The 114344-nt window shown below is 38.2% G+C and overlaps 9 protein-coding genes and 1 long non-coding RNA gene across 21 annotated transcripts; 3 read left to right on the forward strand and 7 right to left on the reverse strand.

Annotated features, from left to right (window-relative positions):
• Positions 1 to 27958: 27958 nt before the first annotated feature.
• Positions 27959 to 31167, reverse strand: LOC109166133 (protein FAR1-RELATED SEQUENCE 5-like). Its single transcript, XM_019315019.1, has 4 exons — positions 31143 to 31167; positions 29896 to 30715; positions 28158 to 29490; positions 27959 to 27973 (listed from the first exon to the last, which is right to left on the reverse strand). The coding sequence occupies exons 1-4, from the start codon at positions 31165 to 31167 to the stop codon at positions 27959 to 27961; spliced, it is 2193 nt and encodes a 730-aa protein (XP_019170564.1).
• A 1516-nt stretch (positions 31168 to 32683) lies between these two features.
• Positions 32684 to 51893, reverse strand: LOC109166291 (F-box protein At3g08750-like). Of its 2 annotated transcripts, none has more exons than XM_019315235.1 (2): positions 50877 to 51893; positions 32684 to 33351 (listed from the first exon to the last, which is right to left on the reverse strand). In XM_019315235.1, exons 1-2 carry the CDS (start codon positions 51669 to 51671, stop codon positions 32824 to 32826), a joined length of 1323 nt encoding a protein of 440 aa, XP_019170780.1. In that variant the 5' UTR covers positions 51672 to 51893; the 3' UTR covers positions 32684 to 32823. The 2 variants fall into 2 exon arrangements, with proteins under 2 accessions (XP_019170780.1, XP_019170781.1); XM_019315236.1 differs by lacking the exon at positions 32684 to 33351 and adding an exon at positions 50212 to 50723 and having other exon boundaries at positions 50781 to 51893.
• Positions 50208 to 57181, reverse strand: LOC109166292 (putative F-box protein At3g52320). Of its 3 annotated transcripts, XM_019315237.1 has the most exons (3): positions 55694 to 57181; positions 55545 to 55598; positions 55207 to 55410 (listed from the first exon to the last, which is right to left on the reverse strand). In XM_019315237.1, the coding sequence occupies exons 1-2, from the start codon at positions 56959 to 56961 to the stop codon at positions 55595 to 55597; spliced, it is 1272 nt and encodes a 423-aa protein (XP_019170782.1). In that variant the 5' UTR covers positions 56962 to 57181; the 3' UTR covers positions 55207 to 55410; positions 55545 to 55594. The 3 variants fall into 3 exon arrangements, with proteins under 3 accessions (XP_019170784.1, XP_019170783.1, XP_019170782.1); XM_019315239.1 differs by lacking the exons at positions 55207 to 55410; positions 55545 to 55598 and adding an exon at positions 50208 to 50330 and having other exon boundaries at positions 55673 to 57181; XM_019315238.1 differs by lacking the exons at positions 55207 to 55410; positions 55545 to 55598 and adding an exon at positions 50208 to 50296 and having other exon boundaries at positions 55662 to 57181.
• A 2185-nt stretch (positions 57182 to 59366) lies between these two features.
• On the reverse strand, positions 59367 to 66326 carry LOC109166290 (alpha-amylase 3, chloroplastic). 2 transcript variants are annotated; one of them, XM_019315233.1, is made up of 13 exons: positions 65955 to 66324; positions 65313 to 65443; positions 64954 to 65008; positions 64738 to 64860; positions 64542 to 64662; positions 63776 to 64131; positions 62589 to 63259; positions 61688 to 61877; positions 61370 to 61476; positions 60796 to 61045; positions 60539 to 60661; positions 60150 to 60317; positions 59367 to 59884 (listed from the first exon to the last, which is right to left on the reverse strand). In XM_019315233.1, exons 1-13 carry the CDS (start codon positions 66213 to 66215, stop codon positions 59726 to 59728), a joined length of 2715 nt encoding a protein of 904 aa, XP_019170778.1. In that variant the 5' UTR covers positions 66216 to 66324; the 3' UTR covers positions 59367 to 59725. The 2 variants fall into 2 exon arrangements, with proteins under 2 accessions (XP_019170778.1, XP_019170779.1); XM_019315234.1 differs by lacking the exons at positions 61370 to 61476; positions 61688 to 61877 and having other exon boundaries at positions 65955 to 66326.
• An 18812-nt stretch (positions 66327 to 85138) lies between these two features.
• LOC109166217 (50S ribosomal protein L27-like) lies at positions 85139 to 88145 on the forward strand. 3 transcript variants are annotated; one of them, XM_019315122.1, is made up of 5 exons: positions 85139 to 85286; positions 86024 to 86150; positions 86827 to 86910; positions 87010 to 87134; positions 87734 to 88145. In XM_019315122.1, exons 3-5 carry the CDS (start codon positions 86832 to 86834, stop codon positions 87965 to 87967), a joined length of 438 nt encoding a protein of 145 aa, XP_019170667.1. In that variant the 5' UTR covers positions 85139 to 85286; positions 86024 to 86150; positions 86827 to 86831; the 3' UTR covers positions 87968 to 88145. The 3 variants fall into 3 exon arrangements, with proteins under 3 accessions (XP_019170667.1, XP_019170666.1, XP_019170665.1); XM_019315121.1 differs by lacking the exon at positions 86024 to 86150 and having other exon boundaries at positions 86805 to 86910; XM_019315120.1 differs by lacking the exon at positions 86024 to 86150 and having other exon boundaries at positions 85140 to 85286.
• Positions 88146 to 88155: 10 nt separating this feature from the next.
• On the reverse strand, positions 88156 to 91029 carry LOC109166213 (transcription termination factor MTERF2, chloroplastic). Its single transcript, XM_019315111.1, has 7 exons — positions 90893 to 91029; positions 89930 to 90726; positions 89430 to 89838; positions 89134 to 89349; positions 88951 to 89058; positions 88538 to 88815; positions 88156 to 88459 (listed from the first exon to the last, which is right to left on the reverse strand). Exons 2-7 carry the CDS (start codon positions 90703 to 90705, stop codon positions 88246 to 88248), a joined length of 2001 nt encoding a protein of 666 aa, XP_019170656.1. The 5' UTR covers positions 90706 to 90726; positions 90893 to 91029; the 3' UTR covers positions 88156 to 88245.
• Positions 91030 to 93369: 2340 nt separating this feature from the next.
• LOC109166218 lies at positions 93370 to 111224 on the forward strand. Its single transcript, XR_002051619.1, has 3 exons — positions 93370 to 93380; positions 94430 to 94435; positions 111079 to 111224. It is a non-coding gene; the product is annotated as an uncharacterized LOC109166218 (long non-coding RNA).
• Positions 94606 to 97326, reverse strand: LOC109166216 (AP-3 complex subunit sigma-like). Of its 5 annotated transcripts, XM_019315118.1 has the most exons (9): positions 97074 to 97318; positions 96942 to 96984; positions 96579 to 96640; positions 96367 to 96463; positions 95951 to 96021; positions 95669 to 95760; positions 95499 to 95579; positions 95073 to 95085; positions 94998 to 95031 (listed from the first exon to the last, which is right to left on the reverse strand). In XM_019315118.1, the coding sequence occupies exons 1-7, from the start codon at positions 97140 to 97142 to the stop codon at positions 95516 to 95518; spliced, it is 498 nt and encodes a 165-aa protein (XP_019170663.1). In that variant the 5' UTR covers positions 97143 to 97318; the 3' UTR covers positions 94998 to 95031; positions 95073 to 95085; positions 95499 to 95515. The 5 variants fall into 5 exon arrangements, with proteins under 5 accessions (XP_019170662.1, XP_019170660.1, XP_019170664.1 ...); XM_019315117.1 differs by lacking the exons at positions 94998 to 95031; positions 95073 to 95085 and adding an exon at positions 94606 to 94914 and having other exon boundaries at positions 95501 to 95579; XM_019315115.1 differs by lacking the exons at positions 94998 to 95031; positions 95073 to 95085 and adding an exon at positions 94606 to 94919 and having other exon boundaries at positions 95501 to 95579.
• LOC109166215 (mitochondrial outer membrane protein porin of 36 kDa) lies at positions 102666 to 105322 on the forward strand. The gene is made up of 6 exons (XM_019315114.1): positions 102666 to 102919; positions 103020 to 103087; positions 103711 to 103821; positions 104069 to 104155; positions 104271 to 104479; positions 104701 to 105322. Exons 1-6 carry the CDS (start codon positions 102871 to 102873, stop codon positions 105005 to 105007), a joined length of 831 nt encoding a protein of 276 aa, XP_019170659.1. The 5' UTR covers positions 102666 to 102870; the 3' UTR covers positions 105008 to 105322.
• On the reverse strand, positions 107616 to 111988 carry LOC109166214 (probable receptor-like protein kinase At5g15080). Of its 2 annotated transcripts, none has more exons than XM_019315113.1 (6): positions 111237 to 111988; positions 109493 to 109827; positions 109251 to 109386; positions 109027 to 109163; positions 108799 to 108922; positions 107616 to 108444 (listed from the first exon to the last, which is right to left on the reverse strand). In XM_019315113.1, the coding sequence occupies exons 1-6, from the start codon at positions 111445 to 111447 to the stop codon at positions 107894 to 107896; spliced, it is 1494 nt and encodes a 497-aa protein (XP_019170658.1). In that variant the 5' UTR covers positions 111448 to 111988; the 3' UTR covers positions 107616 to 107893. The 2 variants fall into 2 exon arrangements, with proteins under 2 accessions (XP_019170658.1, XP_019170657.1); XM_019315112.1 differs by having other exon boundaries at positions 109493 to 109830.
• Positions 111989 to 114344: the final 2356 nt, after the last annotated feature.

Here is a 114344-nt window from a genome sequence, read left to right on the forward strand (position 1 = left end):
GCCACAACACACTTAATACTGATCATGATTATAAGTGGATGAAAAGAAATAGAAACAAACCGTGGTGAGAGTAGACACAAATAACCTAGAAGGGAGTGACGAGTCCCTGGACACCTCTCGGCAATTCAGAACACACGCCCAAGCATCTACAACATTGAAATACATAAAAAACACATAAAACTACAACACATATTTGATTGAATTATAGGAGTAGTGCACACATCTAGCTACGGAGGTGCACACAACATATGGAAGTAGATAGTAGTGTGCAAATATGAGTAAAATTGGATGCACACATAGCCAAGAAATTTACAAAGAACGTACCAAACCCACCTGCTAATCAGTTATAGGCTGTACAAATTGCTGAGATAATATGCTACTTTCAGGCGGGAGACATTGATCACCTTGCTGCAACATTTCTTATAACTCATAACATTGCTCATGGAATCAATTTGACTATACCACCCCAAAACGCAGAAGGAAACACCCCAAACAATTGCCCTTCCCTAATCTGACTAAAATCCCAAACCTAGCAAAACCCCACCCCCCTCCCTAAACCGTACAGTAATGAGAACCTTAACAACACACACAAAACACCCACCGACATGCGGAAAAACAAAACACAAACAACAACAACAAAAGGGGGATAAACCCCTACCTCGGCCGACAATTGCACCCGGTGGTCCCCGCCACCTGCCTCGACTGTGATCCCCAGCCAAAACCATATGAGATGTTGGAGAGTAGCAAGAACGACCAGAGCGATTCGCGATTAAAGGGGTGTAGAGAAACATGCAACTGCGATCGAGGAAGAAGAAAAGAGGGGTTTTGGATGGACGAAGCACACGCGAGTGAGTATAGGTGTGAGAGAGAAATAAATAAAAACCCCCAAATGCCCCCAGTAGAAATAAAAACTAGAAAATAAATATAGACACGCCAGCCTACAGTAAAAAATTCCCAAAACGAAAACAACAAATCATAGCCGTGTATACCCTCAATCGAACGACCAACATTCATCCGGAAGTTTGTATTTTAAGCACTGTTTTTATTTGAATACAATCCTATATAGGGTATGTATATGTGTATATATTTATATATATATATATATATATATATATATATATATATATATATATATATATATATATTCTTACCGTGCGTCGGTGCGGTCAAATTCCAGAATACACCAACATTGTTAACAATATGCACCAACAGTGTAATAAAAACACACCACAATGAAATGCAATAAAACATCACAAAATACACAACAAACTCAAAAAAATACACCATATAACTCACCACCCCCAATGGTGTATTTCCGAACAGTGTATGGTGTTTTTACTCACACCTAATGGTGTGTGTTTGGTGATGCATGGCTCTGTTTACTCTGTTTTGTGTTGTGTATTTTCCTAACGTTGATGGTGCATATTTGTTGAACTATTGGTGTTGCCGCACCGTAAGAAATAGCTGCACCGTAAGACACTGCCGCACCTGAACCCGCATATATATATATATATATATATATATATATATATATATATATATATATATATATAAAGATAAAGATATAAAGATATAAAGATGTAGTACTTTTAAATCAAAATGTAATATTAGAAGTTGAAGAGTTACTTATGAGAAAAAGAGTTAATTCCACCAAAGGTCCCTTGTCTTTGGTGGCAATTCCAAATTTAGTCCTAGACTATCGTTTTTGCCATTTCACATCCCATACTATTATTTTTTGGACACTTTTAGTCATTCTCATGACTTTTCTTATTTTTAATAAAGGCATTTTTGTCTCTTCATATTTTTCTTTTGTTATTTTTCCAGTTTCAACCAGTTTAATTGGTTTAGGACTTTAGATAACCTCTGATTTTTAGTAATCATATTTTTCAACCGGTAGTAAAGTCCTAATCCAATTAAATCGGTTGAAACCAAAAAAAAAAATTACAAAATGAAAATATGAAAAGACAAAAATGACCTTACTAAAAATAAGAAAAGTCATGAGAACGACTAAAAGTATCCAAAAAATAATAGTCTGGGATGTTAAATGGAAAAACAATAGTCTGAGACTAAATTTGGAATTTCCACCAAAGACAAATGACCTTTAGTGGAATTAACTCTAAGAAAAATTATAATACTTACGACGGAAAGCATAATACTTATGAAAAAATCAGACCCATTTCACTGAGGAAGAGAGCTCTGCATTTACTGTTATGAGAGTATTAAATGATGAAAAGATTGTTTATATAAATATGAATAAGTAACATAAATTAAAAAAATTATTTATTTTTTTGTGTCAATAAGAAAACAAATATGTCTTACCCACACTTTGAACAGAACTGAATGAAACAATAGCAACTATTAATAAAGATTCAAAAAAATATTACAGAATATCTTATATTAACATTACCTCTTCGTCATGAAAGAGGCGTTATTTGCTTTTGCTTGTTGTGCCTCCATCCATCTCAGGAACTTCGTAGGGTAGGTTTTGACCAGTCGGAACTCAGATTGCTCTCCTTGTATGGAGAGGGCTTGCAAGGATGTATTGAGATGACATTTCAAAAGAAATTTGGAGTATTTTGGCAGCACCTTTCGTTTGAAGAATTAGCTATCAGTTTGAACTATTTAGAGCTAAACTAATAATTATTAGATATTAATTGTGTTATTGGAGAGTAAACTGTCCAGTGCTGTAATTTAATTAATGATGTGACTGTGCCTATTCGGTTCCTTTTATCTTTTAACATTCAATCATTACTCCTTATCAGTATCAGTAATAATTGTTTTATAATTGATCTAGAACTTTCTTTCAATGAGCGGGAAAACTAAGGTTCTGCTTTATTATAGTAAAAGAAAAGATATAGTCAAGTTGAGGTGCGGCCGCACCAATAGTTATTCAAATATGCACCAACAATGTTAGGAATTGAAATGCACAATAAAAAAACATGCACAAATTAGGTACGCATCACAAAAAACAGACCATTAGGTATGAATAAAAGTATCACACAGTGTTCGGAAATGCGCAATTAAAGTGTGGGGAGTTTGGTACATTTTTTTGGGTGTGTTATGCATTTTTGGTGTATTTGTGCATTTCATTGTTGTGCATTTTCCTAACAGTATTGGTGTATTTTGTCAAGCGATCGCACTACCGCATGGGATGACGCGGCCGCATTTGAACTTTTGTCTATAAATAAATAAATAAATAAATAAATAAATAAATAAATATATATATATATATATATATATATATATATATATATATATATATATATATATATATATATATATATATATATATGCCAGTGTTTCAGTGAGTCCATCCTCTTTTTTTTTTTTTTTTTTTTTTCACTTATCAGTGGTAATTTTGGGATCAATGACCTAAGTTCATCCTATTATTGGAAAGCTTATAGTGAGAATCAGTAAAGGAGAAGTGAAAGGGGGATCATCATTATTATTGTAAAGCTTGTTGTATACAGAGGATGGTCCATAATATATATACAAAGGTGGTGAAAGGTTAGGAAGGTAAAGGGGCGGTAAAGGCAGTTATAACAGCCTGCTTTGATTACATGAAGGCATTTGATTATCCTACCCTTCTACATTATCTGTTGTGCTCATATTAATAATATTATCCTCTGTTCCCCCCCCCCCCCATGTAAGCTGGAGCATGCAAGTCCTGTAGGCTCAGCTTAGACTTGAAGAGCTGGAAGTGGGATATAGGAAGAGGCTTAGTGAATCCGTCGACTACTTGATTCAAGGAAGTCACAAATAGCATCTTAATTAGCCATTGACTTAGCTTTTCTCTAACAATATGACAATCAATGTCAAGGTGTTTGGTGCGCTCATGAAACACATAGTTTTCAGCAATTGCTACTGCGGATTTGTTATCACAAAATATGGTCGCTGGTTTGTTCATTTCAACTTGCAGATCTTTGAGCAAATATGTTAACCACTGGACTTCGCAGACAGTAGCTGCTAATGCACGGTACTCGGCTTCTGATGATGATCGTGAGACCGTTGATTGTTTCTTGGACCTCCAGGAAATTAATGCAGGGCCAAGGAAGGCACAGTAACCTGTGATGGACTTACGAGACTCTGAACAGGTTGCCCAATCAGAGTCTGAGAACACTTTCAATTGTAGATGAGTGTTTGCCGGATAGAACAAGCCTTGGCCTGGCGATGCTTTGATGTACCTCAAAACTCGATGCACAGCAATCAAGTGTTTATCTGTAGGAGCATCCACGAACTGGCTTAGCTGCTGAACCGCATATGTGATGTCGGGTCTCGTGGCTGTAAGGTACAGGAGTCTCCCCACTAATCATCTATAGCTGCAGATATCAGTGAGGGGTGTGCTATCTCCATGAGCCAATTTCAGGCCTTGCATCATCGGGGTGTTGGCTGGTTTGCTACCAAGAAAACCAGCATCCTCAAGGATTTCCAAAGCGTATTTGCGTTGACTGATGTTCAAACCATTCGTTGTAGCAATAGCTTCTATCCCCGAAAAATAACCCAGGGAGCCCAAATCCTTGATTTTAAACAAACTGTCTAGGAATGCTTTGAGGTCTTGAATGAGGTCGATTCTGGAGCTTGCAACCAATATGTCATCGACATATACAAGTAGAGCAATAAAGTTGGTGGTGTCTCCTTTGGTGAATAAAGAGGGATCAGACTGGGATTGCTTAAAACCGTGTTGAGAAGGGCAGCACTTAATTTTGCATTCCACTGTCGGCTGGCTTGTTTGAGGCCATATAAAGACCTCAAAAGTTTACAGACTTGATTCGGTTTGCTGCTTTGAAATCCGGGTGGCAACACCATGTAGACTTCCTCATTCAAGTCACCATGGAGGAACGCATTACTGATGTCCATTTGATGTATGTACCATGCTCTAGAAACTGCCACACTCAGAAATTTTCAGATAGTTGTTATTCTTGCTACCGGAGAGAATGTTTCCAGGTAATCCACACCAAATTGCTGGGTATACCCTTTTGCAACCAGTCTCGCCTTGTACCTTTCAATAGTACCATCGGCTTTGAGCTTGACTTTATAAATCCATTGCAACCTATAGGAACCTTTCCTGGAGGCAAATCAGTTAACTCCCATGTTTTATTGTTCCGGAGAGCAGTGATTTCTTCACCCATAGCCTCTTTCCAGCACTCATGTTGGATGGCTTGATTATATGTCTTGGGCTCATTTATGTTAGTCACTGCCATGGAGAAGTGCTTGTGTGAAACCATTAAACTGTCATAAGATATTACCTTTGAAAATAGATGTGGGGATGTTCTGTTCTTTATGGCAACATCGCAGTAGTAGTCTTGCAGTTTGCTTGGTGCTTGACGTTGCCTATTAGATCTCCGGGGTTGATTAGGAATGACAGTGTGATGAGTGTCTAAGTTGCCTTCATCATCACTGCCACCACCACTGTATGTCTCAGGAATGATGGTGTGAGGAGTATCTAAGTTACTTTCACCAATATTGCATGCCTCATTATTCTCTGAGTGTGGTAGCATGGGAGTACTGAGTTGGGCTTCACTATGGGGACTACCAGTATGGCGTTACTCACTGTCAACCTGCTGTGAATTGTTATTATGCTCCTAAAAATCAAATTCTTCACAGTTAGAGAGTGGAATGAAATTAAAGGTAAAGAAGGTACAGAGGATTGTTGTTCCATCTTGTGCTGATCAAGATCGGCCAAGGGAAACTGCTTCTCATAGAATACTACATCCCGTGAGATAAATGTGGCTCCACCATGAAGATCATACAACAAATATCCTTTTATGTTGGCAGGTATCCCTATGAACATACACTTCCTACTACGTGCCGCCATTTTATGACGTGAATGTGGTAGAGTTGATGCATAGCATAAACATCCAAACACCCTGAGGTTACCAAGATTAGGATCTTTCGCATGTAACTTGCGATAGGGACTTAGCCATTCAAGGATTGGTGGACGGCAGGCGATTTATGATGAAAGATGCATGAAGAACACACTGCCCCCAAAACTCAAGAGGGAAACCAGCCTGAAATCTGAGGGCTCTTGCAACATTTAAGATATGTTGGTGCTTGCGTTCAACCACAGCATTCTGTTGTGGTGTATTCACGCAAGACCTCTGGTGAACAATCCCATTCTCAGCAAAAAAACTCAACATATTAAATTCCATGCCATTGTCACTTCGTATAACTTTGATAGGCAGCCCAAACTGAGTTTGCATGATTTTATGAAAGTTTCTTATCAAGCCATGAGTCTCAGATTTGTTTCTCATTAAGTGGATCCATGTGTATCTCAAATGATCGTCCACTATGGTTAAGAAATAACGCTCTCCTCCTAATGATTGAACTAGAAATGGTCCCCAAATATCAACGTGTATCAACTCAAAGCATATATTTGTCATGGTGCTGCTCAAGGGGAATGTTTGTGTTTGGCAAAGTGACAAACATCACAGGCTAAAATCTTTGTGTGAGAAACATTTATATCACTCAAGTGATGCATTTTATTCATAGGGAAATGCCCTAACCTTTGGTGCCAAACCTCAGCACTACAATTCATGGCAACATGTTTACAAGTATTAAAATGACTTCCTGGTGATTGGAGCAGCAGATATAGCCCACTAGCAAAACCAGCTATCTTCCCATGGCTCCCCCGGAGAAGACACTGATCAAAGGAGAATGTTAATGTGCATGGTGAGTTTTGGAGCAATTTACTAACTGAAACAATGTTAAATTTAAAAGAAGGCATGTGCAGAGCATTTCTTAACCACAAGTCATCATCTAATTTCACATTTCCCACGTGTTCCACTGTAACATGTTTTCCATCTGGAAAACTAACAGTTATCCCTTCAACAGTATAATAGTCATCAAATAGTTCAATGGAGCAGATTATATGGTCAGAAGCACCAGAATCCAGAATCCAATTGGATGAAGATAGGGCAATAATATTAATTAGAGGAGGGATAATGCACTTGCCTTCACCTTGTGACTCGGTTTTGGTGAATTTTGGAATGAGAGAAACTGCAGGTGTGGTTGAGGTTCCAGTCTGCCCCATCTGAAGTTGAAGAAGAGAAATCAACTTTTGAAGCTGATCAGAAGTCACGTTGCCGCTGCCGTCAATGCTCGAGCTGCTGCAATCTAATGTTTGCCTTTTGATTTAAAGCCTGGAATCCACCCCGGTGGATATCCATGCTTTTTGTAACATTTCTCTACTGTATGTCCGGTCATGCCACAAAAGGTGCACTTAGGTGCTTTGTTTCCACCAGATGCGTTCATGTTCCTCCGGTTGCCAAATTGATTAACAGCTGCAACAATATCTCCTGTGTTGGCCTGATCAGCTTGATTAGTTTGAAGGCAGTTGGCGTGACGCGAACCTGGTTGGCCCGATCTTCTCTTCACACTCCAATTACAAAAATATTGTAGGATGGTTTATTCGGTTGGGTGAATTTGAATTGAAGGTTTGATTTAGGTTGGGGAAAAGGGCTAATTTTTGGATTTTTATAAGTCCTCGACCACACCGGGTTATAAGGTGATACGTAGGATAAGAATGACGCCACAAGTAGAGTTTTACACTTGATAAGTCAAGTTTTCCATGACCAACTCACAGCCGAACTCATTCCGAGTTCCAGAAAACACTCAGTTTTCTAATTCAAAAATTCTCAACCCTATATTTTATTTGGCATGCAATGGCCTTAAATAGCCATTAACAAACATATTACAACCACATAAATTATAAATGAGATAATTATTAAAATATAATAAACTAATCCTAACCAACAAACTAGGATAAACATAAATAATAATAATAATATAATTCTAACAAACTAAATCTAAAATAATTTAAAGATAATCATCCTAATTAATTAATTAATATAACTAATTTTAAAATATTTTCAACAATTCACGTGGCCACAACATGGCGTGACCAAGTTCTAGGCCACTTAAATTCAGATTCACAATATTCAATTGCCTCTCAAATTTCTCAGCCATGACGAAAACTTTGTGCATTTCCGGCAGCGGATCGAGGACGAGAACACCTGACTTGAGAGAGTTATAGTCTTCGTTTAGGCCTTGCAAAAATCTGATAATTTGATCAACTTCTCGTTCGTTTCTGATTTGATCCACTAGATCACAGGAGCACCGTGGATCACACTTGCAAATAGGCAAAGGTCGCAGTTCATTCATTTTCTCCCATAGAGTTTTGCATTTTGTATAATAATCATTCACCGTCAAATTTTCCTGTTTCAATGAGTATATTTCATACTGTAGAATTGAGTTCCGATGTGGATCTTGTTGGGATAACCTTCTGCTTAAATCGTTCCAGACCTCCCTAGCTTTATCCATATACATTATGCTTTGAGCTATGGTCGGATGAACAGATTTGCGGATCCAAGAGCAAACCATCATATTACACCTTCTCCAGGCGGTATATTGTGAGCTCGTCCTGTCCAGCGTTGTGATGATACCGTTAACCGCACTCCATTTGTTCTTTACCTCTAATGCTACGTGCATGGATATATTCCAGGAACCGTAATTACCGCTACTTGTAAGCGGCGGACTGACGAGAATCGCATTGGCGTTCTCATTGCTGCTAATGTAGAGAGGATTCTCAATATCCTCAAGGTTGTTCCTCTGTGGAGTCAAGCTACTCTCTGGATTGGTCGTCACCGTTTCTTGGCTCGATTCTCCGGCACCGGAAACTGCGGCGGCATAACTCCCTTTCTGCTGCTTTGATACCATATTGGAGAGCTTGCAGTGAGAATCAGTAAAGGAGAAGTGAAAGGGGGATCATCATTATTATTGTAAAGCTTGCTGTATACAAGGTTGGTCCATAATATATATACAAAGGTGGTGAAAGGTTAGGAAGGTAAAAGGGCGGTAAAGACAGTTATAACAGCCTGCTTTGATTACATGAAGGTCTTTGATTATCCTACCCTTCTACATTATCTGTTGTGCTCATATTAATAATATTATCCTCTGTTAGTCCGTGTAGACAGTTCTGAGTCATTTTTAATATTTGAGATCAATGGCTTAGATTTGGTCCACGTATACGTTGCACCAATATAATGGCAATTCCGATCCTCTGCAAACTGGCTTGCAATTTGCCAACCATTTCAAGACTTGTGCCGGAGAACTTCTGCCTCCTTAATTGGATCCTTCGTCGCCATTGTTATGCTTCTTCTACTGGTGTTGCTGTCAACCATTGCCCTTCACAGAAGCCATTAGACTGGTGAAGATTACGCACTGAAAACTCTTGTGTTCTGTGTTCAATTCTCAGTCTGTTTTTGGAGAAACAACTGAGGTTGCTTGTGTGTGTAACAAACATGTTGTAGTTTTTTATTTTTTGGACCGTGAAGGAAACATAAGGTCCAGATTATAGTCAAATGAATTGTTAATACAACTACAAGGTTGGAGATCAGATCTGACTCATATATATGAAGCAAAATAATTGAATAAGCTATATTAAAGATTTTTTTGCTAGGGTTTTCCCTGAATAAGAATCAAATGCCGACGCAATTCGAGCAAAATCCAGATTAGGATGATAGTGGTGGACTACCAAATGCCATATACGACCAAAGAAAGAAAGTGGAAAAAAAAAAAGGTTCTACACTTTCCTTAATTTTCAATCTTTGATCAACTTAGATGGACAGATGAGATTAATCTATACTTTTTACCTAAGTATAGTTCTCACTCGAAGCTACCCCTATTGCCTATTTTATGGACTAATTCACATGTGTTGTATATATGAAGTTCCCCATTATCACTTGTGTTCTATGTTTACTTGTTATATATGCCATATATCAGCCAATAGGAGAACATAGGTGTATGTTATATTTGCATTTTAGTATGGATATTTTATTTTATTTTTTTTGCATGTATATTGGAAATAAAAAATGTATTCTTCGAAAAAATTAAGTGAACTAAATGCTCTAATAACTTTTTAAGAAATTTAATAATTATGTTTCTTGGGTAATATCAAACACGTTTATTACTTTTACACATGTACAGCAAACACATCCCCTGAAATTATTTCTTCAAGAATTGATTTGGTAATTAGTTTAACATGTAATTTTTGTATGTGCATGGGGTTGCAGTAATATTATTTCACTGAAAACATACCAATTAATACTGAACTAAAAATCCATAACCAAAATATGAGATAACGAATATAAGATGGGCGGCAGTAAAAAAAGAGAATGGAAGTGACAAAGGAAAAGCAAAATGATGGAACATATACTTAGATAAGATGAGAGAAAATATAATAATCTGCATGAAATATGATCATATCAAACCTTTTTAAAAATAAAACGGCAAATACATTAGGCGAGAAGCCAATTACAATTGACCAGCCTAGCAGCGGCTTGGTCAAAACATAATCTTATTTCGATAAGATACAATTGGCCTCCATGAAACGTGCATACCGAGTACACATTCACCCCTAGACTATTTTTAATTTGTCTAACAAATGTCCAAGCTAAGGATTTAGAATTCTAAATCCTTGGACATTTGTTAGACAAATTAAAAATAGTCTAGGGGTGGATGTGTACTTGGTATGCACGTTTTATGGAGGCCAACTGTATCTTATATAAATAAGATTATGTTTCAACCAAGCCGCTGCTAAGCAAGTCAATTGTAATTGGTCTCTCGCCCAATGTATTTGCCGTTTTATTTTAAAAAAAGGTTTGGCACTGAGCCGGGCAAAATCCAACAACCGTGTGATAAAGGTTTAGGGTTCTCTTAAAATAGGCCCTATTTTAAGAAAACCCTAACACTTTATCACACGGTTGTGCAACTTGTTTGAACAAGTTGTAGGAAATTGCACCATGTGACAAATTAAACCAAGAAAACATTATTAGACCTAACACTAACAACAACGTTTCCATCCTAAAAAAAAAAAAAAAAACCGTTTCCATGCTGCTGCTTATAACTTTAATTTTAGTGGGTTTAATTTTCTTGACAGACAGCTTTATGTATGTATAAAGGAAGATATATATAGATGCATTCGTTGAGTTAAAGTAGTGAGGTTGAGATGTGGGTTTCTTGTGAGTCACGCCAATAGTTTGATAGGTCTCATGAATTTTGCATGGAGTTTAATTTGTTGAAAACGTAGTATTACATGATCTGCCTGCTTCCCACCACATAACAACAAACCTTATTGTTATCAATTTATCATCATGTACATGTACACCTATAGATCATATATATGTCAGGATCAAAAAACGCTAGATAAAACATTTATTACTAAGTCAAAAGATATCATTAGGATTGAATGCGTAATTTTATTTTCTTACGTAGTAATCAATTCCACCGTCTCACCATAATGCAGGTCGGGTCGGATCAAGATGAAAATGTAATACTTATACGCACAAATGTTATACTTATATGCTCAAATGTAATACTAATTAGGAATAAAAATTTTGTTATTTATAAAGGTAAATGTATACTTATAAGAAAAAAAGCAATACTTTAACATTTTGATTTAAAAGTATTATATTTTTTTCTCTAAAGTATTGTATTTTCCCTTACAAGTAAGCGGCATTTGCCACCATTACTTATTATGAAAAATGTAATACTTTTGATGAAAAATATAATATTTTACATCGAAATGCAAAAGTATTACATTTTTCATTATAAGTAATATATATATATATATATATATATATATATATATATATATATTCATGATTAGTATTACAGTTGAGCATATAAGTATCACATTTACAACACAAGTAAACATGCATGTTAGGAATAAAAGAAGTATAGTTGACTTCATTTTTCCTTTCTCCTTGACAACACTTAATTAATGTCGTAACCCGAATAGTTATCGGTTCATGGGTAAAGGGGTAATTAGAAGGTATAACTAGTTAACTGATAACTGTTAGCTGAATGGGTTAATTAGAGGGTATAACTAGTTGATAACATTAGTTGATTGTAGAAAGGTGTTTGGTAAATTAGTTGTTAGCTGATAGTTGTTTGGTATAATTTCTTTTCTAAAAAAGCTAATTAGAAAAGTTGATTTGAGCAGCTTTTTGAATTTTCGTATTTTGGAGTTACAAAAAACTAATTAGCCTAACACTTATATTGATTTTTTAACCAAGTCAAACAATTAATAGTGATCAAATAAGCCAAAATTGGTTGATAATCTAACTATTTTACCAAAATATAATTGGGATTATTTGGTAATCTGCGGTTAGCAATAGCGGATTGTATTAGCGGTTAACGAATAGCAAATTGTGTTAGCGAGTTTGACCAGCGGATTGTATCAGTCATTTGTAAAAAGATGTTTGGTAAAATTAGCTGTTTAAATTAGCGTTTAATATGTAAAATGAGCTAAAAGGACATTCATATTATTATTATTATTATTATTATTATTATTATTATTATTATTATTATTATTATTATTATTATTATGTAGTAATAAAATAATATTTACAAAAACAACAATAACAACAATATTAATAATAATACAAAACAAATATATATATATATATATATATATATATATATATATATATATAGATTTAGGTTCTGGTGCAGTTAGGGTGCCCAGGTGCGGTTGTGCGATTTAATTTGGGCCTTTCATCTCGCTTAAATCAACGTTCAAGATTATCAAAGTTTTTAAAAAAATGGGGTGGCAATTTTGTAATTTTTGCATCTAGGTCAAAATTAAGGTGAGCGGATCTGTGATTAATGTGCGTGAGTTTTGTTCTTAATGTGCGTGTGTTTTGTGCTTAATGTGCGTGAGTTTTGTGCCTAATGTGCGTGGAGTTGTGCTTATCGTGAGTAGTTGTTAAAACTTAATGTCTGTGAGTTAATATTTAAAGTGCGTGGGTTTTGTGCTTAATGTGCGTGATGTTGTGCTTATTGTGCGTGGGTTTTGTACTTAATGTGCGTGAGTTTTGTACTTAATGTCAGTAGTTGTTGAAACTTAAAGTCTATGAGTTAATATTTAAAGTGCGTGAGTTTTGTGTTTAATGTGCGTGAGGTTGTGCTTAATGTGTGTGGGTTTTGTACTTAATGTGCGTGAGTTTGTGCTTAAAATCTAACACTTAAGGTGCGCCTTAACTTATACTTCTTTGTTCCAGACACGCGTTCTTTTTTTCATTGATTTGAGCCGTTGATCTAAATTTGATCAACTGCTCAGATTTAACTGCACAACCGCACGGGAAGCTATACCCGCACCTGAACCCTTCCCTATATATATATATATATATATATATATATATATATATATATATATATATATATATATATATGTATGTATGTATGTATGTATGTATGTATGTATGTATGTATGTATGTATGTATGTATGTATGTATGTATATAATAAAACTTATAAATAAATAAATAAAAAGGCAAAGGCAATAATATAAATATGTAAACAAATAAATAAAAATATTTGTTAACTTTTAATTATATAATATTTTATCTAACTATATTTTAAATAATAATGTATTATTAATATTTATATTTTTATATAATATAATAAAAATAAAAGTAAAAAATAAAAATAAAAAATTGTGGAGCATGAGACTCCCTTAAAAGGGAAGCCTCATACTCATTTGCCCAGGGCTATAAACGAAACAAAATTAGATTTGCAAACCGCCAAATTCTCAAACACTGTGTTTGAGAATAATTTGGCGGTTTGATGCTGTCTAAATCCGCTGTTAATCAAACAATATTTTTATCGTTTTGATAAAGTCAAACCGCTAAGCGGTAGTCAAATCCACCTCAATTTAGTTAAAATGTCATTTACGAAACAAGCCCAATGTATCAATACAATATTACAAATACTTGAAGATCGAACTGATGACCATCTATTTGGAAGAGTCGTTTCATACCGCTAGATCACAAAGTCATTAACATGATAATTGAATTTGTTTTATGTCATTTTCAAAATGTAAACAATATATTATTCGTTACATAGAAGTTTTTTTTCCTTTAAACTCCAAACTTAAGGGATCTCACTACTCTTATCCTAGAGATTGGTGGTGGAGATAAATTCATGCATCTGGCAACTACTAGAAATGTAAAACTTTTCAACTTATTTTAAATTTGTGAAATAGTTTAAATGTATTGGTGAAATAGTTTAACTGTGTCACGAGACTACTTTCATTATTTTTCCACTTTAATTTTTTGATAGTATCCATAAGTTTACTTTAGCGCCGCTTTTTTATTTTTGTTTTAATTTACATTTTATTGTAATTGAGTAGATTCCGATATCCTACTTTGTAAGATATAGGGTCATAAATTATCAGGACTAGAGCAAGACAGGTATCGGAAAAACAATGACATTCATAAATATTAAAGGTGTAGCTATTTAATTCGTTACTAAATTTGTTGATATTTTGCTTCTTTTTTCTGAGTTACATTAATATATTTATCTAAAGTTAAGTGTAGTTTTGAAGGACTGAATAAGGGATATAAATCTGTAATCAAGTTCCTGGATGTTGGCTGAAGGAAAGGATGGTAGTATAGATGGAGTAGTTGATGCCATCTTTGAAAGATTATTTAAAAGATGTGAATAAACATATGATCTCCAAGATTGCAGAAGCACACTTCAAGCGAAGGAAATACTAATAAAATAATAGGACTAATAAATCACACCAACCTTGATGAAATTACAAAGCATAGTTCAAGAATATCATTCTTATAATGCATATATAGAAAAAGTATCACATATCTTACTCAATTATCACATAGCTCGGCGCACAAGGTTGTGCATGCAAATAAAGAGGCAAATAAGTAAACAATAAATAAACAATGTATAATTATAGAAAATGTAGTCTTTCATCGTAAACTCGAGCATATATTGCTTCACTATTAAAAAAATTGTGTTCCCATTCTTCTGTTATATCGATATTCATTTCGTTGTAAACTTGAAAATCTCCGGTAGTTGGATTTGAAGCCATAGTAATACTTTTCCTTTCTTTACTCACAGAGAACATCTTCCATTCTTGAGTTACCAAATCCACAGACATGAAATATGGTATACCTCTTTCAGCATAATCCGGAACCGAATCATCCGAATCCCACTCAAACTCAACTTTCTTGTGTAGATATACAAGCAATTCACCACCCAAATTCCAAATTCCAATTGGTCTCCAAGATTCATTATTTTCTACGCTCACAACGCAATCTATGCTTGCTTGTTTATACCAATAAGTATTGTTGTCATCTTCAATCATTAACCAAATTTCAATGCAACTAAAACCCCCCACATTTGAATATCCGAGTAAAGCAATTGTCTCATTCATTATTGAGATTGAGGGCATAATAACATCCAATGGCAACTCAATCCTCCCAAACACCTCATCATTCATGTCAAACCAAATCAAGTGTACATTGCAACGTTCTCCATGGTACCTTTCAACACGCCAATAGTACCTCCCTTTTAAATAAATATCATTATTCTCACAATCAAAATGTCAACAAGATGTAACCGAATTAATCTGTCTCAAACTCCAAGAATCACCACCAACTTTGCTATACACTAGTGTCATTTGGTGTTTAAAATCACCATCACCATAATCTACCAAACAAATTTCTAATAACATGACAACCTTCCAAGTCATGTCGTTAGAAATCCCAAACCCAAATCTGTTAAAAACATATGCCGCATCATAAAGTGGTTTGTAAGGGACGGTGACAGAGGGTAAGGCTTTAACATACCTAATGGATGGGTTACATATCCAAATATCATAAATAAGGTAATCACCACGAACAAGTTTATTAATATCATTCGTGGTCGAAATCATGCATAACATACCTTGACAACACTTAACCCACTGAGCTCTTGGGATTGTTGGGATGTCTAAGTATGTGCATCCAATCTCATTACGCTTAGAAGCATCTTTGTAAAGCAAATAATATTCTCTAACAGGCAAACCAGTCTCTAAAAGAACACAATCAGTTTTTGCTTTGTGAAATTCATAGTGTGTGTCCATAAAGCGGAGGTCACTCGTTATCAAATTACAGAAAAATTTGCAAACACATTTAAATCGCATAAGAGACTTTACCCGTAATCTGGATAAGATATCAACCACCAAATCCATTGACAGTCTGCAATTTTCCATTTTCAGATCTGAGATTGAGATTCAAAGATCCAACAATTCAATGATTCTAGCAATAGGGGAAGGATGTGCCTTCAATCGTCAATATACAGTACACTACTCGATCTGCAGCAACATCAACGGCAGCAACCAATGACGGCGATATATATGAGAACACAAAATTGGGTTTAGTGGGTTGAAGACTTGTATTTGAGCGTGTGTGTATGTATGTGTATATATATAAAATAAAACCCAATATGCATCAAGGTCCACAATACACTATGAATCGTGGTCTATGGTACAAGGATTGGACTCGACTAAGCTCAAATTTTATATATTTAATCCATAATAATAATTAAATAAATAAAGTAAATACCAGTGGAGGTTTTCTGACTTTGGTGGTACCGCCACTTTTAGTCCTCAACATTTAAATCAACCAATCTCAGTTCTCCGACTTTGATTTCTAGCCATCAACGGTCCTTCCCTTAGAATTGACCATCTCAAGTCATTTTCTCAAGGACAATTTTGTCCTTTCATATTTAATAACTATAAATTTAATATTATATAATATAAAGTGAAAATATGGTCATATGTTCAAATCTCATTAACAATACTTCTTCGTATCTTCACTTGTTTATTTGATGTCTTCCATTCCTTTTCAAAATAAATTAAATATTTTTTATTCTACTTTTATGAATGATTTCAAGTATATTTTTTATGAATGATTTCAAGTATATTTTTTACTCTGACTCTAACTATCGTGTAAATCTATCAAAAATATTTTATTATAATTTTAATATATTTTGTATTTTAACCTTAGGGAAAATGACACTTTTTCCCCACTGAGTTATATACATATAACATTTTTTGAGTTAATACCATATAGGGTCTTCCGAGTATAGTGATTTTGTCACGTTTAGTCCTAAACTTTCAAATTATCACCCATGGTCTTTCGACTTTCAAATTGTTACTATCCGTAGTCTAAGTTAACCACCTATGGTCCTTCAACTTTCAAAATTTAACCAGCTGCGGTCCTCTTGGTAGGACCATGGATGGTTAAAATTTGATAGTTGAAGGATCATGGGTCGTTAACTTGGACCACGGATGGTAACAATTTGAAAGTCGAAGGACCATGGATGGTAATTTGAAAGTTTAGGACTAAACGTGGCAAAATCACTATACTCGGAGGACTCTAGATGGTATTAACTCAACATTTTTTTCTCCTGAATTATTCAAGTAAGCATATTAGCCCCCTCAATTATTCTAAAAGTGGCGATTGTCCCCACAAGATATATTAGATTGACATTTCTACCCTTAAAGTAAACATTTTGTTTATTTTTCTTCTCCAAAAAATTATTGCGTATACGTAGGGATGACAACAGTTCGGTTCGAACTGGACATTATACCAAACGAATTAAAAATTTTCGGTCATGATTCAGATCCAAAACCCAATATTTGCAATTCAGTTTATTAAAATTATGAATAAAAAAAATTGGATCATGAACTGTGAACCGGCGGTTTCGGATCCGGTTTGCAATTTTGAACCGTCTTTATTTTAAAATTTTATTTTTTTAATTTTAAAATAGTCGAAATTTAACAATAAATGTATTTTATTTTTCAGTTCAAAACATGAACCTGGCATTCCAATTCGCGATTTTAATAAAATCTAAATATCGGGTTTCGATTCTAAATTGTAATTAGAATATTTCGGTTTGGTTGCTATAGTGTCTGTACGGTTTGAACCAAATTGTGATCATAATTTGTTGGAGAAAAAAAAATGAAATATTTATTTTTAAGGTAAATATGTCCGTTTAACATTTCATGGGGAAAAACAACCATTTAAATAATTCAAGGAAAAAAGTACTATAAATATATAACTCAGGGGAAAAGTGTTATTTTCTCTAACCTTATTCTGAATGTTTGATATTATGTAATTGACATTTCTATAATTATTTAAACTTCACCCCACTCAAATAATTTTCTAGCTCCATCCCTACACGCCACTCAAGAATTGGAAACGCCATTCGAATTTTGTAATTATTTGAATCATCAATTAATCGTTTGATATCCGTAGCAATAAATGCCGTTGTGCTTCGTACATTTCATTACCCACCAGGATCGAGTGTCAAACCATACATTATATATGGTGTTTGGGTAGGCGAAAAATGGAGTGGTCAAAGGAAAATGATGGATAGTCGATGGAAATGAGGCTTGATTTTCGGAAAACGACTTCCCTTTTTTTTTAGGGGAAGTCATTTTCCATCTTCTAAACACACACACAAACGCCAGACTTCCTCCTTCAACAACATTCAACAATATCATCCCTTCACTGGTTTCCCCAGCCAGAAACCAGTTCTGGTTTCCGGCTGGGGAAACCAGTGGCTCTAGTTTCTGGCCAGAAACCAGCGAGCTTTTCTCTGGTTTCCTGCGAAAACCAAAGAGCTTCTCTCTTGTTTTCGCCTTTCCAGCCGGAAGCCAGAGAGAACAGCGAAAATCAAAGAGTTGTACTCTCTAGTTTCCGTTTTTTTTAAAAAATAAAAAAATTAATAAATAATATTATTTGATTTTATTAATAAATATTATTATTTATAATATTATTATAAATTTTATATATTTTAAACAAAATAATTAATTATATAAAATGTTTAATTATACAACTCTACATCATTATATATATATGTGTAAGTTTAAAAGAGCCATAATTAATATACTTTAATCTAATGTAATCAATCACTCTTGGGATATGAAAATGCGCCTATCATATACGGAGTATACCATAAATTTTCCTTGCATAATTAAATAGCAGCGTTTTGACTCCTTGTAATGCACAAAGTTATTGGGCAGAACAACTATTAGCAATTTATTTTTCAAAAATATATGAAATTTGAATTCCTACTTTATTCCTTTTTTTTAATCTAATTACAACTGTTTTCTATTTTAATTTTCTCTTCCCAACCCAACACCATGGTAATGTCCACAATTTACTGATTTAGTCATGTGAAAGTCCTATAATTATTTTGTCCATCTCTTTTACGCAAAAGAGATCAAGTTATGGCCATTGCACTCGACAATCCCCCCTTTACATCGGTTACAACTTGCACTTCGGGTTTCGGTTCGATTTTTTCAATTTCAATTTTGGTTTTTTGATTTTAAAAAAATTAAACCATTCGGTTTAAAATAGAGTTCAGTTTCAGTTTGAAAAGTTCAGTTCGGTTCGGTTTCAGTTTCGGTTCGGTTTTGGTGAAAGTCTACTATTTGAACATTTCTTTTTTTTGCCTGACCGATTGTTCAGTTGGCTCACTTGAAGTGTTTTGTTGATGACAAGATGAAAAATCATTCATCTACAGTTAATATTTGAAAAATAAATAAAAATTACTAAAACACCAAATGTTGGGACTTACAACTTGGAGTTGAGATTTGAGGACTTGAGGAGTTAAAATTATTAATTATTATAATATTTATATACATAGAAATTTAATTAAAATATAATAAACAATTAAAGTAATTATATAATAATTTTAATAAAATGATAATTAAAGAATAGGAAAAAGGTATCTCATATATATATATATATATATATATATATATATATATATATATATATATATATATATATATATATATATATATATAGTATGTATGTATGTATGTATAGAATAACAATCGTATAGGAACTCATTGTTAGATAGGAACATGAGAACTAATCTAAGCCGTTCATTTAAACCAATCTAAGGTGTGTTTTTTTTTTTTTTTAGTTTTGTTTTTACCGTAGATTAGGATGGAATTGGGCGGCTAGGGGCAGTTTGGTCTATTTACCTGGGCGCGTGTATGGGTGTCGACTATATTTGGGCTATTTTTTCGCGTATTGCGCTGTAGAAGCTCTCCGCGTTGAAGAAGCTTTCCGCACTCTTGTGGGTTTTCGAAGTGGACGTTGTCTTGGCCGATTGAAGTCCCCGTCGTCGTGTTTTCCGATCGTAGCTTCATCTGAGATGGCTGGCGCGGATTGTCGGAACCCTAAGCGGCCACGGCGGTCGACGAGGTTGACCTCTACTCCAGGTCGGTTTTTTCATTTTTTTTTTAATATATATGAGTTGTGTAGTTGCTTGATGCTAGTGTGCGTTTTTTTTAGTTTGATTTTGGTGTTTTTTTGAAGCCGTAGGGATAATATTTGGCTGGGGGTTTCTCGGGTTTGTTGGGTGGTGGTGCCGGGGTACTGTGGTGGTGTTTTGGTGGGATGGGTTTCTATGGCTTTCGGTTGGAGGTGGGGTTTTGGGGTGAGGGGGATGGTTTGGCCGAATAGTTGTTCGGCTGTTTTTTTTTTTTTTTTGAATTGATTCGATGTCTTCTTTCGTTTGTTTTACAATTACGATTGAAGAGCCGAAATGTTAACTGTGGTGGTGTTTTGGTGGGATGGGTTTCTATGGCTTTCGGTTGGAGGTGGGGTTTTGGGGTGGGGGATGGTTTGGCCGAATAGTTGTTCGACTGTTTTTTTTTTTTTTTTTTTTTGAATTGATTCGATGTCTTCTTTCGTTTGTTTTACAATTACGATTGAAGAGCCAGAATGTTAATCAGTGTGGACGTATCTATGGACTTAGTATAATTGTAGGTGTCAAAATAGGCTTGAACCTGTGATGTGGGAGGTTATGGCCATAGGAAAGGTGGCCTGCGGTAATGCCGTTTAATTCTATCAAACTTCAGGTGATATGAATATGGTGAAGTACCAAAACCATTTTAATCCATACAATATACTCTGGATTAAATAAAACAAAAGAGGAATGGAGGAAATTTCCAAAAGGTTCCAATTTTACAATGTGAGTTCTTCATGTAAAGAGCCTATAGTTGGTCATCAAACACTTTTCTGGCATCAAAAAGTTCTATTAACAGTAACCCGAGTTTAGGAAGTGTTAACAGCTTTTATTTGGTATATAGTGGGTGCACATTTGCTCGTTTGTTTGTGCCATCTTGTTGTAGTGGGTTTAGGTGATTAGTTTCTGGCTGTTGCATTCTTTATTTCCTTTTTTTTTTTTTTTTGATATGACCTCCGTGTTTCTAATTGCGTGTTTTTTTGTTCTTGTTTGGTGTAATGCATTGTGTAGGTGATCAACCTCAGGGTGAGGGTGGACTGCCGCAAGGGGGTCGTGGTACAAATGCCAGGGGTGGTGGTGCTATGGGTGCACGGGCATTCCTTCGAAGGCTGGAGGCTGAACCTGATTATGAGTTGACTCCGGAGGAGGAGGCCCGCTTTCCAAGCATGACAACTAGGTGTTCTGCTAGGGTTCTTGTCGAGGGTTGTCAAAAGCTAGGGAGACGGCAACGCCGGGCAGTTTGTGAGTTGGGATTTGGGAAGTTGTTGGACTTGCAGATTATGGAGACGCCCGGTAGGTTGGGACGGTGGTTGTTGCAGAATTTTGAGCCAACAACGATGACGTTAGGATTGGGCATTGGGGTTTCGGTGAAAATCTATGAGGAGGATGTGGAGGCTATACTTGGGCTACCTAGGGGTGAGGTGGAGATCACGAAGCGAGGCAATAATGATGTTAGTGACTTCTTGCTTGCTTGGAGGGGTCAGTTTTCTGCTTCGTCGTATGCTATTACACCCACGCGGATATCTGATGAGATGGGATTGTTAGGCGCGGGGTGTGAGTGGTTCCAGTGGAATTTCACGACGTTGATGGTTAGCACGTTGATACGGGGTATGCATAATGGGTATGCCTACCAGATGATCTTGGATGATTGTGAGGAGGTTGGTAGGATTAAGAATCTGAATTGGTGTAAGTTTCTGTTGGATAGTTTGGTAGAGACGCGTGAGCAGTGGTTGTTAAATACGAAGCAGCGTTTCGTTGGGCCTATCTTGTTCTTGACGGTAATAATATCTTTGTTTCCATTTGCTTATTGTTTGGCTTTTGCGCTAGCGTGTTTGTTTTGATGAGTGTTCCTTTCTGTTGTGCAAATGTTTTATGTGGATCGTGTTGTGTGGATGCGTAGGGCTGTACCTAGAGCTTCTCCAGCCTTTATTGGTTGGACGAGCAGGATGCTCCGTGAGCGGGAGTTTTCTGAGATACGTGGTGGTGGGTTTGGGTTGGGGACTTTGGTGCCACGGTTCTGTGCGCTTCCACTACCTGGCGAGCCTGGTGATGATGTTCGGCGGGAGGGTGATGGCGTTGAAGTTGGTCCGTCTGTTGGTTCTGTAGAGGGTGATCAGGGCAAGGTATCTTATCTCTCTAGCTTGTGCATTTTTTCCTGGTTTGTTTGGGTTGATTATTGGTATGTGCACATGGTGGGGTAAGATGGCACACCCTGGTATGTGCGATGGCACTGGGGTTGGCACTGGGGTGCACAACCCGCATTCTGATTGGCTCATGTTTCATTTTGGTGTTTGGGTATGTGGGGGGGGGGGTGTTGTGTGTTTGTGCTGGGGTTTGTTTGATAATGATATTCTCTTACGTGTTGCAGCCTTTGACTGATCGGGTTATTGAGAAGGCAAGGGGTGCAGCATGCGCTTTGTTAGAGTTGATTCGGGTGATTCAGGAGGCTGGTGGATCCGATTCTAGTGTTCGTACGGATAGCCTCATCCAGGTCATGAGCGCGTCACTTTTGATGTTAGGGAGGGGCTTACAAATGTCTGGTCCAGGTGGGGATTCTCAGGAGTCTACGCAGTCGTTGTTCACGCCGACTCAGGATGCGTTTTGGGCTAACCCGGATAATGTACGTGCACTTGGAGAGATTGAGCGTGCCATTCAGGAGCGTAATGCTATGTTGGAGATGCCATCTTTTAGCCTCGGGTTGTCTCAGGATTGGCCTTCGCAGCGGCGGGGTGATGTTGTGGATGTGGCGCGCGAGTATGATGATGCTGCCGGGGTTGTTGATGTTACCCGAGTTGATACGCCGGTTGTCCTTGAGAGTGACGTTGGTCCACCTGTTGTCTGTGATCGAGATGTAAGTATGCTTGTCTACAAGCGTAAAAAATTTAAGAAGGCTGTAGTCTAGGCTAGCACTCTTGGACTCTATCTGTATCTTTCATATTCTCTGCGTAACGATCTATGTTTCTTTAGTCGTATGGGTTGGTGGCGCGGTTGTTTTGTTTTTTTTTTCCCCCATTTTTGGGTGCACGTACAGTTTTTTGGGGAGGTCTTAGTATCACGCATGCACAGTCTTTTCTACGCAGGTGCACACTGCGTGATTGGTGAATTTTGCGAAAAATTGTTAATTTGTTTTTTTTTTTTTTTGTTTTTTGCAGTCTTTGTTGAACATGCCAGTGCAAATCCCCACCATTGAGCGTGCCATTCAGGAGCGTAATGCTATGTTGGACATGCCATCTTTTAGCCTCGGGTTGTCTCAGGATTGGCCTTCACAGCGGTGGGATGATGTTGTGGATGTGGCGCGCGAGTATGATGATGTTGCCGGGGTTGTTGATGTTACCCGAGTTGATCCGCCGGTTGTCCTTGAGAGTGACGTTGTTCCACTTGTTGTCCGTGATCGAGCTGTAAGTATGCTTGTCTACAAGCGTAAAAAATTTAGGAAGGCTGTAGTCTAGGCTAGCACTCTTGGACTCTTGGGTGTTTTTTGGGTTTTGTGCGATGTTGTCGTTGTGGTGATAGTACAGACATTGTGTATTGAAGGCAGCTTGTTTTTTTTTTTATGGTAGTGCGTTGTATTAGGTGGTTTGGTAAGTATGATGATGTCTTAGGTTGCTGTGTTGTTTATTCCTTTAGGCTGTCACATTATGTAAACTCTAGAAAGATATGCTCTTCAGTTGTACAGTTTTGGTTGGTTTCTTTGCCTTTTTGGTGTTGCTCTATAGTGGCACACGCAGTTAACCGTATGTGCACAGCTGTATCTTTCATATTCTCCCCGTAACGATCTATGTTTCTTTAGTCGTATGGGTTGTTGGCGCGGTTGTTTAGTTTTTTTTTTCCCCCATTTTTGGTTGCACGTACAGATTTTTGGGGAGGTCTTAGTATCACGCATGCACAGTCTTTTGTACGCAGGTGCACACTGCGTGTTTGGTGAATTTTGCGTTTAATTGTTAAATTGTTTTTTTTTTTGTTTTTTGCAGTCTTTGTTGAACATGCCAGTGCAAATCCCCACCGTGCCCACACATTTTGGTGGGCAGGTATGTGAACCTCTAGATGGCAATGTAACTGTTGAGGATGGAAGCCGAATTGGTTGTGGGCTGCAGTGTGTGACCCCTGTCCAGGTATTGGTCCTTCTTTAATTGTCAGCGCATTGTTTATGTTATGTTGGTTTTTTGTTGATAAATTTGTGTTCGTAGCCGGGTATGCTGCGAAGTGGGTCGGTGTTGGGTGCGCCTGTAAAGGTGAAGCGTCATCGTGGAGTTGGGGTTGTAGTTCGAGATGGTGGTACGAGTTTGATGTCTAGGTATTTGCCAACTCCCCTCGGAGACCATGTGTTTTACAATTGGGTTCTGGGCCACCCAGCTGCTAATATGTAAGCCTCTCGGTTCTCCGATTTTTAGGTAGTTGATGGTGTTTGTTGTGTTTAAATTAATGTTGTGTTTCTGTTTCACTTTAGTCATGAAGAACTATTCAACTTCAATGGGTGGGCTGCGACACGTGAGGATATGTTGTCATTGGCAGTTGGGTCTCAGTTGCGGGTGGCTGTAATTGATGTTTGGTGTTGCATTCTTAACGTTAGAGAGATTTATAGGCCCGAGGGTTCTCCTCGGAGGCTTTTTGCTGGGATTCAAACCACAGTATCTTCCCTTTTGTCCCTTTTGCCTTTTGTGTTAAATATAATGTAGTTAGCTATGTGGTTTAGAATTTTACTGTGTTCTTGTCCATTTCTGTAGCTCAATACAGTGGTGGAACGAACTCAGTCGCGTGCACGCCGGTTAGATTGGTTCTCCGAGAGGATGGAGATGGGATTGAAGATGTCTCCTTATGAGTCGTGGTAAGGTGTTGACATGGTATTCAAAATTGTTGGTTTAAGTTTTTGTTTTTGATGCTCATTTGGCGGTTTATAAGCGGTCTTTGGTTGTTATGGTCGTTTGTTTCGTATGTTGCACGTGTGCAGTTTATTTTCCCGATTCTACAAAGTGGGCACTACTATGTTATTAGTGTGGACATGGTGCGGAAACGAATTGACATAATTGACAATTCCTCGGTTAGCATGACTAATGTGGACAAGTATGGTGGGGCTCCTGAGGTGTTGGTATGTGGTTTTTAATCATTTGTTTTTTTTCACCCATGGTTCACTGTATGTCTATTATGGTGGGTGGTTATCCTGCTGTCCTGTCCAATACGGGTCACTCATATTTTCGTAAGTGCACACCTGTATCGTATGATTGCTGGTTGGACAGTATGGCACGCCCGTGTCTACCTGTGCGCACAGTTGTATTGACCCTATTGGTGCTTTATTCATATTATTAATTTAACCTTGTTTCGTTGTGGTGTTTTTGTTGTTGCAGCAAGATTTGTTGTCTGTGTTCCTTGATGATGAGGTTGATTTGCGCCATGGTGCTGCTGTAAGGAGGATTACCCCGAGAAGGATGCAAATGCGGTGGCGTGATGCTCGTAACAAAGTGGATTGTGGGGTATTTGCAATGCGGCATATGGAGTCTTTTTTGGGCCAATCGGTGAATGCATGGGATTGTGGTCTACAGAAGGGTGATACTCGGGGTCTTGAGTTGTTGAGGATGTCTTATATGCGGCAAATTTTGGCGAATGAGATTAATGCTCACCATTCGAAAAACATTCGTAGTGTAGTCCAATACCATGATGCAATTGATCAAAGATAGTTTATGGTTTATGTTTCTTAGCAATGAGTTGATTAGTAGTGTAGTTTAGTTCACTTGGGTATGTTCGGTGAATATGTTTTTTGTTACTGTGGCCTATATTAATTTATATTGGTTTTTTGCGTCTATTTTTCCGTTACGAGTGTTGGTTGTTCGGCCGTTACATGATGGCACACAAATTGGTAACCCAGTGCATATGCGCTTGAGTGCACCATCCGTGGTATGACACTAGTCAGAACACTTCATGATTGTAAAAAACATACTGGCACATACGGTAGAATGTGCGGGCACATAGGGTGTGGCGACCACAATACTGCACGTTATGGCACATAATTTTGGTATCTAGTGCACACAAGACAGTATTAACAATTCTTGGTGGTTGCATTTGGCAGAGTGGCACACACGTGTATTCTCGTGTACACAGTATTATTTCTGTTTACCAGTGGACAAGTTCTAGTGGTAACCATTCTTGGTAGGGGGTATTTGGCTGAATGACACAGCCGTATACTCTCGTGTGCACACTATTATCTATGTTCTTTGATTAGCGTATCAGCCTCGGTCCTCTGTTCATGTGCGGTGAATATGTTTGTTTTCATTGTTTTTGTATTCGAATTTTCTATTTGTTTTGGGCGCTTTCTCTTCACTTACGAGTGGTGGTTGTTTTGGCCAGTTATACTGACCACTCTTGCACGGTCTGACCGGAGTGGCACATCCTGTTTACTGTGCGTGCACCTAGGGGGTGGCTACAAGTATACAGCCCGTGGTGGCACACAAGTTTGGTATCCGTTGCATACATTATATTATTAACAGTTGTTGGTGGTTGCATTCGAAAGAATGGCACAAACGTGTCTTCTCATCCGCTGCTATGACACCAGTCAGAACACGTCATGCTCGTACAAAACGTACTGGCACATGCTGTTGACTGTGCGGGCACATAGGGTGGCTACAAGTATACAGGACGTTATGGCACACTGGTTTGGTATCCAATGCACAGAAGACAGTATTAACAACCCTTTGTGGTTGCGTTTGGCCGGATGGCAGACACACGTATTCACTTGTGCACACTATTATCTCTGTTTACCAGTGCACAAGTTCTAGTTGTGACCATTCTTGGTAGGTGTATTTGGCTGAATGGCACAGACGTGTATTCTCGTGTGCACACTATTATCTATGTTCTTTGGTTAGTGTAACAGCCTCGGTCTTCTGTTGATATGCGGTGAATATGTTTGTTTTAATTGTTTCTGTATTCGAATTTTCTATTTGCTTTTTAATCGTTTGAGTGTGTCATCCGTGCTCTGACACTAGTCAGAACACGTCATGCTCATTCAAAACATATTGGCACATGCTGTTGACTGTGCGGGCACATAGGGTGGCTACAAGTATACAGGACGTTATGGCACACTGGTTTGGTATCCAGTGCACACAAGACAGTATTAACAGCCCTTGGTGGTTGTGTTTGGCCGGATGGCAGACACACGCATTCCCTTGTGCACACTATTATTTCTGTTTACCAGTGCACAAGTTCTAGTGGGGACCATTCTTGGTAGGTGTATTTGGCTGAATGGCACAGGCGTGTATTCTCGTGTGCACATTGTTATCTATGTTCTTTGATTAGCGTATCAGCCTCGGTCCTCTGTTGATATGCGGTGAATATGTTTGTTTTTATTGTTTCTGTATTCGAATTTTCTATTTGCTTTTTAATCGTTTGAGTCCGTCATCCGTGCTATGACACTAGTCAGAACACGTCATGCTCGTACAAAACATATTGGCACATACTGTTGACTGTGCGGGCACATAGGGTGGCTACAAGTAAACAGGACGTTATGGCACACTGGTTCGGTTTCCAGTGCACATAATACAGTATTAACAACCCTTGGTGGTTGCGTTTGGCCGGATGGCAGACACACGTATTCCCTTGTGCACACTATTATCTCGGTTTACCAGTGCACAAGTTCTAGTGGTGACCATTCTTGGTAGGTGTATTTGGCTGAATGGCACAGACGTGTCTTCTCATGTGCACATTCTGTTTAATCGTTTGACTTGGTCCGCACTAGCTAGTTTAAGACTGAATGAATTAATCGATTCACGTGAACACATATATTGCTATGATAAAAGTTTAAGACAGAATGAATAAATTGATTCACATGAACACATATATTGCTATGATGAATGGAGTCAGTAGCTACTTATCTGTACACAAATACATCATTAAAGAATGTGAAGAAAAGAATTGGCAGTACATCAGTCAGGCACACGAGTCTAGTGTCAAGTGCACAGTTCGGTTTTCCTATTTGTGACCTGTGTTCTTCGTCCGTAACTCGCAGTTGCGACTATCATGGTGTGCGTATGTGTTGCAGGTCCGGCACTTTCTTACCCCCTTGGCTGTTAGTGTTGATGCAATCTCCTTTGTTGACTTGAAACGCTTACTAGAACCCTTGTTTTTAGCGATTGCAGGGGGGTGAACCTTGATGTTTGGTGATGAGGTGGACCCACAGATGCTACGTATGATATCGCTTTTTGATGCTCTAGTTTCGTCCTGGGGTATGCTTTCTGTTGATTTCTCTCTGTGTGCTTTTAGTAGGTGTGCCAGCTCAGTTATTTTGTCGTTATTACCGTATGCATACCCAACACACTTGAAGAACTCGTCAAATACGGTCCCCATTCCTGTAGCCCCGTCCACGTGTTCGGTCGAACCATTCTGGTTGGTGTTTGGGTAGATCTGTGTGTGATTCCAGCATGTGTTGCGTGACCATCGCGGTAATATATACTGGCTCGGTATTCGGTCCAGATTTGCAGCCTTGAATGCCAAGAACACATGTTTGCACTGTATCCCAATCCTATGGAACATATTGCATGTGCACTGTACTGTTCTGTTTGTAGAATTGTACTCCACTGAATATGTCGACTTGTTTAGGTCTTCTATATCAACTTTGAGGGTGCATCCTTCATTTGTTTTCTTAACAACCTGGGATGAGAAGCACGCGTCGAATATTTCTTTTTGGACATCGTAAAACACTTCGACAGTGTACGTTGTGGCGGCTTGACGCTCTAGTAATAATGGTGTTTTCAGCTCTGGGAATTTTCCCTCGCATTCTGCGTTTAGTTGCAATTGGTAGTGGCGTTGTTTGTATATTGCTTTCTCGAACTTTGTGAAGAACTCTGTTAAACTTAGGTGGGGGGAAGTGCATTTGCTGAATACGCTATTCTCCGACTCTGACCTTGATGTTGTTCTGAGTAAGCCAGCCATGAAAACGTCTTTGAAGAATACTGGTATCCATTGTGTACGTATCTCGAACAAGTGGTTAAACCATTTGTGCTCAACTAGATTATAATCCTTCATGACTGTTTGCCAAGCTGTTTCAAATTCTTCAATTGTTTGCAACTCATTCCAGACCACGTTGTTTAAGCTTGTTAGGAATCCATCACTCTTAGCTAATGTTGGCCCTACCTTCTTGCAAACCTTTGTCATGATGTGCCACATGCAGTATCTGTGGCGAGTTGTATCAAAAACTCTGGCTATTGCAGCTTTCATTGCAGGGTCTTGGTCGATAACTGTGCATGTTGGAACTTTACCCATTGCGTTTTTGAAGTGTTCGAGCAGCCAGGTGTAGGAGTCCACATCTTCTCGGGCGATTAGTCCTGCTGCAAATGTCACGCTCTTCTTGTGGTGGTCAACCCCGGTGAATGGCACAAACACCAACTTGTACCTACAGCCAACAAATCAAGGGGTGGGAGAATTTTAGTAGTTAGTTATTTGTATTAGTAGGATTAAACCACAAAGCAGCAAATCCTAGGCATGTGCACACATTGTCCTACGCAAAGGCATAGCAGGCTAATCTGGTGTTTGTTACACGGGAGGCACACCCTTACTGCCTTCTGGGCACACACGTTCCCGGTAGCCTTCAGTGGCTGTTGTGTTTTCAAGTATGGTATTCGGCAGTCCTGTGCCAATTAGGCACTTGCAGGGTGCATCTATACACACTGGTTGAATGTACGCACCCAGATCTACAACGGTGCACACCGAAACCACCTCAATGGCACATACATACACATTCTTTTTTGCGTATCAACATCAATTAGAGCATACACGTGGCGAAGATATTGGGGGTTACCTGTTTGTACCGTATGTGGCGTCGAATGACATAGTATCACCGAATATGTTGAAATTGTGGCGTGCCTGAGGATCCGCCCAAAATATTCGGCACAGTTGGTCTAGCTCGTCAACATCGTGTGCAAAATAGAAGTCAGGTGACGCGTTTTTTTTCTCTGTATACTTATCAATCACTAGTTGGGCATCTGTGTCTTCTATATATGCCATTATATCTCGTTTGAAATTACCAAAATCTGTTATTGTTGCTCCAACATTCTCAAAACCTCCTACCATCTCTTCGTATAGTGTATAGCTCTTGCATGACCCGATGTTTGCGTTTGAGCAGTTGATGATGAAATTTTGGTGACCAAGGTCAAGTTTTCGATTTGCCTTCATGAATGGTCTAGAAATGGGTGTGCATAATGAATGGGTGTGGCGTTCCTCTATTGAGTTTACCTCAAAACTGTCACCATCTAATCGCTTGAATACTATTTTTGCATTGCACCCCACTCTGTTTGTGACACGGCGCCTTTTCGTTGTGTTCTTGTGATCAGTTGTCAGTATGCCTATGCCATCCCCATCGCCCGTAGGAAGTTTGAAGCCTGCACGTGAGCACAACACATACTTCCATGTGATCTTTCCATGCGGGTCCCTTTTCTCGGATGCACGACGCACGTCAAAACCAGTACTTTTTGCGTAAGTATGGTAAAACTGAATTGCAGCTTCCAAACTAGTAAACACTTGACCCGCGAAAGGCTTCTTTGTGGCTTCACACTCTGGAGTCCAGTACTTCGTTGTGCCAGGAGAGATGTTGATAACACAGCCTGTTGAGCAGGGTTCATCTGTAGAGCAGTGAAAAGTTATTAATACAGAATGTTGGAAGCCAGTTAGGGGCTTTGGTTTGAGCCATTATGCACCCCTATTGTGGCGTATAAACCAGGTTGGCACATTCGCTAACACGTAGAGGCACACACGCCGTATCTGTAGCAGATATTTGGGTTTCGTCCCTAATTGGCACGTATCTGATCACATATGTGCACACATGCGACTCTGTAATTACGAGCGTAGGGTTCATACAATGCCCCGGAATTGTACAGTAAAATTAGTCGGCACACAGCAGGGGGTGGCGTTTCCGTCTGTGCACTTTAGTGCCGCACGGTGTGCCGTTCCACTCATCTGCCGGATTGCATTACAGAATTCAGCAGTTCAAGTTGTATTTAATTCAACAATCGGATGACAAACACCGTAATGGGGTTTCAGGGTACTTACTTTCGTTGTTGTTTGTTTCCGCCATTGTTTCCGGTGAATTTCTTTGTCGTTTCACGTTGGTTGCCTGGCTTGGATGCAGTTGCCGGAATTCGCAGTGTAGCGTTGGAATGGGTGTGGACAGCGTGTAATTGGAGGCCGGATGAATCGCTGAATTAGAGTCCCAATATATTCCTTCTTGTTGGCCTAAATTCTAGGGATCTTATTAGAGTTTTTATTTAATTCAAAATTGTTAGGGTGCTAAAATTACTCTTAAAACCTTTTCTATTCTTTTTATTAATAATTATTTGACTTAGATCCAAAGGCTGTGATGGGTTCTTATGTTCTCACCTATTAAGTGGTTCCTACATGAAGGCCACCCTATATATATATATATATATATATATATATATATATATATATATATATATATATACATACATACATACATACATACATACATACATACAGGTGTATGATAATAATGATAGAATTATGAAACTTTTAGAATTAAATAGCAATTGTGTAATAACGGTGTAATGGTATTTTAGTCTAACAAAAATGTAGTACAGATAATTTTATTCATTATATTTGAAGTGTGCAATATTTAATGAAAAATGTATACCCTTATTAGCATACAAATGTAAATATAGACATGAATGTGGGTATAATTTAGTGGGTAAAGCTCTTAATTTATAACCAAATGAGTAAGGGTTCAAACCTCACCTTAAACATTTAATATAATATATATCTATTAATAAAAAAATAAAATAAAAAATCGATCGGTTTTTCGGTTCGGTTCGAATTTAACCCGAACCGAACCGATCAGTTTCCTCAAACTGAGGACCGATCGGTTCTTCGATTTGAAGCCGAACCGAAATGCCCAGCCCTAGTTACAACAAAACATTTTAACAAAATTCTTATTAATCTCAATTATGCCATTTTATATCATATAAATATAAATACATTATTATATTAACTAACTTTATAATATTATATATTATACTACAGATAAATATTTTTTTAAAAAAATAAGTTTAATTAAACTTGCGAGTTATTCAAGCCCAGTAATAAGAAGCTCAAATTCGACTAGACTAGATTCACCAAGTTGTCAATCGCCCAGCAATAAGAAGCTCAAATTCGACTAGATTCACCAAGTTGTCAATCGGCCTATTACGTACTCCCATCAATATATGTATTTCATAAGGAAATTTTTATATAAAATTTAGTCACAAAATTTCAGTCACGATACTCAACAAATTAAAAAAAAAAAAAAAAAAAATGGTAGTGTAACACTCACATTTTTCTTAAAATTGATTCCCTTCCATAAAAAAGGGTAAAAAAGCTCTCTAAAAAAATTATAGTTGAGGCTAATTAAAATCTAAAATAATTGGGTAAACTTTAGGGATAGGTGTGGGTTCAATTCATGTGATACATGAATTTTAGGTCAAGAATCTTGATATATTACGTTCGGGAGTCTAGCCTAAATGTGTTGCTGTTTAAATATGATCTCCAAGATTGCAGAAGCACACTTGAAGGAAGGAAATTCATAATAATAATAATAATAATAATAATAATAATAATAATAATAATAATAAATCAGATGAAATTACAAAGCACATTTCCAGAATATCATTCTTATAATGCATATATAGAAAAAGCATCATTCTTAAGTAAACATAAAGAGGCAATTAAGTAAACATTCTTACAGAAAATGTAGTCTTTCTTCGTAGACTCGAGCATATAGTGCCTCACCACGAAAATTATTGCGTTCCCATTCTTCTGTTATATCAATATTCCTTTCGTTGTAAACTTGAAAATCTCCGGCGGTTGGATGTGAAGCCATAGTAATACTTTTCCTTTCTTTACTTACGGAGAACATCTTCCTTTCTTGAGTTACCAAATTCACAGATATGAAGTATGGTGGTACACCTCTTTCAACATACTCTGAATCCGAATCCCAATCCCAATCATCCTCAACTCTCTTGAATAGATATACAAGCAATTCACCATCCAAATTCCAAATTCCCATTGGAATCCAAGATTCATTAATATCTACAACACAATCTATGCTTGCTTGTTTATGCCAATAAGTATTGTTGTCATCTCCCATCATTAACCAAATGTCAAAGCTACTAGAATCCCCCACACTTGAGATTAAAGCAATAGTGTCATTCATTATTGAGATTGAAGGGATAATAATATCCGACCGCAACTCAATCCTCCCAAACACCTCATCATTCATGTCAAACCAAATCAAGTATAGATTGCAAGGTTCATCATGGTACCTTTCAGTACGCCAATAATACCTCCCTTTTAAATAAAAATCATTGCTCTCACCCTCGATATCACGACAATGTATAACCGGATCAATCTGTCTCAAACTCCAAGAATCGCCATGAACTTGACTATAAACTAGTGTGATTTCGTTAGTAGTTCTACCAATATCATCTTTAGAACAAAATTGTACTAGCATGACAACCTTCCAAGTCATGTCATTAGAAATCCCAAACCCAAATTCATTAAGAACAATGGAATCATAAGGTGGTTGGTAAGGGATAGTAACAGAGGGTAAGGCTTTAACTTTCCTAATGGATGGGTTACATATCCAAATGTCATAAATAAGGTAATCACCACGAACAAGTTTAGTAATATCATTCCGGGTTGAAATCAAGCATAACATACCTTGACAACACTTAACCCACTGTCTTGGGGTTATTGGGTTGTCTAAGTATATGCATCCAATCTCATTATACTCAGATGATTCTTTGTGAAGCAGATAATATTCTCTACCAACCCAACCAGTCTCTAAAAGAACACAATCGGTTTTTCCTTTGTGAATTCCATAGTGTGTGTCCATGAAGTGGCGATCACTAGTTATCAAATCATAGAAAAATTTACAAACATACTTAAATCGCACAAGAGATTTTACCGGTAATCTCAATAAGATATCCACCATCAGATCCGTTGAGAACTTGCAATTTTCCATTTTCAGGTCGAGATTGAGTTTGAAAGATGGAAGAATTCAACGCTTCTTGCAATAGGGGAAGGATGTGCCTTGAATCGTCAATATACAGTACAGTAATCGATCTGCAGCAACATCAACGGCGGCAAGTCGGCAACCTAGTGGCGATGACGGCGATATATATGAGAACACAGAATATAGGGTTTGGTGGGTTGAAGACTTGTATTTGAGAGTGTGCAAGTATGTCTGTATATATATATATATAATTATTGAAGATGGCCCAAACCAATCAAATTATATTGTGCATCCGTATGCACCAAGCATGGTGCATACAGATGCGAAAACGACCTCGTTTTAATAAAACGCGCTTCTCCCCTTAAAAAAAAAAAAAATCAGGTTCGAAACTATAATTCCATAATCGATGAACTATAATTCCATAATCGATGAACTATAATTTCATAATCTAATCTATGAACTAAAAATTTCAGAATGAATGAACTAAAATTCCAGAATCTATGAACTAAAATTTCAGAATCGATGAACTATAATTCCAGAATCGATGAACTATAGTTCCATAATCGATGAACTATAATTCCATAATGAATGAACAACATAATGTTGTTGCTAGGAATCGAACCTAAATTGTTTTTTTAAAGAGGAGACGCGCGTTATGGAATTATAGTTCATCGTTTTTGCATCTGTATGCACAGCATAACTATTCTCAACTGAGTATGGGATGGCCTGCTAGAGACAGTCCAAACACTATAAGTCTCATAGTTATGACATATTGCCTTGCGATGGACCCGAGTCAAAATACATGCACAATATACATACTGAATATTCATAATTTATATATTAAATGTTTGTAATTCAAATTGTGAATATTCAGTATGTAAATTGTGAACATATAACATATAAAATTATGAACATTCAATACGTAAATTATTAATTTTTAGACACTGGTCTACCTTGCAAGGTAGACATGGGTACACAGAATAATTTGCCCTATAAGTCAGTAAATCATATTATAGACCAAAATTTACCTTACACTGTGGAGTCTAATCTAAATGATATTTAAATTATGTAGTTGTAATTAACATATTATGTGTTCATAAATAAACTGAAGGTAAATAATTATTTGCACTCACATAAACATCTTAAACATCCCATCAAAAAGTTCAAAAATTGATAAATGACCAGCTATTACAGGTCATTAGTGTTCCGGCATCAATTTTATCACCTCCGACAACCGGCGACAACCGAATAGTCACCAATTATCGTCTATCAAGAAAGCGACCAACTCGCCATCTCCAACGGATGGCGACCACTAGTCAACTACTGTCTAGGATGACCACGGTTCGGTTTGAATCATTTAATTCAAACCGAACCATGTACTGTAATAAGAACCAAACTAAATCGGAATCGTAAGAATAGTTCCGGTTCCAACCCGTATAAAAATAAAAATAAAAATATATAAATATGTTTAATTTAACTATTATCTTATTAAAGTTTAAATAACAAATATTTCATTAAAATTTAATATTAACGAGGCAAGGTAGTGGTCAAATAATGTCCAAGGGAGAGTGTTGTAAATAATATTAAGTGAACATTATTATAGTGTTTATAACACTTGTAACGGTAGGAGGTTTATGACTACACTTATGGTTTCCGTTACAATTGTACATTATATATATGTGCTTATACCTTCTTGTAAAGTTGATGTTTTGAATGCATGATTAATAAAACTCTCTCATTTACCTTGTCTCTACTTTTCTTATTTTGTGCTGCTTGCAACTGTATTTTTACCGATTAGGAGCTAAATGGCCAACAGGCGTAATCTCCCACAACAAATAACAATTTCTTTTTTTTAAAGGTAAATAAACCAACTCAAACATTATATTAACGAACTCAGAAAATCAGGGGTACATCATACCACTCAGAGTGAACAAGTCTGGCTCCCTCAACTTTAGTTAAAGCGTGAGTATCTTGATTACTACTTCTACATATGTAAAAAATGAAAAATACTTCATGTACTCTCAATTTTTACTCTCACTTGTGTCTAAATTTGATTGGAGGATGAAACAAAAAAATGAATAAACATCGTGGCCCCTATCAAATTGAGCAATTAAAGCATGCCAAACTATAAGAAGTACAAATGAGAGCATGAATTGAGAGTACATATAGAACTATTTTTTAAAAAATACTACTAGTACTATATCTAATGACTAATAATACAAAAATAATCAAATAAATAAATAACAGTTATTTGATTATTAAAGTTTAACTATTATTTCATTAAAATTTTAAATAACAATTATTTTTGAATGTTACTGGCTTTCTCAACATACTGAAACACAAAGAACCAATAATGCATCCACTAAGGCTCGAACACACAACCTTCCAAATGGAAGTCCAACCCGGGTACCATTAGACCATAACCATATAATCCTGATATTATTTTTATTATTTAGTTTAACTTTAAAGTATAAATATTTTTTTGGTCATGAGGTATTTTGATTGAAGGGAATTGCAATTTCATACATTTAAGAAATTGAAATTCAATGACCCCATTGGAATTACAATTCAATGGTAGTTTGGAAAGGGAAAAATATGAAAATGATTAAATTGTTCTTGATTGTTATTATTATTACTACACAAAAGGACATTTTAGTTTTTATATCACATATTTTCTTCTCATTTCCAATAATTATATTCCTTCTTACCAAACAATCTGTATGATATATGTGCGATTCACGACCTGCGAATTTGAAATATTTAGATTATTTTCATATATCGAGCTTTATTCATTTATATTTTTGTTATGTAATAGTTATGTTGATTTGATATGAAAAAGTTATGAATATAGATATTTGCAATTTAAAAAAAAAAATTGATATTTAAGATGGATTATTAGTTAAAAGAAAAAAAAACGTCATTAAAAGTTCAATACAAAGTATTTTAAATTAAAAAATTACTAAAAAAAAATTGGTAATTATATTAGTATAGTAGTTGAAGCACAATTATAGGATGACTATGTTGTGACAATTTGGGGGCCACTTATCTTTGTGCCTATTCCGTTTTTCATGCACAGACTAAGCATGTAGAGGTTGATTATCACTTTGTGGTTGACAAAGTGGCATCGGGCGAGCTTCAAGTCAATTTCATTTCTACTAAAGATCAACTTGATGATATCTTTACGAAGCCGCTACCTGCCCCGTGTTTTGAGTTTCTTCGGGACAAGTTAAATGTTGTGTCTCTCCAATCTTGAATTTGAAGGGGTGTATTAGAACTATACTATTAGGGTGTGTTTGAAAACCTGGATAATGATTTCTGCCAGTGTTTGGATGTGCCTGAAAAATCAAGTCAACGGAAATCATTTTCCGTTGACTTTGGAAAATATGATTGTTTTGGAGGAAAATGACTTCCCCTTTTTGGGGGAAGACATTTTCCAACTTTTACACCAACATTACACCACCACTAGTACCACCATCAACACCATACCACCACCACCTCACTACCATCACCACCGCCGCGGCCACCCCGCAACCACCACCAGTCCACCACCACCACCATACCACCGCAATCACCACCACCACCACCACCGTCAACACCGTACCACTACCACTACCACCACCATCACCACCACCAGTACAAGACCACACTATCATCACCACCATCAGCACCACCATCATACCACCGTCATCACCACCATACCACCGCCACCAAACCACCACCACCACTACCATCATCGTCATACCACCACCTGGCCAGTTATTATTATTATTATTATTATTATTATTATTATTATTATTATTATTATTATATAACAAATAACACCACTACCACTACACCACCACCGCCACCGCCACCACAACACCACTGCCACCACAACACCACCACCAGTTATTATTATTATTATTATTATTATTATTATTATTATAATATAACAAATAACACCGCTACCACCATTATCACTATACCACTACACCACCACTATACCACCACCACCACCACGACCATACCACCACTACTATACCACTTATTATTATTACTAGTTTTTTTACGAGTATTGCGCTATTGGGATAATGCCCAATGTTTTTTTTAAAAAATAAGTAGTTTAAAGTATATCAAGGCAAGATTATATTGGAATTGTTCATGCATAGATAATTGAATGTTAAATTTGCGTATTTAAATAGGCAATTCTAAATTTACAAATGCAAGATAATATAGTCAAGATTGATTATAATTGTCAATGAAATAATTCTATAGGTATGGTTGAAACCAAATACGGGACATAGGGGAGAGCAAATAAAAATTAGGGCATAAAATATTAAATATATGCTAATATTGAAAAGCTAACCGCTGATTGCCAAACAAGGATATTGTGAGATAGTTTCCACTTCAATTTATTGTGTGATTTGAATACTCTTTTTTGTCAATAAATTCCCAAAGTAGTTAATATGATTGGTTTAATTATATTTGTTTATTTCTTTATTTAAAAAATATTATTATTATTATTATTATTATTATTATTATTATTATTATTATTATATTTTTTAAATTTTTTCATCGTATTAATAAAATTCTTGGTAAATAAATATATAACACTATTTTGTATTATAACTTTGATATTTAATTAAAAAATAGTGCACAAAAAAAGATAATAGACAATGTAGTGAATATAATCAATTGATGAATTTGTACATTGGAAAAATATAAAGACAATATAACTAATAAAATTATTTCTCTTAACTAATATATTGATAATGAATATTTTTTTTTTTAATAAAGATATTGTAGGGACAATGTAGCGAATATAATCCATTGATGAATTTGAATGTAAAGAATTTTATATTGAAGATAATAAATACAATATAACTAATGAAATTATTTCTCTTATTTAATTTATTGATAATGAATAATTTTTTTTTAATAAAGACATTGTAGACACATAATTCTAAATTAAAGAAATGCATATGTATTATTTTTTGTTGTAGCTGCTAATTATTATTTATATCTATCTACATCTACATCTACAATTCTAATAAGAGTCAATAATGCTAGGCTCTTAACTAGAACAAAATCTACATCTACAATTCTAATAAGAGTCAATAATGCTAGGCCCTTAACTATAACAAAAAAATGTCGGTATGTAGTATTGTTTCTTAAAATGAATGGTTCATATTATTTTGATTTTAGTATTTTTTAATAATTTTCCTTATTTAAATTACCCTCTATTATATTATTTTCTTTACTTAAATAACCTAAATTCCGTTAGTATAAACTTTAGTAACGGAATATTCCGTTAACTATTTATTATTTTTAACTTACTCATTAATTTTTATAAGAAAGGTCTTAGGTTCGAACTTCATCCCAATTAGAGTTGGCATAATTGTTAAACGAGTTAATACCCAAAATTGTCCTCGACTATAGTGGTTTTTCTCAATTTCGTCCTAAATGACTTTGGTGACCTAATATTGTCCCAGACTTTTGTGTTTCGCTCAATTTAGTCCTCCGTTTGTTATTCCGTCAAATTGGTGTTAAATAAAGGGACAATTCAATAATATCAATATTGACCTCTCTTTACTTTCAACATGCGAAGTGAGAAATCTTTCCTTCTTGCACGAATTACACCCAGAATTACTCCCAGACCTACGAATCAAATTTTATATTCGCAGGTTTAAGAGTGATTTTGGGAGTAATTCGTAAAAAAAATTGATTTCGCACTTCACATGTCTATGAGTAAAGAGATGCCAATATTAAAATTACTGAATTGTCTATTTATTTAACAACAAATGGACGGAATAACAAATGGGAGACTAAATTGAGCAAAAACACAAAAGTTTGGGACTAAATTGAGCGAAACACAAAAGTCTGGGACAATATTAGGTCACCAAAGTCATTTAGGACGAAATTGAGAAAAACCGTTATAGTCGAGGACAATTTTGAGTATTAACTCATTGTTAAACATATACTACGAATATGCTAAAATGTATTAAAAATATATATAATATAAAATTTAGAGAAAATTACACTTTTGGTCCTATGACTATAGTGAGGGTGGTAATTTCAGTTCGTGACTTTTAAAACTAACAAATTTAGTCCTTTAAGCATACTTTTTTTCACACATTTAGTCCATCCGGGCAATTTGCCGGTAAATTTTGACCGGAAAAAAACATTCATTTGTTTATTAATTTTTTGGGGGTAAAATGGTCACTTCTGTCTGAGATTTTGGCCAACCAAATTCAAAGCCGCCGCCGCCGCCACTGTCCAGCGGCGCCAAACACCCACCAAAGCCGCAATGCAAATCAGCTTTCCAGAGTCCCATCCTAAGCTTCTCCATAGCCATATATCTTCCCCACACTACCCAAATCTTGAGACTAAAAGCTAACACTGTGAACTAAACAAAATATACGACAAAGAAATGATCTTTAATGGCTAAATCTTTAAATTAATCCCTCCCCAGACACAAATCTGTGTCGAAATATATATTTTTCTTCACTAAAGAAATGTAGGTAGTGTGGGGGTGTATTACAGATCTATGGAAGCTCTTCTCGGGGAGTGAATAGTGGAAAGAGAGTGTTTTTGCCGGGTAATTTAAAGAATTCTAATGCATTTGTTTATTTCTGGGAATTTATGCATGTACATATATTGCAAGCTAAGTATCAGCGCCGCTTCAATTTTGTCGATGTAATTAAGGTTTTTTTTTTTTTTTTTTTTTATTTGCAGGTGGTTGCCGGCGGCCTCATCGTGACGGTGATGATAATTAAGGTGGGAAAAATAAGCCACCGTTTATCCCCCAACAGAAGTGACCATTTTACCCCCCAAAAAAATTAATAAACAAATGAATGTATTTTTCCGGCCAAAATCTACCGGCAAATTGGCCGGAAGGACTAAATGTGTGAAAAAAAGCATGCTTAAAGGACTAAATTTGTTAGTTTTAAAAGTCACGAACTGAAATTACCACCCTCACTATAGTCATAGGACCAAAAGTGTAATTTTCTCTAAAATTTAACATAAACTTTGGTCAAATAATTAGTCCAACTAAATACATAACATTCAAAGTTAAGCATCAAAGATTATAAATCAAGAAATTTAAAAATCATTTGATTTTAATGCATTTAAAAAAAAAAAAAAAAAAAAAAAAAGAAGACAAATTTAGGTTAAATTTTGTTTCCATTTAATTAATCTTCTTTTGACTATTTAGATCCGAACAAAATTTAATATTTCAATTATACTTTTGCATTATTGGTATGATTTAGATCGTTATGATATTAATATTTTTTGTATGTATTTTTATAATGGTACAATTGTATATTACTTATAAATATTATACTATTATTTTTTTTATCGGACAAAATTCTCCTTATATCATTGTGGGACATGCACGACCTAACTACAAAGTTGTTGGTCATAAATACAATTACACACTACTGGAAATTATTGAATTTCCGACCACCTGAAAGTGATCTTAAATCAAATCCAAAGCAAAAAGTGGTCGGAAATAGCAATAAAGGTTTTTCCGAATACCAAAAGTGGTCGGAACAAGGCTTTCGACTTGATTTAAGATCATTTTCAGGTGGTCGGAAATTCCATAATTTCCAGCAGTGACATGAACTCTAAAACGGTAGAACCATTTTTTTTAAGAATTGACAATGTTGATATCCCACTGGCTCCAATTGAACAAGTTTACAGATCAGAATTTATCAATACACGAAAACTTCTAAAGAAATTTGTAAGTTAATTTTTACTATATCATTATAACAATATTTATTGTAACTATATATTTTGAATTATTTATTATCATCCTCTATTGACAGGATTTGTAACAATTGTCATTGACAAACTCTCAAAACAAATTGTCTCAATAACGAATGTAAATTAAAAAAAAATCAATGATTTCATTATTGTTGATGAAAAATATGTATGTCACTTTATTACTCTTATTAAATTACTAGTTTTTTTTACGCGCATTGCGCGATTGAGTTAATGCCCAATATTTTTTTTAAATAAGTACTTTAAAGTATATCAAGGCAAATTATACTGGAATTGTTCATGCATAGATAATTGAATGTTAAATTTGCGTATTTAAATAGGCAATTCTAAGTTTACAAATGCAAGATAATATAGTTAAGATTGATTATAATTGTCAATAAAATAATTGTATAAGTATGGTTGAAACCAAATACGGGATATAATAAGGGAGAGCAAATAAAAATTAGGGCATAAAATATAAAATATATACTAATATTGAAGAGCTAATTGCTGATTGCAAAATAAGGACATTGCGTGATAATTTTCTACTTCAATTTGTTGTGTGATTTGAATACTCTTTTTGTCAATAAATCCCCCAATTAGTTAATATGATTGACTTAATTATATATTTTTTTAATTTTTTTAAAACTATTATTATTATTATTATTATTATTATTATTATTATTATTATTATTATTATTATTAAATATATGTATAGTGTATACCCTTAGGTCATTTTACATGTTAATCTAAATAGCTAATTTTTTCAAATATCTTTTTATAAACCGTTGATATAATTCGCTGGTCAAATTCTCTAATATAATCCGATAACGCTAACCGCTAACTGCTGATTGTCAAACAAGGATATTGCGAGGTAGTTCTCACTTCAATTTGTTGTGCGATTTGAATACTCTCTTTGTCAACAAATCCCTCAAGTAGTTAATATGATTGACTTAATTAATTATATATATTTTTAATTTTTTTATGGTATTAATAAAATACTTGGTAAATAAATATATAACATTATTTTGTATTATAACTTTGATATGTAATTAAAAAAAAAGTGCACAAAAAAATAGACAATGTAGTGAATATAATCAATTGATGAATTTGAATATAAAAAATTTTTACATTGGAGACTAATAAAATTATTTCTCTTAATTAATTTATTTATAATGAATAATATTTTTTAATAAAGACATTGTAGGGACAATGTAGTGAATATAATCAATTGATAAATTAGAATGTAAAGAATTTTTATATTGGAGAAAATAAATACAATATAACTAATGAAATTATTTCTCTTATTTTTTTATTGATAATGAATAATTTTTATTTTTTTGAATAAAAACATTGTATACACATAATTCTAAATTAAAGAAATGCATATGTATTAATTTTTGTTGTAGCTACTAAATTATTATTTAATTGTGTAAAATAAAGTACTAATTATGCCCTGGGTGGTGATAGGAGATTTTAATAATCTTCTCTATCAGCATGAAAAGAGGGGGCAAATCCATACCCGAATAGTCTCTTGCGAGGATTTGGGGAAACTATTGATGTATGCGGGTTGGTGCAGATGCCAATGCGGGGCCGCCAGTTCACATGGGATAAGAGTAAAGGCACGGTGAATTGGATACAGGAGAGGCTTGATAAGGTGCTTATTACGGATGAATGGGGAGGTATGAATGAGAATGCTTGGGTGGAGAATCTGCAGACTAGAGAATCAGATCACTCGGCCCTATTCCTTAATATAAATGCTCTCAGTATGCGTAGAGTAAGAGGACCGAGGAGATTCAGGTTTGAAAATGCATGGTTATTGGATGAGGGGTGCAAGGAGGTGGTGGAGACAGCCTGGCAGGAGGGGAGGCCGGAGGGCTTATTGCACTGTCAACAGTTCTGTGGTAAGGAGTTAATGCGATGGGGAGGGGACCAATTCCATAGATTTGGCCAGCGAATAGGGCAGCTGCGGAAACAGCAAGAGAGGTTCTGTGACATAGCGAATCCAGTAGCATTGGCCGAATTCCAACAGAATGAAAGCCAGCTCAAGCGATTGGAGGCCCAGGATGATGTATTTTGGAGGCAGCGTGCGAAACAACACTGGCTCCGGGGTGCAGATGCCAACACCAAGTATTATCACAGGTATGCTTCTGCCCGTAGAAAGAAGAATTTCATTGCTAGTATTAAAAATGATGGTGGGGATTGGGTGGAGGATACAGATATGCATACGGTGATTCTGGACTATTTTAAGAGCATATTTGCTTCTCATAATTTGAGTTGTGATGATCCCCTTTTTAATGATTTTGCCCCTCGTGTGTCGAATGAGAATAATGATATGTTGAATCAGTCGTTTACGGTAGAGGAGGTAAAAACATCACTCTTTTCTATGTTCCCGGATAAAGCTCCAAGACCGGATGGAATGAACCCGGATTTCTATGAACATTTTTGGTCTATTGTGGGGGAAGATGTGTCTGGTTTTATATTGCATGCTTTAAATTCTCGGGTATTTCCAGAAAGGCTGAATGATACTAACATAGTATTGATTCCAAAAAAAAGAGGTTCCGAAGACTGTTGCGGACTTGAGACCGATTGCGTTAAGCAATGTCATATATAGAATAATGGCAAAGATGTCGGCAAACAGAATGAAAGTTTTGATGGGGGATATCATCTCGGAATCCCAAAGTGCATTTATTCCTGACAGGTTAATTACAGATAATATCTTGGTGGCTGCTGAGGTGGGTCACTATTTAAACAGGAAGCAGTGTGGGGTAGTAGGTTGGAGTGCACTGAAGTTGGACATGTCGAAAGCATATGATAGAATGGAATGGAATTTTTTGGAAAATATGTTTGATGGTCCTGTGGTTTAGTGATAAATGGGTTGAACTAATAATGTTGTGTGTGACAACAGTGAGCTATACTGTGATGGTGAATGGGGAGGTAGGGGGACGGGTCAAACCGACTCGCGTACTCAGACAAGGAGATCCTCTATCCCCTTATTTATTTATTATTTGTGCTGAGGCACTTTCGATGTTGTTGCAGAAGGAACAAATAGCAGGATCTATACATGGATGTAGAGTGGCCAGGGGTGCTCCTCCGGTGTCCCATTTATTCTTTGCGGATGACAGTTTGCTTTTCTTTAAAGCGAATATTCATGAGGCTACTGTTGTTAAACAATGTTTGGAAAGGTATGAGAAGTTATCTGGGCAGGTGGTGAATTATAACAAGTCAAATATATGTTTTAGTCGAAATACCCAGCACATGGCCAGAACGCAGGTGGCGAGTTGCCTTGAGGTAATGCAGGCTGATAATTTTGGGAAATATCTGGGTCTACCATCGTTTGTGGGCAGAAATAAAAGGACAGTTTTTTCCTATGTGGAGGAAAAGATCAGACAGAGGATTGGATCATGGAGCACAAAGTTATTATCTCAGGCTGGTAAGGAAGTTTTGTTGAAAAGTGTGGCTCAATCTATGCCAACTTTTTCTATGAGTGTTTTTTTGTTGCCTGAAACTGTTTGCCAATCTATTGAGAGAGCCATGAATAGATATTGGTGGGGAAGTGGCAGAGATAGGGGGATACATTGGAAAGCATGGGATAAATTATGTATCCCCAAGAAGTTTGGTGGTTTGGGTTTCAAGGAATTGAGAGCCTTCAACCTGGCTATGCTGGGTAAGCAGGCATGGCGTTTTCTGACAAATCCACAGTCCCTGGTGGCAAAAATATACAAAGCCAGGTATTACCCCACTACTAGCTTTGTTGATGCCACTATTGGAAATTGCCCAAGTTTTTGTTGGAGAAGTATAATGGCAGCACATCCAATAGTGGTAGCTGGGATAAGACACAAGATTGGAAATGGTGGGACAACTCTGATTTGGGGACACCCGTGGCTCCAGGATAATCCAAGCCCCTTGGTACAAACAATTATACCTGAAGAGTTAAGAGAGGCACGAGTAGCAGGTTTGATAGACCCACAAACAAAAACATGGGATCCACATATTTTATCTGATTTATTTATCCCTGAGGATGTGAGCAGAATAACTATGATTCCTGTTAGCCAGATTATGATGACACATGGTACTGGATAGGTGACCCAAAAGGAATTTATTCAGTAAAGAATGCTTACAGGCGTATTGTTGGTGATTATGAGAATAACCCAGGTGACTTTGATAAATGGGTTAAGATGTGGAAATTGAAAATACCACCAAAGTGGAAGACTTTTTTGTGGAGAGTAGTATGTGATATTTTACCCACTACCATGAATTTAATTAATAAGAGGGTGGAGATTGACCCGGCATGTCCTATGTGTATGATTGATAATGAAGATGTGTGGCATGCATTAGTATATTGTGAATATTCTGCATTAGTTTGGAATATAACACAATTACCTATCACAAACATTGTTACAGATTCGTTTGCAGCATGGCTAGCTGGGGCTATGGCGATCTTAACAGAGGAGCAAACACAGCTTATGGTGGGTGTTCTCTACAATATATGGAAATGCCGCAATGCGGCCGTGTGGAATGGGGCCATGTCTCGGCCGAATTCGGTAGTAAAGGGGACGGAAGCAATGCTCAAGGCGTATGGCGCGGTGCACATCCGGTCCACGCGAGAACAAGTACAGCCACAGCCCGAACCGATGTTGCCCGGCAACCACATGCGATGTTATATAGATGCGGGGTTTCGCCAAGAAACCGGAGAGGCTACGTATGGAATTGTGTTATTAGAGCCCGGAGGATCGTTTGTGGCAGCAAAGAATGGTAGATCACCCTCCTGTTTTTCACCATTAATGGCGGAGGCGATGGCATTTAAAGAAGCACTATCCTGGTTAGTTGAAAGGAATATCTACTCGGTCTATTTTCTCACAGATTGTTTGGTCCTGCGTACTACCATACAACACCGAACTACACCTATTCACTCGTATGTTGGGTTGATAATTGACCAGTGCAGAACGATGATGTCTTTATTTAATTTAATTTCGTTAAGCTATGTGCCTAGGCAGATTATTTTACATGCTCATACTTTAGCTTCGTTAGCTTTTACTCAGGAACATTCTATGTATTGGGATACTATCCCTCATGACGCTATTTCAGCTTTCATCAATTAATACAGTTGACAGATTATTTTTTCAAAAAAAAGTACTAATTATGCAAACTTTGATTGGGATGAGATTCGAACCTAAGACATTTATTATTGAAATCAATGAGTAAGTTAACGGTGAACTAACAGAAATTAACGGAAAAGATAATATTTAACGGAAAAGCTAACGGATAATCATATTCATTAAGGATAAATTAGGAAATCTGATGAAAAAATTAAAATTTGATCAATCTGAGCCATTCATTTTATTAAAAAAATCTGACCGCCATTTTTTCTACCCATTATAGGCCTAAGTTTCTTGGACTCTTATTAGTATACTAGATTATAAATTAGTTGCTACAACAAAAAATAATACATATGCATTTAATTAATTTAGAATTAGATGTCTATAATGCCTTTATTTAAAATACTATTAGATGTCTATAATATCAAAGTTATAATACTTTTTTGAAAGCATCAAAGTTATAATACAAAATATGTTATATATATTTATTTACCAAGTATTTTATACAAATATAATAAATTTTAATATTTTGTTCAATACTTTCACATGACAACCTACGACACACATTTCACAACGCATGAAACATGTAGGGAAAAACTACAACTACCAAATATCAATAGGTGTTTAATTTGTAAGATAAAGAGTCAATAGTACAACTAAGATTCCATCATATACACAACAAGGCAAATCTAAAGCTTCATACACCATAATCTCATTGCACATGACACACTACCAATAAAAAAAGAGGATGTGTACCGAAGATGAAGACAATGACAATGCTACCCAAAAGAGAATTAAAAAGAATTAGAAAAATTTAAACCAAAAGTAGTATTTATTTAGATTATCATTTTTAGACTAAGTATTTAGACTAGCGTTATTACAAAGTTGCAACATTTATTTTAGTGACAATATAATCAATCTCTCATATATTATCTTGCATTTATATACTTTAAATTACCGATTTAAATAAACAAATTCAACATTTATTTACCTATGTATGAACATCTCCGATATAATATTGCATTGATATACTTTGAAATACTTATTTAAAAATAATCATTGGCATTATTCCATTCGCGCAAAGCGCGTAAAAGAACTAGTATAATTAATAAGAGTAAAATAGAGTACTAATTATGTCAACTTTGATTGGGATGAGGTTCGAACATAAAACCTTTCTTATTGAAATCAATGAGTAAGTTAACGGTGAACTAACAGAAATTAAAGGAAAAGATAATATTTAACAGAAAAGTTAACGAAAAATCATATTCATTAAGGATAAATTAGGAAATCTTAAGGAAAAATTAAAATCTGATCAATCGGAGCCATTCATTTGATTAAAAAATTTGACCGCCATTTTTTCTACACATTATAGGCTTAACGCTCTTGGTCTCTTATTAGTATATATAGTATAATTTAATAAGAGTAAAATAGAGTACGTGTATTTCATCTGATTATCATTGAATATCAATAGAATATACAAACGCTTCCAGTTCTTTGTGTTCATCATCTGAACAAATCAAAGCAGTTAGGGATGAACTTCTAATAAATTGATGATTCAAATAATATTTTGACGCATTAAATATAGAGGCAAATTAAAGCGATGAATTAAAATGAAAGAAGTAACTAACTCAATATAATTGTTATTCCCAATATTTAAAATCGCCATAATAAGCTCCTTCCAACCAGTTATTATATTACACAGTCAAAAAAATATCGCCAGATAATTTCATCATTCTATGTTGAGTCTGAAAGTACACAGTCAATCAAGAAAGTTCCAACGTTTTGCATTTATTGTTCCCTACCTGTTCAGATTTTGAAATTAACACGCCATTCAAATATTGAAATTAAGCACGCCATAACTAATCTACTCTAATTTAATATAATTAGTCACTCTTGGCCTCTTGGGATATGAAAAGACCCCTACCATATATACCGTAAGTTTTCCTTAGCATAATTAAACGAGAGTGTTTTTTTTTATAACCTAAACGGCAGTGTTTTTATTCTTGTAATGCACAAAATTGTTGAGAAGGAAAAATATTAGCAATTTATTTTTCAAAAATGTATTAATTTTTTTTAATATAATATAGGATTTAATTTGAATTTCTACTTTATTCTAAATTAATTTTTTTTCTTATCAAATTACAATTCATTTCTTTCATAATTTCCTCCTTATCCCAAAAGCTGAATCCCCAATCCTAAGGGCCCCCTCACACTCCGACCCGACAGAGTATGTGGGAGGATGTAAATCACGTTGACTCAATGGGTTAGTAGGTCATAATTTCCTCCTAACCAAACATTTGGTAATGTTCACAATTTAATCACGTGAGAGTCTCATCATACTGGCTATATCTTTACTTTGCTCCTTGTAAATGTGCTTAACCTCTCTATAATATTTTTTTGTCCATCTCTTTTATGCAAACTTTGGTCTGGCTCTGATACCAAATTGACATCTCCACTGAAAGCCTAAGCTGATGGCTATATGCTCACAATTTAATTAGCAAGCTAATTAAAATCTAAAAGGATTGGATAAAGTTTAAGGTTAGGGGTGAATTTTAGGTCAACAATCTTGCTAAATATTTTTTTTGGTATACCCAGCATTTCTACCACAACACTGCACAGTGCCCTTGCTGAATTGTAGGCAACACTTCAACTGGCCTGGAGATTTAAGGTTGTTCTATTCTCAAAACCAAAGACTGAACCACAACCTCCAAGTTACAATCTTGATATATTAAGTTCAAGTGGAATTGTTTCAATTTTATTTCAGATTGGTTTAAATATACACAAATTTTTATTTTTAAATTTTTTGTATTATCAGTATATTTATATGTTTCTGTACTATTGTATACCACCACAGTGGACCGGGATCCGCCATGCGCTTGGACTCAAATCCACCAACTGCATTATGGAGTCTAGTCTAAATTATATATGTGTTGCTGTTTAAATGGAGTATTTATGTCATCTATGAAACATTTTAGAAAAGATGCTAATAAATATATGATCTCTAAGATTGCAAAAGTTCAATATTGAATTCATAATTAAAAATAATATAATCATGCATGCATTCTGCTGAGCCAAAAGTGTATTATACACACAATTCAACTGAGATATATATAATTGATCAAGAAACACCTAACATCCACAACACCTTTAAAAAGATGTGAATAAACATTATATTAAAAAAAAAAAAACACACTTCAAGGGAAGGGAATTCATAATTTAAAATACTAATAATACTAATAATAACAACAATAATAATAAATCACACCAACCTTGATGAAATTAGAAATCATAGTTTATAATGCATAGAAAAAGTATCATATATCTTACTCCACTATCACATAGCTCCATGCACAAGGTTGTACGTGCAAATAAAAAGAGAATTAAGTAAACAATGTATCATTCTTACAGAAAATGTAGGCTTTCATCGTAAACACGAGCATATACCTCACCACTAAAAATTAAATCGTATTCGTCTATTATATCAATATTCCTTTCGTCTCCAACGGTTGGATTTGAAGCCATAGTAATACTCCTTTGTTTACTTACGGAGAACATATTCCTTTGTTGAGTTACCAAATCAAGAGATATGAACTGCAGATCCGAATTATCTGAATCCCACCCAACTTTCTTGTCTAAAGATACAAGCAATTCACCATTCACATTCCAAATTCCTATTGGTCTCCAAGATTCATTATTATCTACAACACAATCTATGCTTGCTTGTTTATGCCAATAAGTATTGTTGTCATCTTCAATCATTAACCAAATCTCAATGCATCTAGAATCCTCCGCACTTGAATATCCACGTAAAGCAATAGTCTCAGTTATTATTGTGATTGCAACCCCCACACTTGAATATCCAAGTAAAGCAATAGTCTCATTCATTATTGAGATTGAATGGATAGTAACATCCATGGGCAATTCAATCGTCCCAAACACCTCATCATTCATGTCAAACCAAATCAAGCATTGAGTGTAAGGTTCATCATGGAACCTATTAGCCAGCCAATAGTACCTCCCTTTTAAATAAAAATCATTGTTCAGACCCATATCGAGACCAGATAAATAAAAATCATTGAACTGACCCCCAATATCACGACAAGATGTAACAGCATTAATCTGTCTCAAACTCCAAGAATCACCACCAACTTGGCTATAAACTAGTGTGATTTGTTGATCATTTGTACTAACATCAAAAGAACAAATTTCTAACAGCATCACAACCTTCCAAGTCATGTCGTTAGAAATCCCAAACCCAAATTCGTTATGAACATATGCATTATAAGGTAGTCTGTAAGGGACGGTAACAGAGGGTAAGGCTTTAACTTTCCTAATGGATGGGTTACATATCCAAATATCATAAATAAGGTAATCAACATTATCAAGTTTAGCAATATCATTCCTGGTCGAAATCAAGCATAACATACCTTTACAACACTTAACCCACATTGCTCTTGGGGTTGTTGGGATGTCTAAGTATATGCATCCAATCTCATTATACTCAGAAGATTCTTTGTAAAGCAAATAATTTTCTCTAACAGCCAAACCAGTCTCTAAAAGAACACAATCAGTTTTTGCTTTGTGAAATTCATAGTGTGTGTCCATAAAGCGGAGGTCATTCGTTATCAAATTATAGAAAAATTTACAAACACATTTAAATCGCATAAGAGACTTTACCCGTAATCTGGATAAGATATCAACCACCAAATCCGTTGACAGTCTGCAATTTTCCATTTTCAGATCGAGATTGAGATTCAAAGATCGAACAATTCAACGATTCTTGCAATAGGGGAAGGATGTGCCTTGAATCGTCAATATACAGTACAGTAATCGATCTGCAGCAACATCAACGTAACGGCGGCGAGACGGCAACCTCGTAGTGACGATGACGGCGATATATATGAGAACACAGAATAGGGTAGAATATAGGGTTTGGAGGGTTGAAGACTTGTATTTGAGAGTGTAAATATATCTACAATCTACAATTTTAATAAGAGCGAATAATGTTAGGCCCTTAACTGGAATAAAAAAAATGTCGGTACTAATTGTTTCTTATCTTAAATCTTAAAATGAAAATAAGAGCGAATAATGTTAGGCCCTTAACTGGAATAAAAAAAATGTCGGTACTAATTGTTTCTTAAAATGAATGGTTCATACTATTTTGATTTTAGTATTTTTAATGATTTTCCTTATTTACCCTTTATTATATTATTTTTTCCCCTTAAATAACTTTAAATTCCGTTAGTATAAACTTTATTAACGGAATATTTCGTTAACTATTTATTATTCTTAACTTACTTATTAATTTCTATAAGAAAGGTCTTAAGTTCGAACCCCATTCCAATTAGAGTTATCATAACTGTTAAACATATACTATGAATATGTTAAAATGTATTAAAAATATAATATAAAATTTAACATAAATTTTGGTCAAATAATTAGCCCGAATAAATACATAGCATTCAATGATTATAAATCAGGAACTTTGAAAATCATTTGATTTTTTTCATTAAAAAAAATTTAAGTTTAGTTTTTTTTTTTTTTTTTTTTTTGTTTAATTAATCTTCTTTGATTATTGAGAACAATTATTGAACTCTATATTCACAATTACAGAACTCTATGTTCATAATTACTGAATTATATGTTCATAATTATAAAGGTATATATTCATAATTTTTTAACTTCATATTCACAATTATTGAATCTCTATATTCATAATTACAGAACTATATGTTCACAACTCTATGTTCATAATTATAGAACTATATGTTCATAATTTTTGAACTATATATTCATAATTATGAACAGTTTTAGAACCATGTCCACCTTGCAATGTGGACACGGTTCCATAGCATAATCTCATTGCATGATGAATCCCTCTATGATGCCACAAATAACCCAATTGCACATGACGCACTACCAATAGGCAATAACAAAAAAAAATAAAAAATAAAAAAATGTACTGAAGATGAAAACAATAACAATGCTACCCAAAAGAAAATTAAAAATTTAAACAAAAAAGAGTATTTAGTTAGACTATCGCTTTTAGACTTAGTACTTAGATTAACGTTATTACAAAGTTGCAAACATTTATTTTTGTGACAGTTATATATAATCAATCTCTCATGTATTATCTTGCATTTATATACTTTAAATTACCGATTTAAATAAACAAATTCAACATTTATTTACTTATGCATGAACATCTTCTATATAATATTGCATTGATATACTTTGAAATACTTAATTAAAAATAAGTATTGGGCATTTATCTTATTCGCGCAAAGCGCGTAGAAAAACTAGTATATATATATATATATATATATATATATATATATATATATATATATATATATTAAATTTACTATGGGATGGCCTGCTGGAGCCCGTCCAAACACTATAAGTCAGCAAATAATATTATAGACAAAGATTTACCTTAAATTTTGAAGCATGATCTAAATGATATTTAAATTATGTAAGTGCAATTAACATAGTATTATAAATAAATTGACTGTAAATAATCATCTGTAGGCACATAAATAATGTACCTACTACAAAGTGTGTACAAGTTCGCATGTTCACGGTTGACACCGAACTTTTGATAAATATTAATTATTTATTAATATTAGTATATTTGAATATATTTAAATAAAAAAAAATATTTAAATATATTTATGAATAATATTGATATTATCTAATTTGTTAATTAGATAATATCAAACAAGTTTGTGTTTATTTCTATGTAATCACAGATCTTAGGAAAAATTATGTAAACATATGGAAATATATATTATTCAAGATCACAATGAAAATGTGATCCTGAAAGTAAAAGTCCCTCCTCCAATCCAATCATGTCTGTTGATTCAAACCTCCATTGAAGATTAAGTTATTTGAACCCGGAGGCCCTTCAATGAAGAACACGTTGTATATACAAGTCATTCCCTTCTTTGAAGATTAAGCCCCTTGAAACCTGGAGGCCTTTCCATAATGGAGTGTTCAAGGCATCGAATTGAAGAATCAAAGGACATCCAATTGATATATACTATTGTACCCAGAATTTTGAATATTAATATATATTTTATTCAATTTTCTTTGTTCACATTCACACAATAAGGTAATAAGGTACGTTGGTTCTCATATATATAGTTAATTCTATTTTTAGTCCTAGATTTATAGATGGTAGTCCATTTTTAGTTAACGTCCACATTTGATCATAATATTATTATGACATTATCACAATTATACTAGGGACCTGATTTCAATTCATCAACATAATTAAAGGTAAAAATTTGTATAGGATGTAACCAGCTAGGCACTCAATTCATGTCGAACTAATTTTAATTTTAAAAAGATTTAAAAATTTTGGGTACGTTGTTTAAAAAAATATATATAATGCTGTGCTAATGGTTGTCGGTTTCATCATCCAATTGTTATGCTATGAACTCGTGTCCACCTTACATGGTGGACACGGGTCCAATATGATACCGTTCTGCAATTTGGGAGAAACGATGTCGTTAGTGGCACCGTTTTCTCTCCACCAATCAGTTATATATATATAACAATTATCAAAAGAATTCAGCTACATACAAAATTGTGAATATAAAGTTCAGTAGTTGTAAATATAGAGTTCAAGAATTATAAAAATAGAGTTCAAAAATTATGAACATAAAGTTCTATAATTATGTACATAGAATTCAGTAATTATGAACATAGATAAACGCACTTAACAGCGAAAGAAAACAATTTTTTTAAAAAAAATTGACACAACGTCATTTTCACCAAAACGACGCCGTTTTGAAACCATATCCACCTTGCAAGGTGGACTTGGTTCCACAACATAATTTGCCTTCATCATCAAAGCATGTGGAGTGGAGTGGAGTATATACAAAGCCTAAGATCTTTTTGGAAGTCTGCTCTTTATCCTAAAAAAGATGTTCATAGTTTCGTCCCATGCACAACAGAAGAAGAAGAAGAAGAAACATACATAAGACGATAGCAGATTTAAATCATTTTTTTTCTTAGTTATGTAGGGTGTATTATACAAGCATCCTGCTGGACGAAAACGACTGGTAACAAACTTGCGTTTTGAATATATAGATATATCTGCTGCTGCTAATACATTATTGTTTCCAATCTTACAATTGTAATAACTGGAATACTGAATACTATGGACCATGGAAGCTTTCTCTATTGCTACCATTCAAAAGGCAACACAATATATGTTTTGTATCTATACATCAAGTATGAAGAAGACTAATATATACGAAGCCAGAAAACTACAGAAAATTTTTATGGCTTGATTCCGGGACAATAGTATAAGAACTTAGCCTGCATTTTATAGACGCCCGTATTCATTTACAAAATTGGATGTCTAACAATATAATACGAGTTTGTTTCATTGCCACCAGCCAACAACTCCTGGAGGCTTACATTTCGTGTCTGATAATCTCCAGTATTCACATCTCTCAATTGCCTATAATTATAAACAGATTATAATTTAGAAAGAATGGCATTTCAAACATTCTTTAACTTTGTGCTCAAATCTACAAAGTTCACAACATAGTCATAAGCTTCAATTTAAAGAATGCTATTGGGTTGAATGCTTACAGAATGAAGAATTTCCCTTTGTTGTGACATCAAATGCACCAGCGCTTCCATTAGCTGCATTAATCAAGTCAACAATTCTTTGTCTATGAGCATCTAGATTGTGATCCATCTCTCCATAAGTAAACAATGTATAATTATTTCATTCTTACAGAAAATGTAGACTTTCATCGTAAACTCGAGCATATGTGTCACCAATAAAAATATTGGGTTCCCATTCTTCTGTTATATCAATATTCCTTTCGTTGTAAACTTGAAAATCCCCAGCAGTTGGATTTGAAGCCATGGTAATACTCTTCCTTTGCTTACTTACCGGGAACATCTTCCTTTCTTGAGTTACCAAATCAAGAGATATGAAGTATGGTACAACTCTTTCAGGATGCTGAGAATCCGAATCATCTGAATCCCACTCAACTGTCTTGTCTAGAGATACAAGCAATTCACCATCCACATTCCAAATTCCTATTGGTGTCAAAGATTCAATATTATCTAGGTTTACAGCACAATCTATGCTTGCTTGTTTGTGCCAATAAGTATTATTGTCATTTTCAATCATTAACCAAATCTCAATGCAACTAGAATCCTCCACACTTGAATATCCAAGTAAAGCAATAGTCTCATTCATTATTGAGATTGAATCGATACTAACATCCAATGGCAATTCAATCGTCCCAAACACCTCATCATTCATGTCAAACCAAATCAAGAATCGAGCGTACCTATCAGCCCACCAATAGTACCTCCCTTTTAAATAAAAATCATTGATCTGACCTTCAATATCGCGACACCATGTAACGGGATTAATCTGTCTCAAACTCCACGAATCACCACCAACTTGGCTATAAACTAGCGTCATTTCGTGAGTAGTTCTAAAATCATCAACAGAACAAAATTGTACCAGCATGACAACCTTCCAAGTCATGTCATTAGAAATCCCAAACCCAAATTCATTAAGAACAAATGCATTATAAGGTGGTCTGTAAGGGACAGTAACAGAGGGTAAGGCTTTAACTTTCCTAATGGATGGGTTACATATCCAAATATCATAAATAAGGTAATCACCATGATCAAGTTCAGTAATATCATTCCTGGTCGAAATCAAGCATAACATACCTTTACAACACTTAACCCACATTGCTCTTGGGGTTGTTGGGATGTCTAAGTATATGCATCCAATCTCATTATACTCAGAAGATTCTTTGTAAAGCAAATAATATTCTCTAACAGCCCAACCAGCCTCTAAAAGAACACAATCTGTTTTTGTTTTGCTAATCTCATAGTGTGTGTCCATGAAGTGGTGATCGCTTGTTATCAAATCATAGAAAAATTTACAAACACACTTAAATCGCATAAGAGACTTTACCGGTAATCTCGATAAGATATCAACCACCTGATCCGTCGACAACTTGCAATTTTCCATTTTCAGGTCGAGATTGAGTTTGAAAGATGGAAGAATTCAACGCTTCTTGCAATAGGGGAAGGATGTGCCTTGAATCGTCGATATACAGTACAGTAATCGATCTGCAGCAACATCAACGGCGGCAAGTCGGTAACCTCGTAGTGGCGATGACGGCGATATATATGAGAACACAGAATAGGGTTTGGAGGGTTGAAGACTTATATTTGAGTGTGAATGTATGTATATATATTTATTTAAAAAAAAAAAAAAAAAACTGAGTATGGGATTGCTGGAGCCAGAGCCAGTCCAAACACTATAAGTAGCAAATAATATTATAGACAAACATTTACATTACATTTTGGAGCATGATCTAAATGATATTTAAAATTATGTAGTTGCAATTAATATATTATGTGTCTTTTATTAATATATTATGTGTCTATAACTAAATTGACGGTAAATAACCAATTGTTAACACATAAATTATGTACCTAAACTATAAGTGTGCACAAGTTCTCATGTTCACACAATAAGATAGTAAGGTACGTTGGTTATCATATATATAATTAATTCTATTTTTAGTCTTAGATTTATAGGTGGTAATCTATTTTTAGTTCCTTTTTATTAGGACATCCACGTTTGATCATAGTACATGATGGATATATTAGGAGAACGGACTCGGGACAAACTAACCCGGGGGTCGCGGCGTGATGCGAAGGGCCTGGGAGACCCCAACTGGGTCCCCCGCGTAGACCTCGGCTGAGGTCTACTACGTGGACCCCAGTTGGGGACGACCTCAGCGCCGGCCTTGGTCGGGGTCGACCTTCGGCTATAGCTACTCTCTTTCGTTGACGAGGACTCGAAACTCAGAGAGTGGTGGACTCATGATGGATATATTAGGAGAAATGACTCGGGGGTCGCGGCGTGATGCGAAGGGCCTGGGAGACCCCAACTGGGTCCCCGGCGTAAACCTCAGCTGAGGTCTACTACGTGGACCCCAGTTGGGGACGACCTCAGCGCGGGCCAAGGTCGAAGTCAACCTCGGCATCGGCGTCGGCGTCGGCCGGGGTCGACCTTCGGCTAGAGCTACTCTCTTTCGTTAACGATGACTCGCAACTCAGAGAGTGGGAGACTCATGATGGATATATTAGGAGAAGAGACTCGGGGCAAACCGACCCGGGAGTCGCAGCGTAATGCGAAGGGCCTTGGGGACCCCGTCCCAGGCGAAGACCTCGGCTGAGGTCTACTACGAGGACCCCCGTTGGGGGACGATCACGGCGCCGACGAAGGTCAGGGTCAACCTGGGTGTCGGCCTCGTCCCCGCGTGACTCGGTCAACCAAGATCCAACCGCCCGCCCTATTCTCTTGGGGTCGGTTGGGAGGATTACTTAGTATAAAAAGATATATCCTTGTCTTTGTTAGGACATCTACATCTTGTCTTGTTACTACACTCTCTTTTTAATTTTCCTATAAAAGACTATCAATATGAAAGTTGTCCCCGCGACATATACATTCTTTGCATTTTCATATTTATCACTTAGTGACTTTAGTATTCGGGTCTACCTCGGGTAATTAAATCCATCAGTACAACAATACTAGGACCAGATTTTGATTCGTCAACATAATTAAAGATAAAAATTTGTATAGAGTGTAACCAGCTAGGCACTCAATTCATGTCGAGCTAATTTTAATTTTAAAAAGATTTTAAAATTTTGGGTACGTTGTTTAAAAAAAATGATTGTGCTAATGGTTGTCGGTTTCATCATCCAATTGTTATGCCATCGACTCGTGTCAAGGTGGACACGAGTCCAATATGACGCCGTTCTGCAATTTGAGAGTAACGATGTCGTTAGTGGCATTGTTTTTCCTCCACCAATCAATTTTTTTTAAAGAAAAAAAAAACAATTGTCAAAAGAATTCAACTACATAAAAAATTATGAATATATTGTTACGTAACTGTGAATATAAAGTTCAGTAGTTGTAAATATAGAGTTCAAGAATTATAAATATAGAGTTAAAAAATTATTAACATAGAGTTCTATAATTATGAACATAGAGTTTAGTAATTATGAACATAGATAAACGCTGTTAACAGCGAAAGAAAGCAATTTTTTAAAAAATAAATTGTCACACGCCGTTTTGAAACCGTATCCACCTTGCAAGGTGGACTTGGTTCCACAGCATAATTTGCCTTCATTATCAAAGCATGTGGAGTGGAGTATATACAAAGCCTATGATCTTTTTGGAATGCTGCTCTTTATCCTAAAAAAGATGTTCATAGTTTCGTCCCATGCACAACAGAAGAAGAAGAAGAAACATACATAAGATGATAGCAGATTTCAATCATTTTTTTTCTTAGTTATGTAGGGTGTATTATACACGCATCCTGCTGGACGAAAACGACTGGTAACAAACTTGCGTTTTGAATATATAGATATATCTGCTGCTGCTAATACATTATTGTTTCTAATCTTACAATTGTAATAACTGGAATACTGAATACTATAGACCATGGAAGCTTTCTCTATTGCTACCATCCAAAAGGCAACACAATATATGTTTTGTATCTATACATCATGTATGAAGAAGACTAATATATACGAGGCCAGCAAACCTGAATACTAACTACAATAAATAGTAACATGCGTACAAGTACAAAAGCACTGAACTTTCCAAAGGAATTTGCCCCTGACGAGTAGGCAAACAATTTTACCTAGTCACAGAGACAATCTCGAGTAACTTGTTCTTAAATGCTTCAAACGTTAAATGGCAACTGCGGTTTCTCTTATGATGATTCCCAGACCTTGTAATCACTGCCTTCGAGAGCCACAGACCAGTTCTGGGGTCCACTTGGGGGTTCGTAATAGCCTGGTCCGATTTTCACCGCCAACTTTTCATCAATCATTGCTGCATAAACATCCCTTTCTGCCTTGGTTATTTTGACCTGAATTACACGACAACGGCGTATAGATATGTTAGTCAATACGATGTTTTCCTCATTTATAACATAACGTATACAAAATAAGAAAACTACAGAAAATTTTTATGGCTTGATTCCGGGACAAAAGTATAAGAACTTAGCCTGCATTTTATAGAAGCTCGTATTCATTTACAAAATTGGATGTCTAACAATATAATATGAGTTTGTTTCATTGGATGATCAACTTTTATAAACTAAAGTGGTGCTAAAATTAACATTGTGCACTTACCGTACTCCGACAATGGATCTTGTTCCGCTTCCTGAGGGAGAGGAGAGATCCTATTTCAGATTGATACCCAGAGAAAACATGGTCGTAGAAAACAGATGGGGTTCCTGGGTGTGTAAGGATGTAAGCATATCCTTGCATTTCCTTTCCACCTGGAAATCTCCAATGACCCTTCAGGGGGAAACGAGACGATTGAAGTAATAAGTAATAAGATACATTTACTTTGGTAAAATTTTACTATAAATATGGGGAAATAAAAGATAAAATCAACTAAATGACAAGAGGTGATGAGGATTTCTACACCCATAGAAGGCAAGGGTAACAAGAATTGTTTGCTGAAGGCTTGAATCTCATATTTAGAAGGGCATAGGTCGAAGAAAAGAGGTATGCACCTGTGTAGAACCCGTATCATGATTCTCTATAAAGGTCACAGCACGAGATGGCCACCAGCCAACAACTCCTGGAGGCTTACCTTTCGTGTCTGATAATCTCCAGTATTCACATCTCTCAATTGCCTATAATTATAAACAGATTATAATTTAGTAAGAATGGCATTTCAAATATTCTTTAACTAAGTGCTCAAATCTACAAAGTTCACAACATAGTCATAAGCTTGAATTGAAAGAATGCTATTGGGTTGAATGCTTACAGAATGAAGAATTCCCTTTGTTGTGACATCAAATGCACCAGCGGTTCCATTAGTTGCATTAATCCAGTCAACAATTCTTTGTCTATGAGCATCTTGATTGTGATCCATCTCTCCATACGTATAACTAAGGGAATCCCAATACTCACCAACAGCAAAGTAAGGCTCACTTGTTTCCAAGTAATCCTTCACATAGCCTCCCCAGAATCCCCGAACAAAATCAAGTCTCCATCCATCATAACCAATTTCTTCCCTGATCAACCATAAATTAGAAGATGGTCACATTTTCAAGTAACCTATTCAATTATATGATTCACAACTAAAAGGCATAAGATATTAAATCTAGACAGATTTAGCATTTTATTTAGACAGATGAGCACATTTGCTTGTAGTTAATGAAAATGGGGCTAACAAGTGCATAAATGCAACTGTTTGATAGTCATAAACATCAGGTCATCATTAAACAAGGATATTAAGTAAAAGAGTAGGTCTTGTGTGAGACCGTCTAATGCGAGATGGTCTTAAACAAGACTTACTCTAAGGAGATATATGTACATTTCAAGCCAAAATATTTTACCTCAGCCAGCATAACCATTCCTTGAGATCCTTCCTCACAAATTCTTGGGAATGATCAATATTTGGAGCAGCATGGAAATTATCTCCGCTACTCTTATTGCCCCTTCCCTGTAAAGAAGAGAGGGAGGAAAAGAAAGGTGACTTGTGTATCTGGATTTAGGAATATATACTCAGGCTACAGAAGATCAGATTTGTTGAGTAAGTCATAATAAGTCCTGATTGAAGGCTTTTCATCCTAATTTCTGTCATACAAGTTTCATGATTGATTAAAAAATAAATAAATAAAATAAAATAAAAAACATCAGAGAAAATTATAAACCTGGAAATGTGGATCGTCAGCAACAACTGCACGATCATCCCAATTAAGACGACCACCAAAGATATTCCAGACACCATTTTGATTCCGGGAACTAGCACACCGATGGTTTAAAACAACATCGCCAAGAACCTGGATTCCCACTTCATGGAATCTCTTCACAATAACTTTTAACTCATCAATAGTTCCATATCTGAGCATTCAGGGAAATCATGGCAATATCAGATGAGATGGCTCCATGTAGAGAAAGTTATTAAAATGTGTTGGGTGGGGGAGGAGGGGTGGGAAAGAAACAGGCACCCAGTTTATTTAGTATCACTTTCATTTATATACCCTTAATCCCTTCTCAACAATTTTCCATCCCCACCCCTAGGGGAAAAAAAGATTCAACAAAGCATGCAAGCCTCAGACATGAGAAAATAATCAGAGGATAAATATCAGATCGAGGTTGGGAGAATGGAGAAGAAAATTCTGCACCTACAACAATAACAAGCCTACTTAAACAACAGGACAGGAATTATAAATCTTCAACACGAGGACTTGCTCTGATTGCCAAAAGGCATTAAAAGGATGAAAAAAAAATTGAGATGCAGTTTTTTTTTTTTTTTTATATATAAATATAATCAGAGGGTAGGACATCTTTTCTTTCTTCCCCAACTCCTTGTTGTGTTACTATGGCAATGAGACATTTATTTGGAAGTTAGGAACAGTACCATAAAACAGTTCAAAAACATGACCAACTACAAGAATGCACAGTTAGCATGAACGACAAAAGTAGATGCATCGCATACAACCTAGCAGCATAAAACTTAAATTTGCATTTTATTCTGTACTATTAATTTTTCCTTGTAGCATTCATTTTTAGTACCAATGAGTTGCAGAATCCGGTTGAGAAACAACATACCTAGAGTTTAAGTTATATAAATCCTTCGGCATGTAGCCTTCAGGTGATACTGACTCTGTAGGAGGAGGTAACCAGACTACGGTAATACCAAGTGATGATAACAGTTCAGCCTTTTCTTGTAGCTCCAAATACCATCTTCCAGATTTATGAGACTCCCAGTTAAAGCCCTGGCATAAGATCTCATGTCCTGAACCAGTTCCTGAAGATATTTTGGTGGGAGGTTTTAAAGCCTCAGCTTCTAACAGAGCACTTTCAGAGAATGTTGGAACTGAGCTTCTGAATATACTGTAGGCTTCTGCAGCTAGCTTCTCAATTTCCTGAAGGATGCCCTCTTGTGCTTCTTTGGTTTTTGTATTTCTGTTCTTTTCAGAAGAAATGTCAGTGACCAAATTTCTAATCTCATTAATGATTTCATCAGTATACAAAGAAGCCTCCATTGCTTCGGAAGTAGAGCCAGATGCCCCTAAGGAATCCAGCTCCTTGTTTTGCGTTTCAACTTCAGATTCAGTCGCGCTTAGTTGACCTTTTGTGCTCCTAGGCAGAGGCACATAAAAGTCATTCCCCTTGCAATTCAACCATGTGCCGTCATCTAGCTTCAGTACAAAAACAAATCCTACAGGTCCTTCATCCAAAGTAAATGATCTCTGAGAACCAGATCCATCATCTTTTTGCTGCAGAGCAGGAGAATAAAGAGTCAATTAACAAGCAGAAGGAGAAAGCTCAAGATAATTATTCTAAGATAGAACCCAAGGCAAGCTCCTTCTATTGAACAGTTAATCATAAAGCTTATAAACCTGCATACAAAAGAATTGTCTTTCCATATTTTCATCCTCCTCAGGAGGATAAGGTCCAAAAAATTTTAATCTCTCAAAGTTCTTTTCTATAGTTGTTTAAGCTTCCAAATCACCTTTCTTAAAGATTAATCATTTAAATAACATTAATCTGCATGGTTCTTTCAAATTACTCTGTATTAAATTAAAGAAACAACTACAAACTTCTGAAGTTCTGATTGCGGCCATTTCCACAGAGAACTATGTCCTAGGTTGGCCATAGTGTGCTTCAGCATTTCAAGTTGCAAAACTTTTGGAAACACTGTAGCAGGAAGTAGCTAGATTGTAGGTTTATGCAAGTATGCTGAAACCAGATTCGCCACTATCATATAGTTACTCCAAAGGATGATCATATACCTGCAGCAAAGTTCGTAGTGCCTTATTCTTGAATATTGTAGTTTCTGTTGGATATGGTTTAGCGGGAAGTTCCCAGTTTTTACCCTCATCTCTGCAGACACCCCAGTGAATGAGTACATCTCCTGGTATATCAGTATCTATCTGTAAAAGATTTTTAGCTGTCTCTGGATACTCTTTTACTGAGACAGTAACTGAATTGTCAACAAGAGTCTCTTTGACAATAACATGCTCTTCATAGAATTCTGCAAGGCACCTAGTTTGTTCCCTAGGTTCACTTGAGCCATTGCTTCCATTTTCACCTTTAGTATGATCGACTTCAGATTTAAGGAGCATGTCAGACAGCTGCCCAAGCGCCCCTGCCACAAAAGAACAACTAAATTTTAGTGTCTAAATCCTCTAAAACTAGGATGGGGAAAGACGAGGTTTTTTAAAAATAAAATAAAATGATATCTAGATCCTAGATTGTAATGTTTAGCAAGCTGATGCAATAGTTTAGAAAACTGATTGTTTTAACTCTAAACTGATCATTATGATTATCAAGCCCTATGCAGAAACTTTGTTATTTCATTTTTGTAAGGAGAAGTCATGAGATCTACATGTTACAGTAGTTAACCTTTGCCACAGAATGCAACTACTGAAAAGACAAAAACAAAGATGATATTTTTTTTGAAAGGAACAAAGATGATATTTGACAAGATACAAATGTAGCAGGAAGTGAAGTTGAGGCATTCAGTGTATAAGACAATAAACATGGAATCTAGAGAACCTGTCCATATTCCGAAGCCCTTTTTTCCTCCTACCATGTTACTATCATCATGAGCATAGTCCATGAGAGGCACTCTGAAGTCCATCCCCCTGTGTTGATACCAAGCTCCAGTTTCCTCATCCTGCATAAGTTCTTACATAATTGAAATACTTGATTAAAGAAGCAAATGTTCTAAACTATCGATAATGAAGCAGACCTTCAACACAAAATTTATAGCTGCAATTTGACTGTTAATATTTAAGCCAATCTCCACTTCATAAAACGATTCTCCTTCCAAAGCTGTGGACAATCTCTTTAAAGGAGTCTCAATTGCATAATCCTGAAATGGTACAAAATTGGTATTTAGAGAATAAATATGGGAAGTTTAAAAAGAAAAAAGTAATACATAAAACTGGCACAGGAAAATCAATACCTTGATGGTAATAGAACCTTGGGGTCGCATCTCTAGAGGCGGTTGATCCCACTCACTGCCACATCAAAAAAGTAACTCATCGTTATTTAATATCTAGTTCCAACAGATAATGAAAGCCAGACTAATCTCAAGAGAAAACTGATCATAGATAAAAACAGGCAACAAAACAATGAACATCAAAACTTCCCTAAATAAATACTAACTGCTTACTACAATACAAACATCCTAAAACTTGAGACTCAATCTAAAACTTTTCTGAGAATAAACTTTCACATGAATTTCATTTGAAATAGGCAGGTGGCAGTAGATTTGTAATTTTGAAACAATAGCAACTGCATCACTAATTAAACATATCAAACCTTCCAGAGTCTCCCACATAATGAACTCCCCAATGAAGAACCCACTTCCCTGGTAGATTGCACCCTATAGTGAGCTTCCAGTTCTCTTCATCCCTCCCACTATCAAATCTGATTGATATCCTTCCTTCTACCTGCAATTCCAAATACAGTAAGTGAACCACTAAACAAAACATTTTTCCCTTTTTTGCTACTCCGTATATATTAATACAATTAAAAAATAAGAAATTAAAATACTGGCAGCTCAAATTAATAAGCACAGATCTAAAAGCTAATTGAACTTTACTATGTGTCTTATTTCCAGAAAATAAACTCAGAATTTTGAATTTGCTGTTTATCTCCCTCCTTGTGTAAATTAAAAATAAAAAATAAAAAATAAAAAATTGCGTTAGTTTCATTAATTCATTAAATCTGTGTGTACATACACAAAAAGTATTCATACAACCAAATTAACATATATTATGAATTTCGATTCATCTGCCTTCATTTACTCAGTAATGATCCTTCTATCACAAACTCGGAAATCACTTATATACACAAGAATGATCCATAAAACCTGTATGTACACATCCACATATTCATATAACCACGTTTAATTACACACTTAGTATTTGCAAATTCACCAACTGAATCTCTTCCACTTACTCTTTGAGTTCGTTTCAAATCGAAAGTCTCTTCGAAGACGACCTCGGAAGTTTCGATAACTGTGGAGCTAGCTCGGACAGCAAGAGCTTTCCTTCGAGGGCGATGCTTGCAGTTGCAGAAGCTCAACCTCGCAGCGCCAACCGAGAGCGGCCTCCGCGTGTAATTTACAGATGACGGAGAAGGCTGTCGGTGATTTAAGCAAAATTTCGGTGTTCGACGGAAAGAATGGTGGATTAGAGGCTCAAGAGTGACCGTCGACATGATTTTTCCGGCGTGTTGATCCTTTTTAATCACCTGAAAAGCGTGATCCTGAAAGAAAAAGGTGATGGAAGTAGATTTTTTTTATGGAGATATTTATACGAACTTTCGGGTGTGGATAATTGTTATTAATTGTTAAATACTTAAATCACTGAAATTTTCAGTTATTGCTATTTCAACCTCTTCTCTTTTCTAGTTTTCATTTGTGCCCCCAAAAAACTTTGATAAACTAGAAGCTTTAGTTTAGGAGTAGTATACATGGCAAATCTCGTAAACAAATTCATTAGGGATGTTAGGTTCATGGAAAATATTTTTTAAAGGAAAACATTTTATTAGGTGTTTATACGATAATAAAATAAATATACTATTTTTAAATACGAATAAGAATCATAAGTTGACTATAGGTTAGAGTTTTATTTAGAACTCTGTATTTTAATTTCTAAGTATATTATAATTCATTATCTCTCTTTATATTATTAGAAATATTATTATTTAGTATATATCATTATTATATTTGTACCCTATAAATACTCAATTCATGTATATTATATAATAATTAAGAACTATTCAATAACAATATATTCTTTCAGAATTATTATTCTTCATAGATTTATTGATCTAAGCACATTCACGGTCACCATGACGTTGTGTCCACCTCTAAATATCTCATACCCTCATATATCCTACACCCCTCCACCACCAATAAATACCATCCAAACAACCCATCATTTTATATATTAATCAAACATATCTCTTTCAATTATTTATACTGAAAAACTCAATTTGTTCTTTTTCTTCACAGACAAAATCTCAATGGCTTGATTGATGGCACACTATTGTGTCCAGCTTCTTTTGTTCATGCTCCGAATGGATCTTCCATTTGTTTTTTTCTTTTTAATAATAATAATAAATAAATAAATTCAAATTCCTAATCGTATACGAACCGCTCGTCCGCTCTAGCACTCTTGCCTCACTTGCAAATCTACAATCGAAAAAGCCTCGCTTGCTACTCTCACCTAAGTTTATATACTTGCATATGTATATGAATCTTTTTCCTTAAATTTATACATTCAACATAATAATTAATACATTCAATAAATTTGGAACTCAGTTTTTGTTGTATGTTGTTAAATGTAGCTTTATTATTGAGCTTGAGAATTGATGCATGAAGTCAATTTGTAAACCCATTTTATGACACTTGAAATGAAAATATTACATACGAGAGCGGAACACTGTTGTTCATGCTTATGGTCATATCTTCTATTCATTTGGATTTGAACAAAAAAAAAAAAAAATTGATAGACTATATAAATAAATTATAAAAGTATTATAAATTAGTCCATTCGGATTCTCCAAAGTTTTTTTTGAAGATGTTATAATTTCATCAAATGAGCTAGATTGAACTCAATGGATGCAGAATTGATTTTTAATTAGATATTATTAGTAAAAAACATAATTAATTAATTATTTGCGTTAGAACACTAGAAAATGTTGGGAATTGAGATTTCTAAATTGAATGAAATACCAAGTCAAACCAATGCCGAACTTTTTCAAATCAAACAGAGACTAAATTGAACAAAAATATTAAATCGAATGGTATCATTTTTTATTAAAAAAAAAAAAAATCGAACCGAATATTGAAACTCCCACACCCGTGCCGAAATATCAACAGTTGTATGCGGTTGGGAAAAACTATAATTTTAATAAATTTAGGGGAGTCGCCTGCAATTAATAGAATAAGAAGTGCAGTATCCTTAAAGGTCTCGAGCTTTCGAGTTTCGGCACGGTACTACTTCTTTTTTCTTCCTCTTTTTCGGTATTTTTTTATTATAAGTTAAGCAATTAAGAGATTCAACCAATGAGAGTGCTTTACGTGTACCACAATTGTCTGCTCTCGCAACTTGCCACGTTACCATGTTTGGTATATGAATGACAGGATCCAATTGCCCAAATATATCAACAAGTACAATGAATTCTGAATGAAATGGCAATGAAGATGGGGAGATTACCATAAATGAATAAAGGGCGACGGATCTCACCACAAGTTTGTTGGGATACGAGGTTGGTTGGATGTAGAGGTTCGACCACATGATAATTTTGTGAAAGTTAATGTTGATTGTATTATGTGTAATCTGTTGATTTAGATTATGTGTTATGTGATTTCAGTGACAATTTTTTTTATTGAAGATGGTAAAGTTTGGACAATGACTATGATATTGATATCGACCATGTGTATAGTACATGAAGCAAAATATAGTTGTGGTTACGCTTGCCTAGGGTTTGTGTTTGGTTCGCATATGGGGATCAGAATTTGAATGTAAATCAAATACTTGGTAATTGTAATGAGTATTGGTTAAATGATTTTGCATGTTTGGTAGTATAGTAGAATTGAAATGATTAACAATATTGATTTTTTATTGTGTATGACCCTATAATGGGAATAAATGTTTTAAAAATACAAAAAAAAAAAAAAAAAAAAAAGTAATTTATCTTAATACAATGACATTCAAAATATCAATATCAACAAAAAAAAAAACAAAAAAAATGTAGTAATTCAAAATTAAAATGATGATCATGTAAAGCGCAACATCAATAATTAAAATATCCAAGTTTTGCATTCCCCCGACCATTTAGTCCTTTTTTTTTTTTTAATTAGACATGATAATATCCTTGATTTCAAATTTTTTTGCCAAATTCAATCATAGTTAATAACTAAATTTGACACCCAATTCAAAAAAAAAAAAAAAAAAAAAAAAAAAGGTTAAGAAGACAAAATGTATGTCTAAAAATAGTATAGTATAAAGTATTAAGTGAATGATGCAAAATGATAGGATAAATGTGAAAATGAAACCATAATTGGAATTAACCCTTGTGGTAAAATATTTTAGTTCTATGAATACACAGCATGACTACTCAAAAAGTTTGGGGCTAGATTTGAGAATATAGCAGAGCATGACCAAGCTAGCTTCCTTCACTTGGTACTTGGTAGTAAGAGGAAAAATAGTTATATATTAAGTTCCACTAGGGCTGTGCAAAAATCGACCCACCCGAAAAACTCGACCGATCCGAACCCGATTATACGCCCTTTGGAAGAATCCGAACCCGAACTAGCATACGCGAACCGAGAACACGCCACCTAGCCGGTTAGAACGAGGCGGGTTGGGAGTTATAAAATTCCCCCCGAACCCGTCCGACAACCCGAATTAGGGTAAGACTTCGTATACCCTAAGGTATACAACGTCGTGTAAGTGGTGTATATATGTTGCGTTAGAAGGAAACCCTAGTCGTTTGCGTAGCTTCCTCGTCTTTCTTCTGACTTCTGAGAACTCTCTAGCATCGTTCTCTAGTTCTCTGACTCTGTGAGACTCTGAGTTCTCTCGTTCTCTCTGAGTTTCTTCTAGAGTTGTAGACTTGCTCAGTTAGAGACTGAGAGTGTGAGTCTCCGGTGGAAGCTAGCTAATATTGTTCGGTGGAAGCCCTATTCTAGACGACCGGTGACTGGTGCGGTGGATTGTAATCACGGATTTGAAGCTCTTTGTTCTCGGGGGTTTGATTTGGAGAAACGAAGTAATCTCTAAACCTTAATCTTAGACATACTTAGATTATACTCTTATATATTGTGATACGTTGTTGTTAGTTGTGATTCTATGATTCTGATGACTGTGACAACAAGAATCTGTTGAGAAGTTCCGGATTGCATGTCACTTGTCCCTTATTTGTGAATTTTTGATCCTTTGATTAGGGTTTCTATGATTATGTGGACTGTGACTTTTTAGAATCACTTAGTTGTGATTGTATGATTTGTCTGTATTGTTTGTGGAAGCCCATAAGTCCCTAACACATGTTGGTTGTTGGATGTTGCCTGTGTTGGTAAAAATGGTGGAAGCCCCAATTGTAACTACCAACTGTGAAATCCAGTAAAATGATGAATGTACACTTCAGGCTTTCAGGTTCCTGATTTCTGGATTTCTTTGTCACTTTGTGTAATTAATGTGATATTGTGATTGTATCCCTGTATGCATGTATGTTACTATGTTTATAACTTATAAGTTATAAGTTTATGGATGCATGATTGTTGATGAGAATGAAGTTACTGTTGAGGGCAAGTGTATATATTGTGTCAAAATATATAAATGTGAGACCAAAAAACATGGTACTTCATCATTGAGAACCCACATGGTTAACTATCTTAAAAACCCTCACTCAAAAGACACTAGGCAATCACTTCTGACCTTTCAAACTGTTACCAATTCTGATGCATCCCCTGCTACTGTTGGTGAGTTAGGAACTTGGGTCTTTAATCAAGAAGCTATTAGGAAGGTCTTAGTTGAAATGATTATAATAGATTAACTCCATTTTAGATTTGTTGAAGGTCCTGGATTTAGGAAGTTCATTCTGGTATGTTGTCCTAGGTTTAAGATTCCATCAAGATGGACAATTAGTAGGGACATCAATTTGATTTATGAAGAGGAAAGGCTCAAGTTGAAATGCATGTTTAGGGGAAACACTCAAAGAGTCAGTATTACTACTGACACTTGGACTTCTATTCAGAGAATTAACTACATGGTAATTACTGCTCACTTTATAGATGAAGAGTGGAGGCTGAATAAAAAAAATTATTTCATTTGTCCCTGTCACATCACACAAAGGTGAGTCTGTTGCAAAATCCCTTGAAAACTGTTTGCGTGATTGAGGTATTAGAAATGTCTACACTATTACAATGGACAATGCATCATCAAATGACACTGCCCTAGGTTTTTTAAAAAGAAATTGATGTCTTGGGGAACATCTACTGTGAAGGGCAAGTACATTCACATGAGATGCATTGCCCATATTTTGAATTTAGTTGTGCAAGATGGGCTAAAATAGTGTGATGATTCTGTGAAGAAGGTTAGGGATGTTGTAAGATATGTGAGAAGTTCACCTGCTAGACTTAAGAAATTTAAGGACTTGTCTGAATGGCTTGGGATTGAAAAGAAATCTTCTCTGTGTCTAGATGTTCCAACCAGATGGAACTCTACATATCTTATGTTACAATCTGCAGTATTTTATTCACTTTGATATGGATAAATAACACGTATATAAAAAAGTATATTAATATGTGAACGGGTACAACAGGTCTGAGGAGGTTAGGTCGTGAAAGATGACCGGGAACCTCTCTAGCCTAGCTTATCCAAATATCCAAAAGTCCCTCTCACTAGCAATTAATGCAGTATTTATAAGGGTCATGGGGAACCGCGTCCGGTCTTCCGGCATGTCAGACGCGTAGCACACATGCACCGGGCGATGGGTCGGCAGCCATGCAGTCGTACACGTGTCGCGGGACTTCTGCTACCAACAGAGCCTCCCTCCTACCGGTCTGAAGCCCCCGGTCTCTGGTCTCCCGCTCTAGGACCCTTGATAAGAGCACGACCGGGTCAACAGGGCGAGCTTTCCGGTCGCGCCTCGACCGGGTCTCCGGGTCGGGCCGTCGGGTCGGTAGGGCGCCCCGTATACCCGGTGTATATTCCCCATCATATAGCCCCCCAGCCTGGAGCCCGACGGCACTCGACGGAGGGGTTCGGGCTTGAGTTCCTCCAAGGCGCTTTGTGTGGTCGAGTAGCCCAGGGCCGGCCGCAGCGAGGCGCGCGCGTAGGCCGTAGACCTCCACGTGTCGGCTATGTACTGGTCTGGGGATGCGGGCCTGGCGTGCTGCGGAAGTTTCTTCCTTCCCGCCTTTTCTCGCCTCTATAAATAGGAGCTCGAAGCCCCATTGAAAACTTTTCGCTCCTTCAGCTGACTTCAGAGCTTCCCGGCCGTGCTTGCTATTTTACTTGGAATTTCTAGCGGTCACCTTCACCACAGCTCTCCAATCGGTAAGCCTCGTCTTCACTTCATTTTATTTTTAGTTTCATGGCCCTTTAGACTTAGGTTAAGACCCGAACCGGGAGCCCATACTGAGACAAAACCCTCCCCCTCATTTTCTCTTCAAGGGAGAAGATGTCTAGCTCGGATAGTCAGAACGTGTCCGGTCGGGACTACGCAGCCGAGGACGAATCCCTCACGGCGACGGGATCTTCCAGGGCGACCACCAGCACGGGCGAGTTCATCGACCGATATACCGCACCCGGCTCTCCACAAGCCCCCGCCGGTCAAGCCATCTCTCACGAGTCCGAAGGGCGAAGCGGTTTCCTGGCCGAGGGCCCCGGCCGCGACGGTGAGGAGGGGGAGTCTAGCGAAGTGCAGGTGCTGAGCCCCCCGTTAATCGGGTCATCGCACCCGGGGAAGTCACCCCGGGTGATCTTTAGCCACGCCTCGGGCTCAGGGTCGGACCGTGGTCGGAGCCCTGCGACCCGACCTGTCCCCTACGTCACGCGACCGTCTGGCCTACAGCTTCAGAGATCCAACTCCAGCGGCGACCTCCGCACCAGCCGCATCCACCTCCGGACGAAAACTGGTCTTTCTCAACAGCGAGTCCGCCCGGGAGCAGATGAGCATTCTAAGCCGGGCCGAAGCCAAAGAGATCAGGTCGCTCATCGGCAGATCGGTGGTCGTAGACACTGACCGCTCGCTCGGGAGCATTGTCGAAAGAACGACCGGGAATGGCTCGGGCTTCATTTCGATTCCCTGAGGGCGCCGTTGACCTTCCCATTCAGCCCGTTCTTGCTGGCGTTTCTTAAGCACTACGGGGTCCTCCCCGGGCAGATCACTCCCAACGCCCATCGCATCATCGTGTGCTTTCCCCAGGTCTGCGCCCGACATGGGGTCGACTGCACGATGGAGCTGTTCGACTTTCTCTACTCGGTGCGGCCCTTGGCGCCCCGGTATGGGTCCGGGTTTCTCCAGGCCCAATCGCACGGGCACCGGTGTAAACTACTTCGTCTTCCGGACAACAACCGTGGGTGGAAGGAGAGACTGTTTTCCGTGAAGTACGTCTGGGAGCTGCCGGTCCCTCGGGAATGGCCTAGCCATTACCTCGAGCAAGTTACTCCGGGCGAGACCCGCGAGCTTGCTGACGCCGCGGTGAAGATCTCGTCGGAGTTTTACGACTACCGCACTTACCGGACTCCCGAGGCGTTTGAAGCGGCCCGGCTCGAGCCCCCCCGGTACGATCTCAGAGAAAAGTACGAGCCCCAACGGATTCAGATCACCATCGCCCGGCCACCTCCCGGCCCTTCGGCCGTGCCCGGAGGTTTTGCATTTATTTTAACTGCGATTTCTTCGTCCGGTCCCGCTCGACCGTTATCCTAACTTTTCTCCCTTTTCAGGTATGGGTTTTGATAAGGCATTCATCGCCGCGCCAACGCCCCCGTCAGGTCCCCGACCGAAGATCGCGCTTGGCGGGAAGAAGAGTGCAGCTGCGGGCTCTTCTTCGGCGGACCCGACCGTACCTACCGGTCTCCCCCTCGACATCACTTCGACCCACCAGGCTGAATCCGACCCGGACGTGCTGGTCGTAAGATCTAACACCCGAAAGGGGAAGGAGCGGGAAGCGGACGATGCGGAGGACGTTCATCTCCTGAAGCGCAGCAGACGGGCCAGCCCGACCGCCGATACCCCCGTCATCAACGTCCTCCTGAGCGGGGAGCATCCCGCGGCTAAGCTCAACCGACTGGTTGACCTCATCCCGGCGGGTGACGACGGGAGAGGGAAGACGCTAAATGAGATCGGGGAACAGGGGGCGTCCGATGTCGTACAGGTACGGGTCTTTCATCGATCACCCCGAAGTCTCAGACGGTAACGGTCGCTAACCCTTACGTTCCTTTGTTGCAGATGACGCGCACCCTAGTGACTCTGTTCCGTCGGGCCAAGGCGACGGAAGATGCTGAGGCCCTTCAGAAGGCCGCCGACCGCCATGAGAAGGAGGCCAGGGAGGCGCGGAAGAAGCTCCGGGCAGCCAATGACCGGTTGGCCAAGGCGGAGAACCGGGCTGCGGAGGCTCAGAAGCTGCTGGACAGCCCGGAGGGACTCGCGGCCCGTGTATGCCGCGACCGAGCCGAAGGGGAGGCGTTCTTTCGCCATTTCCTAAAAAATCCGGTCGGCGAAGAGCTGGCCTGGACACTGGCCAAGTGGGCTTTCAGCTCCGGGCAACGCCGGGCCCAGAAAGAGGATCGGGATGCCCTAGCTCAGTCGCTCGACGACGACGACCTGGCCTTGGTCCTAGGGGTCTTACCCGCCGAGGTACCCGATCCAGGCCCCGAGCCGTTTGACAGCCCCCCGGCCGCCGTTCAGCCTCCTTCCAATGAGCCGCTACCGCAGGTTCCCCCCGAGGCATAGACTCCTAGAACGGGAGCCCGGCCCCGTACTTGTGCCAGGCCGAAAAGTTTTTGTTATTTCGGCGGTTCGCCTTGAGGGAGCCCGACCCCTCTGTGTCGGGTAAAACTTTCTTAATTTAATGGTTTTTATGCAAATGGTTTTTTGGTTCACCCGCTTCCCTGCCCCTAGTGTTACCACCAACTCATTGAGGCCGGGACGAATCCGGGCTCGACCATATAGCCAACTCGCAAATGACGTCGACGGACTCTTTCGAGTGTACCGCCAACCTATCGAGGCCGGGGCTGACCCGGGCTCGAGCAAATGACGTCGACGGTCTCTTTCGAGTGTACCGCCAACCTATCGAGGCCGGGGCTGACCCGGGCTCGAGCAAACGACGTCGACGGACTCTTTCGAGTGTACCGCCAACCTGTCGAGGCCGGGGCTGACCCGGGCTCGAGCAAATGACGTCGACGGACTCTTTCGAGTGTACCGCCACCCTATCGAGGCCGGGACTGACCCGGGCTCGAGCAAATGACGTCGACGGTCTCTATCGAGTGTACCGCCAACCTATCGAGGCCGGGGCTGACCCGGGCTCGAGCAAATGACGTCGACGGACTCTTTCGAGTGTACCGCCAACCTGTCGAGGCCGGGGCTGACCCGGGCTCGAGCAAATGACGTCGACGGACTCTTTCGAGTGTACCGCCAACCTGTCGAGGCCGGGGCTGACCCGGGCTCGAGCAAATGACGTCGATGGACTCTTTCGAGTGTACCGCCAACCTATCGAGGCCGGGACGGACCCGGGCTTCGCCTACCCTCGTAGGGCTTCTTGGCCTAATGGCCGTGCCTGGACGGACCCGGGCTTCGCCTACCCTCGTAGGGCTTCTTGGCCTAATGGCCGTGCCGGGACGGACCCGGGCTTCGCCTACCCTCGTAGGGCTTCTTGGCCTAATGGCCGTGCCGGGACGGACCCGGGCTTCGCCTACCCTCGTAGGGCTTCTTGGCCTAATGGCCGTGCCGGGACGGACCCGGGCTTCGCCTACCCTCGTAGGGCTTCTTGGCCTAACGGCCGTGCCGGGACGGACCCGGGCTTCGCCTACCCTCGTAGGGCTTCTTGGCCTAACGGCCGTGCCGGGACGGACCCGGGCTTCGCCTACCCTCGTAGGGCTTCTTGGCCTAATGGCCGTGCCGGGACGGACCCGGGCTTCGCCTACCCTCGTAGGGCTTCTTGGCCTAATGGCCGTGCCGGGACGGACCCGGGCTTCGCCTACCCTCGTAGGGCTTCTTGGCCTAATGGCCGTGCCGGGACGGACCCGGGCTTCGCCTACCCTCGTAGGGCTTCTTGGCCTAATGGCCGTGCCGGGACGGACCCGGGTTTCGCCTACCCTCGTAGGGCTTCTTGGCCTAACGGCCGTGCCGGGACGGACCCGGGCTTCGCCTACCCTCGTAGGGCTTCTTGGCCTAATGGTCGTGCCGGGACGGACCCGGGCTTCGCCTACCCTCGTAGGGCTTCTTGGCCTAATGGCCGTGCCGGGACGGACCCGGGCTTCGCCTACCCTCGTAGGGCTTCTTGGCCTAATGGCCGTGCCGGGACGGACCCGGGCTTCGCCTACCCTCGTAGGGCTTCTTGGCCTAATGGCCGTGCCGGGACGGACCCGGGCTTCTTGGCCTAATGGCCGTGCCGGGACGGACCCGGGCTTCGCCTACCCTCGTAGGGCTTCTTGGCCTAACGGCCGTGCCGGGACGGACCCGGGCTTCGCCTACCCTCGTAGGGCTTCTTGGCCTAACGGCCGTGCCGGGACGGACCCGGGCTTCGCCTACCCTCGTAGGGCTTCTTGGCCTAATGGCCGTGCCGTTCAGGTTTTCGTTCGGAAAGGGGAAGAATTTCATTAAACTTAACACTACAACTTAAACATAACAGACTGAAAGGGTCAGACCTGCCGGCACAACGGTTAACCGGCTAGGTGACGGTTGCAGTAGCATAACGATACAACTTGAGCACAATACACAACTTGAGGTGCTAGACACGACTAGTGGTGGAAAAGCGTGAGGTTTTCCGAGTTTCACACCCTATCTACAGCCTTCCCGGTGGTTGTCTGTAGCTTGTAGGTTCCCGGGCGGATGACTGCAGCTATCACATACGGACCTTCCCAACTCTGGGATAATTTTCCACCCTCCAGGGGGCGGCTGGCTTCTCTTTTCCGTAGGACGAAGTCGCCCACTTGAAAATACCTCGGCCTTACCCGAGCGTCATGATACGCCTTTGCTTTCTTTTGGTACTCGGCCGCTCTTTTAGCTACTTGCTCTCGTTTCTCTTCAACAGAATCTAGCTCAACCGCCATCATTTCGTCGTTGGTGTCGGGGTCGAACTCCTTCTCTCGGGCAGTCGGTATCCACGCCTCGATCGGTAGTCTGGCCTCCGCACCATAGACCAGCGCAAAGGGGGTCTCCTTGGTTGCCTCTCGCGGGGTTGTTCTATATGCCCAAAGGATGTACGGTAGCTCGTCCGCCCAATTTCGCCCTGCCGAGTACAACTTTTTCTTCAACCCTTCCAGGATGGTCCGGTTGGCGTTCTCGACCTGGCCGTTGCCCTGCGGGTACACGACGGATGACTTAATGGCTTTAGTACCGATCGTTGCCAGGAAGTTTACAAAGTAAGCCACCTCGAACTGCTTCCCATTGTCCATGACCAGCTGCACGGGGACTCCAAACCGGGAGACCACATTGCGCCAAAGGAACCTAGCGCACTGCTGCGACGTGATGGTCGCCAACGGTTCCGCCTCGACCCACTTTGAGAAGTAGTCGATTGCCACGATAATGAACCTTTTCCGGCCGGCTACTCGGGTGAACGGGCCAACTATGTCAACTCCCCATCTGGCGAACGGGATGGCCGTACTCACAGGTTGATAAAAGGTGGCCGGTCGACCGGGCACTTTGGCAAACAGCTGGCAAGCTTTGCACTCTCGGACGACCCTCTTGCAATCGAGCTGGATCGAAGGCCAGTAATATCCTATTAGCATTATTCTTCTCGCCAAAGCCTTACCGCCCTGGTGCGACGAGCAAATCCCGGAGTGGAGCTCGGCCATGACCAAGTCGGCCTCGAAGTCGCTAAGACATCGCATCAAAGGGCCACCGTGTGATCGTCGGTAAAGCTTTCCCTCCATGACCTGGAAACGCGGTGCTCTCAGTTTAACTTTGCGAGCCCTTTCTTCGTCGTCGGGGACGCGGCCGTCGGTCAAGTACTGTATCAAATCTTCTATCCAGCCCTCCTCTGCCGGTTCTACCGGGGCAATCTCTAGCGTGTCGATGACGGGTTGGGCTATCTCTTCTATGCGGGCTATCTTAGAAATGTGCTCGGGTGCCTCCTGCACGAGTTTGGACAAGACGTCGGCGTCCACATTCTCTGCCCGGGGGACATGTTCGACCGCATACCCTTGGAAATCCCCGAGGAGTGCTAACGCTCGGTTTCTGTACCGTACCAACCGTTCCCCGTTGGCCTCGAAATTTCCTAAGACCTGGCCGATGACCAGGGCGGAGTCGGTCCTGGCTCGAATGTATTGCGCGCCCAGCTTCCTGACGTACTGGAGGCCGGCGATGAATGCCTCGTACTCCGCTTCGTTGTTGGTGGGAGAAAAGGAGAAGATCAAGGCGTGGTACAACTTAAAGCCTTCCGGGCTGGTGATCACTACGCCTCCGCCCGCTCCTCGCTTGCTGCTTGAGCCATCAGTTGCCAACTCCCACCATTGTTCATCCGGGCCGGGTTGAGGCGTCGTCTCGATCTCCCGGGCCGTGCATTCCACTACGAAGTCGGCTAGAGCCTGCCCTTTGATCGCCGGTCGTGGTTTGTATTCCATGGCGAATTGGGTCAGCATGAGGGCCCACTTGACCAATCGGCCGGATGAGTTAGAGCTCCGGAGGACGGATCCAATGGGCTGGTCTGTGAGCACGCGAACCGTCCTGCCTTGGAAATACGGGGTAAGCTTCTTCGCGGCTATGTACAGGGCGTACACTACCTTTTCCAACCGAGAATACCGGGTCTCCGCACCATTCAGGGCGTGACTGACGTAGTAGACCGGTCGCTGGACGTTCTGTTCATCTGTCCGGCAGAGGACCGCACTAACTGCTCGGTCCGATACTCCTAAGTAGACGTCCAAATCTTCTCCGGGCTCCGGCTTGGACAGTACGACCGGGGACATTAGGTACTCCTTTAGCTGGTCGAACGCTTCTTGACATTCCCGGTTCCATTTGAATGCGTTGATCTTTCTCAATGTCTTGAAGAACGGCAGCGCTCGCTCGGCCAACTTGGATAGGAAGCGGCTGAGGGCGGCGAGCCTACCGGTCAGCTGCTGCACCTCCCGTACGGTGGTGGGCGGTTGCATCTCCGAGATCGCCTTGACCTTGGCCGGGTTTGGTTCGATGCCCCTCTTAGTCATCATGAATCCTAGAAATTTTCCGGTCTGCACCGCGAACGTGCACTTCGCAGGGTTCAACCTCATCTGGTGATGGCGTAAGATTTCGAAGCAATCCCGGAGGTCCCGGGCGTGGTCGTCCCGCTTGAGGCTCTTGACGAGCATATCGTCGATGTATGCCTCCATTGTCTTGCCGAGTAGTTTCTCAAACAACATGTTGATCATTCTTTGGTACGTGGCCCCCGCGTTGCGCAGACCAAAAGGCATCACCCGGTAACAGTACAAACCGTCCGGCGTGACGAAGGAGGTCTTCGCCTCGTCCTCCTCCGCCATCATAATCTGGTGATAGCCTTTAAAGGAGTCCATGAAGCTCATTAGGTCGGACCCGGCGGTTTCGTCTACCATCTGATGGATGCTTGGCAGGGGGTACGGGTCGAGCGGGCATGCCCGGTTGAGGTCCGTGTAATCTATACACATGCGCCATGCGGGCGGTTTGGGCACCAAGACGACATTAGCTACCCAGTCCGGGTAAGCGACCTCTCTGACATGCCCGATCGAGCTCAACGTTCTGACCTCTTGTCGGACGAATTCCCTTCTGTCAACCGAGAGGTGCCGTTGCTTCTGCTTTACCGGCCGGGCGGCCGGGTTTACTGTGAGGTGGTGGCAGATTGTCGACCGGGCTATCCCGGGCATATCCTGCGGTCCCCAGGCGAAAATATCGGCGTATTCTCTCAGGACCTCCACGATCGAACTTCTCAAGTCAGGCGGCAGGGCCGCTCCGATCCGAATGGTCCTTTCGGGGTAATCATCAGACAGGCGGATGTCCTCCACTTCTTCTGCCGGTTCCGGCTGCTCTCTGACTACGGCCTTGCTCCCATTGATTATGGCATTTACTCGGGATGAGCTACCTTCGTTCCTTTGGACTGCCTTGACATAGCACTTTCGAGCTGAACGGACATCGCCTCTTAGTGTGCCGACCCCTGCCGGAGTTCGGAACTTCATGCACAGGTGCGGCATGGAGATGATCGCCCCGATCTGAGCGATCCCTGGTCGTCCTAGGATTATATTGTGGACGCACGCGAGGTTCACCACGATGAACTCCATTTCTGCCCTCGCCACCTTGGGGTAGGTGCCGACTTCTACGGGTAACCGGATCAAGCCCTCTGGTTCGATGGTGGCGCCCGTGAAACCGGACAGCTGGGTACGGACGGGAGTCAGCCTCTTGTCGTCTAATTTCAGTTTCTTGAAGACGTCCAGGTACAAGACATTTACACTGCTGCCCGTGTCGACCATCACCCTCTCAACGTCCACGCCGCTAACGTCAAGTGTGACAATTAGGGCCTCTGTCCCATGATCGGGGTTCCGGGGGAGGTCTTCGTCAGTGAAGGCAATCGGTTCGGCCTTCGGGCGTTTATCCGGTCGAGCCTCTTCTACTAGCCCGACCTGCAGGCTGTGGCACCACCTGTGCCGGTCTTCCGAGCTGTCGCCCCCTTCCGGCCCTCCGAAGATCACATGGATCACCTGCTTAGATCCCGTGGGCCGGTGATCGTCGTCGGGTTCCTGGGCCTTGTCCTTTTTGTCTTGACCGGTCCTTTTGAAGAACTTTTTCCATCGTTTGCCCTTGTCCTTCTTTTCTGTGAATTGGGACAACTCTCCTTCTCTCAACAGGTCTTCGATCACTTCCTTCAATACTCGGCATTCGTCCGTCGTATGCCCCCGGTTGCGATGGTATGCGCAGAACTTGGAGGTGTCCCGGCCGTCTCGCCCGGGCTCGGGAAGCTGGATCAGGTTACAGCCTTGGGCGTAATCGAGGATCTCTGTCACAGGTCGGGTGAGCCTGGATAGGTCCCGGGGGGCCTGCTGTCGATCTCCTCGTTTGGGCTCCGGGCGGTTTTCGCGGCGGGTCGAGCCCGACTCTTGGCGCCGCTTGGCGGAGTTGGCCTCCATCGCGTTGGCGTGGTCTGTGACCCGGCGGATCGCTTCATCGTACGATTGCGGAGGGTGAACGATGAAGTCCTGATATAGGGCTCCGGCCCGGAGGGAGTAGTGTAGAACGTTGATCGCCGTTCTGTCATCCATGGGCTCCACTTCTCCTATAGCGTTTTTCCATTTGACCAGGAAATCGGCCAGTGACTCGCCTTCCTGCTGCTTGGCGGCCTCGAGGTGCGTGAAGTGCTTCCGGACCGTTCGGGACATCGCGAAGCGACGAATGAACTTGGTAGAGAGTTCGGCGAAGCACGTGATAGATCCCGGTTCAAGGGACTTGAACCATTCAGCGGCTCGTCCGGAAAGGGTTGAGAAGAAGGCTCGACAAATAATGGCGTCCGACACGCCCATCATTATCATGTTTCCATAAAAGGAATTGACATGCTCTTCCGGGTCTGTTTTCCCGGAATAATCCTTTGATCCCTGGACCCGGAGGTCAATTGGGTAGGGCTGCTGCATGACGTCGCTAGAAAAGGGAGTCCTCAACAGCTTGGTCTCTAGGACGGGAACGGGTGGTGTCTGCTCCTGCTTCCACCGGTTGAACTCTTGTCGGACTTGCTCCATAATGTCACGCGGTACCCCGGTCGCCATGTTCGGCGGGTTGTCGCGTCTGAGATTGCTTCTGGAGGAACTTACTTCCTCCGAGTCTGCGCCGCGGCTGGATGCGGATCGGTCTAGCGATGGCCGCCGGCCTGCCGGTCGAGCCCGCCGGGGGGAGCTTGTAGGCTGCAGCCTGTCGAACGCGCTGGTCCGGGGCATACGTCCTTCCGAGTGATCGACCGAGCCCAGTCGGGTGTGGGCCAGGCGACGCTGAGGTTGTGTTGCCTCAGGTTGAGGATTCCATGGCCCCTGTGGTGGCGGCATTCCGCCCCCGTCATGATCGCTCGCCCCCGGGCCGAAAACGGTAGGGGCGACCCTGTAGTTGTGCACCGGGCTGTACATCGGGTGTGGGTACATCCCCGGCATCGGCGGCTGCGGGTACATCCCCGGCATCGGCTGCTGCGGGTACACCGGGGGGTAGAAACGTTGTGCGCTAGCCCACCATTGATATGCCGGATCTTGGTATCCCGGGGCCGGGTAAGCGGCTTGGATCGGTATATCCCTATAGGCAGCTTCCGCTGGTCCTGCGCTGGCTGGTTCTGGCGGTTGGAATACTCCTTCCGGCGGCTGGTTGAGGTCCATCCGGGCATTGAGCTGAGCCCGTAGGTCCGGCTGGGCATCGTCGGCGTTTTCGCCGGTGTTGAAGAAGTCCATGAAGGGATACATTTTAGCGAGGACCGGTAAAGACGTGTTGTTTTTGTACCTGGTCCCCACGGACGGCGCCAAATGATATGGATAAATAACACGTATATAAAAAAGTATATTAATATGTGAACGGGTACAACAGGTCTGAGGAGGTTAGGTCGTGAAAGATGACCGGGAACCTCTCTAGCCTAGCTTATCCAAATATCCAAAAGTCCCTCTCACTAGCAATTAATGCAGTATTTATAAGGGTCATGGGGAACCGCGTCCGGTCTTCCGGCATGTCAGACGCGTGGCACACATGCACCGGGCGATGGGTCGGCAGCCATGCAGTCGTACACGTGTCGCGGGACTTCTGCTACCAACAGAGCCTCCCTCCTACCGGTCTGAAGCCCCCGGTCTCCGGTCTCCCGCTCTAGGACCCTTGACAAGAGCACGACCGGGTCAACAGGGCGAGCTTTCCGGTCGCGCCTTGACCGGGTCTCCGGGTCGGGCCGTCGGGTCGGTAGGGCGCCCCGTATACCCGGTGTATATTCCCCATCACACTTGAAGAAAGTGATTCTTCCTTCAAATCAGATTTGGGTGATTCTATTCCTAACTTTCTTGATTGGGAGTCTGTGAAGAGTTTGGTGAATCTGTTGAAGTGTTTTTATGATATGACAATAAGAATTTCAGGTTCTTTATATGTCACATCTAACACTTTTTTTTCTGAAATTTCTGATTTATATTGCCTATTGAATGGAATGGTGGAAGTTGGTGGTTCTGTGAAATTGATGGGGGAAACTATGAAGGTTAAATTTGAAAAGTATTGGGGAGATATAGATAAGATGAACTTCATGATATTCTTTGCAAACATTCTTGACCCCAGAGACAAATTAGAGTACATGTCAGCACAGATCTTACACATGTATGGTGAATTAAAAGGTAAAACCTACTATGAGAAAGTGGTTGCAGCTTTTACAGAGTTGTTTGATGATTATGCTGCCTCTGTTGTCCCTATTGCTCCTATGATTCCTTATAATGTTATCCCTACTGTTTCTGTCATTTCTTCTACTGATTCTTCACAGTCTAAAGTTGGGAAGCCCCAGGGTTTGTTAAAGTCCTAGATTAAGAAACAAAGAATGGAGAGTGGGGGAAAGAAAAAAACTGAGTTGGAAATTTACCTTGCTAAGGCATTAGTTGAAGAAGAATCTTCTTTTGACATACTTAGATGGTGGAAGCTGAATGTTGAAAGGTTTCCTATCCTTTCAAAAGTAGCCAGGGATGTCTTAGCTATACCAATATCCACTGTTGCCTCAGAATCTGCATTCAGTACATCAGAGAGGGTTTTAGATCCATTTAGGAGTTCTTTAACTCCTAAAATTGTGGAAGCTCTGGTTTGTACTCAGGATTGGCTTAGACTGCATAATACCCCCATATCAATTGAGGAAAATCTGAAGGAATTGCAGAGATTTGAAAAGGGTAACATACTAACACTTAACTTTCCTGCATTTTATATTTACTTTTATTTTAAACATGTCCTTGTATTTGCAGAATTGGGTGCTGATGGTGGGAGTGGAGCTGGGATGATTGGTGGTTCTACACTTCCTACGATTCCTGTAATGTTATGCTTTATACTACTTTATATTCTTGCATTAATGTAATCTGTATACTGTATTACTCGTGACTCATGAGGCTTGGTAACTAATTAGTAATTAGTTGCTGCCTAGTTGTCCAGTTGTCCTAATGAGGCTAGGTAACTTACTAACTTGTTGGTTGCTGCCCTTGGACCTTGGTGCACTGGACAGTGCCACAGTGGTGTAACTGTTAGTTGGTAAGTTTGTTGTTGGACTCAAGGGTGTTGTACTGCTGGTAATGTATCATTGTATTATGTATTTAAGACTTTAAATAATTTAACCTATTTGTTATGACGATGATGAAATCTTCCACCAATGATTTGAAATAAGAGATTAAGCTGGTATGTTGCTCTATCCTCATGGGGATGTTGTAGCAATTTGTCTTTAATCCTAACTTTGATATGGACAAAAAGCTTATTGAGCCAATGTTTAATATCTTATTTTCTACATTTTATAGTTTTATATCTTATTTTGTTTTTGCTAATTTATCTTAAGTTTTGAGTATTGACATGAAGAAGAAGAACAGTAGGCTAGAGCTAAAGTAGGAACTACTGAGCTAGGAACTAGGATTCTAGGATGATGGATTGATGGATCAGTTGGCATGTTGGATATTTTTTGTATTACTGTACATTTGGTGATTTGGTGCAATGGTGCTTGCTGCACTGTTTTTTAGAAATTGGCTACTTTTACAGTTTTACATTTTGTATAAGCTAATTCATAATTGCCCTTGCCCATTTGACTTTTTAGAGTCTAAGTACTAGTTGTCTAGTTTACTAGTTTAAAACTTATACAGTTATAAAGTTTACACGTAGTTTGTGCACAGTGCACTACTTGTTTTTGTAAAATTTTTCAGTTTTACTTAATTTTTACGTGTTTTAGTCAATTATTTAATTTTGTTTTTATATTTTAAATATCTGAGATGCGTTCGGATATCCGACCAACCCGTCCTCAACCGAAATCCTATAAAAACGAAAAGATATTACAAATTAATACAATGAAATTGGGTTTAAAAATAATAATCTAAATCTGTGCGGTTTGGCCCTCTGAGTATCCGAACCGAACCGAACCGAACCGTCCGACGCACAAACCTAAGTTCCACTAGAAACTAGAAACCATTGTAGCTTAGCTTGTTGTAGTTTTCTTCCACATGGGCAGTGGCCATGCTCATACCTTTGAACCATAAGTAACGAGTTTGCATATACATATACATTAGTAGAGTTATTTTGTGATTTTTGATAAGTTTTTGTAAGTGTGATTATGAAAGAAAAGACCAGAAAGGAGAAAAAAAGCAAAAAAAAAAAATCAAAAATAGTTTTTTTTTTTTAAAGAAAAGAATTTAATGGACCAGGGACAAAAGGTAAGTATTACCAACACTTATGAATTATAGATTACAACAAAAAATGTAATTTTTTAAAAAAAAATTTTAATTACATATTTCCATTATTCTGGTCGCTACTCGCTCTGTGTCTCTGTCCTCCTCTGCCTCGCCAGTCGCCACCGCCCACCAGACACCACACGGCCGCACCAGTCGCCGACTAGCAGCCGTTCGTTTCAACCGTACTCCTCTGCTTCAACCGTCGCCACACCAGGTTCGTAGTTTTCTCTTCTTTTTTTTTGCCCTAAGTTTCCTTATTATGATTTTACGAATTTTGCCCTAATTTCATAAATTTTGTTTTCGCCCTAATTTCCCTAAATCTTAGATCTTAGACTCTTAGTTGTGCACTTGTGCTTTTTTAAAAAAATCCAGAAATTATGCTTAATGCTTTGCTTATGTTTATTTGTTTGTTGGAAAATGCTATTTCCAGAAATTATGCTTAATTGGTTAATGTTTTGCTTAATTATGTGATGACATTTGTGTTGGTTTCCACCCCGGATTTGAAAGTTTGGAATCCTGCTGCTAATTATGTGGTCTATTTTTTTTTCTTAAATACTTTATTAATGATTAAAGATTAGAGACTGTGTAGTGTTAATGTTTAATTAGTTAATGCTTTGCTTACAGATTATGCTTAATGCTTTGCTTAATTGTCACTTGTGCTTTATCAGTTTTGTATGCTGGAAAATTCTATGTTTGATTATATTTTTTTTGGTTCAGTTATGGAAAAATTCTTAAAAAGAAAATCAACTTTTTGAGGATTCATCTAGTCAAGGTAGTCGCGAAGTGTATTTGAACAATAATTCAATAAATGTGGGGTAATAATGCGGAAAAATGATTTTTGCTAATCAAAACCTAATTTATCTCTCTCTATTTTATTATTATTTGTACATTTTTTTAAAGTTTTGTTTTTATCCTTCGGCTTTATACGTGCCTTCACCAATTCGCCGGAAGTTGGAACGCTCCAGCCAACATTCAAATACTCAAAATTTCGGAATACTGAGATGCTCCAAAGCTGAACTCAGCTTGTTTTCCAGTAGCACTTTGAACTGATCCAATTCCCTTATCCTTCGTTGAATCGGTAATTTGTATTGAAACCGTGTGATTAGTTTCTTCAGTTGCAGTTTATTTGATTCGAATTTGTATCTCCGTGTTTATTACGATATATTAGATGATTTTATCTCTTTTTTTTTATTTGTTTATAAGTATCCTCCCAGTGGGTTCTGCGCCTTTTTCTCCACTGAGTAGAAGGAGCTGTGAAAATGTGGTGTTTTCTTTTGCTTTTGTGTCGTTATGAATTTCATTTGGGTTATGATTTCTGTTGGAACCCAATTGCTAAAGAATCCATCGCTCTCAATCTGAGTTCAAGAGTATTTGAGTTGAATTTAGACCCAGTGTGTGTGAATTCTTATGCTCTATTTGCAGCTAGAGCGTAGGTTAAACTAAATTAGCTGAAAAGCCTTACTCTTGTGTGTAGTTGATCTCACTGGGTTAGTCTGAGTTTGGTGAGTTTGATTTCTTGCACTTGGTTTCAACCTAAGCCTTTTTGGTTTCTCCATTGTACTAAGAATTATTCAACTTGACTGGTACCAGTCATTAGAAATTGTGTTATTATGTTTCTCCATTGTACTAAGGCAGATTCATTTTGAGGTTTGGATGGTCTGTTATCGTTGCAATTTTTTCAATTGTCTCTACAGACATCAGGCAACTATAAGATGTTCTCACTTCTCAATAGGCACATTTTTTTGTTGCTTCAGGAGTCATGAATTTCACAACACTGTTTAGGAGGTTGAATATCAGAGAGTTGGTATCAAATGCACCAGTATACAGTTCTGGTAGCGGTATGAATTTGATCACACATGTTTTTATGGACCTCGGGTCCTTGAACTACATGCAGAATATTGGTGGTTGGTAATTGCATTCTATTTTGCATTGTTTAGATGCATCTGGGGAGGGATTGAGCTTAGTACTCCGGCGCTGGGCGACCAAAAAGACAGCGGGATCCACAAAAAATGGACGTGACTCAAAGCCCAAGAATCTTGGAGTAAAGAAATTCGGTGGAGAGGTGAGAATTTCTTTTTGGCCTAATGGCAAAGAATGGTTATAGATTATGAGATTGAGTTAATACCCAAAATGATCCTCGACTGTAATGATTTTTCTCAATTTCGTCCTAAACGACTTTGGTGACCTAATGTAGTCCCGACTTTTGTGTTTTTGCTTAATTTAGTATTCCGTTTGTTATTCCGTTCACTTGGCATTAAATAGAGGGACAAGTCAGTAATTTCAATATCAGCATTTTTACCCCTAGACTTGCAAAGGCAAAATCCCTCTTTCTTTTACGAATTACTCCCAAACCTGCGAATATAAAATTTCATTCGCAGGTCTTGGAGTAATTCTTGGAGTAATTTGTAAAAGAAAAGGGGATTTTGCACTTCGCAGGGCTGAGAGTAAAGAGAGGCCAAGATTACTGAATTGTCCCTTATTTGACAGAATGACTAAATTGAGCAAAAACACAAAAGTCTAGAACTTCATTAGGTCACCAAAGTTGTTTAGGACGAAATTGAGAGAAACCACTAATAATCGAGGACTATTTTGGGTATTAACTCTTATGAGATTGATTGTTGTCCTTGTATTTTGCTTGCTCAAGTAGTGTTTATGCTGCAGAGGGTGATCCCTGGAAATATCATTGTTCGCCAAAGAGGAACCCGATTTCATCCCGGGGATTACGTTGGAATTGGTAAAGATCACACCCTTTATGCTTTAAAAGAAGGGTGTGTCAAGTTTGAGCGTAACAAGCTGACTGGACGTAAGTGGGTGCATGTTGAGCCCAAAGATGGTCATGTACTTCACCCAATATATTCGACTGCTGCAGATCCCGAGCTGAAGACTGCTACTTAGATTTTGCTTCCTCCAATTTTAAATCACTTATCTCGAACTATGGAGTAACCATCTATAAGTTTTGAATTCTTGTTTCCATTTATTCAAGGCGCTAGATACACTTTCTGTACTTCACTTGGCCTCTTTATGACAGACATTTTTGTTAGTAATAATAGTCATCTTTTCTCTTTGGTTGCTATATTTTGTAATTCAAAATGAATACACTCACTATATACACACAGTTACAGACAAAAACAAAAAATGTTCATTATTACAAGTGTTCAAATCAAATATCTTTGTTAGTTTTCTTGATCTGTTTCTAATATGCTACTACAATTGTCACAGCTGATGCCACTCTCATATATCCTGCGTCTTTCCACTTTATCTTGAACCATTTCTTCAAATTTTTCGTCTGTGCTTTTCAGCATATATCGCAGCTTAAAATTTACCCGATTCTCTACAAGGACTTTGTGTCTCGGGATTATTCTGTCTTCAAGGGAGTAACTGAAAAACCTGTAAGAAATTCCAAAGTTGACAGCATGAATAATCTGAAGGGCATTTCTAATGCAAGCATTATAGTAAACTGTATACCTCGGGAATTCAATTAGATCCTCTAGAGGGCGGACCATGGTTCGTCGTAGGTATTTGTACTTGGGACGAAGATGTTTTTCTATATCGTATCGAAGAATCAATGGATAGTCAGCAATCATCTCACCCAATTTTCGGAGAGGGATACCAAGCGACAGGAAGTACTTCACGTTGGGATCCAATTTGTGCGCGATGCTGCATCCCAGTAGCTCGGGTTGGAAGGCTATTACTTTCCCGACATTTCTCTGTGAGACTCCCGCTTTCGTCAGGAGGAATATTACCTGTAGGAATACCGAACATATTTATCGATACAAATTCCTAAGACCTGCATTCTTGATCTATGATATGATCCTATGTTGTTCGAATGAGACAACATATGTCAAGACAAAAGGAAGCAAAAAGAGGAACGGACAGACCGTTGGTCGTATTTTCTTCTCAAGGCTATATGTGAATATTCGGGGAAACCTGGCAAGCACATCTCCAATGGCATCTTCCTGAACGCCTATTTCTCGCAAAAACTGAACCTGCACACAGAAAGAGCGAGGATTAAATATCATTGCGAGCACGATAAACATACAAGAAATGCTAGCAAATCATACCTTAGGCACAATGGTGTTCTGCAAGTTGATGCAGAATACTATCGGCCTGGTAATAAGAATTCTTCGCATTCCTTCTTTAGAAATCCCGATGTAGTAGAAAAACTTAACAATGGGCTTCAACTTCTCCTCGATGTTACAACCCATCAAATGTGGTTTTAATGCAATTACTCTTCCAACATCTTCGTTACTTAGGCCAAATTCCTTCAGATACGCAACCTGGATGTAAAACAGCCAAAATTAGCCATTCCTCATCCTCAAATCCCAACCACGTTAACAAGAGAGTTTAAAACAGGTACCTTTTGGTTCATCTCTTCCATACTCAAGTAGCCGAGCACCTTAGGATAGTCAAAAACCATTGTCCCGAAATCGTTCTCATTCATTCCCAGATTCAAATAGAATTCAACACGCATCTTGAGTTCTTCCATGCTAAACGACAATATTTCAGGGCATCTGCTAATAACAAAGCCAATCCAGTCCCTCCGGACCCCGTTCTTCTCCAAATACTCGATATTCTCATCCAAATCATCAAAGCTGCGGCTGAAGACATTCTCTCCTGATCTCAGCATTGCAACCCCAATGAATCTCCCCTTCACGTTTACCGACTTTAACCACTCAGCAAAACGTCTTATGTAGGTAACATCTCGTCTCGATTTACAGATGAGGTTCCCAATTTGAGGAAATGATAATGAATTGTGTTTCAACCACCTAAGCAGTTCATGGCAAAATGCAATACAACAATAATGGTTCAAAACTAAAAGTAAAGATCAGAACTTTAGGGTTTAAAGTGTTCATGTACCTTATCATTGGCACGACATTGGAATCATCTATGAATGCCCTGGCTCGAGTATTGAAAGATGAGTGCGAGAATTCAGGCATTTGCTTCATTGAAGCAGCTTGAATCATCACAAAATCAAGGAAATCAGACAATTTGGATACCAAATTTCTTGAATAAGTGATCCCGAATTTCCCCTTTCTCATCGCCTCCATGAAAATCTCAGTGGTGACTCTCCTGCGTATCTCTAGAGCTTTAATAAGCATCTCTTCATCATCATCATCTACAGCAGCAGCAATGCCGCTTTGGTCATCAAACAGAGTCTTAATGGGCGGCAAAGATGAATTGACATCAGGATCGCTGGGAGATTGAACATAAATTGAGCCTGGGAATTGAGGGGTTCTTCTTCTTATCAATGACATCTCTAGAAGCCTCATTCTATCTTCTTCCTCTTCTTCTGCAGAAGACACCCGTCTCTCCGCCACCGGCGGCGGCGTTTCTGAACCGGAGTTTTGGTCGGATGAGAGGAAGTGGAGGAGCATAGAAGTGGATTTGGAATTGTGCTTTCGAGTAACACCAGCGGCTTCATCGTTCAACGGAGCGGAGGTAGTAGTGCTAGTTTCGGTGTTTTGACGATTTTCTTGGTGGCTGCGGTGGGCGGCGGAGGCCACCGTGAAGAGACGTGGGCGGTTGCAGGCGGGGAAGAAAGAGAAGGGAAGTGTCGCCGGAAAGTTTGGGCCGCCGTGGTCTTGGAAGCATAGCGTGGCGGAGAAGTGGTAGACCTGAAGCTTACCCAACATCTTCAAGGATAACAACTTTTCCTGCCAAAAAGGGAACTTCTATAATCAATACAAATTTTTTAGGAACAAAATGGAATTATTGTGATCATCAGGGACCCAGATGAAATTATTTTGGACATTTTGAGTTATAATTTTTTTTTTTTTTGAAGGAAAGAGAGAATATCCAGGATCACTAGCTGGTCCTCACTGAAAGCGTGCCTCTCAACAGGCCAATCTCATCTTCGCGTATGGATTTATGAATTGCTTTGGGAGGGCGTTTGAACCAAGTGTTGATATCGTTGTGCTCGTAAGCTTGCTTGGCAAGAATGTCTGCCACTTTGTTTTGTTCCCGAGGTGCGTGGACTATCTTAATTTTTCATTGTCTTCTCTTTGCCTCTTTGCATCTCTCAACAAGATTGCTTGTTGGCCCTTCATAGACCTCGACTGAATTTATTACGGATGTGGCCTTCGCGCAATCTAACTCTATGATCATTTTGCGAAAGCCCAGCATGATAATTATGTGTACATTTTGAGTTATAATTAAGATGGAGACTATGCCTTCTTTACAAGATAGTTATGTTGTGTATGATGCATACGGATGCAAAAATAACATTGTTTTATTAAAAACGCGCATCTCACTTTAAAAAAAAAAAAAAAATCAGTTTCGATTCCCCTCAACAGCATTATGTTGTTCATTCATTCTGGAATTTTAGTTCATAGATTCTGGAATTTTAGTCATAGATTCTGGATTTTTAGTTCATCGATTCTGAAATTTTAGTTCATTCATTCTGGAATTTTAGTTCATAGATTCTGAAATTTTAGTTCATTCATTCTGGAATTTAAGTTCATAGATTCTGAAATTTTAGTTCATTCATTCTGGAATTTTAGTTCATAGATTCTGAAATTTTAGTTCATCGATTCTGGAATTTTAGTTCATTAATTCTGGTTTGATATAGTTCAAATTATGCACAATATAATGTTGTTGCTGGAAATCGAAACTGATTTTTTTTTTTAAAGTGAAACGCGCATTTTTAATAAAACGACGTCGTTTTTGCATCCATATGCACCATGCATGGTGCAATTTACACTGTGAACCCCGGTTCACAGGTCCAATACACATAATTTGATTTCATAATGTACATAATTTATATTCATAATATATATATGCATAAACACTTAACATAATACACAAAATTCATATTCATAATGTACATAATTCATGTTTTTATTGCATAAAATTCATGTTTATTATATCATGTTTATGTGTATTATAAACATAAATTATATGCAGAGTTAATTCCAGCAATGGTCCTCTGACTATGGTGATTTTCCAAATTTAGTCCTTGTCTTTTAATTTGGACAAATTAAACCCTTGACTATCAAAATCGTTCCACCATTAGTCCTTCCGTCAACTTAGCGTTAGTTGGATGTTAAAAGCAGGGATAAAATCGTCCATTCCTATGCTTGGTCTTTCCTGCCCCCACCTCGCTCAAAAAGTCAAAGACAAACCTTACTAGTGCATGCATGTAAAGATAGCTTCTCAATCACAGCAAGTCGTTGAGGTTTGCATAATATTCTTGCACTGTTGGTTTCTTCTCTCGTTGACGGCGGCTACGGGGCGAGAACCGGCAACCTTCATTGTACAACAGCGAGCTCCGGTGACCTTTCTTGTACAGCGGTGAGCTCCGGCTCAGCTGGAACTTCCGACAACGGCATCAACAGTTCCGGTGACGTCTGGTCTCACCGGGGACCTCTGTTTACGGTTGAGCAGTAGCGGCGACCTCTGGAACTTTAGACTGTATACTTGTCATTTTAGCTTCACCGATCTCAATCGTACTAGCAGTTTCTTCATTTGAGAAAAGTACTCATCTCACTGTATTTTTCTTCAAGAATTAACCTGGCATCTACCAGCTTCATTTGAAACCATTGAATGAAATGAATATCTGTTTCTACCCAGCTTCATTGGGTTTCTTATTTTTTAACATCTAATATCTTTTTTATCCTCTCTAATTTCATTCTATTCCATGAGTATTATTTGTTGTTCAGTTCTCTTCACCGGTCAAAATATTAAGAAAAAAAATCAAGAAAATAGAAGTTTGAATTTACCCACTGCCAGGCCAGGCCAGTTGTGATCATGATCACAGCAATATCATTCTTGATGGGTAGCCTAGATGAAAAGGGCTACTTTTACCAAGTTTTTCAACTTCAGAGAATGAAGATACTGTCCAGTTGCCAGGATTATCAGAAATTTCGGAATCACTTGTAGTCTCATCATCTTCAAATAAATGACATTCTTGATGGTTTCCAAACTTGCACTAATTGCAGCCAACTTCTTTCGTTGCATGGTATCACAAATTACTGTGGATGCTTGAGTCTGACAAAATATTAAGCCCATTAAACAAAAATAGCTATTGTGCATCACAGCATCATGTTTAACTTTCACACCTAATATATGCCCACCTCATTCAATGAGTACATTACAGCATCATCCTCTAAAGAAGCATAAATGGTACGTAACCACAGTAATATTCTGTCTGAACAACCCTGAGAGTGAAGTACACCACAAAAATCTCTCAGCTTCCGAAAATGATTCTGAACACACAGATGAGACTAGACCATACATATAGAAATCAAGTCAGATACCTGAAAGGCAATCAACCACTCCGGAAAATTTTCAGAAAAAATAGCAACACAGTGTCCAAGTTGTGGCCCAATTTAACAAGACCAGATGAAAAGTTGGAAGCACGATCAAATATCTGACCATAACTTTCCCACTGGTACTCTCCCAAGTGAAGCTTCTCAAACTTTCTTCCCTCTCCTATTGTAATAAACTCCCTACTAAATACTAATTACATTTTTTTTTCCAAGGAAAGGTTCGTTTGAATGCTTCCTACAGGACTGCTCAAATAGGGCTGCCATTGTCATGGCCCCTTCCCATGGAACATCAACCAATCTAGAAAATTTAGCATTGCGCATTGTAATACCTGCCTCACCTCCGGCTTTAACTCGAACTCCTCTCTTCTTAGTTTTTCTCCTCTCGTCAACAGCCAGGGAAAGCAATATAGGTATAAGTATGAACATAATAACCCCGCACGGTGTTATAGTAATGACAGCCTTTTCCAGGCCTCGTATGTGTATTTGGAGTTCTTCCCTCGGGACCTTCCATTTTTGCAGTCTATATACACTTATAGGCAACGAGCATCCATCTTAGTCCTGTAGTCCTGTAGCAATGGAGTCACTGTGAAGTCTGTTGGTTCACAATGCCGGCGGTGCAGGGGTGAGGAGTGCATCGATCTGGAGTCTGGAGAGAGCAGGCGGTGGGCCGCGGGTGGGCAGCAAGCGCCGGTGGGTGACTCCGGTGAAATCTGAAGCGGGAGAGTGGAGTCATGGAGATTGACATGGGAACGGATGAGAAGAACAGACCCAACATATGAATGGACACTTTTACCCCTGCTCTTAACATCTAACTAACGCTAGTTTCACAGAAGGACTAATGGTGGAATGATGTTGATAGTCAAGGGTTTAATTTGTCCAAATTAAAAGTTGAGGACTAATTTTGGAAAATCACAATAGTCGGAGGACTATTGCTGGAATTAACTCTTATATGCATTATGATTATGAACATAAATTTTTACATTATGAAATTAAATTATGTTTATTGAACCAGAATGCACAATGTACTGTGAACCTTGATCCATGATATAACATTGTTCCCATTGGGACTTTAGACAAAATTTATACCAAGACAATAGTACTCAAAGAAAATAATTAGAGTAACTATTAACTATACTTAGACGTTTACCTGATTTAGGTCAGGTTTTATCCCTCGAAACATAATTCAATGATGTAAAAACAAGAATTAGGTAAGTCTTAGAAGCGTTAGTTATAGAGTATCTGAGTCACAACTCACAACTATTTTTTACAAAAGCATTTTCTATACAGTTGCGGGAAGCAATAAAGATGAGAGTGTAATGTTACAATTTCGTTTTTTTCATTTCATGCAAGAAGCTACATAAGCCTTCTGTGTCAATCACACTGTTGAGAATCTCACAAGCAAACCCCCTCTCTCTCTCTCTCTCTCTCTCTGGAAAACTTGAATGTAGACTCAACAAAGAAGAAATCAAAGGAAGATTCCAATCAAGATTCGATTGATCTCTAGATTCTAATCTGAAGCCGTCTAACAGCAAAAGTGTCGGAAGTCTTGGCATATTTTGTACTTCTCTCACCAGCCTACACTGCCAACATTTATGCAACCTTGTCAAGTATAGAAGCAAAACAGTTTTATATAGACACCTTATCATCATCATGCCCTAAGGGCATAGGTCAGTAGTCGAAGGCTTGAGTGTGCGTGTAGTGCCCAACAATTACCCAGGTTCGAATCCTCGATTGGGGAGGATCTCAACTTGGGAAAAAAAAAACAAAAAACAAAGCACTCAAACCTTGCGTTATTGAGACACATCCCGCGATTTATCTCCTCTCATAATCCCCAGAGCAAGGAGGGTGAGAGGCCCTCGGGTTTAGGGTTTAAACCTTATCATCGCCATCATCTTACTTTTAACCGAGAGAGAAAAAGAAATGGTGTGTGAAATGAAATTCATTAAGGTATACAAGACATTCATGCCTTCAAAGAGTATAGCAATTCATTATTGGTTCAGTTGCTGTAGTTATGTTTTCGAGTGTTTTAACACTAAAGATGATACCGATTTGTAAGAAATCAAAGCAGACACGGTTTTTGTGGTAGGAAACTTGGCTCCAAATTGGATCACCAAAACATTGTTTCCTTAATATGGTCAATTTTTATAAATACAGAACTTACTTTATTGGAAGCATGTCATCGACCTTGCCATCCAGGTATAGATGGAACTAGCATGATTGAATTGGAACCCTTTTCCAACCTGTGCAGAATAAGCTGTCAGCAGCCAGCAACACAACAAAAAGAGATAAAGGAAAAGAAGAAAAGTGCGAGGGAGGATGTGGTGTTTACTTTGAGATGTCTTCAACTGCCTTAACCACTTCAAAAGAGCTTGTCTCAAGTACTTGACCCCCCATAACAATCTCATCTAAAATAGCATGCACCTGTAAAATTATTACCGGAGCAGTAAAATGAGTCAACAACGAATCATAACGCACAAACATAGACATATGGCAGTATAACTTCATAATCCCTCATGCCAGGTTTAACCATGAAGCAGTCATCCGTTATGCATATAAGACAACAATGAAGGTGCTATTTCAATAGTTCTATATTCAGAAGAAATGTACTAACCTTGTTAAAATTGAATACTACATCAAGTTCACATACATTACTGAAACACTTGTCCAGTGTCTCCACAAAAACTGAAATTTCAAAATGATACAAAATCTCCAATCAGAAAAATCTGCAGTATTGGAAGAATTTATGAATTAAACTAATTCGTCAATCTGGGATTTAGGTTTAGCCTAGTGGTTGGTTAAAACCTCCCAAGGCATTAGGCTTGGGTTTGAATCCAACCTCCCCCCAGACAGAGTGGCCGTCTATTCCATTGCGCCTAGAAACCACTTAGAATTGTTTAGTACCCTAAACGAATTCGCAGTGAGGTATGATCTCACACACCCAGGGGCATTCATTATAATTTCACATTTGTTCACAACGAGAGGATCTAATCCAGTCATCTAATGTACAAAAGCAGTCTAAGCATATACCTTGCATTAGATCTAGCATAGCAAGCTCGTTCTCTGAGCCATCAAATATGAATATGACATGCAGTGTGGCATAAGTCTTGTATACAAGTCGAGCATCCTGCACATGAGAAATATACCGCATATGTGAATCTTGCTTAGTGATCCCCATAAAATATTCGTTTCCCAAACATACAATAAGGAAGAAAATGCAGAGTGAACCAAGAAAGGCATACCGATCCAAACAACGAATCAACCTTAACAAAGTTGCTCACGTTCTCAGGTCTACTACATAGGACTGCAATAAGACATCAATCACCAAGGAAAAATTATTGGAATACGGAGTATATTACAACAATAGTTTCTAAGATCATCTTCCAATAACTGAATCATAAATTCATAAATTTAAGGATGGAAAACTTCATTTGCACCAAATCTTTTGCACATGCGTCGCAATCCTACATTTAATTTCACTGATTCTACTACAGTTAACATGGAAGATTTTATGCAGGTAGCATTATCTCAAGGATTCAGTGTTCACGGAAGAAGGTCACAACTTCATTTCTATTTGGTAAGTCAGAAAAAGAATGAAAGCAAACCTCCATAGATTTTCCGAATCAGTTCCTGCTGCTTCTCCATTGGCTAACCTTGCAAAATTTCAAGCCACGCTCGAACACATTGATATTAATGAACGAGGAAGAAAATCATATTTAGGGTTCAGAGTCACCGACCTGATGTTCGTAGAATTTGACGAGTCGAGGTTTGCCTTTATCGTTCATCATCATCACCGCTCTCATCATCTCCGATCAGTTCTCGATTGCCGTCGGAATCCTCTCTTTTTGGACACCGTTTAGCAGCTGCTGCTGTGTAGGACGATCGATTTCTCAATTCGCGGAGCGTGGGAACTACGCCCTTTCCCGCGTCTTTGTCTTCCTTATGTTTAAAATAATTTCATCAGGGTCCCTGATGTTCCCAATAATTCCATTTTGTTCCTCAAAAATTTAATTACATTGTCATTAGCACTTGCATTATCCGATGTGACACAAAATATTTTATCAACTCCCCATTCAATTAGACACTTCTCAATTGCTTCCATAATATCCACACCTTTATGAAATTCAATTGGGGTAAATTAAAGATTTTCTTTTTCCAATTTTCATTCTTGATTTATCTAATGTGTTGTGATACACATGTATAACATTTTTTTATTTGAAGTCCAAGTATTTGTTGTAAGTAAGACTCTTAGTTTACTTTTTGTTTTGTTTTTTTTTTTTTTTTAAATATGCCCTTTGTTGGAAAATTAGCTTAAAATGGCATAAAAATGGCATATTAAGTGGCTATTTTGTGGTGCAATTATCAGTGGGGTCCACTTCCGATTTGGGTCGGGTCAAAGTGGATTCGTGTTCTTCGTAGTGAGACGAAGAGATTGATATATTGTACGCTCAAAACGGATAATGGGTGAATGAGATATTGATTCTCAAAGTAGACCCATTTGAGTTGGGAAATGAAGGAAAAATGTAGGACTTTGTCCCACATTGGTTTGGAAACAAGATTTGCCCCCCTTATATACATGAGCTCTTTTCAAGCTTGTGCGCGCGCGCGCGGGGGGGGGGGGGTATAAATCAAAATCCAACTAGAAGAGATTGGTATCATTTTCCATCTGATACAGCCAGTAGCTTTTAGCTTCAAAACCTCTGCTTCTACTCTCTTCTTTAGCCATCTGTGTACTCTCTTCTTTAGCCATCTGTGTTCCAGCTTTGCTTTGTTTGCTGGGCTCTAGCTTTGCTTTGCTTGCTGGGCTCTTTGTTTAGGTGCTTAAACAAAGAGTCGTAACACGTTTTATCCTAAGAAACCTAGGCTACAACGCTCCTAGCACTTGTGAGAGGTAGCAAATAATGTTTTAAGGAAAAGAACCTTGTGTTCGAACTCGTGTTAAACCCTATACCCAAACACTCAACCTTTTCCTTCACAGTTTTCTGTTTTCCCAATATAATATTAATCTTTCTGTAGGATTATTATTATTTTGGGATTTTTCACCTTATTACCCAACACCCTTCATTATCCACAACACATAATTCAAGACAATCTGTAGTTATTGTTCTTATAGATGGTAGTGCAAATGTTGGTGGTAAAGCAGTCATAATGAAATCCTAGAGACCACTATTCTCTACCACACTAAATGGGAATTCATCTTCTATCATCATTTTAGCCAAAAATTTTCTTGAACTTGCGTTGTCAAATTTCCAATTATATTGTTCATCCCCTAGTGTAAATGTTGCCCCTCAATTTTTCTCTCGTACGGTATAGGAAGAACAATATATGTATCGTTTTAAAAATTGAAGGGCAACATTTACACAACTAATAATTTATGAATAACATTGATAATTGGCATATTATGGAGGGACATAAATTACAATTTTTCCTCGTAACTATTAGCTAAACTAGCCAAGGACCTTGTGATATAGTGGCACCAAGTTGTTCTCCCAAATAGGATATTGTATATTCAAGCCTCAGTTAAGGAGATATTGACTATTTGTGCTTCAGTAAGTTGAGAAAATAATTATGAACAAATACTGCATTGTAACACAATCAGTAGTACTAAAAATAAAAGAATAAAAAAACTATTAGCTAAACTAATGAAATCCGATTAATATGAACTTTATTGATTAGGATACTTGGTCCAACTCATTTATCACAACCCCAACGACCATCTATATTATCTAATAACAATTTTGTTTTTAATTAAGTTAAATTTAATATAATTATTAAACATCAAGAACTATGAATAAATTAAGGATGATAATTTGTTTCATTATCGACGGGAATTATCGATCCCTACCTATGGAGAGAAAGATGAATTTTTTTTTTGAAAAATGGAGACGGAAATACCCTTTCCTGCCTCGCACCATTCCTGAATAATTATCATACATACATTATATATATATATATATATATATATATATATATATATTTATATTTATATTTATATTTATAATCATGACTTAGGTTTTTATAGTTTTTAAAATTAAAAATTATATTAATTTAAAATTTTGATTAAGAGTTGACTAAAGACGAGATTGAGACGAAAACAGAAATGGAGTCGAAATTTCAGAAATAAGAACGGAAAATATACTTCCTACCTAGCCCTGTTCCTCCCCATTGCCATCCCTAGGCTAAACAAATTTCTTTTTCTTTTAAATTAAATATTGAGGCTAAAATAAATGATTGTCAATTTTCATAATCGGGGCATGTCGGTCAAACACAAATAAAGGTGTGTACTTTTCAAAATCAAAGATTTGAAATTCAAAATGCAAAAAAATTAAAACCCATTAGAATTAAATTCCAAGGTGACCGTACGCTAAGGTATTACGAAGTATAATTTATATAAACTTAATGGCCTATCACCACTATTACTTTGAAATGTGTTTTAATTAACGGAAAATTGTAAAAAATGCCCCTCTATAATATGTCAATTATTAATGTTGCTCCTGAATTATGAGTGGTGTAAATATTGCCCCTCAATTATCAAAATGGTGCACATATAGCCCCTCCCGTAACGGACATGTGGTTCTCTATTAGTGTACGACACCGTTAAGTCGGAGTAAATATGTAATTTAGTTGTTTTTTCCCTCTCTCGATTGGAAGTACCAGCGATGGACAACGGTGGGGAACCACAGGTCCATTACGGGAGGGGCTATATGTGCACCATTTTGATAATTGAGGGGTAACATTTACACCACTCATAATTCAGGGGTGACATTGATAATTGACATTATATAGAGGGGCATTTTTTACAATTTTCCCTTTAATTAACTTACAAATTATCAAATATTTATGTATTAATTAATGTTTATAATAAGACCAAATCATGCACCACGCAATTATTAATGAAACAAAACTTATGAACTTATTTTAATTTATAAGTTGAGATGCGTCTCGATTTACTCTTTTTTTTTTTTTTTTTGTGACGAGAGAAATTGATTGTCACAAAGGACCACAATAAGGTAAACCAGTATAGATTGTTCATAACTGACTGACTCAAAACAAAAACGCTAATAGGTCACTCATGCTTGAGTTGAATTTGTAACATTGTGGTTACCAAGTCACCAGCACAACCAGTTTGGTTGGGATTGTCCATTTACCTGTTTATGCATTTAGGGGAGCGAGTTCGTAAACTTAAGAATTAGTATGACGAAATTGAGCAGCTCGTAAACCTAATTTAATATTAATAATAATTAATAATAAAATAAAATATCCCGCATGGGCAGCTCAACTGGTCATAAAAGTAAAAGTTTGAAAAAATGACCAGGATTGAGTCTCACCAGCAGTAGTGATGGAGATTCGTTGTGCGCAGTAAGCAAATGTAAAAATGACCAGGATTGAGTCTCACCAACATTAGTAATGTAAGTTTGTTGCGCTCAGTAAGCAAATGTCTAACTTCGTGTGGGGTCCTTAGGGTTGGGGTTCAGCCTTTTGAAAAAATAATAAAATAAAATAAAATAAAATAAACACGATGTATGTGTGCAACACCTAATTAAGAAGCATCTGTATTCTGTACTAATTGACTATGACATATTCTCTCCTTAGTGCATCTTTTTGTTCCTTTCTAAAAGCATATTCGAATTCGTATGGTAGCCAATATTGAATTTTTTTTATCAACTACTACACCATATATGAGCGGTTCAAACGAAAACATCTTATTTTATGATAAATGACTGAAATCAATTTTCACTTTTAGAGGATGATCATATTATCATTTGACTTTTTAATTTTTATTTTTTTTAGAAAAGAAACAAAAAAGAAAGAAATAAAAAAACCACCTACACAACACCAATAATTTGTAAAATAGTAATGTAATACTAGAGAAAGTCTATGGTGTCATTTGTTGATAAACTAGTCCACCCCTTAACTCACCAATAATACGGTATTTAAGTCAAAAGTCTAACTTTATTATAAAAATTAGTTAAGGGTGAAACTTATATTTGTTCTCAACTATTTTGTTCATGTGTAAATGTGTAATAATATTACATAAAAAAATCATACTAAAAAAATTATGTGTAATAAATTTAACTGAAAATTATTAATAAAAATTAAACTTGTGATTTTTAATACAAAAATAATATTTTACTCACTCGTTTATAAGAGTGTCAAGGTGGGCCAAAGCTAGTGGGCTAACCCTAAACCGCTCCCACAATAGGACGAGTTAGGGCCTAGAATTTTTTGTCCACGAGAATTGACGCCTTGATAGGCTACACGGGCTAGTTCGTGTGACCGCGACTTGACCCACAAACTTTTCATATATATATATCATTAAACTTTTTAAAAATATAATTTTTTTAAAAATTTTAATATTATTTAGATTAAATTATTTGAAGTTCGGCCCGTGGAACCCACGAGCGCGCATAGGACGAGCTTAGGTTGTGTATTCTCAAGTCCGTGAATTTTGTGAGTCGGCCCTCAAAAACCCGTCAAATAAAACTTGCAACAAAGCAGATCTAGGGGTGTAAATGAGCTGAGTCGCTCGTGAGCGGTTCGGTCAACGCTCAGTTCGAACTCGGTCAAAATCGAACTCGAGCAGCTCGTGGATTAAACGAACACGAGCCGAGCTTAGGTATTGTAGGCTCGTGGCTCAATGAGCCGCTCGTGAGCCTTATAAAATATTATATAATATATAATATATAATATATAATATAAGTATATTATATTTAGTATATAAAAATAATAATTAGAAGATGGAAATTAAAATACTTTAATAATTATGTATGGATAAAAGTTATAAAATAAAGTAGTTTAAATTTTAAATCAAACAGGTTAAATTTGAGATCAAATTGAGGTCAAATTCAAGCCTAAACTCGAGCTCGAATTTGAGCCTGAAATCGAGCTCGAGCTCGAGCAGCTCGACAATTGCCGAGCTCGAGCTCAAGCACCAGTTCACGAGCTCGAACGAGCTTGAGCAGTGCTATCATTAACGAGCACGAGCATGAACCTACCCAGGCTCTGGCTCGGTTCAACTCATTTACACCCTTAAGCAGATCTAATAGATTGAATTGACCTACATTGACACCCCTACTCGAATACCACGAGGTTTGTAACTTTTGTTCGTATCCTACTATTTGTAGTCCATAACTTGCAGCTAATAAATAACACAAACATCTTCGTAATTGGCGTGGCGAGTGCTTGACCACGTGAAAATTACAAATTTGACTTTTAATTTTGTAATATTTCAAATCTGCCCCACCTCTTAGAAGACAGGAAAGGTGACTCCCCAACCCAACCCAACCCAACCCAACCCAAGTCCCAAAGAATGCTGCCATGCGCTTTTCTTGGACAAATCAACGGTCTACAACACCTCATTTCTGTTAGTCGGCTGATCCTGACGGTTCAAAATTACCACCCAATATAAGTTAGGGTTCATCAAATATATTTACAGCCTCCCCTCTCTCTCTCTCTCTCTCTCTAGAATCGAAGAACTTTTCTCCTCCGTCGCTTCTCTCTCTACAGCTCCGGTGTTAACTGCCAGAAGGCGAGATGGTGAAGGGTCCCGGTCTCTACTCCGACATCGGCAAAAAAGCCAAAGGTCATTTTCTCATATTCCGTTTTTGTCTTCATCTGTGCGTTATATGTGTGTATATCTGTGTACGGACTCGATTGAAATGAATCTGCGGTTTCGGTTTCAGATCTTCTCTACAGGGACTACGTCGCCGACCACAAGTTTACCATCACCACTTACTCCGCCACCGGAGTGGTTAGTCTCGCTAGCTCGGTCTTCATTTTTGTATCTGCAATCGCATATTTTTTTTGAGATTCCGACGTTCTGCGTAGTGATGATAATTGTGGCAAATTCGTGTTAACTATTTAACTAGGAGATTAGGACGTTTTGCTTAGTGATGATAACTGTGGCAAATTCGTGTTAACTATTTAACTATGCTGCTGGTAAATGGTAATTAGGTTAAATGATTACTGTCTAATTGGGTTTTTGGATGAAGACTAAAGTAGGTAGGTAAACGTTGAGACGTGACTGAGTATCATTTGGAGTAAGAAGGATTTTGTGTGTTTAGATTCATAAATCTGTAAAATGATTGCTTAATTGTGCAGTTTTGGGGATTTATGAGGAATATACTTGTAATCTGAATTGCTAGTTTGCTACTCTGTCTTTGGTTATGTACTAGTGCTAATCATCCTCATTCAATATTCTTATGAAAACCTATGGTCTGGGCTGTAATTAATGAATATTTAGTATCTGGAATTTAGCAAGCAATATGTGTATTGTATGCTTGTAAAGTTGTGAACTTTCATTTATAATTTGTTTTGTATATTGCTTGTTAAATATTATTTGACATTATCACTTTGTGATTTCTTGTGTGACAGGCCATTACTTCGTCTGGTGTTAAGAAAGGCGAATTACTTGTAGCTGATGTCAACACACAGCTGAAGAATAAAAATATCACAACAGACCTAAAAGTGGACACCAATTCCAAAGTGAGCCTTCATTTTTGGTTTCTTTTTTTGAAGTTCAAACTCGGTAGTATTTTACGGGAGTTCCAGTAACTTCAAGATAAGAGGGACATGTGAACTACTATATGAGTGGGCTGTTTTAATCTTGTCTTTTATTTCTTAATATTATAAATTGAAGGAGCGTTCCTTCCCTTTTCTCCTTGATTTGGAGAAAGTGGTTATTTGTTGGTAAAAGTGAAATTGACATCGTCATTTGGATGGTAATCTGCAGCTTTACACAACAATCACTGTTGATGAACCAGCACCAGGGCTGAAGACAATCATTAGTTTCGTTGCTCCAGACCAGAAATCTGGCAAGGTACCTTCTCTCATGGTCCTGCCCATTTGTTGGAGTACTTAGAAATTTCTCATAATCTGCTTGTGCATGTGCAATTGATTCAATGAATACTCAATAATACTTATATTGTGAACAGGTAGAGCTCCAGTACTTGCATGAGTATGCTGGAATCAGTACTAGCATTGGACTAACTGCCAGTCCCCTTGTCAGCTTCTCTGGTGTTGCTGGGAACAATACTCTTGCCCTCGGGACTGATGTCTCATTTGACACTGCCACCGGGAAGTTCACCAAATACAATGCTGGATTGAGTTTCTCTACCTCTGACTTGATAGCTTCTTTAACATTGTGAGTATCGAGTGGGGTTTACTTGAATTTTTATTGTTATAATACACTTCCATGAGTTAAAGCATTGGTCCTTTGTTACTTTTGGGTTTTGCCAAAAAAAAGTTCCAATTTACACTCCTTCTGGATTTGCCATTTGCGACGAAGACATACATTGCACACTCTTTCAATACTGAATCCATCTTTTGTTTTGGTGTATGACTAAATTTTCCTATTGAATGTAGGAATGACAAGGGTGACTTCCTCGGTGCTTCCTACTACCACACTGTACGACCGTTGACAAATACAGCTGTTGGTGCGGAGTTGACTCACAGCTTCTCAAGCAATGAGAATACTCTTACCATTGGGACACAACACAAATTGGATCCAGCAACCACGGTGAAGGCCAAGGTTAACAACTTTGGCAAGGCACACGCTCTCATCCAACATGAGTGGCGTCCAAAATCACTCTTCACCATCTCCGGTGAAGTGGACACCAGGGCAATCGAGAAGAGTGCCAAGATTGGGCTGGCTGTTGCCCTCAAGCCATGATTAGTTTACGCACACTACCATGTGGTGAAGTTAGTGGAGATGGTGATATTTTGTTTGGTGCAGAGCAATAAATTTAGGTAGAACCTTCCTCCAATTACCTTTTTGTTCACCGGAAAAAAACCCGAGTTTTATCTTGCAATGATGGTTTTCGTACATGATACTGTAGAAAATAATCTTTCATTCGCTGGTGTCAATGCCAGTGTGAGAACTTCCCAATTCTTTTTGATCTATCTATCCAGATGTCACACAATGGATTAACATTGTCATGGTTTTCTTCACTGAATTGACATTTGAATTACTGTGATTTTCCTTCAATGTTCTACTCCATATTAAATTGCTTTTGTTATCATTATCAACACTGAAGTGATAATGCTATGGAAGGGGTGAGTATGAGAAAAGTTTTGTCTTTTGTTGAAATTAAAATCAGGATTTTTATGTAATTTCCAATTTAACTATTTTAACCATTTGAAATAATCTTTTACTCCGTATTAATTATTATAACATGGACAAGGATGCATGACCTTGTCACAAGGTCATGCAATCTCGGTCTTCATAGTCTAGATTATGTGCTCATAATTACATATGGAATTTACACTAATGTCCATAACGAGCGGATTCTATGTTTATGTTTATAATTACTGGATCATATGTTTATAATTTTTTGATTCTATATTCGCAATTATAAATAATTTTGAAATTGTGTCCACCTTTTTAATTCATCCCAGCGCATAATTTGCCATAACGTACATAGTGAATCCAATAGTTATGCTATGCAACCGAATGTACCATGCGCATGGTGCATACGGTTCAAAACGACGTTGTTTTGATTAAAAACGCGCGTCTACTTTTTTAAAAAATCAGGTTCGATTCTCAGCAATAGCATTATTGTGGATATATAATTATGAAATTGTGGATATATAGTTATGAAATTGTGGTTATATAGTTATGAAATTGTGGTTATATAGTTCATTCATTGTGGATTTTTACTTCATTCATTCATTCATTGTGGATTTTTACTTCATTCATTCACTGTGGATATATAGTTATGAAATTGTGGATATATAGTTATGAAATTGTGGTTATATAGCTATGAAATTGTGGTTATATAGTTCATTCATTGTGGATATTTAGTTCAATCATATATTGTGGATATTTAGTTCATTCATTGTGGATTTTTACTTCATTCATTCATTCATTGTGAATTTTTACTTCATTCATTGTGGATTTTTACTCCATTCATTCACTGTGGATATATAGTTATGAAATTGTGGATATATAGTTATGAAATTGTGGTTATATAAAAATGCTATTGCCGGGAATCGAACCTGATTTCTTCTTTAAGTGGGACGCGCGTTTTTTTTTAACCAAAACGGCGTCGTTTTGCAAGGTGCATTCGGTTGCACAGCATAATTTGCGTAGTGAATCCTAGTCGGCTTGAGCCTTTTTGGAGGGGGATTGGGCTCAGTCCAATATAAGAGTCTAAGACTGCTTGGCTTAACAAATTTTGGCAAATTATATTGAAACTTTTAAATTCTGTATTTGCAGTTAATCGTTTATATATCTGTAAACAAATTGAAGATATACATAACCTGATAGCTATTGACAGAAGACACAACTTGATATAACTATTGTACATAATACGTTACCGCAGACACATAACGTATTAACCAACATCTTATGTATCTACAATTAACATATTTTGTATCTATAATTAATAATTTTTGTGTATCTAATTAGAATGTAATGTGTCTTCAATTAATTTATAAATATAAAAATTATTAGTTGCAAGTACATAACATGTTAACTGCAGATATAATTTTTGAATCAAGATTCACAATACAATATGAATCTTGGTTGATGGTTTAATTGGTCCCCCTTTTTTTAGTGGTATGATTCGGGGCCATGAATTGTCCTATAGCCGCCTCTATTATAAGGCTTGTACTTGTAAAATAGCCTATGATTGATTTGTACCTCATTAAATGAGTGTATTAATTTTTGGGTTCAACTACCAAATTAGGGAGTTCTCTCTCTTTTAATTTGGAATACAACTCTTCATAGAACTTCCCTATAGTTTCAGAACCATGGCATGTGACATTAAATGAGTATTAATTTTTAGCTTCAAGCCTCAACAACCAAATTAGTGATTTATCTCTTTTAATTTTAAATAAATACAACTCTTCTCCAAACTTCCCTATAGTTTTAGTTTCATAAACATGTCATATATACCCAAAAATATATAGGGAGTGTTTGGTAAATGACTATTAGCTAGTTGGATTAGTAAGTTTGACTAGTTAATATCATTAGCTGATTGTTAAAAAGTGATTGATAAATTAACTAATTACATATAAAATAACTTTCAAAAAACTTATCAAAAAGCTACTTTGAGCAGTTTTTGAATTTTAACATTTTGAAATAATAAATTGTTATAAAAAACTAATTAATGAAACACTCATATTGATTGTTTAACCAAATCAAACAGCTAATAGTAGTCAAATATGCCAAAATTGACTGATAGACTAACTATTATACTGAACAGGGCCATATAATTTTCCATAATTTTTTTAATGCTATCTTAAAGATATTTAGCATAAACCATTTGAGAAGTGAATAAGGTGAGGAGAATCACCACATGAGAGCTCATATATTAACATACAAAATATTTACTCCATGGACACTTTAGCTCTGCTTACATTACAATCATTTCCAGGGGGAGTTCACCAGTCTCAACAGATTTTTTTTTTTAAAGAAAAGAAAATTTAAAGAAAAAGAAAAAAATAAAACCTGATTTTCTTCCTTTGCCAGCTGGCCAAACAAAAGGCATCTTCATAATTTGGGTGAGAGAGAGAGATAAAGAATGGTGGAGATGAGTCAACTGCCAATCCAATTCTAAGCTTTGCCATTTGGTTTTGGTGAATTCTGCAGAAACTGATGGTGATGGTAGGGGGAAGTAAGTGAGGAGCCGTTTGGTATCGACAGGCTCCTCGGGTGCTGCTGCTGTCCGCCACCGTTCTTGGCGAACGACGGGGGCGGCACTCTGCCGCCACCGCCGCCATTTCTCGCGTTCGGGCTCGACCCGATGCGGTGGTCGACTTGCATGGTCTGGAAATAGTAGGACGAGCTCGCCATGTCCTTGAGGTTCGGCAGCGGCTTCAACGCCTCGACAACCTCGCTCATCATAGGTCTGGCTTTCGGGTCTCGGCTGAGGCACCGGGCTGCCAATTGCGCTGCTTTTTGGGCGCCTTTTATCGAGAAATGCCCCTCCAGCCTAGGATCTATCAGCCGATAAAACCTCCTTCTGTCGCCAATGTGGGGCCGCGCCCATTCCACGAGGTTATGCTCCCCGTTGGGTCGGTTCTTGTCCATCGATCTCCTACCTGTAATCATTTCAAGAAGCACTACACCAAAGCTGTAGACATCACTCTTCGATGTCAAATGCCCTGAAGGGGGGAAAAACCGGGATGAGATATAAGCAACCCGAGACGGATACGATTAATAAAAATGCACGAGACTCTAGTGTTCCATTTATATTACCCAATGTAAAATAAAACCCATCGGGAACACGAATAAAAATGTACTAGGTGGTCCGGGTCTTTCTCTGCCCGTTTAACAGTCCAGGTCCACCCGACTAATCCCTATTCGCTCCGGGAGGCACGGGAGCTGGCCCAAGGGGAATCGTCACTTGTGGGAATCGAACCCGGGTTATCCCGGAATTCTATCATTTGCCACTTGAGCTACCCCGTTGGGTTCATATATTGGTATTGAATTACTTCCATTAAAGATAAGCACATTACCTGTCATTACATATTCCGGGGCCGCATAACCATATGTTCCCATGACACGAGTAGAGACATGCGTCTTATCGCCCTCGGGACCGTCTTTGGCAAGTCCGAAGTCAGAAAGCTTGGCGTTGTAATCCTGCAAGAATTTGTTATTAGAAAAATTGCATAAATGTAACGAAAGAACGAACTCCCCCCCCCCCCCCCCCCCCCCCCGGGGAGTTTATAGGTGGTGCCACATACGGCGTCTAGTAATATGTTGGATGTTTTGAAATCACGGTATATGACTGGCCGCTGAGCTTCCTCGTGAAGAAAAGTAAGACCTTTAGCAGCACCGAGAGCAATCTTCATCCTGATAGACCACGGAAGAGGCAAAGACCCTACACGCAAAACCCGTTCAAATTGCTTAAAAGTCGAAAACAAGAATCCATAAAAGAAAAGCGTTTTGTACGAGGTTAGCTACGTACTCCTGAAGAGATGGTTCTCCAGACTTCCTCGAGGCATGAATTCGTAAACTAGAAGCCTCTGATCATCTTCGATGCAGTAACCAATCAGTTTAACTAAATTAGGATGGATGAGATCACCGAGAAAACTCACTTCGGCCTGCCGTAAAAGACGATAATAACGGGTAAGAATCCAAACATTTTTATCGTGCAAAAGACATAAACCACCCAAACGCAAGACTGATTAAGAGAGTAAAGCGACAAACCAGCCACTCTTTGTGACCCTGAAGCCCGTCATGATTCAGCGTTTTCACAGCAACAGTAAGTCCCGTCCCGGGTTTAACCGGTGCCGTGCCGTTCTCTTCGATCCACCCTTTGAATACGCAGCCGAAACCCCCTTCTCCGAGAAGGGATTCCGGTCTAAAATTTCTCGTTGCCAACTTAAGATCGTTAAACGTGAACTTTCGAAGCAAAGACGAGACTTTAAGTTCTTCTTCAAGTTTGGAGGTCGATGCATTGCTTTCCGCGTTACTCGTAGTGGTGGATGAAATAACCGGAGCTACTGCCTGGCCTATGCTCGTATCATTTGTCGATTTACTTTCTGCTAAAAAAAATAATGCAACAAATTAAACAGGTAAAACAACATAATCGAGTTAATTAAACCTCAACTTTTCCCGACTTCTCAAAGGTTTTCAACATAAGCAACAGTTAATTATGACATAATCCTCGTTCCTTAATCAAAACCAAACCTTAGCATAGCAACATCCAAGGTATTAATTCATAGTTACGTGTAAACAGCAATAGATACTCTTTCCATATTACTAATTCACAAACGACAAGAGAGAAAAAACTGAAAAAGTAAGATCTTTATGAAAGCGCTCCGAAATAAGCGGATTGCAAACAACCGGATCCTTAGCATTTACAATGCAACACTATTGTTTCCTTAAACTAAACCTCAAATTTAGAATGTGTTATTACACGAACAATGCTACTTTCTCCACACGTGCCCGAGCAACTGGATAAGCTTTCAAATCAGAGTACGTGCAGCTTTATTATTCTTTATACGTACCCTATCATAAGCATCCACAACTTTCATAAACCAGTACTCCAACTAAACTACAATAGCTTGAAGCTTTCAAGTCCCGTAACAAATTTCTCGTTTTAGTTTAGCTTTATTTATTTATTTTGGGTGATAAGGGAAACCTGCAGCCAATACCCGAGGGTGTGCACGAGGTAACCCCGCCTTGTGGCGGACCACAAGGAGTTACACAAGCCTAGGTTGCCCATAGCTGACCGGTTCAAACCAAACCAAGAAGGCCAATAGGCTGCTCCCAAGCAAATTGATTCTCCTTTGTGTTTAGCCTTATTGACGAGAGAAACCTGCAACCACTACCCGAGGGTGTGCACTGGGCAACCCCGTCTTGTGACCCTAGCCGGCAAACCCCCGCCTTGTGACCCTAGCCGGCAAAGGACCACAAGGAGTTAAACAAGCCTAGGTTGCCCATAGCTGACCGGTTCAAACCAAACCAAGAAGGCCAATAGGCTGCTCCCAAGCAGATTGATTCTACTAGAAGAAGATTTAAATTCCAACTCGGCAGTGATCATCTTTGGGAGTATATCTTATTATCAAACAACCATTTCTCACTCACCAACAAAAGCACTTCATCCCACCCACTCTAAAATAACATAAAACTACACAATTCCATGAGAAAAGAACTAAACAAAATCTTCTTTTAAAAAAGGGCATAAAACTCTCACCAAGCTCAAAGATTATACTAAACCAGACTCAAAACAAAGAATAACACAACCATTTCATTCATTCAATACAAAAACACAGTAAAATAATGGGGAGCAACACAAAGAAGTATGCAATTCCATGAGAAAAGGATTAAACAAATCTTCTTAAGAAAAGGGAATAAATTTGCAGGCAGAAGATTATACTGAACCAGACTAAAAAAAGAACAAAGAACAGAAGGATTTGGTTAATAACAAGAAGGGATGAAGGTATACCACAGCGAGCACTGATGCCACTGATGGAGTTATCCACCTTAGATCTTGAAGAAATACAGCTACCAATAAACCTGAGTTTAAACCAGCACCCAGTGCCCTCCCCAGACTCCCCTCCTTCTTTCTTCTTCTTCTTCATCATCATCCCCTTTGATTTTCCCACATCCCAAGCCTCCACCTTCTCCACCTTTACAACATCACCCTCTAATCCCATCTTTCACAAACCCTAATCCCAAGCTCAGATAACATCAAATCCCCATAAAAATCCCAACTTTACCTCCCACCAACCTCCCCTTCATCCCCTTTAATCAAATCTTGGAATCTCCCAACTACCCTTTAAATCCCATCCACTACCCCACTAAATCAGCCAAAGAACTGAAACCCCCCCATTCAGAATCACCAAATAATCCCCCCTTTACCACTTCTTGAGACAACCCACAACCCAAAAATCCCTTCTTTGACACAAATACCACAAACCCAGCTCTAGAAATGAAGCACAGGACACACTGAAAAAGGCTTGGTAGATTCAGATCACCTGCCTGTATGGAATCTTGATTGACCTTCCAACCTGAGAGAAGAAGAAGAAGAAGAAGAGAAGAGAACAGAAGACAAACACACAAACAGTGCGAGCAAAGCTGGTTTCATCATCAGATAATAATCCCCCACTCCAAAAGTGCGCCCCCTAGAAAGAAAAATGTCTGCTTCCCTCAAAGTTATTGAAATCTCAGCAAAAGCCTCAAATACTCTTGACCAGTTCCAACCCCCACCACCCCCATTCTCAAAATAAATGGCACCTAAAAAAAAGAAAGAAAAAAACCCTCCTTTTCAGATAGTGATTAATTAAACTACTTAAAATATTATGGAATGTATGTTGTGTCTATTGTAGGCTACAGTATAAAATGGAAAAATCATGCGTAATTTTATTATGCTGTAAAAAGAAAAAGAAAAAAAAAAGGCAATAAATATACGCGGATTATCGGGTGTCTTATATAATCAATGGTCCTAAAGTAAAATGGGTCAACCCAGAAAATACGCGAATTATCGGGTGTCTTATATAATCAATGTTCTTAAAGTAAAATGGGTCTACCCAGAAAATACGGGCAATGTAGTAATAGTAGTAGAAACAGTTGTCTTATATAATCAATGATCTTAAAGTAAATGGGTCTGCCCGAAGAATACGGGCAATTCTCCGGGCAAGGTAGTAATAGTTGAAGAGAGTAAAAGCATCGAGAAGTGTATAAATACATATATTTGTTTTTAGAGTAATTACAATGATGCGCATAGAGTTAATATCGCTCTACTAGAGCTCAAACTCATAACCTCTCATAACTGATCGAAAATCGAAATTTTCTGTCGGTTTAGTTATCGGTCATGATTTCTCGATCGGTCTTTATTTTTTGCTCATTCCTGTAGAGCAGCATGATTGTGGCTTTTCTAAATGAAAGGTCACTCTTTGTGCTTTAATAAGTTGAAATACTATATTATAAAAGATTCAGTAGTACTCAAAAAAATAATAATTAAATACATAATTTACAACATGATAACAAATAAAGAACTAAAAACGTCACTTTTTTTTTTTTTTTTTTTTGAAAAAACAATGTTATGCATTTTATTGTATACATTTTTCTTCATAATAATTTAATTTTACTCATCTTATACTTTACAAAATATCTTAATTTCAACCTCTTCATTTAAGCATATAATTTAAACAATGGATTTATTGCATATAAAGTTATATGTATATACAATTATTTTAAAATTTAACTTAAAAAGTATGTACTTAAAATGATGACTAAATCTCATAGTTCAAGTGATCGATATGAAATCATACATGTTTCACCCTAGAACACTCGAATTAATAACTTAGCGGACTCTCTTAGGCGGCTAGGCCTAGAAACACCAATTCAAGCATGTGACAATAGGGTATTGTCTATAACCTCTAAACCTAGTGAATGATAAAGTAAAGCCTTAGAAAAAAAAAATTGTTGCTCTATTTTGTCTCACATAAAATCCCTCTATAGTTCTTAACGAGTGAATAAATATATTGTCATAAATATTAATTGTTTTTTTAATGGATTCTTGAACTTTTTAATTTAAGGAAACAATCACAAAATATTTAATGGAGTTTTGATAATTTTGTTGAGAGGTAACATTTTTGAAATATGAAAAAACACATTACTGACTCTGGAATCCATGACCTCCCATTTGAGAGAGTCACTTTATGCCACTTAACCACAATGTTATTAGCTATGCATAATAGTTTATTGTACCATGACATGCATTATATTGATTTACATTTTCTCATAATCTAATTATATTGTGCTTGTCTTTTATATATATATATATATATATATATATATATATATATATATATAATTTTTAAAAACTATTTAAATATATAATTTTAAAAAATGGATATAAAGTTAAATGTTATTTTAAAATTCAACTTAAAGAATATACACTTAAAACGACCAACAATAGTAGTTCGAGAGATAAATATGAGATCACTTTTCACCAATAAAATATTTTAATGATATTAAATTATTTCTTTTAAAAGTTAATAGATTAATATCTTTTTTTTTTAATCAAAATAAAAGGGTAACTCATAATTGATAAAAATCCTCAAATTATTTATTGAATGGACTCTTCTATGTCTAGAAACGCGAATCATGTGACGAGTTATTGCCAATAACTTCCAAGCCTCGTAATAAAGATTAAGAGATTAATTTATATTTAAACAAAATCGAAATAAAAAGGTAACCTAGATTTGACAAAAACACTCAAATTATTCATTGAGCTTTTGAGCAGACCTTCCCAAACTAAAAAATGCCAAGCATGTGATGAAGGGGTGCTGTCAATAACCTCCAAATCTCGTGAATAATTAAGCAAAGCCTTAGTTAACTCTATTTAGTGCTTGACGAGTAAATAATTTTTATGTCATATTTATTTATTTATTATAAATTGTGAGTAGTACATATGGGTAGGAGTGAGAAAGAGGGATGTGAGACCAACATGTGTCACTCTCGATGTTGCGGGCTCATCAAAGTTATCTTCTTTTTATTTTTATTTTTATTTTTATTTTTACCTTTTTATAATTTTATGATTTATCTC

This window comes from Ipomoea nil, unplaced genomic scaffold (genome assembly GCF_001879475.1).
Source record: "Ipomoea nil cultivar Tokyo-kokei standard unplaced genomic scaffold, Asagao_1.1 scaffold3087, whole genome shotgun sequence".
Lineage (NCBI taxonomy): Eukaryota > Viridiplantae > Streptophyta > Magnoliopsida > Solanales > Convolvulaceae > Ipomoea > Ipomoea nil.

What these genes read in the sequence shown, in the direction of transcription:
- LOC109166133 (XM_019315019.1), bottom strand. Translation starts at nt 31,167, where the DNA reads ATGGCGGAAACAAACAACAACGAAA. An exon ending in GGAAACAAACAACAACGAAA is followed by an intron (nt 30,716 to 31,142) that starts GTAAGTACCCTG and finishes ACTGCTCTACAG; the next exon opens with ATGAACCCTGCTCAACAGGC. An exon ending in GCCACATACGGTACAAACAG is followed by an intron (nt 29,491 to 29,895) that starts GTAACCCCCAAT and finishes TGTTGGCTGTAG; the next exon opens with GTACAAGTTGGTGTTTGTGC.
- LOC109166291 (XM_019315235.1), bottom strand. Translation starts at nt 51,671, where the DNA reads ATGGAAAATTGCAGACTGTCAACGGATTTGGTGGTTGATATCTTATCC. An exon ending in GGTTTGACATGAATGATGAG is followed by an intron (nt 33,352 to 50,876) that starts GTGTTTGGGACG and finishes ATGAATGATGAG; the next exon opens with GTGTTTGGGAGGATTGAGTT.
- LOC109166292 (XM_019315239.1), bottom strand. Translation starts at nt 56,961, where the DNA reads ATGGAAAATTGCAAGTTGTCGACGGATCAGGTGGTTGATATCTTATCG.
- LOC109166290 (XM_019315233.1), bottom strand. Translation starts at nt 66,215, where the DNA reads ATGTCGACGGTCACTCTTGAGCCTCTAATCCACCATTCTTTCCGTCGA. An exon ending in CTATAAATTTTGTGTTGAAG is followed by an intron (nt 64,663 to 64,737) that starts GTCTGCTTCATT and finishes GAACTTATGCAG; the next exon opens with GATGAGGAAACTGGAGCTTG. An exon ending in ATGATACGGGTTCTACACAG is followed by an intron (nt 60,318 to 60,538) that starts GTGCATACCTCT and finishes TTCCCCCTGAAG; the next exon opens with GGTCATTGGAGATTTCCAGG.
- LOC109166217 (XM_019315122.1), top strand. Translation starts at nt 86,832, where the DNA reads ATGAATTTCACAACACTGTTTAGGAGGTTGAATATCAGAGAGTTGGTA. An exon ending in AGTATACAGTTCTGGTAGCG is followed by an intron (nt 86,911 to 87,009) that starts GTATGAATTTGA and finishes TGCATTGTTTAG; the next exon opens with ATGCATCTGGGGAGGGATTG. An exon ending in TAAAGAAATTCGGTGGAGAG is followed by an intron (nt 87,135 to 87,733) that starts GTGAGAATTTCT and finishes TTTATGCTGCAG; the next exon opens with AGGGTGATCCCTGGAAATAT.
- LOC109166213 (XM_019315111.1), bottom strand. Translation starts at nt 90,705, where the DNA reads ATGTTGGGTAAGCTTCAGGTCTACCACTTCTCCGCCACGCTATGCTTC. An exon ending in AGAACACCATTGTGCCTAAG is followed by an intron (nt 89,059 to 89,133) that starts GTATGATTTGCT and finishes TTCTGTGTGCAG; the next exon opens with GTTCAGTTTTTGCGAGAAAT. An exon ending in GATCTAATTGAATTCCCGAG is followed by an intron (nt 88,460 to 88,537) that starts GTATACAGTTTA and finishes AATTTCTTACAG; the next exon opens with GTTTTTCAGTTACTCCCTTG.
- LOC109166216 (XM_019315117.1), bottom strand. Translation starts at nt 97,142, where the DNA reads ATGATGAGAGCGGTGATGATGATGAACGATAAAGGCAAACCTCGACTC. An exon ending in TCAAATTCTACGAACATCAG is followed by an intron (nt 96,985 to 97,073) that starts GTCGGTGACTCT and finishes TTGCAAGGTTAG; the next exon opens with CCAATGGAGAAGCAGCAGGA. An exon ending in GCAGTTGAAGACATCTCAAA is followed by an intron (nt 95,580 to 95,668) that starts GTAAACACCACA and finishes TATTCTGCACAG; the next exon opens with GTTGGAAAAGGGTTCCAATT.
- LOC109166215 (XM_019315114.1), top strand. Translation starts at nt 102,871, where the DNA reads ATGGTGAAGGGTCCCGGTCTCTACTCCGACATCGGCAAAAAAGCCAAA. An exon ending in CATCGGCAAAAAAGCCAAAG is followed by an intron (nt 102,920 to 103,019) that starts GTCATTTTCTCA and finishes TTTCGGTTTCAG; the next exon opens with ATCTTCTCTACAGGGACTAC. An exon ending in CAGACCAGAAATCTGGCAAG is followed by an intron (nt 104,156 to 104,270) that starts GTACCTTCTCTC and finishes TATTGTGAACAG; the next exon opens with GTAGAGCTCCAGTACTTGCA.
- LOC109166214 (XM_019315112.1), bottom strand. Translation starts at nt 111,447, where the DNA reads ATGGGATTAGAGGGTGATGTTGTAAAGGTGGAGAAGGTGGAGGCTTGG. An exon ending in TGGCATCAGTGCTCGCTGTG is followed by an intron (nt 109,831 to 111,236) that starts GTATACCTTCAT and finishes TATTTTTTTTAG; the next exon opens with CAGAAAGTAAATCGACAAAT. An exon ending in AGGGTCACAAAGAGTGGCTG is followed by an intron (nt 109,387 to 109,492) that starts GTTTGTCGCTTT and finishes CTTTTACGGCAG; the next exon opens with GCCGAAGTGAGTTTTCTCGG.